This window comes from Sparus aurata, chromosome 21, assembly GCF_900880675.1.
Source record: "Sparus aurata chromosome 21, fSpaAur1.1, whole genome shotgun sequence".
NCBI classification, from domain to species: Eukaryota; Metazoa; Chordata; class Actinopteri; order Spariformes; family Sparidae; genus Sparus; species Sparus aurata.
In genome coordinates, this window is record NC_044207.1 from 13107571 (window position 1) to 13220069 (window position 112499).

Sequence of the window (112499 nt, forward strand, 5' to 3'; positions counted from 1 at the left end):
CGATTGACTTTAGGCTGGATGTGACTGCTACTTTGTTGATTTAAAGACAGGACCTTTGCTATGTATTTGTTGAGTTGTGAGCTTAAATTGTCAAAAATGTTTCCAACAATGTTCAAGAACATGTAACTGTAGCTAAATCTGTAGCTATAATTTCCAGGAGAGTGTCTGAAAGTGAGGAAGGAAGTTGGCGAACGTGACCAAACATAACGTGAATAAAGCTTTTAACTTCATATACTAATTTTTAGGTTCATAATTTTGTTTTGGGTTACGACTAGAATAGGTTTAAATGAATAGGTTTTAGCTCCTGCCTCTTTAAAGCCCAGCCCCCAGAATACCCAGTCTTCTCTGATTGGTCAGCTCACACACCCCTGAGCCAGCATCATTCACCTTGTATCCGGTCAGCACTGCGGTGTTTTCAGCTTCCAGTTACTTTCACTTCTAGCGCGAATATAGAACTTAATGTATGTAATGGTGACGTGTGATATCAAGAAGTCACAGAATTAAAGGCGGGACTACTGACAAGGCGTCAGGCACTTCAGAAACATTGTTTTCTATGAGGGAGAGGAACTCCCATTGACATGGACTTTGGGCTTTTTAACCGTCAAGACCTTCTACATGCACAAGAAGCTATTTAAGTCTGAAGGAGAGGGCAAATAAACAAAAAAGCATGATAGGTCTCCTTTAAAACATGTTCATGTCTGTGAACATTCCAGCCAGAGTCAATATGGTACTTATGAAACGTACAACATTTGAATGTGTGCAATTTGCAGAAATGCAAGTTCCCGACATTTCGTTCTGGCTCTTGGGCTGTGGAAAAAAAACCTAACTCCCATTACCATTTGGGTGAGAGATCCTCAGTGGCAGAAGTTACATACTGTGCATTTAATGGAAAATAAGCATAAGAAATTGTGTTGAATGAAAGATTCATCTACAGCTTCCCCAATAAAAGAAGAAGAGAGTTATGGTCATAGCTGAAGATAGCCTTTAATGATTTGACCTTGGTGTCTCTCCTTGCTAGGACAAAAGTTCACCTGCAAAATGAAGGAACAGCGAACAGTATACAGAGAACATGTTAAACCCATTTGCCATCCATTAAAAGTTGATTTATTCCAGTGCTACTACGTACATTATGCATCATGTGGCAGTGTACACAGAACAATGATTGGGTTACATTTCTTCACTTTTTGGGGGTTTTTCACTCTGCTGTTGTTCGGTTGACGTGTGTTTCTGATTCCTGCTCTACGAGGAAAGCCTACTTTTTCAGGATAATAAAAGACTCCAGGATGCGTTAATCACTTTGACTCATCTACCGTCATCGGAATAACATCAAGAATGTCCCTCACCTCACTACAAAATACTGTGTGTTTTTTATTATTTTCTGGTGGAGAAAATTCAGGTCACTATTAAATATTGGAATGGTGTTTTTTGGCAGGATTTTGTTGGTGACAAAGAAAGAGAAAACAACAGGGTAAAGAAACAAACAACAGAACCTGATCAAACATCCATGGGCAGAAAATTAGGTGAAATTAATTAAAAAGCCATCTTTAATTTCAAACCCTTCATATTCCCTCTAGATATTGTTTTTCTACTGCATACTCTCAACATGCTGTGCAGTGCACCCAGCTACCTTTACCCCTGCAGTTCACCATTTGTCCCGTTTACTTGGCGACATCTACAATGAGGTCATATTTACAGGACACCCACTCTTGCTGTTCACAAACCCCCTGGGCCAAAACGGACATCTGTCAGTAAATGAGCTACTGCTCTCATATTTCTCTCTCTTTCCTTTTCAATCTACTCTCCGCCTCTGACGATGTACGTTAACACCAGTACCGCCTCATCTCTCTGGGGAAGACACTCAAACATCTGCGATCCTTCCTGGTGTAACTGAATATTACACACTGAGTGCAACATGGAATATGACCTCGGGGTTCCCCTGCTTCTTCCTTTCTTTTGTGTTGTTTTCTTTTTCAACCGAACCACTCAAAGGTCAGTGGGAAGCCTCTCCGTGTGTTAGGGGGACTGATGCTCTTAATGATGACAGATGACAAACGTGAGGCTAAACCTCAGATGTAATGAAGAGGGGGAAACCTTAGATAGGAACAGGCAGGTAAGGTCCCAATCAAGCAGATAATCTTCCATTAGCTGTCCTGACTCGTTGGATGACACTGATTGAAACGGAGTCTGTAATGGCATGATAGATCCCCTCATAGTGGAAGAGTGGAGCGTAGCACTGTACGAGACGCGGCTAAAGGTGGGGTCAGTAAAGAGTCATGCTTCATCAACTCAAGTTGAAAAGAAGAAATGCTAATATTCATGCTTGATTTAGTTGCAAACTGAGTATGTTCTTAAATGAGGTTCTCTCTGACCAGTCCAGAGTCTGTGGGAGAGCGGAGTCGCTCACAGTCTCACAGGGTTCGACTGATTCAGCCTGAAGCAACTTAATTAATATATTAATTAAGATCCTAGAAATAATAATGATGCTGTTTGTCTGTTAGCTTATGGGGCCGTACAGTTGATTTTCTTTTTTTTAGCTCGAACATCCTTCTGGGACTGTCTACCATTCAAACTACTTTAGGACAGCATGCTAGCCCACTAACCTGCCAACTTTCTGATCTGTCTTTTTAAATGCACTTTGGAAAAAACAATAATTTTGAAGATTCCTAGATATGTCTCTTTAAATCAAAAGTCTACAAGTCATCACAACTCTAGGATGCGTCATACACCATGCCTTTAACATTTTTCCAAAAGTGTCTCCTCAATCACTGAGGCCTGATACAGTAAATGTTAATGGAATATTTTGACATTTTGGGAAATACCGTCATTCGCTTACTTGCTGAGAGTTACATGAGAAGATCAACACGACTCTTGCGTCTTTGAATATAAAGCTTAGCATAAAGACAGACAACTCGTTCTCATCCCAGACTGTCAAATCCAGAAGTGGCTTTGTTACTCCCTTCAAGTACCCTTTCGTGCTTGTGTGTGACGCGCAAAGCATCCCAGCTAGAGAGCCTTAATAACGACTGGTTTACATGATAAGCCACTTTGGTTAGGTTCAGGCACAAAAACTACTTGGTTAGGTTTAGCAAAAGAGCACTGATGCTTGGTTTCATACACAAACCCCGTCCTCCTGGGTCAACAGTCTGCACTCAACCCCGACCTCCACCCTTCTGGGACTTTCTCACTTTGTTTACAAGTCAACAGAAGCAGTCGTTGTGACTGTCTCATATTGCCAAGGATGGGTTTATGTTGGAATTAGTGTCTCACACAGATGCTAAAGGGTGCCTTCTCTCTGTATGAGATGCCAAAGGACATGAAGAAACGGCCATAATGTGATGCTCTGGGAAGGTAACCGGGCACCAATAGAAAAAGAGGAAACAAGCTATCCTGAAGGAGAAGCACCCTTAAAGGTGCAATTTTTTAATGATTGGCCAGCTGACTAATTCATACTCCTAACAAACTGAGGGCAGCATATTGCCAGAGTAACCCCTAACTGCTGCTAACTGTAGCTGCTGTTAGCTCAGTTAGCCCTGCATCTAGTGGTCCTGGACAAAAGATTGTTTTGATGTCACAACATCAAAATGACAGATTTTTCAGTTATAAAGGTCATATAGATTCCATCTTTATGTAGACAAATCTTTTAAATACATGAATACATCTACAGAGCTTGTAGAAAGGCGGAGAATAAAAATATCTATTCTCCTTGAAAACATTTGTGAATTAATCATATTAATCTATTATCGCTGTATAAAAATTCTGGCAGTTGGGTCCAGCTTTTAACAAGGTTTGTCAGCCAATAGTATAACACTGTTGGTATCACGCAGTATCTGTGTTTTGTCAGACTCGAGAGTCTTGGTTGTTGCCAGTTAGTGGGAAAAAACATAAAAATGGCTGATTTCTTAAGGATGAGCCCAACATACTGTACTGCCCAAATATTAGCTAGCTTATGTTAGCGACGTTAATGTTGGCTAACATTAATGACGTTAAGCAACATTAGTGTTAGCAACATTAGTGTTAATGAGCTAGCTACAACAAACTCACAGCCACTTGAAGGGCCAGATGATACAACAGCGTTGTTGTGACGTGAATGCAATGTAAGGGGGGAGATGGAATACCGCATTAAGTGGTTTACATTTAATTTAACGTTATTGATGAAAGTTCTTACGTCATGCACTCTTAAAATTCACTAATTACCATGTGATATCACATTCATACAATCTGTACAAAAACCAAAGTCCATAAACAACAAGTTGTGATTTTATAGATATGTGATAAATTTGGACTGAGCGTTGTGATCTGTACCTCTGTCTCCAGTCTTTATGCTAAGCTATGCTAACCGGCTACGAGCAGTAGCTCTACATGTGCTGCACAAACACGAGGGTGGAGTTGATCTTATAATCAAACACTCAGCTAGTAAGAAGAAAGTAAGCGTTTTCCCCAAAACTTCTAATCTGTTAAACTTGCAGAGGGACCAGTTCATCAAAGTTTCTTCAGCACTTTTATTTGGATTCTTTCAGGATACTTTTGTAATAGCGATTTTTCTTCACCGCAGGTTTGAAACAGGGAATGCATTACAGAATCACATTACTGCAACTCTCTGGGTTTGCAACTCTAAAAAACCCTAGGTATCCTAGTAAATAAAAAAAAAAGTAGTCAAAATAAACAAAAGAAAGAAAGAAAGAAAGAAAGAAAGGCAACCAACAAACAAAAGTAAACATAATAAAATGAAAATCATGTAAAATCATCAGGCCGTCTGAGGAAGATTGTGTTCCATTGTCATGTTTGCACAGAACCATGCAAAGGGGCAGGGTTGGTTTCTCAGTTCGACCGGTGACTGTGTGCCTGTGTGGCCGTGTATACCAGCAGACCTCAAGCCATGCCATTATCTGAAGACCACAGGAAGCTCTAATTAGTGGTGGTGAGAAAGGTAGACTACTATATATTTCATTGTTGTGTGTATGAGTGTGCACCATTGAGCTAAAAGTGAACTCACTCGCCGACAAACACACTCAAAAAATATTCTCTGTCTGTCTCCACTTTCGCTTACTCTTTGAACTTTTTCATTTCTCACGGTGTTAGTAGAAATAGAAAGAAAGAAAATAGGTTTTTCAAAACATTTAGAGTTGCTGTGTAATGGAGGCAATGTTATGCATTACATTAAGACATTTTCTTTAAATTTTTGGAGAGGAATGTATCTGAAAAAGGAATGCAATGCTGTATTCAGACTGTTAACATCGTAAAAAAGCTCTGAAATTAGTAATTAAATAACCCTCTACTATTTATACATTCAGGCACTGAAAAATCACATGTCAATATGTAACTAAAAAAGATAGTCGCTCTCATTTTCCCTTGGTAAGAACAAGGAAGCTGAAACCTTGAAGTTGGCAACTGTGTAAATTTTTCCTACCCAGTAGTAATGCCATATGCATCCCCTTTGCTCCTCTTCTGTGTGACAGTTTCCCCTCCCACCTCGAGCGCATTTTCAAACACTGACCTGCAGTCAGAGCTTTCGTGGCCTCTTCTAAAGCTTTCACCTATGGGACCTATGGGAAAGAATCCAGGACACTAGTCTTTTGAAAGGGAAATCCAATGGTTTGTCTCGCTCTCCTCACCGTACAAACAGATGGACAGACGGATGGGTGGACGGATGTCCTCCATGGCCTCGGAGGGCCAGCAGGTGAGCCGAGGCCCTCAGCTCCACAGACCAACTTCCCCCCTCATGGTTAAGGACTCTCTGGTGTGATAGCCAGCTCTCACCCCAGCGACCCTGAACTCAGTCATTTTTTAACTATACAAGGGCTTTTACAAAAAAGCTAACTTGAACAGCCATACAATGGCTAAAACATAAACCATATCTCTACTTTATCTCGGTTTTTCAGTCATTTTTAATTTTTTTTTCTCTTTTTCTTTTTTTGGATGCATTTATGTATTTTTCTTGATTTAAGTCTGTTTGCTTTTCTTTGTTCTTTTGGAGTAGCTCTGATCCAGTCCTGTGCTGAGAGGCTCAGTCACAGAGGAATTGGTTTTTGGATTTGATGTTGAGTATGGGGGGGATGGGTGGGAGGGAAGGAGAGAGAGAATAAGGGCAAGGATCAGGTCAGGGGTCAAGATATGGGTTCATTATTAGTCCAGGGATGGACTCGCCTGCGGTGACAGGGACAGCTTTGGATGGGTTGGTTAGGGGAAGGTGGGGCTCCAAGGTGACTGCAGGAGGTTTGTCAAGGTTATCCGCTATCAGAGGAAGTGTGTGGTGCTGTGGAGGGAGAGCGCCGCCTTCGGGCGGTGGAAGTCCAGGATCGCTCGGAGCGTTCGGAGCGCTCTGAGGCTAGTGAGGCGGGCCGAAAGCGGTGAACAAAGCCGTCCAGGAAGTCCTGCTGCTGCTGGGTTATGGCTTGGGAGATGAGGCAGGGCAGCGCCTGCAGGCTGCCCGTCACCGAGTCCAGCTTGTCCTCCAATGTGCCGATGCGCTTGTCCAGCTCCTCACTTCGCTCCTGCAGCTCTGACACCAGGTCGTACATCACATTCTGGGTCTAATGAAGAAAAGAAAGTAAATGTGTTCGGGGAGATGCAGGAAGAGGAGGACAGAGAAGGGAGAGGAGGAGGGCGGGGCAGAGGAGGGAGAGACAAGATGAAAAACATTAAAAATGTGTTTTAAAACTTAATTTTTCCTGCTGGAGGTATGGACATTTCTTGATTCTGCGATGCATTGCGATGAGTGGCAGAGCTTAATGTTGACTTTTGATTTTAGTTACTTCTCAACATTAGTTGGCGTTAGGAGATATCATGAAGGGAGGCAGAGATCAGCAGTGAGTGATAAAAATTGCATCCAGTATTTTGAAATTAGACACGTGGACACATTTCAGAGTTTATGAACTTGCTGGGAAGCACGAACTGGAGACACACACGGTGTGTACAATTTTCACCTAAAGCTAACGTCTGCAGCCATAAAGAACACAGGGAGCTTAGATGGAGATTAGTCATGTCTGTAATGTCTGCCAATTTCAGGAAGTGCTGCTATGTGACAATAATATTTTAGTAGATGACAGCACACGTGTGATGCACTGCTGACAGATTTATGTTTTTGTTCTTTTAATGTTAATGTTCTGAATTGAGTCACACCGATACTGGAATTGAAGAGATACAGCTTTTGCTGCTTTTCCTGATGTTTCAAGAATTGTTGTGCATTTGAATTGTTGACAGCTGAGTCGCAATCGAATCGTGAGCGCAGTGCAGCTTCACACCTCTAACGCGGGCCGATGCAACAGCTCATATTTACAGTGCTTACAATACAATGCTAGGAAATGTAACAGTTCATCATAAATTACATGAGCAGACAGTCTAAATCTCACGTCCTCAGTCTGAAGTGAAGGGAATAATGGCAGGAAGCAGCGTAGAGCGGAGCTGTATAGTTTCAGCTAGTCAGCATTGATTTTATCTTCCCACCATTTCACAACCAGCTCCTCCAATCCATTTATAGCCAGAGAAGGTCTTTAATGCTTTATGTATACGCCTGACACAACTCATTCATATAATGAAATGTTACTCCATTATTTAGACACTTATTGTTCCGCAATGGATTCACTGAGGCCAGCACTCATGTACGCGGTGTCTGCATGCAATTCTTGCTTAATGCTATAACATGAATTGTACATGTATGTGTTCTACATAATTTTTCTTTATTTTCTTTATATAGTTACTTCCCTGTACGGGTTGAAGAAAAGACAGCGAGCCGTCAAACTACTGCATGGTGAACACAGATGGATCCGAGCAGAGTAAGGGGCAAGTAAACACACATTAAAGGAGTTGGCCTCAGAACCTTTTTAAAACACACACTAGAGTGCAAATGCCATCCACATCAAATGAGGCTGCAGTCATGTAACTCCCTTTGAACCCCCTCTCTGCCTGGCTTTGGTGGGTCACTGGTGAGTCGAGCTGGACAGAGGCAACAGAGGCGTGACTGCATTCAGCCTCCTAAACAGCCAGATGGCGATTACAGCGTGCGGTTTTAACACCGCTGTAAGATGTCACGAGAAGAAGGAACTCAAGATTTAGTTGTCTTGATCTTAGTTTACTGACAAATATGAACACACAGAACAATAGCATACAGCAGACTCAGATATAGTTCTGGACTTGTTTCCATTATTGTCTCTGGTAAATATCGATCTCATTTAGGTCCTACCACGAATGAGACAACTGACCAACATTTATAGATATAATAGGTGGGAATACTGCAGTAAACCGTTGTTATATATTTTGCAGAACGTTACACCCGCTCCAGCCCCAGTTGTCAGTCGACATTACAGTACATGTACACCTAAAAACGGAGGTCAGTCTCACAGCTTGCTGCTGCAGTCTGGTTAATAAACAGGACTGAAGACAAATCCACTTTTTAATTCGGTAAATTTAAAGTAATTTCTGATCTTTCCTCCTGTCTGTAAACGGTTCTGGATCAGAGCAGAATCTGAAGTGACTCCAGGTGTTTATGTTCCGGAGGGTCTGACTCTAATCCAGAATCTCTACCGAGCTGTAAGAAGCTCCGCCCGGCCCTCCACAACACTCAGCAAACATCTTTTGTTTTGTTTTGAAAGAGAGCCCCCTAGTGGCAGACATTCAATCGTAAGAAAAACCTCAGTGTAACCCTTTGATAATCCAATCAAAAGGAAAATATTACTGCCTCATCACCACGTGAATGCTTAACTCGATTGTTTCTCTCTTGCCGGAATAAATATAATAACGGTGTTTGAAAAGATGAACAGAGCCGAGATCCACAGAACCAGAAACGCAAATATTCTTCCCAGGGCAGGATTTGGGTTGCAAGTTATATTTACAGGCGGACCAAATGATCGAATACATTAATTGAATCTTCTCAATAAAGCTGGAAAACACCCTTCGTCTTCTTCGCCTTTTTTTTTTTTCGCTGGTTGTTGAAACAAAACAATCTGAGGGATCTAATGGGAAAATGTCGATTGTGAGGTCACATCAGATTAGACACTTACCTTCGCCAGGTCCACCAAGGTGTTGGCCTGATCATTGAGCTTCCTCTGCTCCATCTTCACACTGCGCAGTCTGGTAGAGGCACAGGGAGGTGGGAGCAGGAGGAGGAGGGAAGAAGTAAAGGGGAGGAGGAATCGAGGAGAAGAGTGGCAGAGGGGATAAGGGAGTAGAGGGGAGGAGTTTGCAGGAGAGAGACAGGTTGTTTGGGTTTATGAAGGGACAGGAGGAGGGAGAGAGGAGGAGGAACAACACATTTTTTTATCAGACGTGCTCTCTTACCGATGACATTGAAAACAGAGAGGACAGCCTGCATGCATCCAAAATATATATGTACTTTACATGGCTATATGTATACAAGTATATGGAAATATACATGTATATATATACAAGCATTCCTGGTCTTGGTCAATGCAAACCAAAACATGCAAAACAGTGGAAGCATACTACACTCGTTTTTTTAAGAACAAAGACTGTCTTCATCATGTTTTATCCCATTATAACAAGATTTTTTTTCTCATAAAAGTTCTTTCTTAGAAAAAAATATTTTTTCGCCTTGATGAGAAACAGACTTGATACTGAGAGATGATCTTGTTACGACCCAAAAATAATTTGCTTTGGAATAAGAGGAAAAAAACAACTTGATCTAATGCCGAAAAAAAACGTATTATTATGCTGACAAAACATGATGCTGTTGCCCGGCAAGAATGCAATATGCTTCCATACAATAAACCCCCCCCCCCCGAAAAGTTTGAAATCAAAACATTCTCGTCTATTTCCACCCCAAAAGTAAGACAGTAAAAAAGTAAAAAGATGACATGCCCTTTGTCAGTGCTACACACAGCTCGGTGGTAGGACTTTATATATACACACTGGTCATTCAGTAAGCGTGCAGTGACTGTGAGTGACTTTGTGCACAATGAAACGTTGTGTGTGTGTGTGTGTGTGTGTGTGTGTGTGTGTGTATGTACATGGGTTGATGGGTGTGTGTGTGTGTGTGTGTGGATGCCACAAATAAAAGATGAAGCTTGCCAGAAATAAGTCTTAATGACACTGCCGAACATACGGCAACATAGACATTTCAGATAACTTGTGCAATGAAACATCGGACATGTTTTGTGATGCCTTTGACGTTGTGCCTCTTTATCGCTAATCAAATGCATTATGGCACTGTAAGAACTGTTAACGCTGATGTGAACAATGTGTCATTGTTAGCGGTGGCATCACACAGCCATCATCTGGATGTGCGAGGGGGAAGAATTTCCCTGTTCGGCAAATTATGAGACAGGATGACATTCAAGGGCATTTATTCATGTGCAAATCAGTATATCAGAGCAGAGTGAGACTGCTCGCTTACGGCTCTATCTCTGCAGGAAACCGTTTCAGCTCCTGAGCGTCTGTTTGCTCTGCTTTGTCATCCCTTATGGCTGTCGAAGAATAGGGGCTAAAAGCTAAAAAGCATTATTAGCATTGTTTTGTCCAACTACCTACGTGTTCTGACTTTTTCGTGCATCAGTGTCATGTGCAAGCTTTGGCATTTGATCTTACGCGAGAAAGGAAAAAAAAAAATCAATGTTAAAACAACAGCAAACATTTCAACCTCATTAAAACTACAGTACATTACTCTGTGTGTGTATGTGTATGTGTATGTGTATGTGTGTGTGTGTGTTCATGTCATCACAAAACCATCAGCAGTGTAGGATGAGATCTGTGGATGCAGGTTAATATAGCCTCCAGAGCAGCTATATTAATCATGGGCAACAGTATACAGTACATTGTAGATGATTATGAACCGCTGGCCAGGCTAACAAAAGCTCATTCTGTGCAAGATGCTTTTTCTTTCACACGCTCTCTCCAGACAACCCTCCACTATTGACACTTGTGACAAAATGTTGATGCTTTTTTTTTTTGTAGTTTCATTCCATTTAAAGGGGGGATGGGAGGGAGAGGGAAGTAAATGGAACACGGAATTTAAAGAAAAAACCAAAACGATTCAGCATCCAGCATTTTTCTTCCATTTTTTCTTTTTTTTTTGGTAACAAACGCTTTTTTTCATGCATGTCAAACGTAGACATGGAGAAAGGAGGAGGAGGAGGAGGAGGAGGATGTTGAGGAAACAGGAGGAGGAGGATACATAGAAGACTCAACTTACTTCTGAGCTCTGCGGTGATAGAGCAAAACAAAGACAGAACACAGTACAGAGTTTTAACCCCACAACATTCACGAAACGAGTGAAACCATTACACTTGTCACTGTAAGCACAGGGTCAAAGGGGAGTCGGAGGGAGAGGGGGACAGGGAGGGGAATAGGAAGGACCATTACACTAGATTGTAGTGTGTGTGTGTGTGTGTATGTGCTCTTGTAAGTGTGTGCATGTGAGAGAGCTTACATGTGTTTGAGCATAACAATCAGAGGAAATGGTACTCTAGGAGCGGAAATTGTAATTGTAACTTATGAACCTGAGCTAAGACAGCAGTTCAGCAGGTTATTAGCAACACAACTATAAATAATACAGCCGTAATATTTTGTACCACAAACACTGTTAAGAAAATCACATTTATTGAACATCATGAGAAATATTGGGAAGCCTTAACATTACAGCTCAGTGATAACATGGTTATAATGGCTAACAGCTTAACAAGGCTATAATAATATGTGACCACCTGTCGAATTCATACTCAACCATGAAAGGGGGCAGCATATCACCAGAGTAACTGCTAACTGCTGCCTACTGTAGCTGCCATCAGCTAGTTAGCAAAGTTAGCTGTGCAGCTAGGCGATCAGGGACCAGGGGAGTGTTGGTGTTGACACCACTAGGAGCTTTGGAGTGGGACAGGCCGAGGCTTGCTGGTTAGCATGCTAACATCAGTAGATATTTTTGCAAAACAATAAACGTCATTACTGTTATCTTTTTGTTACTCTCTACAAGAATTCTTACACATTGCACCTTGAGTGTCAAAGCATGTAATTACGAAAGTAATAAACAGATAATAGCTTACTACAGTTTAACATTGTGTATATCTGGGTAATATTAAACTGACACATATGTAACAAGGTAGTAAGGAGCCAAAGAGTCATCACAGGGAAACTATCTAATAATCGAACAGTAATATTTTGGTGACAGTATTGAAACCTGGTAACAATAAATGGTTATATCAGTAATATTTAACAATATTATGGACTGAATCGTAACATGGTGTTCTAATGACCTAAATAATCAGTAGCTGTATTTGTTAGTGGCTGTCTCCATAAGGTAGCTGCTTTTATTTTGATACCGGTAGTAAACCAAAGATGCACACCCCTAGCCCTGGATGTCGAAAGTTTTGTCAGTGTTTCATTTCATATTGTGCGCAATATTGAGTTACTCCAAAATGTCTGTTTTAATAGTTTTTTTTCTCCAAGCGGGTGAGTAAGAAAAGCTAGCAAATTGTTATTTTAGCTAAGCAGTTACCATCACCTGGTGCAAAAGTATTTGTTATTTACATGAAAAGCTGTTGCTGAGAGATATTTGAATTGTAGTTAGTGCATTTTAAACATGAAAGAAGGGTCAGAGCAAGCTTTACTCCATGTTTATTATTACTATTACTATTATTTCTTTAAATGTGTTTCCCCATTATTCACCTTTTTTGGCTCCTCATTACTAGTATTACATAATTTTCAGTCTAAAACTACCCAGATATACCCATTGTTGATACATAAGTATTACTGATTATCACTTTAGTCATTACATGGTAATTGGAACTTAATTATTGCTCTTATTTAACTGACTATTATCATGTTATTACCAAGCTGTAATTAAATCTGCTACCAAAATATATTTCAGTAACATACGTGTTCATTGGGCATGCTTATTGTTTCCTCTTGGCAGTAGTTGTTTTGGACAACTCTGTCATATTTCTGTCAAACATTTTTTCATAATCACATTGGATGACACAAAACAAATGCTGTGCCGGACTTACTGGTGAATGGCTTGAAGAAACTTGCGCTGGTGTTTCCGCACCTTGGCATGATCTATCTTCTTGACCAACTTAGTGTGTTTGTAGATGAGCCATGTTTCCCTGAGTACATTGGCAGCTGTGTTCTTTACCTGTGAACCAAGGTTGAGAGAGACGTCAGACGTACAGCTGCTTCTCCAGGGTTTATCACACATCCATGATTAATAAGATTAGATAAGATTGGATTATTTTTTTATTGTCATTGCCGGGAGAACAAGGAAATGCAGTTTAGTATTGAATGAAGATGCTAAGATAAAAACACTGTGACACATACAGTATGTGCAGCTGCGGTGGCCTATATTAATATATATTATCAATAATGTCTAATGAAATATAATGACAGAGAAAGGTGAAATTTTGGCATGTAAGAAAGAAAACTTGTTGGAAAATCAATAGAAACAGCATAAAACCACGTGAGTACTACATTATACCAAGTTAATACAAAATATAGAGAGTTGTAAAGGCTTTTAAAAACACAACACGCTTGCATTACTGTGGGAGAGTTTACAATTTTGATTATGTAAGATAATACGACTAGTATCAACATAGGACATTTGTAAGGACATCATGTAAACCTGTGGCTCTCAAGCTGGAGGTCAACAAGAAGATCAATTGAATTAGGGATGAGAAAAAATATTACTTTCTCAATCAAACTTTTAACTGGGTAATTTTAAAAAAACAGTAAAATTACTGTTTTTTTAGTTTCACTTCTTCAGGCCTCTCTGTTGGGAGCCTGGACCCCAATAAACCTGCAGCAAAGTCAAGGTTTAGTCCACGTTTTGGGCCTTAAAACTAATCAAAGAAGACAGTCTGAAATTTAGATGAATCACTCCCTGATCCAACTGTTTTATTTTATTTAACTTTATTTAACCAGGTTAGTCCAAGAGAGAACAGTGATCTCTTTAACCATGGAGGTCTGGCCAAGAATGGCAGCAACACAAAGTTACCAACAAACGTCACACCATCATCATCTTAGTTTTTTCTAGGAAAGTGACTTTTGTGATACAAAAATAATCCTTCCTAATATTCATAATTGCAAAAATAATCGCAATGGGATTTTTTTTTCATGCAATGCAATCCCAGACAAATCGTTGCTTGACGTGGTTACAAACCACTCCTTGATGTTAAATCAAAACAGCAATATGATATTGAAATGACTCTAAATGCAGTAGTGTGTGGTGACTCACTCGTTTGCAGAGTTGTGTGTCCATCATGAAGTTGTGGACATGCTTCTCAGCCTTGGTCAGCTCCAGCTTCCTGGCTACCACTGCAACCACCAGCGCAGTGCAACCAGCTCCCTGTTGTGCAAAGACAATAGGACATTGTTAGTGAGCTTTACTAAATAGATCAAACACAAATCAACATGCTTGGATTGACCATAATCTTTAAAATAATTTCACAAAACTTTCACAAAATATAAGTGTTTCAATACGTGAAAAAATGCTTGTAAGAGAGGACTGTGCTCAATAATAAGGCACATGTATTTGGATGAATTTCAGTTTCACATTAATTCTATGGGGATTCAATATCTTCATTAATAGACTCTTATAGATCATGGAAAAACAATGTGCTCAAAATCTTCACATTTATTGACTCTGTAAAAGTTACACAAGTAGAATTATATATAAAGTTTGCTTAAAGTTGTGTCTTTCTTGTTGCAGTTCAGTCATGGTGAGAGTGTAGCTGGCAGCAAGTGTTCAGTTTTATAACTGTTCCAGGCAGAGTCCTGTGAGAATGTTATGTATTTATCTGAGTGAAGAAGAGAGGAACCCACCATAATCCCTGTAAGCAGACACACGCCTTTCCCACAGTACGTGTGTGGTACCATGTCCCCGTAGCCGATGGAGAGGAAGGTAATCGAGATGAGCCACATGGCTCCCAGGAAGTTACTGGTCACTTCCTGTTTGTCATGATACCTGAAGTGACGAAGATAAGCAGAAGTGGGATACACACAGTCAGTAAAGCTGCACACAGCAGCTTGAATGTGAGCATGCTGGAGAATGATGTGGTGCCGTGTGAACCAAACAGGGGTGGTGAGTGGAGGAGGTGGAGGTGGTGAAGATCGCGGGGGGGAGGAGGAGGAAAAAATCATGACATAAGGTATTACACCTCTTTTATGAAGCCAGTTTGGCAGGTTGGCTAAAAAAAATGCATCAAAGTTCATTCTGAGGAACAAAAATTAAGGTACTGTATGTAAATATAAAATCAATTTCTATTCTTCTTCTTTTTGTAATTTCAATCTGAGAGAGTTTAATGAAGAAACATGTATAATGGAAGGAAACTCAAACTGACAAAACTCGTTTTCTAACGAAGTTGATGGAATGATGCCAAACTGAAAGAGCAAAACCACTGAACATGTGTTGCATGTTCTGTGTCTATCAATATAAAAATTAACCATTTGGTGAAAGGAATGATATGGAGGAGCATAAAAAAATGGGTTTGAGTCCAAATCACTTACTCTTGTCGCACATTAGCATAGAAATGACAATTTTTAGACGACATGTTTCAAATGACAACGTGACAGGCCATGTCGCCGTAAGTGACTGGATTGAGAGTACCGCAGGTCAAACTTGATTTGAATGTGACAACCCAACAAATGTAATGTCAGAGCATCCCAAAATGCACACACAGCTGCATTAAGTCAAACTAACAATTGGCTTATTGGTCAGGGTTGGCTGCAAAGCTTCCTCCATAGAGTTTACGCTGCTCCACCCCCGCCCCGAGAAAAAAGGTTTGGCAATGCAAATCATCACTTCAAACATGTTGTTCGCTGAAAATAGCTGACAGCCATGCTTGAATTGTCAGTCCAAAGGCCCCACAGTGCATACACAAAAATATTTCTATGAAGAACAACACACTGTACAAAGCTGGAGTGACGATGACATTCCCATACCTTTTGCTGCAAGACAAAAGTCCATAACAGAGGCAAATCTGCCTCACACACCCACCCTCATTCAACTCGCCTCATTATTCCCAATGGGCTGTCTAGGAGGAGATCAGATAAGAATTAATTTTGGAGCCTTCTCGCTAACATTCTTGTGACAAGACTTCGTGGATGGAGTCTTATTTCTTGGGATTTTGCTGAGGTTTTTCTAAAGGGGACTTGGCCAATCATGAATTGCCAACAACTTCAAATTATCCAGCGGTGACCCAGCATGTCGACTCAAAATGGCCAGAACAATCACCTCTAATTAGTGCAGAAGTACAGACTGGAACACTTGGGGCCAGATGATGAATTCCTTAAGGTTTTCTTTCAAAATTGAAGTGGAAAAAAAAAACCCTGGGTTGGTTCTGTAGAAATGCCCGCTCCTCTTTCTCCCCCAAGACAGTCCATTATTATCAAATATCATCAACCAACTAATCATGCCTTCTGCAGTTCTTTAAACTCACACTCTCAAGTCTCTAATCATGCTCAAAGTCAAAGGAGAAAATAACTATGAGCACTTTTCCCCCCTCAGAGTGACAAAAAGTGTGCGTTCTGTGGGACTCAAGCTTCGAAAATGACATGCAGAGAAGCAGTCTGTACAATACCATGCAGGAATAAAAAAGATGTCTGCATCCTGCATGCTTCAAAGCCAGTATATTGAGAGCAGGGGACCAACGGGAAAACCTGGCGTCCGTCTAGAGATGAAAACCACCTCTGACAAATACTGCAGTATTATATCAGGTCGGAGGGGATTGTGCGTCTTCTCGGATGGGCTTTCATTTGCAAACATTGGGGTGGGATCGGATGAATAACAAGCAAGAAGCTCATTGAATTTGACACCGCTGTCTCTTTTACCTGCATCCCAACACTTCAGCAGCTGCCCTTTGATAGCTGCCAGGGGGCTAAACTTGATCAGCTGGCTAAATATTGTAATTACAAGTGACTAGTATGTAAATTTCATTCATCTTGTCATCGAGGCGTGCAGAGAGTGAGTCATGTCTTCAAGGCAGGCAGAAATGTGCTGCACCTTTTGGCACATTGAATAAAGTATAACACTTCTCTCTGTTAAATATATACCCCATAAATATGTTTGACAAAAATGCAGAAGCCATCTGTTTTTGGGCAATAAAATGTTTGCTGTTTTACTATCTGTTTTTGTAATGGTGGATGTGGCGATATATTTTCAGCGCACATATTTTTCAATAATTCTGAAAAAGAGCAGAAGACAGCAATCGGGGGAAGAGAGACAGAAGCTGAGTGGGGAGCTGATCAATAGCATTTTAAGGCTCTCAATATACTGTGTCAAGTTTTGGAATAGCATGGAGAAGAGCTGGCACCACTTTCAACCTATTCCAGGACAAGAGGTATATCATGTCTAGAGCGGACAGTTTTATCCCCCACTGTTAAATCCTCCCTGACAGACACTCTGCAGAGAAAGCATTATCCTGAAATCACTTAACTCAAATATCTCAAAGTTATTTATCCAATACTGTATATATAATAATACTGTCGTTGACATCCAAATGAGCTCTGAAACTTTGCTTCCGTGGTGGGTTAGAGGAGGGAGTACAGCATGATTCAAATAACATCTCCATGGCTCAATCTGCAACTAAACAAGTCAACAATAGTAATATGTAACAAAATCCAAATATCCTATCATTAATGTATGAACTTATCATCCCTGCCCATTATTAAAATACTCTCTGTTTATGTGTGCGACTAATGATTCACAGTCTGTTAATATTTCTCACTGTCACTGTGTGCAGATGAGCCTATAATACATACAGCATGACGAGTAAAAATACAGCTGCCAAAGATGACAACACAACCTCTGAACAAACACGATAGTAACAATGGACCAAATGTGATAGAGTCACACACACACACACACACACACACACACATATACTTGTAAGGGCTTTACTGTCATGAATTCTCTACCCACTTACCCAACAAAACTAAGGGCCTAAACCTTGTCCTGACCCTAACCTATTCATAATTCTAACTGAATGCTTAAATCCAAGTTTTAGCATTCAAACAGCACTTTAAGTCCTCACTTTGCAAAATGTCCTAATTTTGACAATTAAAGATCCAGTCCTCACTACATATCAAAGACAAGTACAACACATACACACACACACGAATACGTACACACAAAAACAATCAAAATTGGTCAGGAATATTTGAAATGTTTGATTACAAAGGCTAAAATATTTGCCAGGTTAAAAACACAATTAAAGTGTTTGTGCATGCAATAATTGGATATTTATGATAATCGTAAAATCACTAGCTTCTATCAAAATTATTTGTTATAGAAAGTATCACATTTTTATCAGAAGTTACTTGTTTAATGTTTTTTGTTCAAGTGCTGTTATATTGGAGTGAATCACTTCACATACATAAAATCTCTAAAACCACCATGACACGCTGCTTCACTATGGGGATGAAGATGCTCAGTGTGCTATCAAATAAGAGCGTTGTTTAAAGTAGCTTTCAAATAAATGTTTCTTTTTGTTTCAGAACTACACTTTGTTGTGTAACAACTGTTCGGGAAGACTTTTAATATGCAGTAATACATGCAAAAGTTGATCCTAGACTGAAAGTTATACATCAAACTTCCACAGCGCTGCCTCTGTTTCTACTTTCCTCCGCTGGTCTGCAGCTGCAGCTGCAGCAAATAACTTCCTCCATATTCAAAAGTGACTGCTTAACATTCTGCAGATATCGCCTGCGTACTACAACAGCACTTCCCCTCGTCTTCCTGCATTTTTGGTTTCACATCAACAAAAACAAATTAAAACATTTTTTCAACAAGTGCGAGCTTGTTGATATAAATGAATTTGAGCGTTGGCTGAGATTACTTGGGGACAAATATGTTGGGATGCTCCTCGGGGAGTGTGATAGTTGCAGTAAACATGAGCAGATTAAACTCAAAGTGATGATGACCTAATTAAAAAACTGCAAAGCTAACAGTGTTTTTACGGCGCAGCCAATATGCATAGCAAGCAAGCAGCAGCAGCAGCAGCAGCAGCTCGCACCAAGTGGACTGTTTTTGTGGCATGTGCATTATGTAATGTTTTTCTGAGTTTCATTAAATGAAAATAAACAACAGTCCAACTTAGTTCATTGAGCTAAGTTGATGAAAGTTATTTTCATTATACTGTTAAAATGGTTTGACATTGTAAAGGAATTACAATACCTATCTCTTGCAGCGTCTGACCTATTATACCTTTGTTGATGTCTTGATTTTTAATCATCAGATGAACACTGACATTGCCTCCATATCGCCTTCTACTACTTATATCTACAAAACTAAAATTCTCATTAGCCTCAACCTTACATTCCGTTTATCACTAATTAGAAAATGTAAGCATGCTAACAGGCTAAACTAAAATGGTGAACAGGTCAAGAATTATACCTGCTAAACATCAGCATGCTAGCATTGTCCTGTGAACTTGTTAAGCATGCTAATTTTAGCATTAGTTTGTTAAGCATTTAGTAGGAGGAAATAAGACAGCTTTTGTAAATGTACACAAAACTGTAACTTGCTTGGAAAAGAAACACAAGTACTTGGAGAAAAAATATGAGATTGTTAGCATACTGATGTTAGCATTTAGTACTTAAGCATTTAGTTGTAAGACATACAAATGAGACACTTTTTTAAAAAGTCACACAAAACTGTTGCTAGCTTGGAAAGGAAAACCCCTCCAGTTGGACAAACTTACACAATCTTACAATCCCGCTATTGTTACATATATGTTTACTCTTTCCCTGGTTTCCCTGCAATGTGCACACTTAAACCTAGTCAAACTGTAAGAAATCTTTAGGTGAGACATCTCATTCAAACTTCAGTTCAAACATGAATGCAAAGGACAGAAAGTTTCCGCATCTCTTGGCGCTGTGCCGGGTTTAATTCTGGCTAATGAATTCTTAAACACACTCGACCAGTCAAGGGGCTCAATGTCACTGTGACCCCCTCATCCGATAGTCAAACATGGAGCAGTAGCGTTCCCACAAGGTGTGTTGGAATTGTACTTTAGCCAATTAACATAAAATATAAACCAAAGAGGCTTGCTGTGCTGCAGAACCAGACATCAGCCTTTGATTAAATAAGACTTAATGGGCCTTTGTTACAACAACTTTGTAATTGTTGAAATTACTTTTTGCACACATGGCAATATGATATGATTGAGCTGTAATAATAAACTATACATAATGTATTGCTGTCAGCCAAGTTGGGATTCCAAAACTAAAGAGCTGCTTGGGTTTGCTGACTGGCCGGCTTTGCAGTGAGGCAGGCTTCAGGCCTTCGTTGCCAAAAGTGATAAAATGTATGTGTTTGCAAATCTCATCCATTTTAAAGATGCTATATGAAAACGTCCAAAGAGTACACTGGTTTAACTAGTCAGATTTCCTGCAAGTCACTCCATCACGAATAATGACGCAAAACACGACAGCTAAGGTAAAACCCTTGACACAGTCTAGTGGTACTCCCCTTGCAAACTTTCATATTTAAGCTGAGCACTTAAGTAATTTTTTTTTGCACAGAGTCAGACCTTTTCTGTCCTTCTTAATCTCAAAGGCAACCAGACAGGAAGCTCTGATCAGAAATCCCTTAATCTTAATGTTACAGTGCTGCAGTGTGGTTATGTCTCTGGGGTTAGGCAGATAGTGAGTGTCCTATTACAGATGTGTCATTGAATTAGGTTGAAGACACCTCCACAAAACTCAACAGTAAATTCTGTCATCACAGTCCCTGCAGAGCCTGTTACCAAACCTGTGCTTGAGCGGGAAAAAATTATCACAACATTCCCCATGTAATGTTTAAAAAAAGGTACTTTACTCCTAGAAATAATACACTCAAGGGAATTCATCACATACCTAGTCGTGTTTAAGTTTACTCTGCTGCAAACTGTGGGTATCTAACCTTCAGGGGACACGGAGAGCTTTGAAGCACCGCCACCACTCCACCTCCACTGCCAACTAAGTACACCTCAGCATTTTCTTTCATGTTCCCAGTCTTCCCAGCGTACTCAGCACTCCACCTAATCTCCTGCACTTCTGCCCACAACACCAGGTTTGGCTTTTAGGTAACGCTTTCTTATTGGAACCTGTGAGATTGCCAACTGTTTCACTAATCTCTACCCACGTTCAGGTGCCCCCCATTATGCCTGGGCAAAAAAAAAGGTTTAAAGGTGTTGATTCTGCCATGATAACTGGTGATTTTTACAGCAGTTTGTTCTCCTGTGGTTTGTGCTGAGACATGCGGACATCTTTAAGAGAAACTCATCCCGCAGCTTACAAAACAGAAATAGCTACTGAAGTTAGCATGCTAACCAGCTAGCTTTGTCCCGTGGTCCAGTGCTAACAGTGTAAACACCAACATTCCCCTGATGCTCAGAGCTCCCAGTCTGGACTAGCTGCACAGCTAACTGAGCTAACTAGCTAACAGCAGCTCTAGTTATTACAGTTAGCAGGTACTCTGGTGATTTGCTGCCACTTGTTTGTTTCATACAACAACTGTCAAATTCTTACATATTGCACCTATATAATAAGGCAATGTTAAACTAAACATGTTCTCATGAGACCCGATTTTTTTTGTTTGTTTATTTGAAAGCATTCAGATTGTGTTACGTTTTTTTAGAATCCAATGGATTACTTTACTAGTTACAAAGACTACCATGTAATTTGTTTTCAATAACTGACTATTTCAAAGTATTCTCACCCGACCCTGTCACAGATAATGTGAGTAGGGGTGTGAATTTATCATCAACAGAATTTACTCATAGAAGTGAACGCCAGAGGCCAATGGAACAACTTTGATAGGATTAAATTACTCAGCAATGTTACTGTTTTGTTCAATTGTGAGAGCCTATGTTCTGTTCTGGGTTGAGTTGAGCTTGGGCTCAGAAAGTACTGCCGTGATTGAAGCAGTCCTCACCTACACTACAGTCAGTGTCATGGATTGGGTTTTTTCTAGTTTTGTGGTTTCCTGTTGTATTTTGTGGTTCTTTCCTCATGTGTCATGGTTTGCTTTCCACTTCCTTTGTCATTTTCCCTGCCTTTTTTGGATTTCCCTATTAATTTCACCTGTGTCTTGTTAGTTTTCCTTCTCTTGTGTTTTTAAGTCTGTGTCATTCCCTCCCTCTTTGCAAGTTTGGCTGTCCTTTGGCAGCTCTGTCTCTCCTGTATTCCTGCCTGTGTTCCCAGTGCTTCTTTGGTTTGTGCTTATTTAGTTTTTTGTACTCATGCACTTCATTGCCAGCTTTTTATTGACTTAATTTTGTAACTTGCGTTTTGAATTTTGTTTATTGGATATCAGATTTGTTAATAATGCTCGCCTTTTGTTCTTTTACCTGCCTGCCTCCTCCTGTCTTGCATTTGGATCCCTTTTCGTTTAAAACTCCGTCTGTTTGGGGCATTTTTGCAGCCCTAATAAATAGATAATTCATAGATAATAGATTTTACTTGAGATAAGCGGCTGCACTTCACCAGGCATGAGGGGATGCAGTGCTCACAAATACTTCTGCAGTTTAACAGCTCAGAGCTACTTGTGGTTTTGCTATTTTTGATTGGTTATATGCGCCTACTCAAGTAAACATGTTTTTCTCTCCGTCATGGCTCAAATCTCACATGAAAAGAAACCCAGAGAGCACATGACTCAGCATTAAGTCCATTCTGCAGTGAGACATGGATAAGAGCTCAGTGACTCCAAAAATCAGTCTAGTTCACTAGTTCAGACGAGCTACAGTGACTCTCTCAAACTTGTAGGAAATACTGCAGCTTGCAGCAGCAATTTTGCCGACAATGGACAGAACAAACCCACAGAAAGAAAAATCAACTGTGCCTGAAACTGGATGTGGTGTTGTGTGTTTAAGGGCGAGTAGCATCTGAAGGAACCTTCTCCTTTAAGCTACTTCTAACTGTCTGTGAGCAGTGGGTTCAGCTCCTGATCTCCAGTGCAGATCATATCTTGGCTCATTATAACTTCCTCATTCTTTCTTATGGAAATATCCTTGGCAGGCTTTGTATATGACTTTGCCATAGGCTGCAATCAATACTATGGCCACAGAGCATGCATAGCTTAAAAACAAATTATCAGATCAAGTCATCAAAGCATAGAGAATCCGCCTGTCCTTGAGGTTGCAAGTCTTTGCATAAAAACCATCAGTCTTTGTGGAAGAGATGCTCATTTTAAAGATAATGTTGTGAATGATTCGGTTTAAGGAAAAGGTGTCTTTAACTCTTAGATTGAAAATGTATAGTGAACTATATAGAACCCTAAATCACTGTTGATCCCACACTGGATCAGCGTCCATTTGTTCTATGACTTCTGGCAGAATTATGCCATTGTTTGAGGACTGAAATGCTTTGAAAATATAGATTCATTTCAAAGTTACCATCATCTGTTCCGTGAGGAGAATAATGAGGCATATTTTGTTGTTGCCTCACATTGTTAAATGTGTGTCAGCGATGGAGCCGTGTGGTTGCACTCATAGCCTGCAAACTGTAAATGTGTAAAATCCACCTGAATATTTCATGTAAACCTGTGGCTGGCGTGAGAAAGTTCAAGTTGCAGCGGTGTGCCTTTCTCTGGTTAGACACTCGGACAGCCTGTTCTTGGCCAGCGCTGTTTGTATCTTGTGGCTAACCGATGACACAATCTGGTTGTCAGACCTCGGGGTGGAGGTGGAGGTGTAGCTGACTAGTAACTCAAGCCTGATAATCCGGCGCTGCGCTCTGAGGGAAAGTCAGCTAAACTTTCTGAGAGCTTGACTTTTTTTTTTTTTTCTCATGTAGCCTACGGGTCCTCGCCGGAGAAAGCGAGGTGAGAAACAGCGGTCTCACTCACATCACCTAGAAATAGAGCATTTTGTTTCAGATAACAGAGTTAGAGAACAGGAGAGGAAGAGCATTAGATAACAGTTAGAGGGGAAAAAGGAGCGAGAAACCAGGGAGGGAGGCAGGCAAGGCATGCATGCGAGTGTGTAACTGAGAGATTAGGCCTGCTTGGTATGGATAAGGGGAGGCACTGGGACAGGGAATCAGTAGTGGGGAGAGATGAGGGAAAACCGCAAAGCATGCCACGTTAGATGGGTACAGTAGGAGATCTGCAAAGGATCAGTCAGGAGTAAGAGAGAGAGAGGGAGGGAGCCTTATGGTAGTGAGGGAGAAGCCAAAAGAGCTTAGTTAAGGAGCTTAGTTGAGCTAGGTTAGCTCTGAAGATGGACTGTATCAAGAAAAGACGGGGGCCAGTGACCAGCATTAAATCCATCCAATGTAACATTAGCATTCTTCCCAACTCAACCCTCCATTCACCCCTCCATCCCTCTCTGTCCCGCTGGGTTGTGCGTCTTTCAGTCCCCCCACCTAGGCATTTTCCAGGTAGACTCCGTGCTCGTCCAATCTCACACCGTACTGCCCTTGATTGGCTCAGGAGCGCGGTCAATGTGACAGTGTAACGGCGCATTTTAAACAGAGGAAGTCACACACAGCACTTTGGGAAACAAGCGCCTCTTTTTTTCCACTTTTTTTTTTATATATATATATGTATTTACTTGAAATGATGGGATCGGTAAGTAAACATGAAAACTCGCATGCTGTTTCGATGTTTACCAGAGGAGGGGGCGAGGGGGGGGGGGATGAGGACATTCAGTTCACAGGTGTAAACAAAAAAAAAACTGGAGACACTACATTCAGCGCAGATCACACTCCTCCGTCCACAGTGTCTCAGTTTAAGAACAATGTGTTGCGCAACAATGGAAAGCAATGCCCTCATTTACCTGCTTATCTTTGAACTACACTGGTCATATATATATATATATATATATCAAAACCATGCTGTGCTAGATTGTGAGACACACCCCAGAAGTGCACAAAATGCTTTTGACCTCGCCTCGCGCACTCGCTTCCTTCTTTTTGGCTGCAGGAGACAAACTGTCTTCACCTTGAGAGCAAAAAATCTTTGGGGCAGAAGCAACAAAAGTCTGTGGAAAACCATTACAACACTGTTCAATTAATTTCGTGAAGGGAGACACATAATGGGATGGTAATGTGTGAACACAAAGAACGGAGAGGCTTTTGCTCCTCGACAAATCTTTGGAGTTGCTGCTAAAAAGACTTTTTGTGCAATATGGATCTATAACAATTGCATAAGGAGAGGGAGAGAAAAAAAATGAGGAAAGACAAATTGCCCTCTGGCAGATTCGTGAAGGTGACTTGAAGGAGCTGCTCCATTTTAGCACAAATTTCCTCCTCTTCCACCTCCTCCACCTCCTCCTTCTCCTCCAGCCCCTACTGGCCTAGCACACAATAGTTAGCAAAGAGACGCTTGCTTCAAAGTGCTGCTCACACCGTTGCTCTCTGCTGTGCTCCTAAAGCCACTAACAGCCTGTTTTCTTAGCAGATGGATGGTGCCACTTACATGCCAACTAAAGGGCCTCCCTAATCCTCCTTTGCCACACTGAGTTTGGAAAGGATCATCGGTCAATTGTTTTAGAGGGGCTGCCCGTTCAACCCCACTACCACCCCACCCTCCAACCCCACTCAGGGCAGCAGTGGCGCCAGCTCGGTGCAAAAATGATAAGTTGTTTTGTTTCCACGGCTAGAGAACGAGGACTCACATGGTATCCCTATGGAGCAGCATAGTGGGGAAATAGAAAGTACAGCAAAACATTATAGAAACACACGCACATGCACACACGCACACCTATATGTGCATGCCCGCACACATCCATACACAAAACTCCACCCCATCTGAACACACATGTTTTTCTTAAACTGAAACCAAAGGGCTGTCAGCATGCACTGCTCATGGGAAGTGTGTGTGTCACAGAATATCTGTGTGAAAAAACCAAGGATCTGTTAGAGATTTTCATCTCATCTACTCTTTAACTGTAGGATCAGGGGTGTGACGTGAAGGATGTCCATTATTCAAGTTTTTTCTTGTATCATTTTATGGATCCTGCTTTACAGGGATGCTGTAAGATCTTCAGTTTAAAGAAATGTTGGAGGAAATGTTCAACATTTTGGGAAATCCACTTATTTGCTTTCTCGCAGCAACTCAGAAGAGAAGATTGATACCAATCGCATGTCTGTATTGTGGCTGAAACCAGGAGCTAGTTGGCTTAGCTTAGCACTGAGTTGGCTCCATCCAAAGGTAAGAAACTCCCTCGACGCTCACATATCATAATATATTTTTGTAAAGTAACATTATGTTATAAGCATTTTGTGTAATTCCTCAATTAAGCTCAATTCACTGTCCGGTTAGCGCATTTGCTGACTCTGCCCGGACCCGATGCTTGGAACGTGTCTGTGTTGTTTGGCTAATTGGTTGGCATGCTAAGTCCAGTCGCTGTATTTCTGCATCGTAATACAAAGACGTCTTTCACGCAACATCATGACTGCGATTTCGTCACATTATGTTGATAATTGTAGTTATTTTCATAATGTTTAAACCAAAATCCTTACGTTTTGCACCTTTTAACTGTTTAACACGGGGTTATGTGCTTGTCTACTTCTGGGCTGAAACCAGTATCTTTCTGGAGCTTCAGCTGGTTACCTGGTAACCGGTTTCCCTCTGTTTCATGACTTTGGGCTAAGCTAAGCCTGGCTGCTGGTTCAAGCTACATATTAACCATAACAACAGCAGAGTGGTATCGATCTTCTTGTTTGATTAAGAAAAGCCAAATACTTTACATCTTTAAGGCTGCAAACAAGCCATGAAATCCCCCAAATAGAGTGTGTAGTGTATGGTGGCATTACAAATTGTAAACAAAGTGGATAGTGTTGATTTGAACATGTGCCCACACTGGGTTGAAGTGACACCAGTTACACCTCAATGTGTTCCAGAGGAGCTGGTGTCAAAGGGTTCATTGCTGGTTCGATCTGTGAGGTTTAAACCCCCCCAACAAGCAGCTGGAGGTGCTGAAGGTCCCAGAGGATCCAGGGTTGGGCGTGCGGGAGTGGGGAGGTTAGTGACAGGCGTTAACACGGGTGGGTAGTTAAGAGGAGAGGTAAAGGGAGGGGAGGGGAGGTACACAGTAAAAGCAGGCGAGGTGAGCTGCAGGAGGACACTGAGCATCTGTAATCAGGGCCTTCTTCTGAGCTGAATCGTGACTTCTACAGCGCAGCACATGTGCAGCATCAAATCGCGTCTGACAAGAACTCTCCCACCCAGCCTACTCAAGTCCCCCCTTCCACTCCAACTACGCAAAAATGACTTTGAAACATCAAAGCTGGCATTAGCGTCTCATTTCCCTATGCAAATGCAAAACGAGAAAGAAAAAAAAAAAAGAAAAGGCTTTTCAATCCTCCCTGCCTCTTTCATTTTCAGTGAGAATCGTTGCTGCCCCCTTGAGATGAAGCCCGATGCGCAGTTTTGGGGAGAAAACGGGTTAGGGGATCCTGGGGGCTGCTCTGCATTACCAAAACAAACCATTCAGCAAACAAACAATTAGACACTCATGAATTATGGACAAGCCATCTAAAATAGCAATAAAAACAAGGAGTGGGGAGTCGTGGAGCGATTGCTGAGCTAATGAAACGTATATCAGGGTGTTTTTAAACACTCAGGCAGTGGAGTACTACGTGGGCGTATCGGAGTATACTATCCTCGACACATGTGTACAGTATTTATATGTAACCTATACTGATGATCCTGCGGATCCTTAGCGACTACAACCAAGCTAACACAGAGAAGCTTGGAACGCAACAGAGACGAAGAGAGTGAGGGAAGAGAGGTGTAATCCACAACGGGTGATTGTGCAGCAGCCATTTTGTTTTTTTTATTTGTCCCCCAGCAACATCCACAATTCACAACCCTGTGTTTACCTCTCACAGACGCGCACAGTCCATGCAGCAATGATCCAGGAGGATATACTGAACACCAGCAGAACAGTTCCTGGACAGATGGTCATGAGGGTCTTCATGACAAAGCGTGTGTTGAAGTTGATCTTGTTGAGGGCGCCGATGCTGCGAGAGGAAGCGTCCGTGAACAGCTTGCTGTGGAGCAACATGACCCTGCCTATCAGGTAGAGTCTCAGGAACATGGGGATGGAGAGGATGATGTCCACGTCGGCATCGGCCACCGACGGCGTGTAGGTAAAGGCCAGCCGCGCCGTCCAGGTGAATACATACTGGCCCGGGATGGGATGGATGGCACACACCAGCAGCTCCAGCACGATGAAGAAGATTCGCTCATACGTCATGGCTATCCTCCAATCGTCCGCACCATTGTCGACCATAAACAGCTGGAGAAAAACAAAACAGACAGTGAGATCTTGTTTTAGGATTTTCTTCTACTTCTTTAGTTTGGTGTTGCTTTGTCAGCATTTTCTCTATTTTTCCATCATCTTCAACCTCCCTACAAACAAAATAGGCCGTAAACATATTATTCACATCAAGCCCACCGAAAGATCTGAAAAACGTCACGCAGAATTAGAGTAAAATGTGTATGAACTGACACAGAGGATATCTAAAAATGTTTTCATTTGATTTAAAGTTGTGGTCATGAAAGTGGCATCCAGGACATCCAGGATGTATTCACTTTGATTTAATTCAATTGGTGCAAAACCAATAAACAATATACTTAAGTAATATACTTCAATGTAAGTTTGAAGGGGCACTATGCAGGGTTGGAGAATAATTTTAATATTCACAATAAATATTTACTCATTTAAGGAGTAAATACTATAAACTCAACAAAAGAAATATTTTTCCATAGCTGAACAAACAAACTGCTCTCATAGGAAAATAGAGTCCCCAGAACACTGTTTGAAGCTAGAGAGATGGCAGGGTCCGCCACATATAAACAAAGTGAAACTGTGTCATCCTTTAAGGTGATTTAGTTTATTCAGTCATGAAAATACAATTTATTTCAGCATAAAAGAAATCAGTCAATGTAGCTCTCTCTCTTCTGATTTACATTTCTTAAATTTCTTCAAGCAGAACAAGAAAAAATGACTGAGATGCAAAATAATGTTGGAAAGAGAAACTCGTGATATCAGAAATGCAATCATGCATTTTGTTTTTGGATGATACTTTTGGACAATGACCACTTAACAAACAGAGTTATACGTGTGTATTATGTGTTAACATTATTATACCATTTGTATTATTGGATCGTCACAACACTGATACTAAAATCTGTTGAATTAAATTAAAAACACATGTCTGTGACAGACTCACCTGGATTTCCCGGGCATGGTACATTATTATAAGACCAAGCAATATAACAGTGGAAAGGCTGATAAGGCATTTCAGTGCAAATGAATATGAAGATTCCTGTGATGAGAGAAAAAGACAAGTAAAAATATATCAGAGACAGCCATGTTAATTTAACACAATTATTACATTTGCATTACAGTATACAATCTGACAGTATACATAGGAACAACCAGATAAACTAAACGTGCATTTTATATCATTTCAGTTTCTACATTTAGCCTCAATAGTCAATGACTTCTGAGTTGTAAGAAGCTGCTTAGCAACAAGGTAAAACGAGGTAGCTGGAAAAACTGCTAGAACTCATGGAAACTATAAGTATCCCCGTATGTATGTAAACACGTGCATACACACAAGCATATGCCCACAGAGCTATATATAGCAACACACACACATGCGCACACAGTACTTATTAGCTTAAAAGTCTGACTGAGACCAGATAATGGGTTTTTGCACACAAACGGCGCCGCCAGGATGTTGCTAAACAATGCAGCTGCAGGTGTAGGTGCAGCCTGATATTATCTATGGATGCTGTTAGCCACCATCTAAACTACCAATTAATCAAAGCCCAGCACTAACAGGGGGACTTTCCATTTAATGGTAGGTGCAGGAAAGGCAAGGCTAGCATTAGCAGGGGGGCCAACACCGTGAGCGTCACTGGTGATAAATACGCCAGCTGGGTGCTAGCGCTGCAGTGTGTGTGTGTGTGTGTGTGTGTGTACAGGGCGACCGTAGATCTAGGAAATGAGAACCTGTACTACTCAAGTCCCCCCTCTATGCTGGTAAAGTGCCATTTGATAAATCAATTTAACAGCCATGGTGTAAAAATGCTGCTCTGCAGCAGGCTAATGATCCTCTGGTTGTTATTATCATAACGACACCGACAACAAATGACAAAAACAACAAGTGGAAATATTGTTCATAATTGTCAGTGTGGTGACAGTGAGAGCTGCTCAATATTACTGTCCTTCGGTGGTCCATATTACAGAATGTATTTTTAGCTATCAACTAGATTGCTTTGCCCCTCAGGTCGGCGACATGTTCTCAAGACATTCTAATGTCTGAAATTGTTTTGAGAAGTCCCTGCTGAAATAACATTGAGTAAACCAATTAATCCACCTGCCAGAGGTTCAAGGATATTTTAGTCCCAGTGCTCACTGCTTTTTAACGTGTTTCCCTCCTTCAGGGCTCAGAAAACCTTGGCTGAGCCTCTCGTGTCTGCTGCGTGATGTGACGTGAGATGGAAAATGGACCATCGGCAGCACATGCTACCTGTCTGACGGAGGAGGAGGGGCGCCGTACCACTCAGAGATGGGAGGTCATTTCCATTTCAGCTGAGGTCAGCTTGATGAATGGACTGAACCTTACCTCCATAACAGTCACAGACAAACCTATTGACTTACTTAAAACCCCATAAATCATCCTATAGATTACCACGCTGACTTACTTTATCGCACAGACACACACTCACATCTACCTATGTGTAATCAAAGGCAGGTTGTAATAACTCGGCCCACTGGCTACAAATGTACTCAACATTATTGCTGAAGAGATTTCAAAGCGTACCAAAAGCTTTAATGCCTATCTATATTTGAGATTTGTTCCAGTCAGCTGACATACAATACAACACTTTTGTCAGTAGCCTATAGATCATGAATTAAAAGACTTTGGCAGGAGACTCTCAAACTTTTGATGCCAGCCTCCATGAAAGCACCAGCGCTTTAAATATAGCCTGTTCTCACAGCTACATCACCATGTGACAATAACTTTGTCCTTAAAGGACATTATACAATCAAAAAAGGAAGCGCTGGAAGCCTCTTTCCCCACAAGCAACGATGTGTGAAAAGACAATGACACACTCTTTTTCTTTGGTGGTTTGCAAACAGAAGAGAATTATTACCACCACCCACTGATATAGTATCGACTAGCTCTGTCTTATGAAACAAGTCCCAGTTGCTGTTAGATCTCATTCTTTTGAACATCCTTGAAAGATTACTTATAACATGCAAGTGTCAGGACTCTGCATATCCATTTTATGGCATGGTGAAAAATTTGGAAACCAATGGCTGCCTGAAAAGTAGAGAATGAAAGAAAAATGTCTAGTTTTGATTTGTACAAGTGAGAAGGGTCATTTGCAGTGATGAACCATCAGAGAATCACTTAATTGTGCATTTAAGCACCCTTTAACTCTTGTTTTTACAGCCTGCAACTTTTTGTTTGGTTCAGTCCTTCCTTTTTATAAACACAGTTTCTAGCAACAACAGGTTGCCTGGCTGTTTTCAGTGAAAAGTTCTGAGAAACCCACCGTACACAACCATCACCAAATGGCACAGGCGTAAAGTTAGCAACCAGCCAGTGAACATAGTAAATGACTTATATTTCCAACAAGTTGAATGATCCATAATGATTCATACACACTTTGTAGTACCTTGTAGTTAATGGCCTTATATGTGCACAACTACCTACAAGGTAGTGTTCAGTTTTTACTCACATACTGATTGTATTGTTGAGGAGACTGTCTTATTTCCAGAGATGAAAGGCACCGTGACCTATTATATACTGCAGTGCACTGCAATGTCAGCTCTCAGGTAAACAGCCCAGTAAATATGGTGTTAGAGGCTGCTGGAAGTGAACTGAGTGAACGATATTATTCTCAAAATACCCTGACACAGCAGAACTGATACGGAGGAACAGTAACTGGTCAAGGGGTGGTCACCTGGTCACCATGACCCTGGAAACAGGCGTCTTTGCTCAAGAGTCCTACTTGTTCCTAAAGCATTCTGGGTCGTGTCCACTCTGATCTGCTAAAGTAAAATATGCTGCTTAAAACACGTGGAATGTCATTCCCATCTTTTATTCTTGTTGACCTCTCTCTTCATCTCTACTTGTCTTTATCTCTCTCCCTCTCTCTGTCTAGATCTCTATGTACGTATCCCTTCCTCCACTATCCTTCTCCCCATCTCCCTCCCCTGCTGTGACGCTGTGATTTTAGATGCTGTCTTCACAGGGACTGACAGACAGACAGGCACAATGGCACCTGTATCCAAACCAGCCCTTTGGCTCTACTCTGATCTGATGCCAACAATGAAAAATGGATATCAAATAAAAACAACCAGTAACAAAAGCAGACCAATAGTCAAGACATGACTGAATAAAAAAGGCAAATTCTGAGTTGTTGTCCAATCAATAGGCTGTTAGTCATAGTACAGATCACATGACACTCCTTTTGATTTGTATTTGTGCAATATTCCCATCACCTTTGTTAGATAAAGTATGTCAGTGTCTGTGCTAATAATCACTCTTCATAAATCTGACAGCTGCCAGCCCCACACAAATCAAAACTTAACAAAAGCAACAACAACACACAAAGCTCCCACTCATGCATCACACACATGCACAACCTACCTTAGTGTAAACCCCCCATGACAGCTCCGTCTCTGTCACCATGACAACAATCCCAAACATCCCGAAGATGAGTGCGTAGTCGCTGAGCCGCTTCCGCTTCTCAAACAGCGCCCTCCGGTGGCCGAGCTTGTAGCCAATGTCCCTGTTCTTCTTCTGCGGCGCCCTGCCTCCACCATGCCCGCTGCCCTCCCTGACCAAGCTCTCGTTGGACGCCTTGCTGGGGTCTTCGCCGCCGTTGCCCTTCGACACCACCACCTCCAGGCCAGAGCTGTGCAGCGTCTGCAAGGGCTGCGTCTCCGAGTCGAGCTCCGCGAGGTTGCGGCGCGACGAGGACGCCAGGCTGCCCACTAGTGGTCTCACCACTCCGCCATTGTACTTGCAGGTGTTCATGGCTATCTGAGGGAGTCGGCCGCTGCTCTCGGAGAGGGAGGGCTTGGATCCAGCATGGCTCAGCTTCTTCTGCTCAGTAGTGGCCTGTGGACAGGAAGAAGAGCGGTGAATACAATACTATCACAACAAAACGGGTGTAAAAACTGACAGTGGGTTGAAGAGACACACACAGGTTTGGACTTTAAATAGAGCATTGATGTGGGAGTTACATCGCTGTGGCTGTGGAGAGGCCAGAGAGAGGGAAGGATCTTGCAAAACAGTTTTTGGTTATAAAAGCAGACAGATTTAGTGCTCAGCAGGACATGTGGCCAAACATACAGCGTGAACCACAATATCAACAGTTTTTGTTTCAAAGGTCTTCTGCCCTGACAAACATATACTGAGAGCTGGCGACTGAGGAACAGTCTAAGGCTGCATGAGGAAACATGAACCAACATGATAATCACAAGTTTAAGGTTCGAAAAACTCCCTTTATTTGACGGTACGTTTCATCCATCCACGCTCTTCCACCAAGAAAACGGCATCAACATTTGATGCCTCAAAAACAAATAAATAATGAATGGACCTTGATGTATAAATAAAACCATATAACCAACAGAAGACCCTACAAAGTGCAGAAAATTGAATCTTTGCACTGCACAAATTTAGATATAAATGATTGATGCGCAGTGTGACCCTGTTTCAGAGAAACACTCTCCCCCTGCAGAGATTAGAAGCGGGCTGCCCAAAAGGAAACAGAAAAGAGGAAATGTGCACCTTCTCAAATCAGGCGTGTGTGAGTGAATCCCACTGCTTTAAGAGGAGATGAAGAAAAAAACAAACATTTCTTTTGAAAGTGAAAGGACAAAGTGTACTGTAAAAAGTGTCTGTTGAGGTGAGGGCAACTTAGGGGCAAGTTCAAAACCACAGTGATGCAGCGTGTACATAATTCCGAATTTGAACGAGATAGGAAAGAATACATTCAACTATTTCTCAACTTGTTTTGCCTCTTTATCACCTGCACATAATGTTCCTATTTTTCTTTTCCGACCCGACGCTGTGCCGACTCGTCTCTCCTCGTCGTCTATCATTTCTGCTCTCCTTGGCAGATAGGAGTGAGTTTCTGTCCTGGTTACACAGACAGAAAATGTTCTATCCATGCAGAGTCTGTAGAGCAGTCACCCCAGAAGCATCTATCTGCCTGTCTATCCCCTGCCCTTCAGAGACTCGGGCAGATTATCATAATGGCTTATGAAAACTTCACATGGAACAGTGCTTTTTCCGAAACAAGTCGGGGGTGTGTGATAGCACTGCTGGCCCTTTTTATTAGCCTTGACAAAGCATGCCTAATGCCTTTAAATGTGCTGGTGGGAATAAAGAAGGGCGGCCCTAATGGAAATTTACTAACTCGGGTCCTGTGATGCTATCGTCTTGCGCATATTGTGGCTCCATGAGAACAGGACTAAAGGTTAAGGATTAGTGCAGCCCATAGTGTTTCTAATCCCCTTTTCTGTATTAAATTGCTTTTTAATCTGTGCCATTAGGACCTTTATACACTTTTGAAGACTGTGCAGTGAGTGAACTTTCAGGTTGAATGACAGGAAAGGCTGTAAAAATAGATGCTGATATGGCAGTAGTGATCGAGATGCTGATCTTTTCTCAAGGATAAATACAGAGCAGGGAGCTGAATTTTGCAAACAAATCAAATCACAGCGAGTTCCTTAAAGATGCTGAGTGGATTAAAAGTTTTGTTTTTGCAAAAGGGGGATTCTGGCAATTTAAAACTTTTTGGCAAGGTAATGCAGCAACAAGGACTAACCTATACCTACATACATTTAAAGGGTAACTCCACCAATTTTCCACATTAAGTTGTGTTAACAGGTCTTGGGGAGCACTGCTGCATATGTGAAAAAAGTTGTATAAAGCTGTATGTATGTGGCTCCAGAGGAAGCTGCATGTAATCAGATAAATTGCCTCCAGTGATGTCACTCAGTGACTACGCTGCATTGTGGGTAATGTAGTGACCAGGTTTTGAAAAGCAGTCCACAGGTCTAGCATTACACTCCTATTACCCTATCAGACTTTTTGTCCTCTACACATTCTTGTTCCTTTTCAAAAAATACATTACCCACAATGCATCTAAGTGTCATCAGTGGGGGCTGTTTATCACACTCCATGCAGCTTCCTCAGGAGCCACAAAGGGATTTATACTACTTTTTTTTTAAACACACACAGTATACCTCCTCATGATCTGTAAACACACCTAAATGTGGCAAATTGGTGTACTGGCCCGTTAATTATTTCCCTTGCACAAAACGACAACAAACTTGATGCTCCTTGGATTTTCTTAACTCACAAATATGACAACAAAACCAGAAATATCACCAAAGTACAGACTGTGAGTCAAAAAATAATTTAAACAATGCTGTACTGACTAAGATACAAAGTCGCCAGATTGAATTCAACTCATGTTTGCACTCTGACTGTAAAGGTATTTTTATTAGCCTATTTCAATACTTGTTAGAAAATATTTTTAGTCTTTCCCGGTGCATAAATAGCTTGCTTTTCTTCTTTTATCACCCTCTACAGCACACCAGCCTGTCACTCCTTTGAATGTACTGAGCAACTCCAAAACATCATGATTCCTTTGGTTTTGAATGTCACAACATGATGTCATTCATCAACAAGAGAGAGTTTCCTGCTTTTGTGAGGGGAGTAAATAACTCTGAAGTCCTGCTCGGAGTGATTTTGGCTCCAGTCAAACTTTCAGAGTGGTTCTGAGATGCTTGATATGCAAATACGGGTGTTGGACTATAAAATCTGAGGAAAAAAAAAATCCACGACAACTATTTCAAAAGAAGGTTGTGCGTGTTTGTAGATAAACGCTGCTGAGATTGTTTTGTGCATTGACAGGACACGAGTATATGTTTTACAGTTTATCCCATCAAACTGGAGAGTTGTGACCGGGGATTCTATTACATAACATTAATCTGGCTTGTTTTTCCCTTACATTTATACGTACACGTCAAGAGCAAATCCTGGTTAAGAATCCTTCCAAAGCATTGAACCTTCTCCTTTAAAATTATAGCGTTCTTAGTGTTGAAGTACTGCATTATACGTTGCTTCATTTAAAAACTAACCAGTGACTATAAGTTTGAAATACACGTAGTTCAGTAAATATTTTTGCCGATGCTGAAGTGTAAGGTAGCATAAAATGGAAACTCTCATGTAAAGAACTATTACGCCAGAGACGTACTTCAGTAAATGTACTTAGTTACAATTCGCCACTGCCAAGCTGAGTAGCATTTATGACACATTTGGTCACATCCCATTTTAATATAAACCTACAGAGGTTATGACACATCATCAACTCAAAGAATGTGACAAACCTGAATGTATTTTCTTCATGTTGGTTTAAGGTGTGGATTCATAGAGAAGAGTGGACTCTGAACAAGTGTTACAAGTGTGAACTGTACAATAATTGACGGTTTTCTCCTGCTATCATTCACGAGTCCTTCCTGCTCCACACTCGACAAACATACCGCTCCTCTCACTGGCTCGCATTGATTTTTGCCCTGGAATTTTAGACTGAACCAACATAATAAATTCCTCTAGCCAAGCAGGAAAACAAAGAAGCCACGGGTTCCTCCCTCGTATCAAGTTAGAGTGGGTCGTTTCTAATGTAATCAAGCATTTCTATATTTTGTAAACAGGAAAGCTGAAAAATGAGACACAAAATGTAACCCTAATTTGGTCTCCGGTGACCAATTACATGACGATTGATCAGCGTGAAATGGCCATGTTGTGACAGTCATGGGACCACATAAGAGCCCGGGAGGTAAAAGGAGAACGTCCCAGGAAGGGTTTTTCTACTAACGGAAATGAACAGGATTGATAATGGACATGGAGAGTGGGGCTGCTGTTACATCCTCAGCTTTAGTTACCTGTTTCTGGTGATCATCACTCACTTAACCAGGTCAGGACTGCCCCAAATACGGGCAGCGTTCCCATCAGTTAGTCTGCACGAACACTGATGTTTCCTCATTTCTACACATCGGGGGGAAGACTTGTGTCGGCGGAGTGAGGGACGAATATGAGAGGGACTACAGGTATTTATGGAGTGAGACACAACTTCCAAAATACTGAAACATTAGGGTTGATAGGACCACAATATAAATCTTGATATATAAAACGCGTGATAACTTGTCCTCTGGGTGACGTGCCCTCTCTTCACTCCAAATATATTATGACTTTCTGCGCGCTGCATACATGTCATGCCCTTCTTATTTTTTTCGCCCCTTCCCCTCAGACCTCCTGTGTCTGCCACTGTCCCCCTTGTTGGCAAAATGACTAAAATCCATCCCCCTTTGAGCCTACTATCCCTCTCCATCCCCCGAAAAGATCACTTATAGGTGGACCGCTGTCTGGGCCTCGAATCAATACGCCATCCTATTCGGACACGGACTGATAATTGATCAATTAGAAGTCCATGTCCGGCCCATGAAACCCACAGACCAACTGCATGCATTATAAATCACTCACATGAGTATTAGGACAAGAACAGTCTGGTAAGAAAATGTAATGCAGCCTTTAAAACCAGGAAAAAACTACACTTTATATGATATAACAATATCAAAAATCTAGAAAACATAAAGTCACAATAATGATATACTGGAGGGATACTGCCCTGCACTACAGCATGTCTGACTTTTTTTCCTCCATAAAACTGAGGGGTCCTTGACGGACTTTGCAGCCGGAGTCCTCACATCACATTCCAAAACCTCAAAGCACTCAATCAATTGCACACACCCGCCCACTTAGCCAGCCAACCGAGCTCTGTTGCTATTCGCATTTCCCCTGCAACCCGACTAAACAACGCGGCGAAAAAGGGCACGGCGGGCCAGCGTCGCCCTTGTCGTCCCCTGATGCCCCCACAGAGCAGACGCGGGGAGGCTGCCTGTCCAGCCGACCAACGGCTCAATTTCATTCTGAATGGCACGCAGCATCCAGCCTCTATGAAATGGAGCCTCATAATCAAATTGAAAAGCCTCAGTGCAGAACAGTTTAAATGAAGGCAACTCTCGGCCTCGCTCCCCCCTCTCCCTCTCCCTCTCTCTCTCTCGCTCTCTCTCGGTCTGTCTCTCTCCAGCCAGCTCAAATTTAATAGAAAATCCTCGTTCTTCAGTGTTGTGTGGGGCTACTGTGCTGCAATGCTGAAGGCTTATGTACCCTAAAAATGGAACTGTGCATTATAAAATCAAGTGTGTTCAACAATGTGTGTGTTTTTGAGTTTGAGCGTGGGGGTGCCAGTCTGTTTAATTATGCGTGTGTGCTTGTTTGTGTGTGTGTGTGTGTGTGTGTGTGTGTGTGTGTGTGTGTGTGTATGGGTGGGTGGGTGGACATGTGCATATGTGTGCTGGCTGAACAAGCCGAACCTCAGCCAGGAACTGGATCAGGTCAGATATTGACGCAGACAGTGTGCGGCAACGAAACGAGCACGAGAGGAGGAATTCTTTCGGGAGGAACCAAGCGAATGCGAGTGGGTAAAAAACTGGGAACAGCGGACAGACGCCGACGAGGCCGACATGAAAAGGGGGAACATGAAGGAGAAGAGGGAAGAGGTGGCAAAATGAGGCAGAGATCTAGAAACTGAGGGGACATGAAAGATAGAGAGGGCGAAAGACAAAGAGATAAATGAAAGAGAGGGAAGACAGCTCCCTGTGGGTGTCTCGGCCAGCCCCCGGAGTGATTGAGAGCTGCAGGCTACACTCTCCAGTTTGTCCCTGCACACTAGACGCTGTCACATTTCTCTGACAGGCCAGCAGGCACCGCGGCTCCTCCGTCCATCCCCGACCAGCATGTGGATCATTACTCAGCGCGGGTGAAGACAGAGGAAAAACCAGAGGCTGCACATTCATGAAGGAAAATCCTCCATTATGGAGCTTAGTAATAGAAATGAAAAAAGAAAGAAAACATTTAATTTCTTGTTGGTGCAGTGGCCGACAAGGGCAAACGCGCTGTATCTTAAAGGGTAACTCCACTAATTTCACACATTGATGCGTGTTTATGGGTGTCAGGGAGTACGACTGCATAGGTGAAAAAAGTAGTGTAAAGGGTTAAGGTTCATTTGTGGGTTTATACAAGGATATTATTTTTGTTCAACTGGAGAGATTTCGATTTTATTTATCTGATTTTGAATGAAGGGTTCAGACGGGGCCAGTGCAGAGGGATATGGGTGGCGGTCGTGGGCGGGGGCCCCGGCGGCCCAATCCCCGGATGGTGACTCTAGCCATGGGGACATGGAATGTCACCTCACTGGGGGGGAAAGAGCCTGAGCTGGTGCGGGAGGTTGAGCGGTACCGGCTAGAAATAGTCGGGCTCACCTCCACGCATAGCCTGGGCTCTGGAACCCAACTCCTTGAGAGAGGCTGGACTCTCTTCTACTCTGGAGTTGCCCGCGGCGAGAGGCGGCGAGCTGGTGTGGGCTTGCTTATAGCCCCCCAGCTCAGCCGCCATGTGTTGGAGTTCTCCCCGGTGAACGAGAGGGTCGTTTCCCTGCGCCTTCGGGTCGGGGATAGGGCTCTCACCGTTGTCTCGGCTTATTGGCCGAACAGCGGTGCAGAGTACCCGGCCTTCTTGGAGTCCCTGGGAGGGGTACTGGAGAGTGCTCCAACCGGGGACTCCGTCGTTCTCCTGGGGGACTTCAACGCCCACGTGGGCGATGACAGTGTTACCTGGAGGGGTGTGATTGGGAGGAACGGCCTCCCCGATCTGAACCCGAGTGGTGTTTTGTTACTGGACTTCTGTGCTAGTCACAGTTTGTCCATAACTAACACCATGTTCAAGCATAAGGGTGTCCATATGTGCACGTGGCACCAGGACACCCTAGGCCGGAGATCAATGATTGACTTTGTGGTCGTGTCATCTGACCTCCGGCCGTATGTCTTGGACACTCGGGTGAAGAGAGGGGCTGAGCTGTCAACTGATCACCACCTGGTGGTGAGTTGGATCCGCTGGCGGGGGAGGAAGCTGGACAGACCTGGCAGACCCAAACGTATCGTGAGGGTCTGCTGGGAACGTCTGGCAGAACCCTCTGCCAGGGAGATCTTTAACTCCCACCTCCTGGGAGAGCTTTGACCAGATCCCGAGGGAGGCTGGGGACATTGAGTCCGAATGGACCATGTTCTCCACCTCCATTGTTGACGCGGCTGTCCGGAGCTGTGGCCGTAAGGTCTCCGGTGCCTGTCGCGGCGGCAATCCCCGAACCCGGTGGTGGACCCCGGAAGTAAGGGTTGCTGTCAAGCTGAAGAAGGAGTCCTACCGGGCCTGGCTGGCCCGGGGGACTCCTGAGGCAGCTGACGGGTACCGGCAGGCCAAGCGTGCGGCAGCACGGGCAGTCTCGGAAGCAAAAACTCGGGTCTGGGAAGAGTTCGGGGAGGCCATGGAGGAGGACTACCGGTCGGCCTCGAAGAAATTATGGCAAACCATCCGGCGCCTCAGGAGGGGGAAGCAGTCCTCCACCAACACTGTTTACAGTGGAGGTGGGGAGCTGTTGACCTCGACTGGGGACATCGTCGGGCGGTGGAAGGAATACTTCGAGGATCTCCTCAATCCCGCTGACACGCCTTCCATAGAGGAAGCAGAGGCTGGGGACTCAGAGGTTGACCCATCCATCACCCAAGCCGAAGTCACTGAGGTAGTCCGTAAGCTCCTCAGTGGCAAAGCACCGGGGGTGGATGAGATCCGCCCTGAGTACCTCAAGTCTCTGGATGTTGTGGGGCTGTCTTGGCTGACACGTCTCTGCAGCATCGCGTGGCAGTCGGGGACAGTGCCTCTGGACTGGCAGACCGGGGTGGTGGTCCCCCTATTTAAAAAGGGGGACCGGAGGGTGTGTTCCAACTATCGGGGGATCACACTCCTCAGCCTCCCCGGGAAAGTCTATTCCAGGGTACTGGAGAGGAGAATTCGGCCGATAGTCGAACCTCGGATCCAGGAGGAACAATGCGGTTTCCGTCCTGGCCGTGGAACACTGGACCAGCTCTATACCCTCCGCAGGGTGCTCGAGGGTTCATGGGAGTTTGCCCAACCAGTCCACATGTGTTTTGTGGACTTGGAGAAGGCATTCGACCGTGTCCCTCGTGGCATACTGTGGGGGGTGCTCTGGCAGTACGGGGTCGGGGGCCCTCTGTTAAGGGCCGTACGGTCCCTGTACTGCCGGAGCAGGAGCTTGGTTCGCATTGCCGGCAGTAAGTCAGACCTGTTCCCAGTACATGTTGGACTCCAGGCAGGGCTGCCCTTTGTCACCGGTTCTGTTCATTACTTTTATGGACAGAATTTCTAGGCGCAGCCACGGGCCGGAGGGGATCTGGTTCGGGAGCCAATGGATCTCATATCTGCTTTTCGCGGATGATGTGGTCTTGTTGGCTCCTTCGAGCCGGGACCTCCAGCATGTCCTGGGGCGGTTTGCAGCCGAGTGCGAAGCGGCTGGGATGAGAATCAGCACCTCCAAATCCGAGGCCATGGTTCTCTTCTCGACCGGAAAAAGGTGGCCTGCTCCCTCCAGGTGGGAGGAGAGTTCCTGCCTCAAGTGGAGGAGTTTAAGTATCTCTGGCATGTCCCTCCGGGAGGAGACCCCGAGGAAGACCCAGGACACGCTGGTGTGACTATGTCGCCCAGCTGGCCTGGGAACGCCTTGGGGTCCTCCCGGAAGAGCTGGAGGCAGTATCCGGGGAGAGGGAAGTCTGGGTGTCCCTGCTCAGGCAGCTGCCCCCGCGACCCAGCCCCGGATAAGCGGATGAAAATGGATGGATGGATGGATGGATGATTTTGAATGCTGAATGAATGTTCTGCTAACAAAGTACCCATTGTGTGGCCGATGGTGACGTGTGCTAGTCAGAGAATACAGTCATTTAATAAATATTCAAAAATATATTATAGTTGTTGACAGTCTTGTATTTCTTTTGTTCATTTGTTTGGTATATGTTTGCAATCAGAGACATGCAGTTTGCGAGGGACAGGTCAGCTCAGTTGAGTTATTTACAGCAGCAAACTGATGTGATGCTGATTAAATGAGATGTCACGTAAAATGGAGGCTGAACCGGGGCGCCGCAGTGACTCAGTTGGTGGAGTGAGCGCCCCACGTACAGAGGCTGCGTCCTCGCCCGCAGCAGCCCAGGGTCTGAGTCTGACCTGTGGCCCTTGGCTCCATGTTAAACCCCCCCCCCCTTCACAGTCTGTTTCCTGTGACTCTTGCTCTGGATTATAAATAAAGCCATGTAAAGGGCAGACCATATATGTGTGTACATTATTACAATATGCTACCCTATCTGATGTTAACTACATGACACTGTGTACAAACTGTTACATGGGTCTGATAACATTTCAATCGTAATCAGGATGTGTGTGTTTCTGTGACGTCCCATACAGACTGAAGGCTGCTGGGAAACTGTCTGACTTCAGCCTTTTGTCTTTTTGCCCGTTGCTGCTGCCGCCTGCTCTCGTCCTCGGCTATGCAGCGTTTTCCTGTTGCATTTGTTTCTGCATTTGCATGTTTGTCCTAACTGAATTGTGGCAGCACGTTAGTGTATTTCATTGTGTTGTTTGTATTGGCATTGTGTGTTGAGTTGCCACACGTTTGCCCTTGCCCTTAGAGCATCTACTGTTAAGAAAATGAATGGCACGCGCGGGCATATCGTATCTCAGGCGTAACACCGTGAATTAAAATTTGTCACCTTTATCAGCATCTAAGTTGAAATGCTATTCCCTCGCAGGAGTGGAAAGGGTGAGTCGAGCCTTATCACCCTATACTTCATGTCCTTATATCTCTGTAGGGATGTCTGCCGTTAAATAATGGCTGCTTCTACCCTTCTGTGGGATAAGTTGAAGCTATTGTAAGTGTTCCACGAACATGAGACAGTCCCGGGGACGGGAGAAAATATTCAAAGATGTTCAAAGAGTTTTCACAGAATATTCTCAGACCGACTTCACATGTCTGGTACAATCAGGGCGTCTGCGGACAACTTTCTCGATGTGAGCCGAGGTGTGCGGCGTAAAATGTGTGTGTGGGACCAGACTGGAATGTGTGTGATGAAGCACAAGCGTTGCACTTCATACATTTATTCAAACATGTACAGTCCCACATCTACTCATGTGTGATTGTGCATATCGTAGGCTGCGTGTTCAGTGTGTAACATCAATACTGCAACAGATCGCCGACATCTCTCTTCACAATGTAGCCGTGTATTGATTTAATATTGATACTGTGACATGAGATCAAGTATTCTCTGTGAATTTGGCTACTGTGATATAAAAGAGCCGTCACGTTTAAAAACTAAATTCAAACTTAATTTCAAATTTCAATATTTGATTTGTAAAGATCAAAGTTTGCTGCCAGCAACCTTGAGGAAAGGCTAAACATGACACTACTGAGAAGTAATTTGGACTCATGTTAGAGAAGAAACCCAGGCAAGGTAACACTGTTTAGTAAGTCCTGAGAGCCAACTGCCTTATAGTGATGTTAGCCTGTCACGTTTTTTTTTTAATCGACAGACAGAAGTAGTTAATTGTTTGTCTGCCTGCATTGTAGTTATATAACGCAACTTCCTGGATGTATCTGGCTGCTGTAACTGATCTAAATGAACAGCCATCGTTTTATTTAGTTCTTGTCACCTAATAATTATTCTCATATCCAAATGATAAGTTTATTTTTGATAAAAAGCCAGGTGAAGTTTCAGAGTCCACAAAACATTGCTGGAGCTTCACAGCATTCTCCAGAAGCACCAAGATCCCAAATTGATTTAAGAAGATGTCATTTAAAGCTGTTTTGAAGCTAAAATCTCTACTGTAGCTGCTACTTTAAGGTAAACGTGTTAGTCCTCACCCGATCTTAAGCGGGTGCATGACTCGATCACGTTTTGAGTGTGTAAGTGTTGTCTTAGGGCTTCGAGGGACCCGAATTACGCAAGTTGAGCTGTACAGAGCAATTTGTTACAGTTTTTTCAAACATTTTAAAACAAGACCCCATCTACCTCAGTTGTTGAGGGGAATGCTTCAACACTGTTTTGCAGTGAAGCTCCAGAAATCTTTTACGGCACGAAACCTCAGCCTGACTTTCCATCGGCATGGGGGTGAATACAGAATGACGGAATTTTAGTTTTTTGGTGAACATCTCCTTAAAGCACTTAGTCAACGTTAGGGGAACATTGCTAACTCTTGAGAATGCCAACACTGACTTGAAGCAACAGACAGGCCACAGTGACTTTTTCCGACATTTATCTAAAACAACAATTATTTTTCCGTAGGCTTAACCAAGTTGTTTTGGTCTGTGAGCTCATGACTCTTGGTTTTGGCGAGACTTGAGGTCTTGTTGGCGTAACCCAAATGATACATATGTAATGAAACGCTGCATATGTGATAACATTAAATGCCACGATGACCACCTCAAACACTAACGCCAGCTTACGTAAATGCTCACCGAGCTGATTACTCACATGTCAGTGGTCTTGATGGAATCTCCGGCAGGAAGACACAACCAACCAACTCAGCAAGAAAATAAAGGGCAACAATACAATCTGCACACAATAAATTGTGACAATACTTTTAAGAAATCAGGTTCAGCATTGCAGTCGCCTTGGGGACGCTGTAACCTTTACTGAGGCAAAGAACCAGACTTAAAATATGGGGCAATAGCAGATAGACTTGGAGCAGAACAAGTAAGATTCTTGTGCTGTTTAGTTCACTGTTGGCTTCATTTAAAGATCACACTCGCTCCAACTCTGTATCATCTGAAACGTGATGTGGCCATCATGAGTTTTATGTGTACTTCACAGTGGTAATGAAAAAATCAGCAATAAAAAAGAAAGACGAGTTAAACAGGAGTACGAGAACAGTGGCTACTACAGCATGTGCACGTTGGATTAAAAAACTGAGAAGGGCTCTAAAAATATCTCCTTTCACAACAAGTAAATAATTTATGATGAATGCAGAGCTGTGGCTGCTTACAACAGCTACTACAAATCTGTAGTATCAAAGCTAAAAATGTCAGATTTAATCCTGTCGCAGAATCAGTCTGTAGATCTCACTGTCCACACAACACGCAGCCTCCTTCACTCTCTCTCTCTCGTGCTCTCTTCTCAGAGGTTAACAACAAAAAAGTTGCCAAAAACAAGACAAAACCTCCACGGAGAAAAAGGACACAGGTACATGCCTGTGGGAATGTGGTATTGTTAGGACTAATAACGCGCTGTGTTCAACAGAGACACAATGCTATTATAATTAGGAGCCAACAAGGTTGCTCCACGAGTACTCGTGTGAGTGTGTGTCTTATAAATTAGGTCCTGGGGAGATTGGGGTTAGAACTGATGGGGGGGGGGGGGGGGGTTACTTTTCCACTGGGACGCCCACTGCCTCATTAGGAACAATTTCAATTTCCAGCAAATTAAAGGAGGGCGTTGTTAGAAACCTGATTTTGTAGATCGGGGCCATAATGGATGGACTGGTGTCCTGGTAAACGGTGAACAAATTGAATCGCGAAGCTGCTGAAATGTGTGAAAAAATAATAGGGACCAAATCAAACCACTGTACACATACTGAAACACATATGACACACAAAAAAAACATGAATAAAAACATGGTATTTTAAACCATGACCCTATAAATGATTCATACTTACAGAAGTTTCTGAATAGGTCCAGTAGATTGCCTCAGCTGGTGACAGGCCTGCGGTGGCTGCAACATAATTGTCACAGGCAAGTTGCTTCCACAGAAAGAGCTTGTTTTTTGCCACTGGCTGAGGTTGTTATGCTAAGTGTCTGACATATTACAGAAACGATTCCTAGTGAGAAACAGCCGTCTTGTTACCAAAAAAAACAAATCTCGTTCAAGGAGAAGTCTCGTTCTGAAATTTCACAGATTTAAGTTTGCTGGGAGATGAGAGCGGAAATGCAAGACATAGTTGGAGAGGGGAGTGTAGCGTTTCCCTTTAAGAACTGCAGGAAATCATTTATTTTCAAAGTCATTTTCAATCTCTCACTGATTTTGACAATCTAGATGATTTCAGACTTCTCCAGGAGCAAGAGGGTTTCTGGTTGCAAAAAGGATGTTATTATTCAACAAAAGGTCTGTCTCTGAAGGAATCATTTCTGTTTACAGACATTTTGACCACAACCTCAGCCTGTCAGTGGCAAAAACAAGCGCTTTTAGTGGACATAACTTTGAATGTTGTAGTTGCCCCAAAGGATTATATTGTAGCCTTGTCATAGCTGCCAGCTGAGGCTAACTACTGGACCAATCCCAAAATTTTTGGTAGCTATGAATAGCTGAGGGTTCCCAACTTAACTTAGCAAAATCTGAACAGTCATGAAATATATACAGTCAGCATGGCCTGCACTTCCTGAGTGTTTATACGGTAACCTCAGACCTGCAAAAGTTATCGCAAGAGTAATGATTTGAACTCAAATTCTGATCTTTCCTTCAGCCTAACCAAGTGTTTTTGTTACTATACCTAACCAGATATTAACCACAACATTCTTAGAAAAAAGCTCAAATTGTATCCCACATCTAACTGACTCAATGGCAACATTATACCTAATGGTGGATGGAGGTGTGAGGGCTCCTGACTTTTACACATCAGAAATAAAGGCTCCGAAATACACAACATACCCAGAAAGCCATCATTCACTTCATCATTTCACCACAGGCAAACTTTAGACAACAACGGACCTGCATAAATCTATTAACACCATCATCGGATTACTTTTGTGTATTCTGATGAAGCAACACTGGTATTAAATGTGGTGGCGCAATGATAAAGGTGAAGGCATCCACAGCACTCACTGTTGCAGAATACTCCGGAAACTATTATCATTGAACTAAAGATAATTACCCAGTGAAGACATATAACTTGGAAAATGGCAAACGGGGACACTTAAATCTCAGTAAGTTTGTTTGCAAGTAATAATAACTGGTTAAGTCCATTCAAGTAAAAATGGGTTTGAATGTATTTTTGAATGGACCACTTTTTCGAACAGAGTTGAACTTTGTCCAGTTGTTACTGGTTAAATCACAAAGTCTGTAGTTTCAGTTTTTATTTTTCTTAAAAAGAACAAAACGCTGGTGTTGGTACTTTTGTCTTTAAAAACATCACACTGCTCTTCACCTGTCATTGGACTTTAAAAACAGCCATTCCAGGTTAAATATATGATGTTGAATATCTCACATCTGTGTTGATGTCGGTGTTAAAGCAGCCATAAAACCTGCTCCTTGAGGTTTGACATTGTAAACTGAATTAGGACTCAAAGAGCATTTCAAAGTTGTACCAATCATTTCACGAAAGCATCCTCTTTATTTTTAGCTAATCAACGGTATTGCCCCATTCCCCCATAGACTCCCATTATGGCTGATTGCCTGATTGATGCCAGATTTGTGCTGATAACCTCCTCATAAAGCGACAGATCCTGTCCTTGACACATTTACACATAAACTGAGTCGTACAAAAGGAGCCCTCTCGGTTTAACACCACTGCGGTCTCATAGCAGGTGATGTAAAACAAACTGTTTCACAGAAGAATTGCATCCACAGAATAATAATGCTTTTACTGAATACACTGGTAGAGTCATAATGCCACCCTGATGTTTTTTCATAGTATTAGGACTTTTACCTGCATCATTTAAATGTATTTGAAGCAACTTAGTCCAACCCTGAACTATGTTCTCATGCTCAGTTTATTCATGGCATCTCAGCTGCCACACATAGGCGACAAGTTTAGCCTTCTTCTTAATCCTCCCTGACTCCTTCAGCTATTATTAATTATAAGTGAAATGTTTGTGATGAGATTATCAAGCTTGTAATGGGTGGCTTTTTATTTGTTGACCCACTGATGTTACTGTAAGGGAACTGCATCTTTGTGAGGCAACAAACAACCTTAACTTTATTCACAGATTTTCAAAGCACAGCCTGGAACCCTCTAAAATTGTATGTACTGTGAAATTTTAGGTCACTACAGAGTTTATACATTTTTCTTTTTTTTTTTTTTTATCTCCAGGCACCTGAAGAATGATCAAGGATGAAGGAATTGTGTGAAGGAAACTCAAAGCACTGGGAAGCATCGTGTTTACAGGAAATACATGGGGAATACAATACAATGAGGAAAAGCCCCAAAAGTTTAGTCAGTTAACTGTATTTGGGTTTCCATCCTGTCAGAAAGCTTCATGCTCTCTTTCAGGGTGTGTTTTATTTGATGAGTGATTCAGGGTTTGGGAGTTGGGATATTTCTCAGTGATATTTAAGCAAAAATTAATATAGTCTGTAGTGACATTGACCCTGTCCTGTTCAGCGCTTTGTTGTGAGACAGACTTGCGCACACAGCTCAACTGGAAAGGCTCCACTTCAGTGACACAGTACAAAAAGTTTATTTTCAGATAGTGTTAGAATTCTCAGCTACGAGATCTGTTCGGCACATGCATTACTGACATATTTCAGATATCTGCTAATTGAATTCCGTCAGGACTGGAACAAGAAACCGATATCGTTAAGGATCGGTCCAAGCTCCCGAGCATTCTTATTTGGATGCCATCAACAGCAACCTCCTCCTTTGACAAAGTGTTTCCAAGAAGTGGGAATCGAACACAATTCACAGATGACACGTTTGGAAATGTTGCACAGAACAGAAAAATACTACAGGAGATAAAATATTGTCTCAAAGAAATGATAGCATATGTGGGAGTGAATGGTAGAATAATAGTGCATGTGAGTTAGTTTAAATAAATACATCACTTTTTTATGTGGGGTATTGCGATAGAGTGCAGAAACAGAGCAAAAGTGTGTGAGGGTGTATGTGAAAAGACTGTTATTGTAATTGTATGCGTTTGTGGACAAAAATCTACAAGTGATGAAAGCAAGTAGTACTGAGGGAGAGTGTGACTGCTGCTGCTGTCATTCACGTGTACAATCACCCTCTTATATGTATTATCATAGAGTCTACAATGAGTACAGGTAAGAGTGTATATGGGGTAGTTTGTTATTGTACATGTAAGAGAGGGCATAGTAAGTGTGCAGGAGACTATAGCGTAGCATTATGTAACATCATGATTTATGACCTAAACGGCCTCTCATACCAATATTTCCTCCCACTTATCAAAACGACCAATAACGCATGTGGTCCGGGACAGAAGACACACAAACACGCCAAAACCACAAAAGCTTGAAATATAGCTTTGTCTATGTGGACCCGGAGGACTAAACCGTCTTCATTAGGTGACAGTCCCCACAGGACCACAGTGGCCATATATTCCTCACAGAGATTATCACTCTTTAGTGCCCCATAACCCGCTCTGCAATCCCACAACTCTTGCCTCGTATACAACGCTTTCACTATTGAGAGATCCAACAACAGTATCACTGTATAAATGCCACCACCTGACAACTTCCATTTTCATTGCGAGGTGATTGTAAGTCATTTGAAAACGAGCCCCCTCGGTAAATTCAGGGCCGAGGCACTTTCTTTCTCTCCCCGAGGCAAAAACATCAATAGCGGGGAGAGAGAAGCCAGGACAACCTATAGCACAGGACAGATCGATAGCGCAACAAACTCAGTAAAGATTGACTGGAGAGTTGCCTGGAAACGTCCCGCGTGAGATTTATGGCGGGAGGAGGACACGGGCCGGCAGGAGAAGCTAGGGGGACAAGACAGAGTGATGGGAATCAGAGGAATTGTCATCGTTTCCTCACCAACGTCTCACCAAGAGAATTTATCCATTTTAAATAGTGATGAGAAACATAAATAGGTGTGTGCGGCGTAAGCATGTGCGTAAGTTATAATGGACAGTTTACAACAAAATATATATTAAAAAAATATGGATTATGTTTCTTCTTTCCTGCGGTTGATTCATCTACATTGATCCAGTAGAGCAATACCTTCCCCTGAAGTGATTGTGTCGATTGACGTGGTGCTTTCAAGGTTTTTTTTTTGCTAAGATATTGTGTAAAAATAAGTGATAATACGTGATGGACCGACTGTCTGTGTTGGGGCTATCCTGTTAAAATGGCATTTAAAATACATCTGAAAAACTCAACAGTAATGTCTCTTTACAGAATTCGTGACCTGGTTACTCGAGATAATCAAGCAGTTACTTTTTTCTACCGAGCTACACCCACCAACCCCGTCACGGCACAGGAGGAAACCTGCATCCTCTCATAGACAAGAGACTCATGCTATAAAGATTAACAGCATCCTCCTCAGCTGAGCGTTAAGGTTAGCTCACTTAATTAGCTTAATGAGCTAGCCTAACAATTGGTAAGTATAGTTTGGCGCAAAGAAAGTAGTTTATACATGAAACTGCTCACAACAAGGTCTGTAGATTATCTCGCGTAACCATGATTTCTGTATAGAGACTGATTGGATTTTTATTTATTTTTTCGGTTCACCTCAAGATGAGCGCCATCTAGTGCCATTGTAATTTAAAGAAGGCAGATATCTCTATGGCTCACTGTCTCCAAAACCCGACAGCTCACATCAAAACAATCTAGATGGATAAATAGGAGGACAGGTAAGAGGAACAATATGTGTTTCTAATTTGGGGGAGGACTGCCCCTTTAATCTCTGCTGTGTTAATCTGAAAAGCATTCAATTTCGTTCCAGCATATTCTATTTATCTTCCATTTTCGCTTCACAAGATGAGACTGTACCATCGAGAAAACAGGCAAAGAAAACCTGCCGAAGCAGCCGGTATACATGTTTGACATTCCAATGAAAAAATTACTGAAACAGCAACAAGATGAAATGAGACGATATCAGGTTTCGTTGCTCCTCCTGTACCATATGTCACCCGGCTCCAGCGTGCTCAGACTGGTGCAGTGGTCTCCCATAGACTCAAGCTAATTGAATATCCTTATCTGGCTCTGAAGCCCACTTCTCTCTGGCGAATTGAAACAAAGGCCAGATGGAAAAGCTGTACATTTGTATTCATCCACAGACACACACATACCGACTGTACTTTACTGCACAGCACATAATCTTGTTTTCAGGTACCATAACTGGACCCACCACCGTACTGTACTACAGTCAAGAGCAGCTGTCTTTCATGCTCGTGTGTTACGTCTCATGATAAAAGTTCCGGGAATTGTGCTAACAGCCTCCAGCTGTAATTTTTTTTCTTTGGTTATGAAATTAAGTGCTACAGTTTTCTAATGCCCGCCGGGCCCTTTTGTGTAAATTGATTCTATTTTAAAAGGCCTTTTTTTTTTTCTCCAGTCTGACAGAAAAGAAGAGCAGAAACGAGTGACTGAAAATGGAGCTTCTCAAAGAAAGAGATGGGAGAGATTGAAGTCAGCATCGTTTCGTGAAAGGGTTAAAGAGAATACGGCAATCACAAAAGGAACAGTGCGCTGACCGTGATGGTGGCCCATTAAGGGGTTAACAGTCGGAGGGGCGCCGATAATGGAGGTTGGAGCAGCTGTATGGGAACTACAGCACGCGAAGAGCCACACACCAAAGAGAGAAAACGGAGTGAGGGCTCTCATGTCAGCATCGTGCCAACAAACCCGATAACGCTCAATAAATATAACATTCACGTATTGTTATGAAATCGATGTTTTTCCCTATGAAGCTCTCCAACAATACTGCATCACGTTCACACCCATTTGGTAGGCTATGTTCACCCTCTGTCACCCTCGCAAACACGACTGCCGATGCATAATTAAGCGCGTACTCTAACAGGAAGCCACTCTCGGAGAAGACGACAGTGGAGGGTTTCCTGAAGAAGAGGGTCTTCCACATGACTACAAGCTGCCATGGAGTTAATTTGACCTTTAACATCTGAAGACAAGGCCGCGGCACCCGCATGACAATGATATACTACAGCTATCCTCCCACTCACTCTTTCCGTAACACATAAACACCGGTACAGACCCACATGCAAATGTATACAAATACACGAAAAACGCATGCAGCAGAACAAACACACACACGCCAGGCACATTCCCCCCGCGGAGCAGATGTTTTTTCTGCTGCACGCATTTGCCTGGAGTCACCCTCAGCGGACCCTGAACACATCACACCGTTGCTGTATGTACATGATAGCTGTTTTATATTCTCCAGCAGGGTGATTTGAGGTAACGAAGGGGAGGGAGGGGGAAGCGCCTTCATTCAACTCATCTTCTGTTTCAATTTGTAAAGCTTGTGTGTTGGAGGAGAGCCACTCTGGCTGGCGGTACACACATATGCACGCGGCAATTCAGACGCGCATACACACAGAGGCCTCCTGATTAGAGGCCGGGCTAAAACTCTAATTCCCATAGAAACATCTTTTTGTTTGTATAAAGGTAAAGCATCACGTTTCTGTAAACAGCTGAAGGCAGAGCAGACCTGACTAGATCAGCCGAAGCTTTTTTGTTCATCGCTGAATATTTATCAGTGGCCAGAGGAGGCTGCGATTGAGTTTTACAGGGAACGGTTGTGTATCATGTGCTGTAAATTAAGTATTACGGCGGCTCAGGGGACTAGCAGTCAAACTGTGACCTGAGGGCCCAAAGACCTGATGAGATGGAGAAAGAAGAAAAATGCATATCCAATGAGAATGAACACAGCCAGTGCACACACACACACACACACACACACACACACAAAGCAAACACTCTCTGTATGGAATTTCACAATGGCAGGAGCAGCTTTCCAAACTTGCATTTTCAAGGGCAGGCTGCAAGTGGAGCGTTAGTCGATTGTGTGAGCAAAGTATGATGAAATCACACATCTCTCACATCTCGTTACTGCACCCTGCTCTCCAACCAAACGCTGTGTTTAACAAACATTCGAAAACAGCCAGCAGGCAATATTAAAATGACTCAATGAGCTCGCACGTCGGCTGGCAATATCATCAGAAATGTGGAAGCGGTGCGCACACACAGGCGGACACACGCACCTGCGCCTGTACCTTCGCATCACGGTACGTCTGAATCTCCCTGGCATTGTAATGAACGCCAAATATCTGCTTACAGCTGCATTACTCACACTCTCATACTCTTTTGTGTCGTGATCACGCCCTAACGCAGGGACAGCCTCAGATCAATAACCTAATTAGCCATAAAGCATATGCATTGTGGTGATACATTATATGCCTGGCATCCCTTGGCCAGCATCTCACAGGAATTACCATATAAATGAACTGCGGTCATTTATTAAGCAAAGAGCCGTGGTGGGGACTTGGCATGCTGACGGAGAAGTGAAGGGAAAAAAAAAAGTTACAACACACATTAGGAAGGGGAAACATCACGAGAGGTCCGACAGTCAGGTTACAAATTGCATTGACTGCTGGCAGAGCGAAAACATCTGCCATGCTGTGACTCTAGCACCGGAGTAAGTAAGCAGTGAGGCTCACGGCGACTAAGGAAAACCCCAACACGCTTTCTTTTTCCACTCTTTGTATTCAACTGGACTGCAAGTAATTCAATACACTTCTCCTTGTGCAGGCTCACTCAAATGAAACGCAAAGCGAATGAACTATATCAAGTGGAGCACTATTTGAGCCACTTACACCTAATATCAGTGTTTGTGTGGGCTGCCCTACAGTGTGTGTGTGTGTGTTTGTGCGCGCGCGGGTGAGTGTATGTGTGTGTGTGTGTGTGTGTGTGTGTGTGTGGGTATGTCTGCAACCCACCCACCCCCAACCCCACGCTGCATGTGTGTTAAAATGAATGGTTAATCCTAAAAGATAGTCTTGTGCTGCACATGAATCCTTGACCAACCCCCCCGAGAGAGAGAGAGAAGGCTACACAATAATACCAGGCTGATCTCTCCATAGCAACACACACATGGTAACACAAATCTATTTCAGAGCAGGAGCGCAGCGCAGCACTTAAACACAGCGCACAAAACTGAAAAAAAAAAAAAAAATAGGGAAAACAGCAATCAATTATTAAAAGAGCTTCATGTTCATACTTACTGCCTGTGTGTTGCCAACTGCAGCCGAAACTAAGAGGCTCCCACAGCTCACACCTGCCCCTCTCTCCGTACGATTGTTAGCCTTATCAGATCTGCAGCAGGGCCACTCCCTCGTCATATATACAGAGGATGTGAACTAGGATCGGCCCCTTGTCTGACATTTAATTTTTCCTCAGTGGGGTGTGTTTACTTAAAAGGTGTTGGCTGCCCTCGCAGGCTGGAGCGCAGGAGGCAGTGGAAACATGGACGCCTAATGAGAGAAAAACAAACGCGGGGCCGTGTAACAACAGCGGGGAGATGACCGATAGAGAAAGTTTAAATCAACGTAATGCTTCTCCTGGCATAAGCCCGCTGGTAAATCATAACACTGTAAGCAGATCTGTCGACATCAATTGTTCCGCGGCTCCGGCGCTCAACGTTACCTCAGCGTTATTATGGAGCCAACACAAACACACGACTGATAAGATAAACTACTTTCTTTAAAGGGAGCCGGCGGCCCAATTACCTCAGCATTTTCCTTAATTTAGACCGGAGGACGGCTGAGAAACAGGAGCGCTCTGGTAGGTTTCACTTAAAGTAAATGATCTAAGTTATGAGTGGAAGGGAAAACAAGACTTTAAATGGGCAGAAGCGGCGAAACTGGACACATTTAAAACAATTTCAGAAAGGAGTTAAGAAACGTCATGACAGGCACTTGTCAAAGCTTCCACACAGACAACCACCACTAAACACAACCCCACTAAATCCTCCAGTCAGCATCGAGGAGACACTAAGTTGGTTGCAAGTGCCACTTTGATATATGCCGTGTTGACCTTTCCCAGATCATATGGGGTGATTATACGCGTGTTGGGCTGCAGTTTGGCAGGATCTGCACAAAGGCTTTACTGTAATAGCTTTCCTCCTCTTTCAAGCCATCCATTCTGCAATGACACATATAACCTTATGTTCTCCAGAAAAGGTGGGCTGGTACTCGGCTGACACACACACACACACACAGCTATACAGCAGTGCAGCTTACAGGCCCTGTGCACCCGACAAACATGGGTGATGTGACAGCCGAGGAGAGAGACGGCACCAGGCTGGATATTTTTATTTCTTCTATTTTACTATTAACCCTTAACATGATTTATACATGAGACATTATTCTTAATCATCCTGCGGCATTAGACAAGCAGAGCTGAAATCATCTGAAGATTAACAGCCAACAATTTTGATTATAATCAAATTTAAAGGTGTGGTGTGTTGTTTCGGGGAAGACATTTTTTTATCAGAAGCTGAAGATCTTCATTGACTGATTTATTTTTACTTGTTATGCCTGAACAAACTAAATAAACTCTCTTTATTTTCATGACTGAATAAACTAAATAAACAAATTGACCTCAAAGGCCAACACAATTTCATACTGATTTACTTTGGTTATATGTGGCGGACCCTGCCACCTTTCTAGCTTCAATCAGTGTTCTGGGGACCTTATTTTCCTCTGAGAGAAGCTTGTTTACTCAGTTATGGGAAAAATATATATATATATCTTAAGTTTGACACAGTGCCCCTTAAAGTCTCTCTTCAAGCTGACCAAATGCTCTTCAATAGTTTCATTATTTGTTATTTTCCATCTTTGATAAGAATTTAAATGGCTTATTTGAGGGTGTTAGGGCCATTGAACAGACAAAACGTGCTATTTTAAGACATGAACTCATCGCCATTTCCACCATTTTCTGACATTTTACAAACCAGACGATCACTTCGTTTATAACAACGTCTTTTCAACAATGTGGAAATAGATTCGTTCAGGTTAAAACTTCTCAAATATGAGGATTTTCCACTTAAGCTGAATACATCGGGGATCAGAATTGCTAGTTTGACAGAATCCAAAAACTGCTCCCTTGGGATTTCCTCCAATTTATTTGACAATTAATGAAACCGTCAAAAGGAATCAGTTAATGGAAGAGTTTGACGTCTCAATCATCTCATCTCGCCCCACTTCAAGAAAGCAAGTCAGCTTATTTCCAAAAATGTCAAACTGTTTCTTGATTTTCATTTTTTTTTTTTTTTTTAAATGAACGTTAACTGATAATGTAAGGAGCTGTCTGCTGCATTGCTGAAATATCTAACAAAATATGAGTCTGTTTGTCACCGAGGATGCACCAGGAAGGACTCTCCAAGCCTACACTCACTACAGATCGCACATACCGTCCCAGCAGCGCACAGAAGTCACACACATGCAGTAAAAATATGAATCTGTTGGTGGATTTTTTTGCCTTATTCACTTTAAACTTCTCAGGTATGCTATTCTTTAAAAAACAAAACAAAAAAACCCCTGTTAACATCTGGTTGCTGATGGCACCAAACTTGCCAAACTGTCCAGAGATTAATCACAGGTTCCTGCCTCAACACGACGTCTGTGTATCCTCAGAATCAGCCCTGTTAAGCGAGAGCAAGTCCAGCAGTGTTTACGCACCAGCGTGTCCCTGCAGGAGATATCACCATAGCAGTAAGTGGCAGGCATTAGAGTACTTACACAGTCCATCACAATAGAAGCAGCAATGCACCTTTCAAAGCACAATGTTATTGAGGCCGGACACAATATCGTACTACCTGCCATCAGTCCAGTGGGCTGGCTATCAGGTTTCGGGGTGTGCTGCGGGATACTGTAATCGTATACACTTTATCAGGCTTGTTCTGTCACAAGTGTTTTGTTTAAGGGATTTCAAACGGGAGCCCGGTGGTACGGGGCCGGCCTCATTGAGGGCGAGTCAATACGATGTAACCGCGATCCCGCAAATATCCGTGAATAGACGAGCGTGTCTCGCCGTATCAAAATACTTGAGCGAGCGGAAAAGGTTTGATACTTAGGCAGAGTCTGTCATGGTAGAACTTGCAAGATTTTTTTTTTTTCCATGATTGAAACCAGGTTATGTAATAGTTAATAAATAAAATGTCTTGTTTACAGCGGAAATTACATAAAGCTGCGAGACAAAGCGGATCATTCTGATTCCGAACTGCCATTTTGAGATTTGGAGTTGTCGTGGAGATCTCAATTAGGGAATGACTTCTTCACATCGCTGCTTCCTGTCGGAGTATGTTCTGATCATGACTGGTATGAAAATGTATGTAGAAGAAAAAAAAAAAGAAAAAATTCTCCCAGTATCATAACCAGAGTGGATTTAAAATACATAAGAGTCCCACAGCTTGTTAACATCCCAGCTGCTTTAAACAGTAATGAGTATTCACTCGGACTATTTTTCGACGTACTAAAGACTCTTTGTAATGACGTTTTACACTATAATTAGTACAATGTGGGCTGTAATTCTCTACTATACAGTAATAATGGTGTCACAGCCTCCTTATATTCCTAACGGATAATGTTTCATAGAGGTAAAAGGAAGGATATCAGGGTTTTTTTTCATTCTTGGTTACTTTAATGGTCGTCCAAATAAAATCAAGCACATAACATTACCTTTAGGTGTTTGAACGTCAAGTGGAAGACCCCATAATGTCTGATCAATATTATGTATTCTCTACCTCCTGTCTTAGGTTTAGTTTCCCTGTGATTTTCACTTCAAACAGGATGGTGGCAACTTGCAAGAAGAAAGTTTTCCTTCCCCTTCAGTCATTTGGTCATTTTGGCGTTCTGCTGATGCTCCAAAATCGAGCCAAGTTCAGAACAGTCATGTCAAGGTGGTTCGATGTGCCACCTTTTGCTGTTGGTGCCAGCTCGGGCCCCTGAAAACAGCTGCAGCATTTTAAAAAGGGAGTCTGGTGCTCTTATTTAGATGCGGCACCCTCACCATCGTCGTCGGTGCCTCCTTTCCTTTTCCTTTTTTCTTTCTCTGTGATATTAAAAACTTTGAGGGCTCCTGCGTGGAGGAAATGCTGGGAGAGGGAAAACAAAAACAACGATGGGGGACCCGAATAATAAGCTGCACCACCGAAATGTGCATAAATCTAGTGGTGTGACTGTTAATTAGCCACGTTTCTTCAATTAGATTTCTCAGGGGAGACTAAAGCAGTCATTTTCCTCCTGTGAGATGTCGGGATCTCGAACAACAATGTGTTTTTTTTCTGGCTCACAATTTACTGCAAGATTTAAACTGTACCAAAACAATCGTTCCTGGACTAAGAGCTTTCGGCTCTCTCCTCTTTCTGACTAAATGTGGAGCCAATGTACATGACGATGATGTTCATTGCTATAAAAAGGCACTTTACCAGATCTTTTATTGCGAGGTCGGCCTGAAGTACGAGCATTTTATACTCTACAAATTTATAATAAGAAATAGATTTGACATAATTTTCTTCTTCGCCTCTCTTGTCTTGCTCTATTTTTTCTGCACATACACCCTGTCACCACTGCATTTTAACTCACATATCATCTCCTCGGAATGTTTCCGTGTTGATTCTTACATATTTCACCCAATCGGCAGGCCTTTCCTCCTGATTTCCCCACGATGTGTTCCTGTAACTCTATTATTCACGTTTTCTACCACATAGCAACTGTTGAGTGCAGCTCTCCATACCGCCGTGTAAAGTGAGTTTGGAAGTATGTTAAAGAGGCAGCAGCTGCTCTCTGTGACAGGTACAGGCCCGGTGTTATAAAGCATTGTGTCAGAGCGGTGTCTGGAAGCCACGGTATTAAAATTCCCCCGCTCGCAAGCCCCCTCTGCTCTGTGGAAACAACAACCGCTTTGTCTCTAATTCAGCTGCCTGCCGGGGAGCGTCATTTGAATATCTTCAGTGGGCTTCCCAAAACAACACCGCAACATGGAACAGGTGTGTGTGTGTGTGTGTCAGTGCGCGCGGGCGTGTGTGCCAGCCATCTTGTGTGTATGTGTGTGTGTGTGCGTGCGTGCGTTCGCGCGCGTGCCCGTGTAAGCAAACGAAACAAACACCAGGTTAGATAAGAAATGTCACGCGCTGGGTTACATGTGCGGTACTTTAGATCGGTGCGTCTTTTTTGGGGGGGAAGCTGCCTCATTCTGAATGACGCTTCAATAACCCTCCTTTTACATACACACACACACACACACACACACACACATATATATATATATATATATATATATATATATATATATATATATATATATACCACGCGCGTGCACACCGTACACAAATTCATATCAAAATCATATGACAGGCGTGGTCATTGAGTAAAAAAATATAAAGGCCAGTTTGTTTTTGTCATTGGAGGCTGATTAGATCTGATATCGCAGGAGAAAATGTGAGAAAATCTACCTTATGGAGGTCGATGCAGATCCTCTCCTCTCCTTTATGCGGGCTCTCTGGCCACAGGTGATAGCTCGAGCCGTAGTTGGGGCTGTCTTTGCTGCTGTTGCTCACAGTCGCAGACGAGTTCGCCGCGTATGCCTGTTGTGTTACCGGGGGGGTTACGCGGGAGTCGCGGCTGTGTGGCTCGCCTTGCGCGGAGATCCTCCCAGACTTATTGCGGTCTTGTTCACAGTGCTGCGGACGCTGGGGACAGAGCCCCAGTGCGCCTTGCTGCTGCTGCTGCTGCTGCCGCTGCTGCTGCTGCTGCTGCTCTTGCTGTTGCTGTTGCAGCAGTGGAGCCTGGTGAGTCCTACATAGCTCTCCTGAGCCGCTGGCGCAGTAGTTGATAGGCAAGCTGCTCCCCACCAGTAGCTGTTGCTGCGCTCGTAATTGTGGGATCTGTTGCTGCTGCTGCTGCTGCTGCTGCAGGTCCTGAGTCTGAGACTCGAATGCTCTCCTGTTAGCCTCGGTTGACTCACATACATTTAAAGAGCGCCCTTTCTGCGAGTTTGCACGGATTCCTTCAGGGGAGGGGTCCCTCTGTTGGAGTCTTAAATGACTGTGCTGCTGCTGCTGCTGCTGCTGCTGCAACAGCTGCCTGTGGTCTCGGTGCCCTCCTGCTCCTCCTCCTCCCCTGCAGCGTTCCACGATGCTCGTCTGTTGGTAATTATTGGCACTCCTTCGGAGACGATCCCCCCTTTTAGATTCCCGGGAAATCAGCAGAGAGGAGGAGGACGACGTTGGTGGCGGTGGTATAGGCGGCGGAAAAGGTGGGGAGGGCTGCGGTGGGAGAGGAACGACGGGATGGTGCTGATTTTGAGAAAGGCTCGCCTCCTGCTCGGAAAAACTGCAGTGGCAGCTCGGAAAAACAGGCTGCTTCTCCGACTGCGGCGGCGGCGGCGGCGGCGGCTGCTGCTGAGAGCCGGCCGGGGCCCAGGGATCCTGCTGCAGGTGCGCCGGCTGCCCGGCGCTGAGTTCACCGGCTCGGTGTGAAGGTCGCTGGGCGGTGTCGTAGCTCGCCAGAGGTAGAGGGTCGCCGCTGTGAACAGGTCTCCGAGAGGGCTGGCTCAGACACGGGAGCTCCTGGAGGCTCTGACGGTGAGCGGCGGTGGTCGAAGTGCGGTCTCGGTGGTGAGAAGAGGGCGGGGGCGGCAGGCTGAAAACAGGAGCGACTGGGTCTCGGCTCTGCTTGCTGCTTGCTTGCTTCTCGTCGGGGGTTTGGTGCTGATGGACAGCTCCCGCGTACCGATGCCGCATCCCCTTGATCGCCTCGTCTCGCTGTGGTTGCTCCTTTGCCGTGCAGAGCTCCGACACCCGTTCATTGCGATCAGTCCCAGCAGAATAGGACCGACTTGTATCATTGGTAGGTTTGACCAGGACCTGCCTTAAAACGTCACCGTACAGCCAAAACACCGCCTTCGACTGAATATCGGTCCATTGGCTGCTATGCGCACAGGTTGCAGCTGATCGATCACTCCTCAGCGCTGTTAGGATATTACAAGAAGCGGATTTTGGAAACGTGGACAGGTGTTTAAACCCAGCTCACATGGTCGATCATCTTTAATCCACTGTGGACCCGATAGATCGACTTTGTCAATGTTGCCATAACCACTACCCCGCATAATCAGAAATCACTTTTACTGCTACGTCACCCGAACAGATCCATACAGGCCTGTCAGGGATATATCCTGAACGTCACCATACTTTATGATCAACTCTGCATTACTGCCTCCCCTCTGTGAGTTAGACGTCCATAAAGCGGCCTCGTGATTCAACAACCACAAGAGCAGCAATAAACACACTCTGGGGTTCATTTGCCAGAACACATAGCCACTTGTTGGCCTCACAGAAAGGCACGGAACACACCGGGCCGCGAGCATTACCTCATGCCATACAGCCTGAGCCTCGCAGTCCGCTTTTTAATAATTTAGCAGAATATGCCTGGTTTTGTATTACCAGGCAGAAATATTTAGAATGGGAGCCTCATGCAGAGCCTGCTGCTGCTGCTGCTGCTGCTGCGTGTGTGTGTGTGTGTGCGCGCGTGTGTGTATGTGTGTGCGCGCGCGCTGTTGCATGCTCTCAGTGTATCATGGTTAAGGCTTCCCTGTCACAGCGGTGAGTGGAGTGGCCGGATGCAGACAGAGGGGCCGGGCGCAGACGGCGCTGTCCGCGGTGCTGTAGGACGCGCCTTAACTAAAATAGCCTCCGCCGCGGTGTCATGTGTCATTCATTTGCTGGGAGAGAACTTGGATTAAAGGATGATTTCCGGGTTTTTTTCTCCCCCAAAGTCTCTCTAGTAGCAGAATATGCTCACATGCAGTGAGAAAGTTATGATTGTGAATACTGCTCATGTAGGCACGACTGCATTGTAACAGACGGGAACAAAACCCACAGTCCTCCTTCTGTGTTTCGCCGGACAGTGTTTCCTTTCTGAAGAATAGTAACACAAAGAGGTCAAATCATAGGCTACTAAAAAAAAAAAAAAAAAAAAGACTTTAGAAACTACTTCTTTGATTGCTGAAGCCTCTAATTCTGTTGCCTCAGATGGACTTTCAGTCAGACCTCAGACCAGGTGGTTTCTTAAGTGAACTTTATGTTTGCATCAGCTTTTAGAAGGAAAAAACAGACTCACAAGGTTCTTCAAAAGGAAAACTAAAATAGCCTACATATAGTCGAATACAACAAGAATACATCAAGACAATCAGAGAAAAATACAAAACCACAGAAGCCAGTTCAAAAACGTTGAGAAAAAAGTCATAAGACTTCTAGTCTAGATCGGATCATTGAGCTCTGACTAATGAAAATTCTAACTTTTTGATGCGTCACATGTCCTGGTGCAGAATAAGGACTTAAAAATTAAAAATACACACTTTATTAGGCACATATGAACAAACTAACACAATCCAATACTTTGCCACAGAATCTTCTTTTATGACACCTGTAATCAGTGTTGTATCCAAAGTATCCAAAAGTCATAATGAGTAAAAGTAAAGACAACGGGTTACAATAGTAATTTGGTCAAAATTAAAGTCCTTGAGTAGAGGTCTTAAAGTAAAATACACATTATTGATCGATATTAGATCAGGTATTTATTTGTCAGAATCAGTGTTTTTATAAAAACACTCATTGGCTCTGATGCAGCCCGCAATCTGTAAAGTAATTAGTAACTAAAGTCATCAATTGAGTGTAATCGAGTAAAAGTACAATATTTGCCTACAAAATGTAGAGGAGTGGAATTATAAAGAAGCAGAAAACGGAAATACTCAAGTAAAGTATAAGTTAATCAAGAGTACTTGAGTAAATGTACTGTAAATATTACATTGCATCATTGACTATAATGGTTATTTAGTAATACTTTATAATAATCAACTATGATGTAAAAGGTTAATAAATGGTTTATCATTTACCATTTATTAATGATGGTTAAATCTAAAGTGTTGCCACGTTTTTACACTGTGAGGAGTTCATGAAATAAAATACATGTTGTACAGTTCAGGTCAGTGTGTTGTATTCAGAATGGTTCTCTAATATTCGGCTCCCCTCATGTAAGTAAATAGGAAAGACAAGAAAATCTCTGAATATAATGCAGTCCATCTTTGAGTATGAATTAGATAATACATGTATAATTAAATGTACACTTTTCAGACAATGTCAACAACAAACTGAACATCATAAACCTCATGAAGATAAACATCACAGTGTGGCAGAGCTCTTGTTGGTTGGATGAGATTGCACAGATGTACCTGATAGAGTTGCCGCAGAGCACATAACCACTGTGCCTGTGGTTTACATCTGTGGAGTGGATCTTTATCCCCTTCTCACCTTGTGTTTTTGACAATGTATTTTGAAAATATGTGAATTTAAAGCACATGCTTTAGAATACATGTTTGCATGGAACAAGAACTGCGGACGTCACTCGTCTCTTTGTCCATGTAAAGGCTCACCTCAAAACCACATCGGCATGTGGGTGTTGTATCGAGGTAGACTTTTCAATCCTTGTTCCTCCCACGATCCATAGGATTGGGTTAATATTTGAATATGTGAGCATAAACAACACAACTTTAGTGCAGGGGGGGAGAGGTTGAGGCTGAGCCAAAGAGACAGGAGAGGATGGAGATGGTGAGGCAGCCAACTTTCACATCATACATTAGCCATTCTTAATAAGTAATAATCCTTTCCTTAAAGCTGGTTCAGCCATTTGGAGTTTTGATGGGTCTAAAGACTGCAACGGTGGCACACTTTGCCTAACCACTGGAAGAAAGCTGAGGTACACTCTGTTTTATAGCCGCATGAAGTACTGCAGGAATCTGAAGTCGAGCTCCGGCCAGGGCCGCATTAGAAACCTGATCATTTTCATTAAGTAATTGGTCGCTGTGACCTGTGTGAGTTCCTTGGCAAGATGGAGTTTCATTTGCTAGTTTGGGAAGCAATGTTACTGCTTCCACATGAATAATTAAATCAAACTTTACAACTCCTGGACACACACAAACACTTGTTCACCAAGCAGCTATGAAAGCGGACATATTTTTTTCCCTATCGTGCTTCCCCCCCTTTCATACACCCACGACGGCACTAAAATATTTCACTCAAATAGCCGCTTTCTAGCAAAAGCTGCCACCCGAATTTAGTGCCTCTTGGATTTGTCCCATGCAGCCGTCAAACTTGGCCAGTCCAGCCATGTTAAAAAGCATATTGTGTGTCTCCGCCTTGTTGGCTCCTGGAGGGAGAAGCAGCGGAAGATGTGTGACACTAAAATGGCAGAGGAGGAAACACGGAGGAGGCCAATGGCTGCAGCACGTAACATAGGAAGTAGATAAGAAGCCTGTAATTACAGAGAAAGAGTAATCCAACCAGGGCGAAGCAGAGAGATGTGTAAGTATTCGTGTGTGTGTGAGATGGAGAGAGAGAAACTGATAGTGTGTGTGTGTGTGTGTGTGTGTGTGTGTGTGTGTGTGAGTGTGTGTGTGTGTGCGTGTGAGTGAGTGAGAGAGAGAGAGACAGCGAGAGAGAAACCGGACTGAGAGGGAGAGATATCTAAAAAGAGCAGGTGCGCCAACATAGAATGGATCAAAAGAGTTCAATTGAGAGGAAGAGTAAGACAGAAAATGTGTTGTACTGTTGAAGTGAACCAAAAACAATTACACGCACAGGTACAGAGATTAGCCTATTATCTGAACGCAGAACCCTCCATGCTGAGAGATAAGTCATGTGTGCTTTTATAAACACTACTCTTACCGGTGTTTGTGTGCCTCTTACTGTATATTGTGTCATGTTTCCACCAGGTTCCTCAAGTTTGAAACCAAAGTCCTGATAAAGTGTTTGTCCTCACCCCGATGGGATCGAGGGTGTCCTGTGCAGATTTGAAAGCCCTCTGAGACAGATCTGTCATCTCAGGCTCCTTTAACAAAATATTAGGGATGCACGATATGGATTTTTCAGCCAATGCCGATAACTGATGATAATTTTACATTTTTGTATTTTAAAATTATCTTCATGACCTGTAGTTCAGCATTCCAGAGGGGGAAGAGGCCAAAACATAGCGGGAAAAGATGGATGACTTATTGTTCATAGCTCTAATATGATTTATTGTGTTGAACTCGTAGACTTCTCGAAGCACTTGCCGAACATTTATTGCGAGTTACAATTGTGCTGATTTCCTCTGAACTTGAAAAACAATGCCCACTCCAGCAATGACATGTGTGGCTCTTGTCTACATTGCGTGGCTCTAGACAGGTGTAGCAGCTCTGCGTCATGAACGCCACAAAAGCATTGTTCCTCTTCTTCGTCTTCTTCTTCTCTGTGCTTCTTGGCATCTGGCAAACCAACTTTAAAAGTGCAGTCCGCCCCACACTGTGCGTAAATGCTGCACACAAGTAAAGCAATTTGGCTTTGTAAAATCAGTTCTATTCATCAGCTTTAATTTCATTATCAGTGTCATTCATTATTTATCGGTCCGATAGATATCGTGCATCCCTACAAAATGTACTCAACTATCATCACCATCAACTTGTAACGAGCATCGAAAAACCTTCCCTGAAGTCTGGTAGGGTTAGGGTCAGGGTAACTCGCACCACGTAATGTAAGTTATGTCACTTATTTACGTGAAGTCATTCACATGACCTACGTGACATCAGTTACATCATTTATGTATATCAGCTTATGTTACATAAATTCAAAACAAATCGTGCTTGACTGTTGATCACAAAAAGAATGAAAACCCTGTCTCGGAGGGAAAGTCCACTGAATGACCCCAACCCCCAAGGATGCTGATGCTGTGTCTGACGCGTTAGGAGTGAGACCAGGCTGGTTTCTACAGCAGCCCAGAATAGACAAACCAAACACTTGCTCTAAAGAGGGCCTTTTTCCAGCGAGGGGTATTCAGTTGTTTGCAATCTGCAATGACACTTCTAGATGCCACTGAATCCTGCACACTGGAGCTTGAAGTTTTCAACATTACGATACGTCACTTTTGCTTACTTATATCTTAATACGATGTTAAACTGTGACACAGTGGCTTTAATAGAGCAATTTAATTTAAAGTTCATATTTACTGCAGCGCAGCAACCAACAGCTGGTCTGAAGACACAACGACAAAAACGAAATAAAAAAGGTATCGTAGAGGTTTGTAAAATACTCCGTCTTGGCCCTGAGTTGCCACGTGTGATCGCTTTGTGTAGGACAGCCATCTTGAACTGGTCTGTCAATTCCAGTGCCTGTCATGGCTATAGCTGTCGTCTCACTTGACTATGACTAACTGGAATGATGCTGTGAGGATGAAGAGTTTAGTGCTGCAGGTGCGACAGCAGGCCTTTGATACAGTGCTCTGACCAGTGAATAATGCGCCACATATTAAACTGGACTGATGCGTCTGGTCTGCGTAAGAACACTGATATGCTCCACACATGATAAACAACCCGCGACGCATCAGATACAAGACGAGTCGTGACTCAACCCGGTGCTGCGGACACTCTGTGTGAGATGATACCGAAGGCATACTTGAGACAGCGCATCTGGGAGATACAGGCTGCCAGCCCTAGCAGTGGCAGGGCCCTGCGCCCGATGGTAGGATTTATCTCTGACAGCTGAGATCATTAGTTAGATTTGCTCCGGCTACTCAAATGACTAAGCAGCTTTGCCATCATTGAAGACGAGGCAGATACAGGGAGAGTCATTGTTAAATAGCAGCTGACATGTTAGCATCCCAAAGTCCCATAAATGAGTGGACAGGCCTGCGCGAGGCGGACAACTGTGATGAAGTGTTTTCTATTACCGCCACAAGCAAAGCCAAGGTGCAGGGGATGATAAAGTGGCCCGTGCAGGCAGCAGCTGTAACGCACGGGCATGCCAGGTGTAACATCCGAGATGAGATGAGATCCCATTGAAGGAATAAGGGGATACTCAAGAAGCATCCTGGGTAATCCTGACACGCCGCCATGAGCTTAGAGGAGCGGAGGGGTGAGACTTCTCATCCATCTCAGAGGATGAACAAGAGGGCAATTAGTCACCTTAGTCCACACATAACCCCCCACCGCCACCACACACACACACACACACACACACAGAGTTACCACCACCTTGTTATGGTTGGTTCCTCTTCGGCACTCTGGAAAAAGAAAAGGCTATCACTGCTCAGCTCTATTAATTTACTGTATTATTAGATTTACTCTGGTTTTTAATTATGAGATTATGAATGACAATGAGAGGACAATCTTATTGTCAGCGGCAATTATTTCCACAAGAACGACAAAAACGTTCTGCGACAAGACGACAGGAAAAAAACAAATTCTAAAATCTCGAGATAAAGACAAGGACAGTAGATTTAAAGCTCCTTTAAAAGATCTGTTTTTCATTTGGTAGCTCCCACTTTGCGCCAGTTGAGACGTTATCTCACAAGCTCTAAAGCGCTGTACGTCATACTCTGTCCTACCTCTCATCAAGCTGCATTTGTGTTAATGCAGCAGTGACACAAGTGCCTTGGGTTTTGTCTGCTGCTGCTGCTGCTGCTGGTGGTGGTTGGCACATGACGCCTTCTTCGTCACAACAACAAACACCCACTTTCTGGCACGGCCTTGGCACGAGCGTTGGACCATCAACCCCTGTTCACACAGCACAATGATGTCACTGCGTTAAATGGAGCAGCTGATGATGAGGAGGATAACGAGAGAGGGCGGAAAAAAAACATTCTGTATCTGTGTGTGTGTGTGATACAGTGTGTTTGCCCCATGCATATAGGTCTAATGAAGATTATGCCTATATGTGTTTGTTCAAAACATGTGCCTCAGGGTGTGTATGTGTGTGTGTGTGTGTGTGTGTGTGTGTGTGTGCCTGCGCATCAGGGTGCACATGTGCGCACATGTGCATACCGGTGTGGGCGGATTGGGGCCGGGGCGTTTGACAAGAGAGGCTCAGTTTGTCCGGTTGTAAAATATGGTGATGAGAGATAAAGAGAGGAGAAAGCTCATCACTAATGCAAAGGTTCAAAGACGCGGCGCCCGTCTCATCATCAGAGCGGCAACAAACACAAAGGAGATGACCAACTGACCCCCAGTGTTCACCACCAGCAGGCAGAGGTGGACTGTAGAAACTGTCTCAAGAAGACCTCGCACTTAAACGTCTCTGATCACCACAAACAGCATTTTTAGATACTCCACACGCCTCGTCCAAAGCAGGGAATATCCCTTTAACGCAGACTGTTTCCTCAAGGTGTCAGATAAGAAAAGAAAAAAAGAAAAGGGAAAAAAAAGTCATGCACTGGTGCTGTAAGGTGTGAAAATGCAAATGAAGTGAGCTGTAAAGGTTATTAGCTGCACACGTAAGAGCCTGCAATTGCAATTTTATCATGCAATCTCTCCACACCCCTCTCCTTTAACTAAAACTGATAGAAAAGGAGAATGAGAGGAGGAAAGAGGGAAAAGGGAAGGGACATACCTTTCTTCAGATGGAGGCTCTCTCCCTGCAGAAGACACATCAACGATGATTACAAATGACAGCAGGAGGATCAATAGTCTCCTGCTAAGAACAGGGGCTCTCCCAGTCATTGCGGTCTGGGTGGAATAACGGGGAACACACGCTCAGCACACGCTCGTCTTATTGTCACGGCTATTGGCTGCTGCCTCCTCTCTCCTCGTGTGTTTTCCCTTGCCCTCCTCTCCTCCACCTGTTCGTGCTCCCGGTTTATTCTTATTTTGTTTGTATTGTTTTATTTTCCCCCAGCCCCGCGCTCAGATCTCATTCCCACCTCTGTGTCGTGAAATTAATGACGGGGAGGAGGGCGTTAAATGTGATTTGGAGGAGGTGATCGATACAATTTGGACTTTATATATATATTTTTTTTTTTCTCAATCAATTCAGCGCGATCAGGATAAAATCGGACACGGTGCGGTGGGTCCCCCGGACAGAATAATAATAATAATCAAAAAAAAAAAAAAAAACGCTGAGGGGAGCTGTGACAAATCAAGAAAGGCACTGGAGGGGGGGTTTTATGACCTTGTGTGCGCTGACGTCCCCCTCCTCCTCCTCCTCCTTCCTCCCTCCCTCTTCTGAATTGATGCGGGGATTCCTGATGCTATTTTTAGCCTATCGGTCGTGGAGAGCCGTGCGTGGGTGGAGGAGAGAAAGGGAAGAGAGAGGCAGCAGGAGGAGGAGGAGGAGGAGGGGGATGAAGAGGATGGGGAGAAGAGAGAAGAGGAAGAGGAGGAAGAGGGGGGGGGGGGGTCGTGTGGTGGGGGTTCCCGTGCGGACTCGAGCTGCAGCAGCATCAACACAAAGCTCCCCGCTGTGAGGGCTTTGAATCGTGACCAGACAGCAGGAGAAACAGAGGAAAAGGGGAGCGCCGTGTCATTTCCTCCACACAGGACGGTACTGCTTTCTTTGATTTAGCAGATTTTCCTTTTTTTTCTTCTGCTTCTTTTTTTTCACACCAAAGGTCTATGAAAAAAAAAAAGATACTGAGATGGTGATAGTAGAAAAATCATGCAGGGTCTTATTGAGGAGAATGAGTCGAGGACGAGTAATAAATTAGTTTAGTTTATATGCGGTATTCTATTAAGACAAACGCAGGCCTGTCAGAGCTTTTTGTCTTTTTAATGTTTGATGTCAGACGTGTTACCATTTAATGAGAGAAACCCTCAGGTAATATAATATTTATTTGTTTGGGGTCTGAGCTCCTTAAAACCAAATTTATTTTTGCCACACACACACACTCACACACACGCACACCTGATTGCGTTTTCCTCCTTTAACGCACACGAGATTTACGGACGTGTTTTTGTCTCATTTTCTAACCCCATAATAAGAAGATAACAGTGTCTCTAATTCTTGTCCGCAAAGGCCCCAAACCTTCACAACGAAGTGTCCCCGTGTAAAAATGAAGTCATACAACAACCCGCACAGACGGAAATCTGGAGGGGAAGCAGAGGGACTCTCGGCATATGGGGAGAGGTTTCATTATTTATCACCGGCGGACTATTTTTAGCTCGCGCTGCCGTGTTGGCGTCAAGGCTTTCCGGGCGCATGGATGGCAGGTTTCCCCGTCACCCGCAGGTCACACGGCGGGAGGAGACCCGGGCACACCACACCGCGGGAACAGAATCATGACGACAAAAAAAAAAAGGAAGAAGCAATCACGCAGGCATCAGAGAGGACTCCTCCAGCTGGTTGTGTTATTCACTCACGCTTTTAATCAGAGGGATAATTACCGAGAGAGGCGGGAGCAGCCGAGCTGCCGCAGAGGGATGAAGAAAACCACAAATTATAAAGAAAAAATAGTCCCGAGCGTTTACAGCTTAATGCAGGGACACACCTGTGACCGCAGGACAGGATATCCCTGCGCCGAACAAAGATAATGGATACACATTTACATATCAGTGAAGCAGCCTAAATGTTTAGATAGGCTATTTATCAGATTGACATGTTTGATAACAATGAAGTAATTATGACTAGGCTGTGGCATGGCAGTCATCACTAAATCAGCCTCATGCAGACAGAAGGAAGGACAGGTGAATTTTCGTGGAACACAAAACATTTCCAGAGCGTCACAGAAAAGCAGCGTTGGAGAAAAAAGAGCATAAAATGGCTCCATGCAGCTCGTCTGGTGTAATCCAACTCTTCAGAAGCCCAGAGATCCCAAATCGATGTTCTTCGCACCCACTTCTTAGATGAAATCTTCACTGTAGCTGCAAAGCTAAAAGCGTTAGCATTGTTCACCATCTGAAGTGGGTGCACAGGCCTGACCAAACGTCAGTGGTGTAAATAATATCTTTTCAAATCAATTCGGGATCTTTGGTCACACTTGTGCACCCACTTCGGACAGGATGCGCTCTTATGCTTTTAGTTTTTCGGTCCCCATCTTCTTCCGCTCTTTAAGAGAACGCTGCTTTGGCTCCAGGGATATTTTGTGGACTGCAAACTTTACCTGACTCTCCCATCGGCATGAAGGTGAGAAGATGATGACAGAATTCTCATTTTTGGGTGAAATGTTCCTTTAACACCTGGCTTGTTTTCACTACATATGACGAGCTCCATGAGAAACGATAAAAAGGTCCACACAGTGCACTGTATATGCTGCCTGGCCATCACTGCATCATTTACACAACTGCTTAAATTTCAAGTTTCAAGGGCAGATGATGTCTTACCTTGCTGTGCTTCTACAAGATAGTTAGCCCTAACTTCCGGGAAAGAGGAACATCCAGGAGGAAGGAGTTTTCACGTTCTCACCGCCGAGAATTAAGGGCCGACATTCTTAGGATCTTGAAAAAATACATGCAATGGTGTTGTTCCCCCTCCTCGATAAGGGGAACAAAGAGAAGGAACAAGAGCAGGAGAGGGAATAAAGCAAAAGGCATAAAGTGGATAGACAAAAACTGAGAACAATAGAGGAGTCTGAGGTAGTAAGGGATAAAAGCAGGGTTGTCTGATTGAGTGGGAGACGTGGGAGGGAGACGGGAGGGAGGGAGACGAAGTGCATTAGAAATGATTGGAGGGGAGCGATAGAGAGAGCGCGTAGTGGATGGGGCTAAATTCAGATGTTCTGGGTGATAATGCTGCCTTCTGTCCTAATGAAAAAAAAAAAAAAAACCCCAGATGCTATCAGGCTTCTGGAAAATGCCAAACCTCCCTCTCCCTCCCACCCTCTCCTTGGAGGGGAGTGAGGCCACTTTCCCTGCTCTTGAGGGGCCCTAACTGGCTACACACAGCGGGGGATTAGCTTTACTCTCTTTACTGCCAAAGTGTCCTCGAGGTGTGGAGAGGCAGCAGGTCCGCCCCTGATGCCTGTCGGTCTCCCTGCCCTCCATCCACTCTGCATTTCCTCCACCCTGCCTGCCTGCATGTCTCCTGATCCGTCAGTCTCCATGTGCGTGTCAGCCCCCCTGTCCGTCTCTGTCTGGTCAGCTGTTTGTCCAGTCTGTGTGTTATTTGTATTCCATGTGTATCTGTGTGCTCGTCCAGCGTCTCTCTCTGTCTTCCCCCCTCTCTGACAGCCTCCCCTCTCTCTCCTCTCTCTCTCTGTCTGTCTTCCTCTCACTGTTTGACTACCTCCATTTTGCTGGACGTCTCGGCCGCTCGCTGCCTGCTGCACGCCGGGCCTCCTTGTCTGCTTCACTGCCTCTTTGCCTCCTCACAAAAAAAAAAAAAGAACAAAAAAAGTGTAGAGAGGGAAGGCTCAGCTCCACAAGCAGCGCTACTTTATACATATGTTTACAGTCTGTGGGTGTAAATTTAGGCAACTGTGGCTTATTTAAAATGGAGCTGAGGGGAAACAGAACATTGACACAGACACAGTCCTAATTAAGGAATGAAAGCGGCTCAGGTTTAATTTGTAACCAGGTCCGTTCACCAGAGAATTGAACTCCTTACCTTGAGCTGGCTGGCGCTGGATGTGGCTCTCACTCACAGCTGACGTCACCTTCATAATCTATAAGTATGGTGGAACAGCTATCAGCTATCAGCAGCATTGTTTTAACCTTCAAGGGACATTCTGACAGTTCAAATTTTATTTCTTTCAACAAGCCCAGGAGGCTACGGAGTATTTTTAGCAGAGCGACGCCCGGGAGATTCACTGTCACCATTAGGATTTTTGTGTATTTTTCCATTTCTCCACAACAAACCAGCAATGATAAGACAGATCCTTTAACAATACAGGCCGAAAGAATGATGTTATATACGATGGTCATATGTGTTTGTGTTTGAATATTTATTTGACATTAAGTTTAAACTTCCCAACAAATATAAAACACAGTGACCTAACTCAGCGACATATTGGTTCTAAGTTGAGTTAAGGGTCTATTTGGCTGTACATCAAAAAATATTACTCCATAGAAATAGAAAATACTGTTAATTATTGTAGCTAGGCCAACAAAACAGGGCTAAGAAACAAACCCAACTAGCTGCACACTAACTACATCAAGTAAAAGTTAGCTTGCAGCTAAAACTTCCATGACTACTATTGATTTTCCTGACCTGTAAATGAAAAATATCAGTTTTGGTAAACCGACCATTTCAATAATTCAGTCAGCCATCCCACATAACTAAGTGAGGCATTAGTGTACCTCAATACAATCACAATGGAGAAAGCTAAACCTGCTAACGGTGACTACCCTATCTTACAGATTTCATGGATTCCGTTCCAGCGTTTTACACTCATGCTCTCACATTTAAATGTATTAAATTGTAAATTGTAACAAAATGTCTCATATTAATGTCAATATACTGTCAATACTTTTAATTCTGATGAGCCAAGTACTGTCACAATTAAATTATTTATTTTTAAACTCTACCAATGCAATCCATAACAAAATAGAAAAAAAATGCAGGTGGACGCATCGTTGTTTTGTAAGAATGTCCTTCATTAAATTAAATTTCAAGACACTTGAACTATATCAGCAATATAAGATGGCACGAATGATAAAAAGAAATAAACAGGCAACTTGTTTTAGTGAGTGGATGCAGGAGCCTCTCCCGTGCTGTGTTCTGGCCTGGTGCTGTTTGTTGGTAATGGGCCAGACAGATGTGCTTGCTATCCATCAGCCCACAACATCTTCCATGTGTCACTAACAGTCTATTTCCCCGTGGTGCTGCCTCTCTTTAAAATGTGTCATTTTATTGTTCTGATTCCTCTCTTCTTCTCTGGGGAGCAGAATATGATTTCACAGAACATTAAGTGGATGGGATCTAAGGGAATAGTGTAAAGACTGGGGATGGTGGTGGTGGTGGTGGTGGTGGTGGTGGAGAGCTGTGTTGATCTGGCCTAATTAAGCCCTATCCCCATCTCCCTCCCTCTCCCCCCTCCTCTGCTCTCACTCCCACCCACCAGCCCGTTACCCCAACACCCCCTCTACCCCTCATGCTCTCTGATAGGTTGGTGACTTTCACCGTGGAGTGTGAAGGGCGAAGGAGTGCTCCTCAAATCATAATCCGCCTGACTTGGGGAGAAAAAGGATTAGTCTACTGGTAGCCTGAGCAGCCATGCAAAGGCACACGCTTCAGCATCCTGTGTCTGTTTAACCCTGCATGTCATCAGAGAGAGTGAACGCACATATTAAGGCATCAGAGCGGTGAAGGCGCACTCGTTTATGGCCTTGCTGGACTGAAATTATACCAGGCGATGAGGCCACAAATCAAAGCAGTGCACTCCATCCAAACACTTCCACCTTAAGTACTGTATGATGGTATCTGCTGCCGGTCATAATGATGCTCCCTCGTGCTGGCTATACAGTTGAGGTTTACATATATTTCATACGAAGGCGTGACCTCATGTTTTCTTAATGGCTCTGCCTCAAGTATCACTGCACGGGTGAGTGGCGCCAGGTGGGACCTTAACTAACCTTGTTTTCCCTCTCGTCTGGGCAATTATTACCTGGTTGCCTCCCGTTAATAAAAGCACAGGTGCCTCAGAAAAAGAAGACCCACAGAGGTCACGCCGGGATGAAGGCCCCAGATACAAAAACACATGCTCTCAACGCACCATTCAAATGACGGATGGCCGTGACTGTTGGCGTCACCGTCACGGAGGCATGCGTAGAGGCGGAGGGAGCAGGAGGGGAGGGAGTCCCGCAGCTACAACACATGCCCCCTCCTGCACACCGGGCACGGGGCTCGGGCAAGCGCGGGGTGATTGATAGTGGTGCCAAGACAACATCTCGTCAGGGGCCCAGTGGACGAGGGTGCCTGGCGGAGCAATGATGGACGAGCCCGTAGACGCTACATAAAAATCGAACCCGGCATATATAACACATTCCCAGCTCCCTTTCTTAACCTGTAATGTATAGTGATAGAAATTTGTTTCGCAGTCCATTGCCGCGGACAGTGATGGATGCCAAAAAGAAAGAGCGGGAAAGGGGAAGAGGAGAGCGGGGAGGCGAAGGGGAGGTGATTCAGCTGTGTGTGTGTGGGGGTATCAGTGAGAAAGTCCTCTGCATTGAATGGTTTGCTGCTGTTTTGATTTTTTGGCACCTATGCGCACGTGCATCAACACAGAAAACATACAGTGTGTGTGGAGACCAGTGTGTTGTGTTGTGCAGTCATGTGTTTTATATCTGGGTACATTAACTGTGCCTCAGGTATCATCCCATCAGAGCAGTCGCGAGGATAACATGTTGACGGTCACCATTCCTGCAAACCACTGATACCTTTTGTATGTGTAATAGGATATCTATCATATTAACATTTGTACAAATGGGTGTCATATCTCAATAACATAACATGTTTATGACCTTGGGACAATTTTCAGCTGTGACTGTGGTGACAAAAATAAGTTTTTTTGTGTTTTTTTAAGGGAAGTTGGGGCATCTCCAGCCATGTTTGTGACGACCAAAACAGGTATTTTAAAGGTCATATCAACATTTTTATGTAGACCACTTTTAAGAATATATGTAAAAAATAATGATAATGATACATGTCTGCAAATACAGAGCCTGTAGAAAGGTGTAGACTGTCTAAGAATTAGTAAAGCTGTTGGTTCCAGTTTGTCAGACAAACGTATAACGCCAGTGGAATCACGTGATATCTGAGTTTCGTCAGTCTCGGTAGTCGCCAATTTGTGGAGTTTCTACTGTATGCGCCAAACATGCTGCCCGAACGTTAGCTATCATTAGCGTGAGCAACGTTAGCATTCGCAAGTGTTAGCAATGTTTATATTGATAACCTAACCAGAGTATAAGCATAAAATAAAATAGAAAACTGAATCTAAAAGAATGTAAAGTTCGGTTTCAGTGGTTTGCAGACACAGACATTACCAACATGTATTGTGATGAGCCTTATACCCATCCAACACTGTCAGTTCTGTATTATTTGCTACCTTGCATTGCACATTGCACAGTTTTTCCAATGACACAGTAAGTTTAGGTGTCACCATTTTCTAGTGTGATGAGTTTAATTTCATCTCAGTATCTTTGTCTTTTTATAACTTCAAACTATGTCTATTTATAAGATCAAGAAGAAATGAAATGGATATAACTCTTTAGCAGGTGCCTCTGTGCAAAGACTGGGTTGATGCTCTTTAGAAATAGTCGAGTCGTGGTGTTTTTTCTTTTTTGCTTTAACGGCCCATTGTGTACCATGTATGAGAACACTTGAAACACACAGTGCACACGTGTTACATGACCCATCGTCACATGTCGTACGCTCCCGAACACATGCACACACATGCACACACATGCCCTGACGGATCTGAGTCGGGCTTGTAACTACAAGTAACAGTTATTCAAATGGTGGTAAATTATTAGAAAATGATTGTTTCATAAATGTATTACATTGTAAAGTAGTTCACTACTTTTGCATTTCAATGAGTCAATTAAAGTAAACCTGAATAAACTTGAAACAAAATAATTTGATGCTATTATTGTGTCTTCATATTGGATAATTATTCTATGAATTCACGTATTCAGGCATACACTCAAGTGAGTCTTTAAAATGTTGTACAAATGCATAAATTGATAATAACTAACTAATTAAAAAGTCTATTGTGGTGTCACACTCCAGCCTCCATGCACATGCCCCTCCATGTGTGTGCTGATTATACCTTGTTAATGTGGACTCACAAACCTGCATGTGCACACAACAACACCGACCACCTCGGTGCATTGTTAGCCTATCAAACTGACTTGTCGTCACGAATCTCCCAGTAGCTGATGAATATTAGATGGGAGCGGATAATACCTCGACAGAGGAGGCCTCCCCCCACCAAGGCAAGAGAGGCTGCATGCTCAGCAGTGAAGCGCTGCCCACTGAGACCAAACTGGCTGCTGAAAGATTCCCTTGCAGTTGTGAGCAGGCTGCTGTCTAACTGTGGGTGGATTTCATGTAACTCAGAGAGTGAGATGAAGTGTGTCCGTGTGCGAGTGTGTGCGTGCGTGTGTGTGTGTGTGTGTGTGTGTGTGTGTGTGTGTGTGTGTGTGTGTGTGCATAGTCCATATTTGTGCATTTGTATGGCAGGGAGTAAGAGAGAGGAATGACTGAGAGAGGTATTCATCTCCATCTATCTCCATAAACCTCCAATTGGATTTTACAGCAGTTGCCTCTTCATCATGAACTGCGATGGATTGTATTCCAAAGCCGCGGCTGTGAGAGGAGGATTTCAGGGCTTAAATTTTTTTGGTTATGTGTGAGAATGACAAGGAGAGGAGAAAAGCTGTGCGTCACAGATTTTTGTATATACATATGTATGCGTGGCTTTGGAAATACAGTCTGTGCATGTGATGGGCTGTCCGTATGGGCACACATGCAGTTGCGCATATGAGGGTGAATAACTGAATATGGAATTACTCAGCATATATTTATCATAGGACAGCTTAGTGCATCTTCCTCCAGTTCGCCCGTTTCTTTAAGCTGAAATCTGTGATCCAAATGTAAACTAATGGTTAACACCAGCACCAATCACATAAGGACAAGATTAAAACCTCTAATCAGGCTCAAATTGATTGACATATATTTCCAGACGCGGTCTAACTTTAGAACGCATCTGAATGTAATTTATAAATGTTTTCAGGCAGAAGCATTCAGGTCAAAATGGATGCTTGTGAAATCAAACCCTTCCATCTGTTACTTTAACGCATCCATACTATCCAAGTATGTTGTCAAAAAAACACTGATTGGGCCTTTAAGAGAAGAAGTTAAGATTGAGCTTGATTTGACAATGTTCCCATTACGTCAAGTCGGTCCTTTTTTTAGAAACTGACTAAAGCTCTTGCTGGAGATTTGAATAAGCAGTTGGAGTGGTTAAACTGAGAGGAAACACGGGCTGAAACAGAATCCACATGAACCGTGTCACTTATTTAACATGGTGCGGTTAAACTTTGATTTGTTTACACCATCGCTTTCATTTACATCAAGATCAGAGAGAACGGGACTTGAGAAATTGATGCCGACACATTACAAGACTGTTTCATCGTATATGACGGACATGCTCTGCATAGCAATGTATGATTCGAACCCCATGTTATCCAGCTTCATCAAGGTTTAATGCAAGAAGGACAGAAGGCATGAAATAAGGTTTCCCCTACCTCTGAGAATAGTGGGTCCAAACCAGTTCACGTACATACCATCACTTGTGTACGCTCATTTACCATTAGAGCTGTGATCAGGTTAAGATATATATAAGGAATACTTCATTTTAAATAGGCTTATTCTTATTCTTATGTAGTAATTATGACGGGAGCATAGGGTTACCAAAAGTCAATGTTGACTCATTTTAAATATCATAACTTCACTTGTGTCATGTCGTACATAACACAACTTATAGCACACTTATTTTAACCCAAATCGCAATCTACTACTAAACCTTACAAAGAAGTTTTCTCGTTTGCGTGTCATCAAAGTGAATTCAGCTTTACTTATTCAACCTTTAATGTAAACCAAAGTGTGTTGCGAACTACTAAAACTCCCCCTGTCCTCTGTTTTTTATTGCCACTAATCGTACGGGGAAACACTCCTGAAGGTGGAACTGTATAAGAGTGCCAACACTGGCATAGTCACAATTACAGGAGAAGGTTTTTTACCTACTGTGAGAGGCAAGACTGCAAAGTGTGACATCATCGAGTGATCTTTATTCAAACTGCTCCACACACCGCCGGAGGAAGACCCTGGTGGTTACATAGTGTGTTCTGTGTCTGCTTACTCCTCTTGTTTTGTGCCTGCTGGGAGCTGTAGCACACTTGGTAAAACTGCGAGACTTCACTTTGTTCCAGTATTCAAAGTAAAACACATTTTGCATCAGATTCAACAATGCTCCTCTTTCATTGGCTTAGATGATTTTCTGGTTTGCTGAGGCGCCTTTTACTGTCCATTTTTTTTTTCTGCATCTTTAATTTCCTTTCATAAAAAAGTTATATATTGTTATTACGCCGGTACTTTGATATAAGGTACATTGTCTGAGTGAAAGCTATTGATAGCAATATAAATTCAGTGGAAGTCACACGTAAACACACACGTGGTGATTGTAAATGCCTGAGCCTAAACAGCTAACAACCAAAACTTACATCATCATGCTAGTAGAAGGACGTTATTGCACCTTTTCACCCAACCCAGCACATCCACGGAGCTTTGGGCCTCGTCTATTGTTACTTTCACGTCTCTCGTTATCTGCCTACTGATGTGTTGATAAGCAGCTGTTTTCTGAAGCGCTTTCACAGCTCAGTCCCGATGGCCCAAAGTGGCCAAAGATTAGTTAATGTGGGTTTATTGTATTGGTAGCTGTTTAGAGCTGCTACATAAGTGATTTTTTTTGTTTGAATAATTAGTCAGAGTGTACCTTTGATATTAGTATCGTTACCCAGTAGTTATAAATACAGAATATATTCTCCTTAAATTCCATTTAACCATCAGTTGTCATCCAACAGAACATGTTATGTAAGTAAAAGAATAACTAGTATACAATTGTTACCCACTTATTCCCTCACCTCATATCTTCTCCCATTATTACATGGATTTATTGATGCATGTTGTACTGGTGCTCTGTTACTTCAAAATAACAAAATGGGTGATATATGTTCCCCTCAGGTAAACATCTTGCAATTCTAACAATATGGTTGAACCTCAGCACAAATGTTTTTTTCATCTGAAGAAAAAAACAATCAATGATTTTGTAATTACCTCCACCATGGAGGTTGTTTTCCCCCGTGTCCATTTGTTGGTTGGTTGGTTTGTCACCAGGATTACACAAAAACTAGAGGACGGATATCTAGGAAACTGGGATGGAGGATGGGTCTCAACCCAGAATAGATGCCATTATCTTTGGTGCAGATCCAGATAAAGAGATGGATCCAGGATTTTTTTTTCTCTCTGTTACTTTGACATTGTAAGAGAGGGTTGGGTTTTTTTTAACATTTTTGTTAATTTTCCAGTGAAGGGTCCTGATGGGAAAAAATCTAAATCACTGCTGGTATTTGAGTGAGTATGATTTGATGCAGATCCAAATAAAAAGATGGACACAGTGGATTTAAATGTTTTATTTGATATTGGATTACAGTTGATTGAATTTAAGGAGACTGTTGGGCCTCGACAAAGGTATGCACTCTACTGAGTGCCTTTCTAGTCTATGGTAAATTCACACATCTGTAATGTCGCCTCTTAATGAAGCAGTTTACTTCAGGTTTTTTTTTTTTTTTACTAAATTCATATTAGTTCCATCTGTGACATAGTAGATCTCCCCTATTCAAAGACGCTGTCGGGCCTCAATTGTAAATAGAAAAGATTGGCACAACCTAATTAGCATATCGAAGGATCTACCCAACAGATGGCCTTGGATTATATTCAAGGCTTGGCTCAAGTTAGTGTGATGGAAATGTCTGACACAGGAACTGCCTTTCTGTGTGCTCATGGCTACTAGATTCATGTTATAATCATGAATAAGCACCTACCTGATCTCCAGGAAAGGTTTTCTTTGGACACCCTCCAGTAGAGGTAATCTAACAGTTAACTTTGAGTAGGTTTTATGTTACAAAGAATCATTTAAGACTGGGTCACTTTGTCTGCAGTGCCTCAGAGTCGGCTGTGGTCAAGTGTTTGCCTTAAATGCTATATATTCTGACACAATCCTGACATTTTGAATGAGGCTGCTTAATGCCTTTGTAATGAATCACCGATATCCTACCCTAATGTCGGCTATGGCTGAGCAATCAGCCAGGTACATTACCAGTCTAAATCCTGTAAAGCCTTAAAGCTGGTGAATGGGCCACCAGTGGGTCAGTGGTACAGTAGCTTCTGGAAAATGCATTAGCTGATAAGATGGACTACCTGTGTAAGGGCACTAAGTAAACACAGTAAAGGCTAACAGGCTAGTCACACATTGTTTTTTCAGAAGGCTACATGAAGATGTGGACCGATCCAGAGAACAAATGTGATAGAGTCACAATTTAAAGATGATGAAAAAGCTGAAAGAAATGACTCATGACTGCATTTTACAGCCAGTAAGTTTAAGTGAAATCTGAACACAACAAATATTTATACATCCTCAAACGTCTATGTTTAAGTGCTGTGTCTCTAATTGGTATTGGTCAAGAGAAATGTAATCAATTATTCATATGTCTCATTAAAATCTAATAACATTACTTTAGGCTACTAATTACTCAACAGCTAAGTTAATTAGTAACTTGTTACTTTACTTTGTAACTCAACACAGCTGTGTAAAAACATCATTTTGTGAAGTCAGGTGAAGTTTCTGTTCTCAGGAATCCCTGTGATTGGTGTTTCTATCTGTCTATGAGGTGGAAGTTACCTACAGTAAGTTACAAGTGTGTCAGCAGCACAGGATTTCAAATGTTGATGAAATAATTTCGTTCCTGTCCTAAATCGCTGACTTTTTGCAGACTTTTTTACCACATGGAAAGATAATCTTACAGATTCTTAAATTTTGTGTTGCCGTCGTTTGCTGAATGGTGCTGAAAGAATGTGGGAGTGAAACTGAGAGACCCTGAATTTGACCCAATGTTTTTTGCTCACTGAATAAATAAAAAAAGCACATGAAACTGAAAGAAAGAGGGAAGTCTGATACTCCAAACTCATTAACATGCACATTAACATGGCATTGGTTCAGCCCCAAACATCACCTTGTCCAACGCTGGAAGAGAAATACACAGGCTGATGGAGCTCCTGCATTGCGTATTGATGAGTGCGACTGGATAGGATGACAGCGCAAAGTGAAACCAGAGCTCCTTCACAGAATTAGGCAGGGAGGAAGGTGGGGGGCGGTAAAGGTGGCGGCTGTGGTGGTGTGATTTAGCATTTTAACATTATCACTTAACAAGACAGGCCTGGCAGGAGGGACGGAGAGCGAGGAAAAAAGAGAGATGTCCAGCGCTCCCAGGCCAGCCTTACCTTTCTCATTCACCAGAGAGCCAGAAAAGGAAGACAGAGCGATGTGGAGAGAAATGGAGATGAGAGAGAAAGAGGGAGGGAGGGAGGGAGGGTGCACTTCCACTGGAAACTTAATTATGCATGGCAGGGCAGCTGGAGCAAAAAAAGAGAGGAAAAGAGATGGATGGAGAGGGAAAGAGGAGAGGAGAAGACCCACCTACGCTAAGGGACGGGGGGCAGGTGGAGAGGAGGGGAAGTGGGAAGGGCAAAGGAGATAAAAATGAGTAAGAGGTGGGCGGATGGGGGGGGATTCTGCCCTGCTCGAGGGTGGTTGTAGGTGGTGAAACCCAGGAGAGGTCATCGTGTCGACGGAGCTGCAGGTGATTCTGTGCTAACGGTTCATCAAGGAGGGAGATTATGAGAAAACAAAAACATAAACAACAGACATTATTCAGGATTTCTTCTGACTCACTGGTGCGGTGTTACCTATCAAGTCATCAAGAAGACGAATGGCCAGCAATTTATAATAAATCATAAAAGCACAGATTTATCACCCGTGTCACACAAGTATCGCAAACACGTAAAATGGTGGAAAACTCCATTTGACTCCTGTGGTCACTGGTAATAAACGTGATGGGAACGTGATATGACATTACAAATATCGATATGTCGCGTGGCCTATGACACGTACGTATGGACTTACTTGTGGTTAGCAGGTTACCTTGTTCTCAGTTTACCTTGTACAGCAGGGTAAACACAAAGAGCTGAAACAAGGAGAGCAAAGCTGAATCATGATAAGCAAACACCATCATGTAGCATTCCACACCAGCTTTGTCCTATATGAGACTAAAGAATTACTATTAAAAATGGATGTAAATGGGTGAGACGACTAACTTCCGTCTCCACCCTTTCTGTCTCTTACACACCTGCCAGGTTAAGGTGAACCCTCTGTAATGGCACATTTACCACAGAGGGGGCTTTAACCCTGAACCATTAACCCTCTGTATTCGTTAATGGGTCCACTTACTGGAAGTAACAGAGAGCCAGTGTTTCAATTTCTTAAAAAGCTGCTGCACTGTACTAAGATACTGTACCTGCTGTCGTTCTGCTCCTCTGGGCTTAGGTATCCCGCTGAGTCACACACTCACATGCACGCTCACATGCTCACACACACACACACACACATGCACACATGCACACACACACACACATAAGGAGAGAAGCAAGCAAAGTGTGCCACACAAAAACATGCACAAAAAGACTCAAACACGTGCACAGACGTGCACATACACACATCCAGTAAAAGCCAGGCACTCTCATTCTGTCTTCATCACACACCCTGATGGGGTGGAGAACTGGAAGTTACACAAGCAGCTTAGCTTTGATTAGCTGAAGTGTATTGAGTGGACTGCCCATGTTTTAACAGCAGTTTCCCCACCGAGATGGACCGGGCTGATAACAGTGACAGGAATATTGAAGGAGGCAGGCCAGCGGTGTGTGTGTGCGTGTGTGTGTATGCGTGTGTGTGTGTGTGTGTGTGTGTGTGTGTGTGTGTGTGTGTGTTTGTGTTTAAACTTAAAACACTTTTGTGAATGTCTTTTATTTCACTTAGAGTGAAAGGATTGAAGAGTGAGCATTTAAAAATATATGTGTCTGATATACTACACAGAATGTCAGTCTGTCAGTATAATGAATATGTATTTTAATTACGCAATAGATCAAATGAAAAGTTATAGACGGACATGAAAGCATGTGAACCAATATTAATGCACCGTCCTCATCCTCCAACAACGTCTTTACGTTGTACATCATTCAAACAGGGTACCACGCTGGCTCCCCAAGTACTCCCGCTCTGGAGTATTTTGTCAACATTACATCAACTACAAACAGCCCAGTCACGCATGAGCATATGGAAGGATGGGATGGAGGGAGTGATGGACGGAGAAAAAGAAGGTGCAATGGAGCAATTGGGAGCAGCTGCGATAGAGCAGCTGGAGTAATCGTTTTTCTGGGCCTGCCCACCACTGTCTCTGTCTGTGTCTCTGTCTCTGTCACTGTCTCCCTCTCCCTGTCTCGTTTTTCTACTCTCTCCTTACTCTGTCAGTCACTCAAACACTTTGACACACACCAACAAACATGCATTTTCCATTGTTATCAATTCTCCCTTTTCTCACTACACTTGAAGTCTAATTTTCCATCCTGTGTGTGTGAGTGGTCACACGGTCCGCTGCAGTCAGATGAGGTTGTTCCTCTTCCTGCATGTCAGAGCTCACACATGCTACACAGACACACAAAACCAGCTGTGGCTTCGTGCTTAACTTCACGGAGATGTCAGATTTTAAAACGTGCCTTCTTCACATGTGAAAATCAGTTTTTGGACATTATTTTCCACATGAACAAAACACAGCAATCAAATCTGATTCTTAATGTGTGATGTCAACATTTGTCACAAGCTCACACGAGAATTAAACTTCCACATTTGAAACACTGCTATTAGCCTCAACTTCACTATACATCCATGACTTTCTGTTTCTGACTTAGAGCCGATCTGCATGGTTCAACTTGCAGTAATTCGTAACGCGTTCTCACTCATATCTCGTCATATACGACAGCTTGGTGAGTGACTTTAAGCTTCAAACTAAGAGGCTCTACCCACTCCTCTAGTATTAGTTTTGCACGAGAGGGACTCTATGGTCAAGTTAACATTTATAAGTTATATGAGCGTACTTTGAGACTTTTTAAATAAAGCTTGCAGTTCACATATTATAACATTCGGACTTTAAATAACGTTGTCAAATACTCGGTTAGGTTTAGACTCCAAAAGTACTCAGTTACAAAACACCTTAGTTTGGTTTAGGAGAAGATCTTTGTCTAGTCTCAAAAGTGACATGAGTACATCACTCAAGTGACGAAAGTTACGTAATTTAAGTGCGTAAGTAAGCAACTGAAAACGTAAAAAAATAAACACATTTCTTATTTGCAACGAAAAGAAAAAAGAAAATAAGAAGACATGCTACTATAACGCTTAAATGACTTGCTGTGATTCTGGGTTTAATACAAAAACAAACAACACATTGTCAGTTATACAGCATGCGTTGCCAGAGCATCACATTATCTGTGGCATTCATTCAGCTCTGCAGCTGCAGAAAAAACACGCCTGCAGTCGGTTTCACGCTTGCCGCTGCCACACTGCCCTCTACCAGCTCAGCTCTATTAGTTCAGCTTCACCACCTCTCAGTGGCCCCAAGGTTGTGACAAAGTGGTAGTTAATGTCTTTGCATGTGTGTGTGTTTGTGTGTGTGTGTGTGTGTGTGTGTGTGAGTGTGTGTGTGTGTGCGGTGTTTGCTGCATGTGCTTACATTCTTTCACTTCACAGATTAAGCGGATATAATGACATGCATATGGAAGACTGTATATGGCGAGGAAGTAATTAAGGGAGTTGAGGTAATAATTGGCTTTGGTTCGGAGGCTGCTGGCTGTGGAAATCTGTCGACTCTGAGTTATAGAAATCGGACACTATATACTCCCGGCCTATTAGAGCGCCATTTACATAATATTAAAGTAGACCTCCAAAAAAGTATTTTATTGGTCATATAGTTGACCTCTATTTCAATCATCGCCTCTCTTCTGAAACAAAGCATCCTTCCTCGGGGAGTAGAACACTGTAAGTCGTTTTTATGAACTCCCGAAAAACCGATTGCAGGGTTTCTGACACGGCTCTAATGGAGCTTTGTCCCGTTAATTATATTCCTGAGTCTACATAAAATGAAGGTTTCCCTGGCAGCCTGTAATTTATGAGATAATATACCGTGTGTTTATGATAATGAATATGTCTTGAAAGTATTTTCTATCCCAGCACGGTTATTAAAAAGGCTGCATCATCTGCAAAAACTGTGCTGAATATGGAGATGTATGATGCTGAGATATGAAAGTGCATTTTATGAAGTGATAATACCATGTAGGTGTGCTACTATACTACAGTGTTCCCTGGCAAAAAAATTAAAATAAAAAATGTTGCAGTATCTAATAGTAACAATGCGAAAGATAGTGAGACGCCATGAGAGGAGATCAGAGCACATCCAGAGACAACAAGAAGGCTCTTTTGGAGGCTCTGTCTTCCTCCTCCTCGTCCCCTGGGAGCAGCGTCTAATCACACGATGCTCCTGAAGCTGTCACTGCCGGTCAGGCCGTCTAACCGTTCCCAAGCAGAGAGGCAGATAGACCCGTCACATCATAGTTGGAGATGGTGGATGGTGGATGGTGGATGGTGCAGGTGCGGAGATAACCCAGCTACACGATAAGTAGGAGGATTTTCAGGGCCGCTTTACGAGACATGAAGTCGGGTGTGTTGGGGTAGTCCTGATTAAGAGCCTGCAAACAAAGACGAAGCAAGAGGCGTGTTGTCCTCATCTTTAAATATCTAATACAACCCCAGTTCCAAAAATGTAAATGTTACAGATTGAGATAACTTGCTAAACCTAATTGGCATTCACTTAACTGAAAACTGTACAACGACACATGTTCCAACAGCTAAATTCGACGTAATTAAACCCAAGTTTGGTGGATGAAAAATCATATTGTCAATTTACATTATTGCCGACCCAAACAACCCTCAAGTCTACAAACAAACACACATTCTGAGTCCTATGATGTGAAATGCTAGTATGTCCTAAATGTCAGACTAAACAAGCTTCCACAAAATATATCCCCCATCTTCTGATAACCAGAGGAGACAAAAATGTGTAGAAAGTCATGCAGAAGTTTAATGAAAGTTAAAGCTTGGGTAATTGACATATTATACATTCAAATAACCACACATTATAGAGTTGCCCACATCAGGAGGGTTAGGAGGTAAGCAGTCCATTACGACTCATACTTCTTGTTCGGTGGTGACCTCTTGTGGCTGCATTAATTATTGCATTAGCAAAGGAGGAAGTCAGATGGCAACGATGCCCTCCAACAGTGACATACAGTATGTTTAGACTTTTTCTAACTTTATATCGTCGCTTTATTTTATTCTCACATAAACTGAGTAGATCAGAACTAAAGTTTTGTCATATAGGTGAATATAAAAAATGTTGAAGTGTACCTCTAGGTTTTTGAGTTTGAAGTCTCATTAAAGATTGGAAACTGTGTACAAGACAAGACAAAGACGCTGTTACTGAGGACTCGTTTGACACAACATCTGCGTAGAGGGATGCCTGCAGCTCTAATAATAATAAACGCAAAAAAACGGAAACGTCAGTCATTGTCTTTGCTTCTTCTCCCACACCCACATGTGCTGCCGGTTAGAAATGAAACACAAATATAGCATCTTTAGCCCTGACACGTTTACTGTGGGAAACAAGACCACTGAGAGCCATTTCATTTACATGCAAATTGACACCCACCAGTCCACCACACACACTCTGCTGCTGCCTGGCATGTGTGTGTGTGTCCATGTGTTTGTGCATGTGTGTTTATGCATGTGTGTGTGTGTGAGTGTGAGCGGTGAGGCTGCGCTCCCGGCACTTAGTGAAGGTGCTATCCTGTCCTGCTGTTTTCCCGCTCGCTAAAAACTCAACTCAAAGAGATGGAAAGAGAGGCTCTGATTTTATTTTCCATATCGGGTTCAGCAGCTTTTCAGACGACAAAACAGGCCCGAAGTGGAGCCCATTAAAGAGGCCCCATGCAGCCACGTGTTTGTCATCTCATGTTGGTGCTGGCTAATGATGGGCTGAGGCCTACAAGTGTCCTCTGATCACATTTCTCCTCTTGTCACAAGGGGATAAAGCATCACTTCAGGTGATTGAGCGTTTTACAGTAATGAGCTGTGAGAGACTGATCATCAGGGAGGGGGAGCAATGACTGAACCTGATACAGTAACACTGAAATTCAACAGTAACACCCCTGAGTCGGCAGAATGAACCAGTTCATCACCAGTGTCTGTGATGTGTGAGTGCTCCTGTCAGATGGAGAAGAGCGGTGAAGAAGAGTACGTTTGAAAACAGATATCTGTCACTCTCTGCTGGTTGAGAGGAGGTACTGCATCTGATCGCTCCCTTAAATCACTTCCTGCTCTCTGCTGCATGCAGCTCCAACAAGCTGTTCTCAGAGGAAAATAAGGTCCCCGGAACACTGTTTGAAGCTAGAAAGGTGGCAGGGTCCGCCACATATAAACACAGTAAAAAAGTATGAAACTGTGTTGTCCTTTAAGGTCAGTTTGTTTAGTCAGTCATGAAAACAAAGATAGTTTGTTATTTAGTTAGGAATAAAAAAGTCAGTCAATGAAGATCTTTGCTCTTATGATTAATGCTTCTAATAGAATTTCAACTACAGGATGCACCTTTAACACCTCAACAGGTTTCTTGATTGTTTTGATCGGTCATTTCTCAATTTCAATTTCAATTGTATTTGTAAGGGACAATGTGCAGTTAAAACATCAATGTGACCATTCAATGCATTGCACCAGAGTTATCTGCAGTCCCACTAAGCAACATATTTGATATTTCTGTGAAATTATCCCTAAATAACCACAATATTTATCTTAAAAGTGTGTGAAAACTGCCCCAGTGTCATTTAATAATAATATTCTGCTCTTTTCCATCAAAGGGGTTAAAGAGTAGCTGATAAATTCTTTGATATATTTCCAGGAAACTTCCAACTTTATTCAGGAATTTCATTATTTTATTTGCTTATGTAATCTAGTCTTAAAATGCTTGATTATTCATGAAGTTGTAAATGTTGTTAATAAGCAATTTATAGTGGCTATAATAAAAACTATTGGAAAAATATCACATTTTGGCAAAACTGTCTAAAGTTTGGACTGATCTGCCAAAGTGATAGAAATTGGTGAAAATATCACAGATTAAAAAATGTACTTCAATTCACTGACATGCAGAAGTTAGATATAAATCATTTAGAAGTTTCCTTAAAATGTATTGAAAAACTTACCAGCTGTTTGTGAGCTGCTTATTGTAAAATAGCAGATAAATCATGTTGGGGTCATTTTTGCTAAACTTTGAGGTAACTATTGTGGAAATCTGGGGGTAAATTTCAAAGAGACTTTGAATATGTTGTGTTGTAATTACCGCTTACTTAACATGATTTTTGTGGACCTGTGAAATGATGTGTAACCGCAATTTTAAACGACACAAAAATTATTCTGCCGTTATTGAAAACTTTATTCTCCTTATATGTTGAATCATATTCTTGTCTGTAGACACATTTTTAAGTTTTTTCACATTAAGCTGACTCAAAGTAAATATCTCATCTAATCAAACAATTGATAAACGCTAACTGGAAGTAGACACTGTGCAACCCAATGAGAGAGTCCCTTTCAGGAACTTTCCTGAGGAATTCCGGACCTGTAAAATAGAGCAATTTTGGTTTAAGTTGCTGTTGTTTAAAAAAAAAACAAAATAAAATCATATGTGGCAGTTTGAATGTCCTCAGGTGTCACACTACTCTGCTATTTACTTCCTAACAAAGTGTCTTACTTGTCATACAGGTTGCACCATTACAACAGGCTTATGGACACTTATACATTGGTTTATTGTATTTATGTAAAATCAGCTCCATTGCTAGAATCAATTTGCAAAACATCATCACGTCGTTGTCATTTCTTAAAACAAATCTGATTACCATTTGATCCAAACTTCAAATTCATTCATTTTTCCAATCAGGCAGCAAATAAAACCAATTACACAAAAACTAATTGTACTTACAACACAATCCATCCCTCCCCAAATAAAACCAATTAACCAATCAGTCACTGTAGGCTGATTTCATTTGCTATTAAGAGTCGTTTAGTGAAGGCTGCAGTATAGAGTGGCAGATAATCAGCACCACATTTGATTATCCATTGAGACAATTATACACTCAGTGTGAGAAACTGGCCGGGTTACAGAGATTATTTCTGTTATTACGGAGCTGAATGGCTCGCTTCATGGCCTCAATCCGATTTAACACTATCAGAGAGAGCACCAGTGTTGTAAACTGCATTCACACTGCCACATTACTCAGGAGTGGGTCTTATTACTGGTGTGCGTGTGTGTGTGTGTGTGTGTGTGTGTGTGTGTGTGTGTGTGTGTGTGTGTGTGTGTGTGTGTGTGTGTGTGTCTACATCTGAAAATGGAATCTAGTTTAACTGACCCATTAGCAGTTTTGCAGGCAAATTCTCTGCAGGTTTAATAATTCGAATTAACAATATGAAATATCAAAACACTACAACCAGTGTTGCCTAATCTGACACTAAACTGTCAAATGATCTAATGTGATATGAGTTACAGTAAACACATGCATATTATATTCAGAATGATTACTGCTGGGATGGTACAGGAAGTGCAGTGTCATCATCATCTCATGTACATTTTACAGTCTCATCTCAAGTTGTTCTGCCATAAGTTTAAAAGCTTCAGTTTGGCCTGCCAGATGTTTTTTGGAAAAAAAAATATAAATTACCAAAAAAATTCTAAAGTTCATAGTGTTTATGCAGCCCCATCTTGTTCTTTAAAAGTGTCGGATCCCCAATTATTAATGATCTTTCATCATCTGAGCAGGGTGGGCAGAGTTTGCGTAGTAAATAAGTCAGTTAAGGCAACTTGGGATGCAAGTACCATTTCACATCTTAACAATATGATATTGGTTTGTTTTTGGCCCGTGGGCCCCCATGGGGAAGAAGTCTGGGCTCCTCTGCTCAAGAGAGAATAACCCAAATATTAACGTCACTGTGATGTCACCCATTGGTCTGGGCCTACCTACCTTTTGAATTCTTGAGTTTGTCATTAAAGGCATCAGCATCCTGTTTTTTGGAGCCTGAGTTGATCATATTTGGAGGAGAGGCTGGAGCCTTGAGGCAACGCTGTGGAAGCAACTTGTCGACCAATCAAGACCAGAAACTCATTGAGAAACTGTTTTCTGAAGTAAAATATCAAGGGTGAAGTAGAGTCATTTTCTCATAAGCTTACATACAATTGGACTAATTTTTGCCACCAGTGGAGTTGCCCCCTGCTGTCCATTAAAAATGATGCAGTTTTAAGGCACTTCTGCTTTGGCTTCACTTTGCAGACCCAGAGACCTCGTTCACATTTGATAGAGTCAGTGGAGTAACTCTGATGATGTCATCAAATGGAAAACTCGACCTAGACTGGAGACTAAAACATCAGGATATCTGCTTCTTCCATTTTCTTTTATAAATGTCCAATATGAAATGGCGAGAGTATCCAATTGATGCAGTTATCCTAAAGAAATCCTGTTGCAATATTGTGACCTTGCATTGAACACAATGAATTTCGGCCAAGTAAACCTTCATGAATAATCATCAAAAGCTTTATTACAGAGCAGGGATAGAAACATTTTCTAAAAAATATTGCAAAGACTATTCCATTCTATTCTATTCTAGAGTGAATCATATAAATACAAAATAAGACTTGTGTACATAGTGATTTTATCTTTTGTCCTGCAGTATAGCATTGTAAGTCACATCATTCATTTGAGTGTGTCAATAATTACTGATGTTTCCTGAATGCTACATCATTGGAAATAAATCGTAATCATTCTTCTCAACGATAAGGCAACAGCTTTTTAAGACAATATTTGATCGCATTCCAAACATCTAGCAAAACTGGATCAACTCTTTCATGCTGCATCCTCTCTCGCAGCAGATATCAGATATTTTTCCAGCCGCTCGTCTAATCCGAGAGGACACGGGGTGCCAGTGAGGAGCCAGAGCGAAGAGCACCCTCTCCCCATCGGATCCTGGAGCAGCGCGGACATCCTCCGTAGCCTGGTGCTCCTCTATCGAGGCGTCCAGGTCCCCTGTGCAGAGGAGGTGAAAAAATGTCAGAGAGAGAAGTTTGTGCTTCAAACTTCTTGAGAAACTCCAAAGGGAAGAATTAGATTGTGAGTATAAAGGATTTTATATACCACATCAGGGAAAATAGATATTACCATTATCTGAAATCATCCACAATACATGAGGCACGCAATGGCTCTCGCTCTGCGTGACGTGATGTACTTACAGTGAAAAGAGTTCTGATCCTGCCTCAGTTCTACGTCCGGGATGCTTCTCCTCAGCCGAGAGCTGCCACAGGATGAGACGGCCAGACGTATCAGCTCTCTCCCACACAACTTTATCCTCTCCTGGCCGTAAGCTGTGCACACTGCAGCCACCAGCAGCACCACCAGAGACAACAAACACTTGGCACCAGACATTGTATGATGTGTCACTGCACCTGGGTCGGTCAGTGGAGAAAGAAGGGTGAGGTCTGGGACGTGACTTATGAGGGGAACTTGAGGGAGTTTATATAGTCATCGTGTGGCAGCCTAAAAAAACGCTAAGGCTGCAGATTTTTAAAAAAGATGTACTCAGCCTTGGTGGAGGACAAGAATGTACTGATCTCGAGCTCGTCACTGGAGTGAAGGCTTAATACTCTCATTAAGATAAAAACCAGGTCTCACAGCAATCTGCGGCTCGGCCTTTAGAACATGAGACATGAGAAATTTAGCAGACTGTTTGGGCCGTTAAAGGTGTAAGTATGTAAGCACTGGCCACCCGACAAATTAATATTAAAAACAAATAGGGAGAAGCATGTCACTAGAGTAATTGTTACCTGTTGCTAACCGTAGCTGCCATTAGCTAGCTCAGTTAGCAGTGCAGCTAGCAGTCTGGATTTGGAGCTCGGGGCACCAGGGAGGTGTTGGTGTTTACACTGCTAAAACAGGAACATTGGACCAAGACGGGCCAGGGCTAACTGGTTAGCAAGCTAGCTGCCGTCGATGTCTCTGCAACAAAACACACAGATGTCCTAATTTATTGTCACAGAGTTGCTTGTTGCAAGTTTGGAAGTTTCCACCTAAAATCATTACGTACTGCACCTTTAAGACAAAACATCACACAGCTCTTAAGAACTAATATATATATATTATATATACTATATAACCAGAGGTCAACAAATACGTATGTTTGTTTGGAAAATGTCAAAGCATCATAATTTGTGTGATTACATTGAACAGTTTCCTTGAACATGGGTTTTCACTCACACCTTATCTTGACACATTTTGAGGGATGGGAGCTCCTGGGAACAGACTGCGACAGGCAAAAACAGCATCAAGGACACTGACGCACCTATTCACACTCGTGGTCACCGCAGGCCAAAATTGAGGCTGCATCATCACCCAAGAGACGACTGTTTCATAATTCCTGCACTGAAGGAAACAAAATGACAGGTGGCACTTCAGCATCTTCAGTGTACTCCCAGAGATGCTTGGCATTTTAACCTCCAATGGAATTATCCTAGTATTAGTTTATTGCTCTCAGCTGATGTGCAGCAATTTTCATTTCAGAGTAGGATATGAAATTACAGACATGGGTTGTATTTGTTTATTCTTTTCGCCATACCGATTCTTTACCTCTGGTAGAAGATGCTGAAATTGATGTTGGTCATTATCCATTTCCAATCCCGTCAACCCAGACGTTACAGAAGTTTAACTCACCAGAGTTGTTTTGGCTCTTCTTCATACTGAGTCAAAGACAACGAGCACACGACTTGCTTTATCTCTTTTTGTGATGCAGGGAATCAGATCACACCCAAAATCTAATTCCAACAAAAAGGTTGAAGTTTCCTTTTACATCGGCTTTTGTACCACTGACTTTATAATGGCTCCAGGGAAATTTGTTCTGCCTCAGTGTTTCCTGTTCGTGTTGTGTTCTCTGATGCGTCATTTTTTGCTGTTGCTTTGTTTTTGTTTTTTCCTTTTAACTCTGTTTAGCTTGGCACTTCAGGGCCGCATTAATTAATGATGCAAAAGTAGTAATACCTTTCTGTAAAAAAAGGAAAGTGTGTGAAGTTTTAGTTTCGGCGATGTTTTCTCTGGTGTTTTTACATTTTGAAACAAGTCCCCATCCACTTCAGTAGTTCAGGTGAACAGATGATGGCTGACTTGTCATTTTGGGGTGAACTTATCCTTTAAGGTCTGTGAAGAGCAGGTATGACACCTTGTTAACATTGTTGAAGTTTAGGTCAGGTTTAGGCCCTCAAACCAAAACATGCATTGTGATAAAACACACTGTACGGTATTATATATTATTTCTAGTGGATGAGAAACAATGAGTCCGTGTAACCTTCAACCAACTGTAGTGAATAGTGCAGATTTTCAAACGGCCTATGTATACAGTTTACTTTAGGTCTGAGGGATCTGTCGGCCCGTCTGTCTGTCTATCTGACTGATCTGTTCCTGATGTCCCTCTACACTGTGTCTACCCCGGGCCATTTGGTCCGGGCTAGGTCACTAGAGAGTTTTAACCGATGCTGACGACACTATTTAAGAACTGGCATCCCTCCCATTACCTTATCCTGTAATGCTATTAGACTGGCAGCACCGTCCCTCAGGCCAATGAGAAAAGTAACCTATCTGTTAATAGACACAGACATCAAGTTTGTATTTAAAGGAAAAGTGAACGATTAAACAAGAATGTCGTGAAAAATTAGATTTTCTTTTTCGACAGAGTAAGAAATCTGCTTTTTTCACTTTTCAAAGGTTTTGACAACAGTGTGTGTTCCATATGTTTTACATTATTTCCAGTCTGCTTGTTTCATAGTTTTCATTTTATGCACAAGAAAGAAAAAGTTTTTACACGTTTTACAGTATCTGTACATGGCGAAGCTCATTTTTTACAGCCATTAAGGGGTATACAGTTTCATGAATGAACTATAAGTGCCTGTAAAATAAAATACATCTCATGAAGTTGTCCTTCTTTGTCACCTTTTCTTTGCATTTTTTCAACAATGCAATTTTTTTAAATCACATTCGCACAGTTACACGTGTTCACACACTTCTGCAGGTATTTGTGGACCTGTTGAAAAGCCAAACAAAAACAAGGAGGGAAATACAATGCTGTTGTTAGTTTTGTTTCGTACAGGTGAAGCAGAGGTCTAATACATCATAGGGATCTGTTTCTGTAAATCAGAGGTTTTTCATGACCAGAGGCACAACACGTCATCAGTACAATTATATCTTATTTTAACTCTCCTTTAAAATCCTCCTGTTTGTTTAAAACCAGCTCACTGAACAGGACAGTCCTGAGTGAGAGGCCGTTACTCCTACCTTTAAATTTGCTCATGCAGTTGCCTACACTAGCTCTTTCTGTGTTTGGAGAGTTGTTGCCCAGAACAGGAATTGGTTTAACTGAATTATCATAAGAAGCTGAACACAGCACAGCAGCACATACAAGAACGGTTCGACAACAGAACTCAGTCCTTCTTCTGACATCTAGAGGTCAGTTCTTGCTCCCTGCAGGGATCATGCCAAAGAGATGTTGGATGACTATTATCAGCCCCATTGCCCATGTGTAACAAGTGAGCATGAAAAATGATGTATCTCAATTTACCCACATGAGCGTTGTGCAGTATATGAGAAAATAAGCTTTTTCTAAGAACTTTAACGGCACCTGATCAGATCCTCTCCGCCACAAAAATAGCACAGAACATGACTGACTTTTGCCCTTGTCTGACCAAGTAGCTGGCGCAAGAGCAAATCCTGGTAATCCTTGACAACAAAATTACACTCATGCTCCTGATCGCTTCTGCGCCTCATCTCCCACTTAGGTGCAGTCGAATGCACGTTGAGCGAGCTGCAGACAAGAGAACCACTTTACCGATACATGAAGCATGGCACATGGAAGAGTTTTACTCTGAGAGGTTTTCATCAATTGTACGTTGAAATACGTTGCTTGTGTTTCCTAAAAAACTAGAATGTGACGACAACAGTTCATCTTGATCTTGAGACCAGTCAGTATGAGTCAAAAGTACAACACGTGACTGAAAATTGAAGTTTTACTGTCTTTTGTGCGGAGTATGAGTAACTAGACCACAATGTTGTTATCCAGAAGTGTTCATTATTAGCACTTCCAATGAAAACAGTTCCTCGCGAGCTCCCTTGAAGTGATTAAAGAGTAACACCGTTCCATTAATAATGTTATACTTGACCTCCTCATGTCAAACATCGTCTTCAGTTTAATCAGAATTAGCCTGCAGCTGCTATTCTTAGAAACAGATAATGAGCTGTCTCGTGGGAGCATCTCATCCATTGAGAGGATGTCTGAGGAGTCATCAGCCATAGCGTGCAAACAGCACCTACTGTAAAGCTGAGGCTTAAAGCTTATCTCAACTTGCTGCTGCCTCCATCTTCTCCCCTTAGATTGTTTATCTTAAATCACATGGGCTCGGAGTTGGAGGCAGATGGGGTCTTACATGTTCTAGGCCCATGGGCGATAAGGCCATTTAGGGTTACAGAGGTCGCAAGTTGGCAGCTTGGCTCACTCCTCGCCCTCGTGGATGGTTTGCCTCACGCTGGGCCTGTAATGTATCTCATCATCGGAGTCCTCCGGCTGGGCTTCGTAGCAGCTGTGGAACTTGTTCCTCAGACGTTTCCTGAGCTGGAAGGTGCGCTCCGTGTTTGTCACGCTGTATTCCTGTTCCTTCAATTTGGCGTAGTAGTCGGAAAACTTGTTGAACAGGATGGAGATGGGCATGCCGTTGAGGATAATGCCAAAGGAGATGCAGCCAAATGCCACACAGCGGCCAAGATAGGAGATAGGGACGACATCGCCGTAGCCCACAGTAGAGATGCTCACCTGTAGGATGGAAAGAATAATTGAGCGGGGTTTGCTTGATTCGTACTATGTGTTACTCTATAAAGCTCCTGTTTGTAAGATAGTTATTTTGAGTCTCATTCCAAACTGTTTCAATTCATACTGCACCTTTAATGGCCAACTTGATACTGTCGGGGAGTCTGAAACCCAGTATAACCAGCAGTATTTGACGAGTTAAGAATGAGACTCAAAAATCCACATCTTAAAAAATGCAGCAAGAAAGTGAAATATCTGGATTTCCCCTATTTTGTTCCAAACAGGGACGTTGCCTTTCACCCTGCCCCTAAATGCCCTTTGGCACGTGGCTTCCCAAGAGTCCGATAATGAAATAAACCTTGAGGAACGCACTGCAACACTTTCTGACTCTCGAATGCAATCACTGTGTGACCGTCCACAAACAACACGCATTACACTGTATTAGAGAGGATTAGACACATAGAAGTTAACAGCTGCTCCCAGATAAAAAAAAAAGCAAATGTCCCTAAATGAGAGTGCAAGGCACTAGTACTCTAGTATATTAAAAACAGACGCAAAAGTCAGATTTGAGTCTCTTATCCCATATTATGCTTAACTCCGTAACCCATTTCAGAGGAAATGGATCTTTTTATCTTATGTCTGACCGTAATTTACCATCGAATCAGTTTTACACTACTGCATTACCACTTTCGCCAATAATTAAAGGGATAATTTGACATTTGGGGAAATAAATGCTACTGTTTTCTTGCTGACAGTTAGATGAAAAGATCAAAACCCATGTCATGTTTATTACGGATGAAGATAGAGCAAGCAGTCAGTTAGCTTAGCCTAGCATAGAGACTTTAAACATGGCAAAACCAGCTAGCATGGCCCTATCCAATATGTGAAACAAAATGCCAACTATCAACTCTAGAGTAAACTGACATTTTATTATCATCGGTGCAAAATTGTCAAAAGTCAGAAGAGTGGAGCACCATCCTCAAAGACCAAGATACCCGCCGGCAACCTGATATTAGTTCTGAAAAGTCTGATGACTTTTAAACACACAAAAACAGATTTTTCTTTACCATCTTGCTGTGGGTGCATTTGTTGGTAGAGCTGAAAATACAGCAGAGAACATGACCTTGCACTGCGCACTCTTGGTCTGACTTGGCAGGCAGCATAAATCCTAGTCGGCCTAATCCTTGACAGCTGAAATGCACCACACTGCTTGATCATGCTGACACCCCTCCTCCATACTAAGCTCCGACTCTATGTCCGGGTTCACAGTCGAGCGGAACAACTTAGTAAGCTATAACAGTTAATTGATCCTGAAGAATCTAAGTAGCAGCTATAAGATCTGATTGAATCCTCTCAGTGTTGTGCACCGTCTCCTGTTCTATTAATAATAACGGCAATTCAGGTGTAACCTGGTATCATCGTGGTTATGTAGTCTGGTACAAGTCGCACTATGGCTTGAATTTCTAGATTAATGTGATTTTCCATCTGATATTTCCATTAAAGTCCAGAAAAAACGCATAAACGAAAAATATTAACAAACTTTACACAATTTGGAACAGCTTAAGTAGAGTGATAAATAAAAAAATACTAAAAAACACAAAAAAACTAAACAAATTCTAACGGGTGTGATGAAAGAAAAATCCAGAACCAAAATTTTTAATGAACTGGATTTTGAAGTTAATACTCACTGCAGCCCACCACCAGGCATCTGGTATGCTGCTGAATGGTGTCCCAGGCTGATCCACCTCCACAGAGTGCATCAGAGCAGAGAAAGTAAAGATGCCCATGGCGATGAACAGGAACAGACAGCACACCTAAAGAATGACAGAAATAATATTGACATGTAAACATTTCCATTCATATTTGGTGTATTCACACATCTAGAACCACCCATCAAGTCACATGATAATTTAATTGGTTTTCAGTAATTACACCTTTTGTTGTAAGACATAAATTACATCACTAAATGTCCCACAATTGAATTATAAAGTGCTTTGGTGACTTAAAAAATGATGCTCGCTAACAAGTGTTATTTAATATTTAATTATATTATTATTGTTTATAGTATATTTTGCATATTTTGTTTTGTTGTATATATTATTCTTGTTTATAGTATATTGTGCACTGTATATATACGTATATATATATATGTATATATTGCCTTCTGTTTATGTTATGTACAGAGTGTTTTATTTGCAGACCCACTGCTGCTGTAACAAAATAATTTCCCAGTCTGGGATCATTAAAATAATTCTATCTATCTATCTATCTATCTAAAGTGGCCAAATGAGATGACAGAATTTGTCAGCAACATTAAATGTCATCACACCGAACACAGAGACTCTAACTTTACAACTTGTAGATTGATCAGTTCTTAAAAAACGTCTGTAGTGATTGTGCAGTAAGACGCTTAGCGATGTTGATCCTGAGCGAACATTTTGCCGGTGTAGACATAAAAACCTGTATTTTAACCTGTTATCAATTTTTTTCCAACTCAGGATGAAGGGAAAACAATCTTATATACTTGTTGGCATGTGTTTGCAATCCCAGCAGTTACAACAACATTAGCATTCATTTGGAGTCAAGTTTTTGACCAACTGATAAACGTCAGTCCAATGTTCACTTTGTGTTTAACTCTCGTCTGGTCTCAACCAACTCTTGAGAAACATAAATGCAGCTGAACCCTGCAGTGAGATTAAGCAGTAAAGCTTCAGGCCTGTAAACTAATGTAAGTAGCTGACAAAAGATAAAATGAGGGCTAGTTCTCTGTGGGTTCAACACTGCGAGTGACCACTTTCATACACAATCAGTCATTTGATTCATTGTTAACATTCTACTTATAGCTGCTCCAACTTTGGAAGTTATGTGTGTTGTTCTGTTTTATTTTTGCAAGTCCCCTCAGTTAAAGCATCAAAATGTAACTTGTTGAAGAAAGGTGGTTGGCTGCTGGGTTTCATCCCCAGGTCATCAAATACTGCCTTCAAATTGGCATTTTGGGTTGGACGCCAACCCAAAGCATCAGTATTTGATGACCTGCAGATGAGACTCAACAAACATTTTAATCCTGGAAGTGAAATTTAGACATCCAAAAATGTTCTGTTAGATATCTCTTGTTTAAATATCCCTCCATACCTGCTCGGAGCACTGTCGGATGGTGAAACCAAATGCCCTCATGCCAGTGGAGTGACGGGCAAGCTTCAAGATACGGAAGATGCGCATCAACTTGACAACCTTGAGCACCTTGCTGACTTTGCTGACCCTTGCCATGGTCTTCAAGTCTTCCTTTGCACTGACGTCTTCAGAATCCATAACAAACGCCTCAAAAACGAGCTGGATGAAATAGGGCATAACAGCAACCACATCGACGAAGTTGAGGGCACTCTTCACAAAATGTTTGATGTTGGACGTGGTGAGTAATCGCAAAAAGTACTCCATGGCGAAGAAAAGGATGGAGGCAACTTCTATCCACTCCATGTATGTTCTGCCTGCAAGTTTGTACTGCCTGAGTTCCTTTACTGTATTCATTGTCATGGCAACAATTGAGATAAGGACAAAGAGACTGGAAAACACAGCAAAGGCTTTGGCTGACAGTGAGGAGTATGGATTCTCCATCAAGTCCCACAGGATCTTCCGAAAGCCCCCTAGAAACATGCTCTTGTATCCCTCGTCGTCTTGGTGGGGCTTAATCTCATCGATCAGCTCCTGGTTGACCTTCAATTGGTCTCTGATGTCGTCCAGTTTCTCCTCAAACAGAATGCGGCAGCACCTGAGAAGAAGAAGATGAAGCTAATTTATTGTCTACTTCTACAAGAGCTACTGTTCAAAATCATGCTTTAAATACACACAGCAGTAGGCCATGCTACATTTTAATACAGTCATGTACAGCAAACCTTGGAGTGTCCTTCAGTCTCAACCCCCAGAATGACATCTCCTCCTCAAAGTTGACAGGGCAGAGACTATCCATCACCCACAGGACCTTACTGCAGTAAAAGTGGAAGATGTAGTGGAAAAACATGGGGTCCCTATCGAAAAAGAATTCGTTGTTCTGAACATTGTAATCGTCACAGAGCGTCATGCGCTTCACCGGATCGTTACAGAGGGCAAGCACTCCAATCCTGGTCTTTGGATATTGGAGGACCAAATGCTTCGGGATGTGAAACACCTTTCCACCCACGTTGAGGTTGACGATGTTCGATTTCCTGGGGTTCGGTGCCTCTTTGCTCTGAGTTTTTTTCTGAACATCTGTGTCATCAGGTGTGTCAAGGGTCTCCATGGACGTCCATGGTTTCACAGAGCTGGCTTGTGCAAAAGGGAATTCAGCCTCCTGTTCTTCAACGCTTTGAGAAATGCTCGAATCCCGTTTTATGGTTGCAAAAAGACTGGAGCGACGCTTTTTCAGCACTTTCAAACCTGGCTTCATGTTCTCCATTTTGACCGCTCCTTGGAAGACAATCGAGCAAAAAAGAAAGTATTGTGCCAAATTCAGATCAAGTCAGTGAAAAGAAATAACAACAGTACTCCACAAGATCTCCATTCAGGTTGAATGTTGTCCTCTCAAAAGCAATATCAGGTTGAAATAAAGATAAAGAAAGAGCTCCTGTGTTGGTCACTCAGCGTGCAAGAAGATCAGCTGCATGCGTTAGGGATTCAGCCTCTTACTGATTCTCTAATCCTATTGCTGTTCTTTCTGTCCAAACGCAAGTTAAAAATACTGTTCACAAGGATTAGTGTTGTGATTTAAGGCTTTGAGTTCTGAGAGAGGAGGAAGGCGGAGGGAGTGATGTGATGACAGCCTCGCATTGCTAACTGGGCTATGGAGCGCTTTTGTACAGGAAGTTCATACTAATGCTACAGGTAGATTACAGTGGCTGGTTCCAGGCACTGTAATCTACCTGTAGCATCAGTATTAGTATTAGTAGTAGAAGTTGTTTCAATTTCAAAATATTTAAGTGAATTTCAAATAAAGGCAAAAACTGCATATACAATTCTGAATAGAGTAATAATTATAAAACTGAATGTTATAAAATAATAATTATGGTTAGGAATTTTAAAATGAGAGTGTAAATATGAAATTAAATAAACAAATAAATAAGCATGTTCATGCTGACTCTCCCTGCAGCAGTCATTGTGATGCACAAGCTAACATGCTGAGAGTTGCAGTGCAGTTCAGTGTGCATGCATCCTGTTGGATTTTCTTACGGTCCTTAGTGTCTTGCAGTCTATGTGTGTGCGTGTGGCAAACACCCCCAAGCAAAGACGTGGAAAATATGCGTCACTAACAATTCAATATAGAACTGTAAATAATCAACCATTACATGAAATGTAACTAATTTACATTGTTAAGTTAAATTGAGTCAAATTGCTAAAAATAATAATAATTGTAACACACAGACTAATGGTACGGCCCTACTCTCCACCCATCAAAGTATGCGTTGATGGTACCGGCCATTTGGCGGAAAAGGAAGTGGGAATCTAAAATTAAATTTTCAATTTTTAAAACAATGTTTTCGGTATTTTGTATTAATTCAGTCCATGGATATGTTTATAATTTAGCTCCAGTTAAAACAATATTGTAAAAATAAAACATATTAAGAATTTCAGTTGCCATATATCCCTTCCGTGCACCACGTGACTTCCTTTCCGGTCTAACCTGACAACATGGACGCCAGCCGCGTGCAGCCGATCAAGCTCGCAAGAGTAAGAAAACCTCTAATATCGTGAAAATAATCATATCCAGACGGATACATAGCTACGATTATAACCAATGTTTTATACGGTCTCAAAATCATGAAGCTAAATTGAGTTTTATGCACCGTGTAACGTCCGGCAAGATGACTCTCGTGCGTCCATCATGGAGGCCCGTCAATGCCACAGTCTGCTAGCTAGCTCACTATTAGCCTGTTGTGGATTTTTTTTCAGTTAACATAATTAAACCCAATGTGAAATGTCATCTAATTAGTTCTTTTTTTTTCCTCAGGTCACCAAGGTGCTCGGAAGAACTGGTTCCCAGGGACAATGTACACAGGTACGTTTACGTTATGCTAATTAAAGCGAGGAGACTGTCTCTCAGGCGTTTTACACTGTGAACTACAACGTGAGGAATTCTCTTCGATCATATCTTAAGTTAGTGTTTACCAAAAATGTAGAAAATAAATACATGCAGCAGATCCTGATAAATGTTAGAAAACGTGGGAGGTTTAGCATTTCAGCCCTTGATTATGTGCCAGTGTTCGGATCGCCTTGACAAATGTTTCTATAACGCAATGTGAGAAGTTGGTTAGAAAAAAGTTGTATTTTTGGTACGTGGGAGCTCAATCTGGTCAGGGAGTTTAACGATATTGGATGTGGTTTGCTTTATCATTTCGCAAGATTATTAGTGGTTATAATTTAAATTGGTGCCTCTAATCTTCAGTATGACAACTCAATGTCATATTTTACCTGTCGACACAAAGAATCAACTGATTCTGTTTTCAGGGCAAGACAAACTATTTATCAAGAAGGCTTAACCCTAACTTTTACTTGAGTCAGATATAAATATATAGGATAAAACAAAAATTGTTAAAAGTTAGAATAATTGGGTAAGTGCTGTTGTAGAATTGAGTTTTTCCATTTCCTGCTGCTTCTTTTTAACCACATATTTGATTACTTTACTATTTACATTGCAGATGCATGTTATTCAGTGTAGTTTTATTGTGATGGGTGGGATAATGAGTACGGACAGAGTAGTAACTACAGAGGATGCTGCATCGGAGCTGAAGTAGCGCATCTCTTAGCTCTATCAGCAATCTAACAAAATTAGGTAGATAATTCTAATTGGAGAAATGCTGACTATCCGGTCTATACCATAAATTTAGGGCTCACTTGAGCTTTTTTCTAAAATCATCTCATCTGCTCCTTGTGCAGGTCCGTGTTGAGTTCATGGATGACAGCAACCGCTCCATCATCAGGAACGTGAAGGGCCCCGTCAGAGAAGGAGATGTGCTGACACTTCTAGAGTCTGAAAGAGAAGCCAGGAGGCTGCGATAGGGTGAGGAGACATAAAACCAGCCATGCCTGTTAGCCCCGTCATTTGTAGTTGGTGTTGAGATGCCCTGCAGTGATTGTAAGAGGTTTGGGCACTGATCAAGTTGAACAGGCAATTGTCTTGTAGCATTACATGGAGGATAATCTATAAAAATACATGGATTCATTGATGGTAAAGAGAAACTGCATTTCACCTGGCAATAGTGCATTTCAAGAGTCTATCATAGTGTAGGATCCCTGCAATCAGAGAATTCTTTAAAACGCAACCTTTCCTGTGATGCGGCTTCATAACAAAAGTGTTTGAATTATTAAATAATGGGGCTCATTTTTAAGAAGAAATAAATTAAACATGTTTAACTAAATAAGCGGAGCCCCTTCGTTGGCTGTGATTCTTGATACTGCAAGAATCAAGACACAGTTGTGGTGGAAGTGCAATACTGTGCAGCACCAAGTCAAACAGAGTAGGTGAACAGAAACGCCATTGGTGTTGTGGTTTTTAGCTAGAAAATAGTTGTGAAGCAATTCATCAGTGGTGTGCTCTCAAATAAGACAGGATGTATTTGAAAATGTTAAATTCAGTGATGGTAGATAACTTTGAGTTCTCCTGTTTGTTTACAATGCATTTGAGCTGTTAAGCACATAGCTTAGCTTTAGTTGTGCTGTGGTTCCCTGGACAGGTCAGTCAGTCCTCCCATCACAGACTCATTTCTCCCAGGACTACAGGTGAATGCTGGTGGCTGTACTTTGTTACAGTTACAAAGATAGAATCACTGTTGTTGATTCAGAATATTAAATGCTTCACAGCCTGTTAATTTATTACCTGAATTATGAACCCATACTTTTTCTTTTTGCCAGTGTGCTGTTAATGCAGAGGAATTGCGAGTTAAATGTTTGAGTTGAATGTGCCTATATTTTATTTGATTTGTTGGTTGGTATGTGACTGATGTCTTCTCTTCACAGTGCCCACTGAAGCTGTGAAGTGTGAAGCCGACACGGTGGAGCAGAAGACAGCAGTAGTTTCACCTGGAATGGCCTACCTTTCACTACTTCAGATGTTTTGAAATAAATTTGGTTATTGAGATGAGTCGATGTCTTGTGTTGATTGTATCATAGTTTTTGAGAAGTCACTTGCGGTCAAGGTGTAGAGGCAACGAGATTTGACACAGATGTGTAAATATACTGCTTACCTGTTCACTAATAATAATTGTGAACTTACTGATTGAAGGCAACATTTCAATGATAAAATCCATTTATAAACTGTGATTATAAAACTGTTCACATTACTTTTCAGTTGCAATCATGAAAAATTTTACATTTTGGTACACAGACTGAAATCACTGAAAAGACAATGAACCCCACATGGACCAGTAGAGACGCACTGACTGAAAACGCAATGAAAAATAAAAACCTTTAACTTAATAGATTGAAAACTAAACATCACCTGTGGTAAATATGTCAAAGTGTATATAGCCATTAAAGCTATAATGAAAGTGATGAATATTTGATACGAACTTAACATAAGAGATCTACACTAAATGTCTTAGGTGTTAATAGAAATAATTGACGATACCTGCAAGATGAAGTAATTGTCATGTCAGCTTGAAAGTATAAAAAATAAACATCTTTCATGATCTTTATATAGTTGTTTTCCCACAAGCATCTTGTTATAAACAACAAACTTCTCTGCCCACTGAAACTAGAGAAGCTTTATTTTTAACTGACCAGATGTCAGAAGGCAGATTCAAAAGCAGACGATGATTTAAGTATTTCTGCTGCAGTTTTTTTAAATAATATAATTAATTATAGTATAATTATTGCAGAATAATTTCCACAAATTCAGTTGATAAAGTTCAATATATCCACACATGAAGAAAAGTATATTTTATCACCAGGCTCAAGTTGTGCTATTCACATTCCAACAGAGGGCAGCAGCTCTCTTATTTGATCCAGTGAGCTTACATGTCACTGCAGTGATCTCAGGCAGGCTCACCTCATCCAGTCTGGTGCTGTCTAGAAGCATTAGATGATGAACCATTTCACAGCCCCTTGCGCCTTAACTGTAACTTGTTACTTAAAAAAAGAAAAGTATATTTTATTCTCAACACACAAAACATGTAATTACAGACAGTTTTGTGGGTTTGTGTTCATGTGAGCCAGTGAAAACATCAGCGTTTCACTCCAACGGTGTTTCAGTAAACCCCTTTCTCTTTTTTTTTTTAACGCTGATCATCTTGAGTACATTTAATGCATGTTAAATATATTTCATCAGTTTCTAATTAACCAATTGCAAAGTCAGCACCATTTTTCACACCCATGCATGACACAAGTCCAATAAATGAAAGGAAAAGTTACAGCTGCGCCAATCTGGGCCACATTTCATAGCTTCAGACATTTCCCCACTCTTGCTCACAGCATGAGAATAAAACTTGTCTGAAACCAATTTTCTGTTGGCTCAACGAATTCATGGGTTTGGTATCAAAAGCTGTGACTGGATCCATGGTGATGCTGAAGAAACAAGACACCTTCTCATGCAAGAACATGTGAGTTAAACCAGCACAGCACGTTTTATGTGTCTCACATGTTGTCCATTTGCAGATATCTCCTGTGTTTTAAGAAAGGTCATGAAAATTCAGCACAGATGAGGTTTTAACAGTTTATATCAAATTATTAACTTGTTCTTTCTCACCATATTCTATGCAGTTTTCCTCTCCTGTGTCTTCTAAGGCTACCTTTCCTTCATATAACGCAGTGGAGCTCAGTGTGTTCATGGCTGCTTTATATCCTGTTTAGCATTAGCTTTGTTTATCAAAGAACTTTACATTCATTCTACTTTTACTCATCAGAATAAATGTATCAACTACATACCGGAAATGTTGTGTACATATTTAAATACAGTATATAATAAAATGTTTAGATATGACCACAAAATTCCAACTGTATAACAACATGATGCAACACAAAACAACACATTACAGCAAGTCAATAAAGAACAGCTGACATGCAAACTTAACAGAAAGATTACAAAGTAGTTTTACCAGTAAAAAAAAAAAAATACATGGATAGATAAGTAGACCATAGGATTTTAAATTCCTTTATATTTCTTTGTTAATGTACATAAAAAAAAATTAGACCAGCCCTCATCAAACTTCTTTTTGATCTTATTAGTTCTTGTGATTAAAAGGGAAACTCCAACGGGACAATGTCCGTCATTGACTTTAAATATTTATCAAAAACAGATGTTGTCTGACTCTGCCAGTGGATGAGAACAATCCTCCAATCACCAATCAAGCCTGCCACAGCAAGACCAAGACCTGGCCGGTGGTCAGAGAGACTCATAAACACAGTTGGAAACATTCTGGCTTCAGTTTATTCAACTACTATCCAAAAACTTTTGACAACCTGTGTCCAACAAGGAGAAATAAAGCCAGAATTACACTGTATGCAAAATCAATTTTTCCTTTTAACTACAGTTATAAAAATCAATTTTTTTGACATTTAACTAGTGTATCAAAATACCTGTGTTTAAAAATGTGCCAGTGCGTCTTTGAGTGACCCCCTGGCAGCAGCCACGTACACACACCCTCCACTATGCATGAGCTGAAATCTCTTTTCCAGAATTCTCTTTCAACTGAACTGAGGCACAACTACAAGTTTCCCTCTGTTTAAAATTGCTGTCGTATTTTTATGTTAATGTCAACATATTAATTTGCATTATTCTGCACAACATTTTACCACAAGATATAACATTCCTGTATCTACCCATCTGAAACTGAAGTAAACTATTTACTTCCTGGCAGTGATCTTGAAACCGGCCTTACCACAGACATGCAACAATTAATTTTGTAACCTGATATTTTCTTAAATTCTTCAAATGAAGCTAATGATATAGGGGCTGACGAGGCAGTGGGTGCGTATAACTTAAAAATGTCATCAGCATAAAGAAACAACTTCGCTTCTCCAGCTCTAACCCCACGAGGCCACGGGGTCAGAGCTGATCACCACTGCAACTGGTTCAAAATATTCATTAAACAATGACGGAGGGAGTGGTTCTCCCCTGTGACAGCACAAGAAGTATCAAATCAACCCAACTGTAAGATGCCTGTTGTTCTTCATAATCACTATGATCCACTTTCAAACTCCAGACCATGTACAATAAAAATCCCTATTCCACCTGATCAAAACCCCTCTCAGCACCGAGGAGAGTGCTGCACTTTCATGAGGTCATCAAAGGACGACCTTCCTCCTTTAAATCCAACCTCATCGATAACATTGGGCAAAATATCCTGTAGGCGCATATCCATTACCTGCAACGCCTGCAAGCTAATAGGCCTGTTAGCTGCCTGGATCAAGTGTTGTTTTTCACCATAAAGGTATTTGGCTGGGTGCCACCTCGAGGTTTGTGAAGGAACCCAGAGGTTGTTTGAACAGGAAAGCAGGTCAGTTTGACTGGTGTGTGTTGTGACGAGTCTCTTTAGCTGCTGTATGTATGCTGTAGGTTAATTGACCCTATATTTTCCATACCTACTTTGACCTACTTTAAACAGAGGTATGTATTGACCTGCTGGTGGACAGAAGAGAATTTATTGTAGTTGTAAAATCAATAGGATGTGAAATCAGTGCCAGACACAGCTCTACTGCAGCGTACTGTGTCATTAGGCCGGTCATTTATTTTGTTTGGCACCCTTTTGAAATCAATAAGCTGTTGGACTGAACATCTTGCAGAGTTACTTGGTTTGCCACATTGAAAACACACATTCAGAAATACACTGACTGCTAGCTGTTCAGTGCACACAGTGGAGCTGAATTCATCAAACACTCACTTGCTCTGGCTTGCAGACGGCGTCACCTCGTGCAAGTTCAAAGACACAGTAAATCCCAACCCTGTGGCAACATGTGTCTTTTCCACCTCCACCTGCAGTATGGGAGGCCGGTTAGGGTGAAGACATGGAAATATGTGCGCAACTGACACGCTGCAAATATAAAAGTATAATCACTATAAATGTTTACGCCCACCTTCACACACAGTGAGAGGAGGGCTACAGCTTAAAACAGTGACAGGAATATCAGAGTGTGTGTGTGCGCGCGTGCACGTACGTGTGTGTGTGTAAAATGATTTCTAGAGCCCCTGAAGTTGTTATAGTGTAAGAGTAAGGCTCCATCACTTCCCGTTATGACTTTCAAGATCCATATATGAATATTTGTAGTTTGACACTTGCATGCTCAAAAAATGTGCAAACCTCCATGTAGTAGTATTGTATATAAAGAGTCGTATGTGCACATTTTCAGTGTGTGTTAATGCACTGTGAATGTACCACAACATTAAAACCACTGACAGTGATCAATGTTATTCACTGATCATCTCACCACAATGCGGTGTTCTGCCGGGAAACCTCGGGTGCTGGCATTCATGTGAATGCCACTTGACATGCACCACCCATCCAAACACTGTAGTGGACCAAGGACTGTCTTCCTTGTCTTCCTTGGTGTCCTCATTATCTTTTGTTATTATTTATTTTATGTATAAAAAGTATAAAAAATGAACAATAGCTCATACTGAAATAATTGTGAGGAAGATAATGAACAAAATATTGCAATAAATTATTATGAGTAGAGGCATGCAGTGATATAGCAGACAGGTATAGTTATAGCATCATCAACCCGTATCTCTGCAACACAGTACACAGACGTCTTCAATATAACGTCGACACTGTTATTATAGTAAGACAAATTGCTGTTGAGATTTTAAAATGAATTTTAATTATCTATTCATCTATTTGTTTGGTTCTTTGAGCACCACAAGCCAAGTTTAATCTAGTTCTGTTATATTCCAGAGAAGCACACACATCTACAGCCGACATCGCAAAAACTCAGCAACTCGCATCAAAACAAACTAGATGGATGAACAGGTAAGAGCAAACATAATATTTTACATTTTGGGGCTGAACTGACCCTTTCATACTTCTGCATATCAGCGCCAAATGCAACACACATGTATGCAACACATATACTGTGTGTGTGTGTCACTGTATACAGTACTGCAGCTGCACTAGATTTTGAAGAGCTACTGTGGCTTTTACCAGGAGAGCGTCAACAAGTGATGTGAGACCAAAGTGGGAAACTGACACCAAGCCACAAATTAATTCTTGGCAGCTATTCATTAAGTTAAAGTAAGACACGCTAACCAAGAAGAGCATGCTGCCACTTGACAGCCAGAATCCGAGAGTCAGAAATAAATACGACGGTTATAGAGGCAGGGGTGAGGCAGAAAAACAACGCTGTCTGCTGACTTTATTTTACTAATCTAGTCAGGAAAATCAGGTCTAAATCGACATTTCTCTGACAGAAAACAGCCCATGTACTAGAACTCATCTACAGCAGAGTGCATTGCCACTGAACAAATTGGCACCCGGAGGCAAATCAGACTACAGACTCACAGATCCCACAGCCATGATTTAACTATCATTCACAAAGCAAGACATTTTCCCTGCAGCTGCTTCATTATCTGACAGGAGAGAAAAAAAAGAAATCCGGAATATGTTATTCAGTATGTTTCACAGTCAACAACAGCTCTGTGCTTGAAAACAGCTTGGTGTCACCTTTCCTACCCTGTCATCATCATTCCACACCTCTCTCTGCCTCACCCACACAAACGGGTGGCATGTGTTTACCATCGTCTCTCTCTCGCTCACTCAGAGGCAGAGTAATGCCAGGTTAGAAACAAATCCATCCAAGGCCACTTCCTGTTTGTCTGCATGCCACCAAGGCCCAACTCAACCAGGGGAAAACACCAGCAGTGGACCTGTCTGTCTCTCTCTCTGTCTGTCTGTCTGTCTGTCTGTCTGTCTGCAGGCATAATCTTGGATCTATGCCTGACCATGAAGACAAACAAGGACGCTGTTATTCTGTCTGTATTTCTGTCCTCATTTGTTGGGAGTATGAATTCATGGTGGCCAGTTCGTACGTATTTCACCTAGCACCTATCATTAAACAGAAATACTTCATTAATGGTCTAAAAACTGATTACAGAGATCGAGTTAATGCACTTTCTACCACTACATGACAGTGTTTGCCTTTGGTCATGGCTTGTTTTTTTTAAAGTTCTGCAAAAATTCTGTGTGTGTGTGTGTGTGACAAATGTACAGTGACACAAGCGAAACTGGAGATCATGTCGTCGTGTGGGTGCGAGGGGGCTCGGTGGACAGGGGGGAACTTGGCGGAGAGGGGTTATGGGCTGTGTTTCTCCCATGCTGGGTAACAGGATGTGCAGCAGGGAGGTCATGGACCATCCAGGGGGAGAGAGAGGCCTGTGATTTACTCACTCTGAACCCAGCTCCGACCTGGGTCACGGCCCACAAATTTACAAATGGGGCCCAGAGGACGCAGAGGGGATGCCGAGAAGACAATCACCCCAGAGGTAACTAAAAGACATTCCCTGCCTCTCTCTTTCACTCTCTCCTCTCAGTTGGTTTCTGTCCTTCTCTTTCTCACAGTCTCTTTACCCCAGGCCCCTCAAACTTTTTTGCCCTCTCTGACCCCCTGCAAACCCCTGAACACTGAACTTTAGTGCACCCTGCCTCGCCACAGATTATCCCTGTTTCCTGCCATTAATTGCAGAAGGTGATGTCTAATTGGGCCAAGTTTTCACAGCCTGCACGATGACAGGAGCTTTAGAAGGAACAAAAAGCTGAATGTGAGATTAAAGATTAAAATCTTGGCACGAGTGGCAAATCTCTCACTCAAAACACGTTACTGATGTTGACCTGTTTTCAGAAGCACAGGGCTTTAATTCAGCGCGGTCCAGGAAATCCACGGCGTATCAAGACCCAGGATGCTCCAAAACATAAAAGACCTTGAGAGAGGTACATTTTAAAACAAATCATATATACAACACCAGAAAGAGTGACATGAAGACAGCTTGAGGGATGACAACAAACGCAGCTTGGACTTTCTTGATTTACTCTTATGTAAGGGAAAGTGCAAAAGGGGGAGACTTCATTGTGCGAAGGTCAGAAAAACAAGCCATTCATTTATTTTTTGAAGGCCCCATACCCTGCAATGCACACGACTTGTAAAATATGTTTTCCCGCAGGCTCCCTGCACAGCAATGTCACAGCACAAACAGCAGGTGCACAGACAGACAGACAGAAGAAGTGACGACCTGAGACACAGGGTCAGGTGCTTGACTGTTGATGATAATGAAGCCTGTTGTGGAGGCGGGGTTGGAGGGAGAGATCTGTTTTGAAGCTCGGTATCACACGTCCCAAAGAAAAACACTGTAAAAACAAAGCTGTGTGGACTCCGTCCCCCTGGATTCACATGAATACTGGCACGGTGCACTGGCTGCAATAACACAGTCGGGCATTGTTGCAGAGGTAGAGGTGTTTGTGTGGCACTGAGGGCGCACATGATGCGATCAGGCTTGTTTTACGAGATTTCACCGAAGAGAAAAAGTTCTTTGCGGTATAACACACCGTTTACAGCCAGTTAGCTTATCTTAGCAAAAAGACTGGAATTAAGGGGAATTAGCTCGCCTGCCGCTAATGCACTTTGTTTTTGTTTTTTGGATAATCAGTGGATAATCAGAAGTGCTACTAGGTGGAGGCTGTAGCTACATCCAAAACAAGGCATTACAAACACCATCAATCTCAAAAAAAGAGGGAGCGTGAGAGTATGAACAGAAGTGTCCACAGGGTATAAAGACTTTCTTATATCATCTAAACTTGCTCTCATTTCTGTACAGTAGATTGGAGTTATATACGCTCACAGTGCTGCTTTATAATAAACGTCATCATTTTTGGTGATCCAACCACAAGGGGACAGCTCGTCAGTTCAGACCTGCCATTCAGCGTCTCGACATGCATCTCAAGTGACCACTTGTGATGCAGAATTTACAAGAACGGCCAAATTCATTACAATTTTTACACAGACAGTGTTTCACAAAGTTAAAGGCTGCTCCTCCCAACTCAACAGCTCAAAAAATTGAGCGATTTTATAAAGAGAGAATTTCTCTCCCTCTTCATGAAACTATCTGCAAGAAATATAACTGCATTTCCCAACACGTTGAAGTATTCCTTAAATGTGGCGTTAACACATCATTTGTGCCGCCTGTCAACTTCTGATACTAATGATGCATCGACAGAAATGGGTCACAGTTTGTTGTAAAGGCAGTGAGTCATTTGACGTAAATGTAAATGCGAGAATAGTTGTTGAGAAACACTAATCATATATTCAACACACCCTTCAAGACTGCTTAGGAAATACCGAGTAAGTGTTACTCTGTTTACAGTGTAATCTAAAAAACGCAGCATATGAGTCATCAATGTTATCTGGGTTAAAGGTTTCGCCGCTGTTTTGTTTGTCTGCTGAGTGTTCAGACCTGTTCCCTCAGCTGAAGAAAGGAACACAATTGTGTCGATTTGAATTCACGCACAACACGAGATACAGCAGTCCACGACACGTGCTGAAATGTTCAAG

At 42.4% G+C, this 112499-nt stretch overlaps 4 protein-coding genes across 7 annotated transcripts; 1 reads left to right on the forward strand and 3 right to left on the reverse strand.

Moving 5' to 3' along the window:
- Positions 1–965: 965 nt before the first annotated feature.
- Positions 966–60722, reverse strand: kcnn1a (potassium intermediate/small conductance calcium-activated channel, subfamily N, member 1a). Of its 4 annotated transcripts, XM_030402531.1 has the most exons (11): positions 59075–60718; positions 32542–33015; positions 29101–29196; positions 27745–28163; positions 25536–25544; positions 14761–14902; positions 14174–14284; positions 12951–13078; positions 11144–11152; positions 8997–9066; positions 966–6530 (listed from the first exon to the last, which is right to left on the reverse strand). In XM_030402531.1, exons 1-11 carry the CDS (start codon positions 60362–60364, stop codon positions 6225–6227), a joined length of 3054 nt encoding a protein of 1017 aa, XP_030258391.1. In that variant the 5' UTR covers positions 60365–60718; the 3' UTR covers positions 966–6224. The 4 variants fall into 4 exon arrangements, with proteins under 4 accessions (XP_030258391.1, XP_030258393.1, XP_030258392.1 ...); XM_030402533.1 differs by lacking the exon at positions 11144–11152 and having other exon boundaries at positions 59075–60722; XM_030402532.1 differs by lacking the exon at positions 25536–25544 and having other exon boundaries at positions 59075–60714.
- A 29963-nt stretch (positions 60723–90685) lies between these two features.
- insl3 (insulin-like 3 (Leydig cell)) lies at positions 90686–91639 on the reverse strand. The gene is made up of 2 exons (XM_030403717.1): positions 91396–91639; positions 90686–91192 (listed from the first exon to the last, which is right to left on the reverse strand). The coding sequence occupies exons 1-2, from the start codon at positions 91586–91588 to the stop codon at positions 90990–90992; spliced, it is 396 nt and encodes a 131-aa protein (XP_030259577.1). The 5' UTR covers positions 91589–91639; the 3' UTR covers positions 90686–90989.
- Positions 91640–93971: 2332 nt separating this feature from the next.
- On the reverse strand, positions 93972–100681 carry LOC115573347 (potassium voltage-gated channel subfamily V member 2). Its single transcript, XM_030404095.1, has 4 exons — positions 99893–100681; positions 99135–99768; positions 97691–97816; positions 93972–96008 (listed from the first exon to the last, which is right to left on the reverse strand). The coding sequence occupies exons 1-4, from the start codon at positions 100429–100431 to the stop codon at positions 95691–95693; spliced, it is 1617 nt and encodes a 538-aa protein (XP_030259955.1). The 5' UTR covers positions 100432–100681; the 3' UTR covers positions 93972–95690.
- Positions 100682–101578: 897 nt separating this feature from the next.
- Positions 101579–104109, forward strand: rps28 (ribosomal protein S28). The gene is made up of 4 exons (XM_030404096.1): positions 101579–101699; positions 101980–102027; positions 102906–103029; positions 103986–104109. Exons 1-3 carry the CDS (start codon positions 101661–101663, stop codon positions 103026–103028), a joined length of 210 nt encoding a protein of 69 aa, XP_030259956.1. The 5' UTR covers positions 101579–101660; the 3' UTR covers position 103029; positions 103986–104109.
- Positions 104110–112499: the final 8390 nt, after the last annotated feature.

Bases quoted from the DNA above. Each gene is read 5' to 3' on its own strand.
- kcnn1a (XM_030402531.1), bottom strand. From the start codon at position 60,364: ATGCGGCATCGGTACGCGGGAGCTGTCCATCAGCACCAAACCCCCGAC. The intron at 33,016-59,074 runs GTAGATTTTCTC...TCCTGTCCACAG, and splicing joins TCTGCATCGACCTCCATAAG to GCCACTACTGAGCAGAAGAA. The intron at 14,285-14,760 runs GTGGGTTCCTCT...TTTGCACAACAG, and splicing joins GTCTGCTTACAGGGATTATG to GGAGCTGGTTGCACTGCGCT.
- insl3 (XM_030403717.1), bottom strand. From the start codon at position 91,588: ATGTCTGGTGCCAAGTGTTTGTTGTCTCTGGTGGTGCTGCTGGTGGCT. The intron at 91,193-91,395 runs GTAAGTACATCA...TCCTCTGCACAG, and splicing joins GGATCAGAACTCTTTTCACT to GGGACCTGGACGCCTCGATA.
- LOC115573347 (XM_030404095.1), bottom strand. From the start codon at position 100,431: ATGGAGAACATGAAGCCAGGTTTGAAAGTGCTGAAAAAGCGTCGCTCC. The intron at 99,769-99,892 runs GTTTGCTGTACA...TCTTCTTCTCAG, and splicing joins AGACTGAAGGACACTCCAAG to GTGCTGCCGCATTCTGTTTG. The intron at 97,817-99,134 runs GTATGGAGGGAT...GTCATTCTTTAG, and splicing joins TCCGACAGTGCTCCGAGCAG to GTGTGCTGTCTGTTCCTGTT.
- rps28 (XM_030404096.1), top strand. From the start codon at position 101,661: ATGGACGCCAGCCGCGTGCAGCCGATCAAGCTCGCAAGA. The intron at 101,700-101,979 runs GTAAGAAAACCT...TTTTTTCCTCAG, and splicing joins AGCCGATCAAGCTCGCAAGA to GTCACCAAGGTGCTCGGAAG. The intron at 102,028-102,905 runs GTACGTTTACGT...CTCCTTGTGCAG, and splicing joins CCCAGGGACAATGTACACAG to GTCCGTGTTGAGTTCATGGA.